The 144179-nt window shown below is 43.7% G+C and overlaps 3 protein-coding genes and 1 long non-coding RNA gene across 11 annotated transcripts; 1 reads left to right on the forward strand and 3 right to left on the reverse strand.

Moving 5' to 3' along the window:
• Positions 1 to 8339: 8339 nt before the first annotated feature.
• Positions 8340 to 9555, reverse strand: NHP2 (NHP2 ribonucleoprotein). The gene has a single exon (XM_037427582.2). It carries the CDS (start codon positions 9371 to 9373, stop codon positions 8801 to 8803), a length of 573 nt encoding a protein of 190 aa, XP_037283479.1. The 5' UTR covers positions 9374 to 9555; the 3' UTR covers positions 8340 to 8800.
• Positions 9556 to 9997: 442 nt separating this feature from the next.
• On the forward strand, positions 9998 to 101452 carry LOC119176348 (terminal nucleotidyltransferase 4B). Of its 3 annotated transcripts, XM_075877468.1 has the most exons (10): positions 9998 to 10496; positions 55728 to 55851; positions 62080 to 62126; positions 65263 to 65383; positions 74316 to 74411; positions 76065 to 76416; positions 79032 to 79155; positions 97095 to 97256; positions 97727 to 97790; positions 99319 to 101452. In XM_075877468.1, exons 1-10 carry the CDS (start codon positions 10138 to 10140, stop codon positions 99337 to 99339), a joined length of 1470 nt encoding a protein of 489 aa, XP_075733583.1. In that variant the 5' UTR covers positions 9998 to 10137; the 3' UTR covers positions 99340 to 101452. The 3 variants fall into 3 exon arrangements, with proteins under 3 accessions (XP_075733583.1, XP_037283477.1, XP_037283478.1); XM_037427580.2 differs by lacking the exon at positions 97727 to 97790; XM_037427581.2 differs by lacking the exons at positions 9998 to 10496; positions 97727 to 97790 and adding an exon at positions 34487 to 34919.
• On the reverse strand, positions 25847 to 28460 carry LOC142775711 (uncharacterized). The gene is made up of 2 exons (XR_012886941.1): positions 28305 to 28460; positions 25847 to 27231 (listed from the first exon to the last, which is right to left on the reverse strand). It is a non-coding gene; the product is annotated as an uncharacterized LOC142775711 (long non-coding RNA).
• A 24128-nt stretch (positions 101453 to 125580) lies between the features above and the next one.
• On the reverse strand, positions 125581 to 144140 carry LOC119176350 (malonate--CoA ligase ACSF3, mitochondrial). 6 transcript variants are annotated; one of them, XM_037427587.2, is made up of 8 exons: positions 141297 to 141417; positions 140951 to 140983; positions 140037 to 140595; positions 136815 to 137069; positions 134680 to 134846; positions 134462 to 134607; positions 131984 to 132217; positions 125581 to 126016 (listed from the first exon to the last, which is right to left on the reverse strand). In XM_037427587.2, the coding sequence occupies exons 3-8, from the start codon at positions 140577 to 140579 to the stop codon at positions 125640 to 125642; spliced, it is 1722 nt and encodes a 573-aa protein (XP_037283484.1). In that variant the 5' UTR covers positions 140580 to 140595; positions 140951 to 140983; positions 141297 to 141417; the 3' UTR covers positions 125581 to 125639. The 6 variants fall into 6 exon arrangements, 5 of the variants coding, with proteins under 5 accessions (XP_037283484.1, XP_075733582.1, XP_037283483.1 ...); XM_075877467.1 differs by lacking the exon at positions 141297 to 141417 and adding an exon at positions 141111 to 141174; XM_037427586.2 differs by lacking the exon at positions 140951 to 140983 and having other exon boundaries at positions 141391 to 141475.
• Positions 144141 to 144179: the final 39 nt, after the last annotated feature.

Below are 144179 nucleotides of genomic sequence, written 5' to 3' on the forward strand. Positions count from 1 at the left end.
CAGCAATCTTCGAAAAGTTTTTGACAAAGCGCCTGTAATACGCACAGAGCCCCAGAAATCGGCATAGGTCGCGCTTATTTGTGGGCACGGGAAAGGCGGCAACAGCACGGGTTTTCTCCGGATCTGGGCGGTTGCCGGCATGGCTCACAACGTGACCAAGGAACTTCAGTTCTTCATATCCAAAATGGCATTTCTCGGGTTTGAGAGAAAGCCCCGCTGTTCTGATTGCCTGAAGTACTGCATGAAGGTGTTGGACGTGTTGTTCAAACGTGTCTGCAAAGACCACGATGTCATCAAGGTAAACAAGACATGATTGCCATTTGAGCCCTATGAGAACCGTATCCATCATTCTTTGGAAAGTAGCTGGCGCTGAGCATAGACCGAAAGGCAACACTTTAAACTCATACAGGCCGTCGGGAGTAATAAACGCCGTCTTTTCGCGGTCGCGCTCATCCACTGCGATTTGCCAGTAGCCGCTACGTAAATCCATGGAAGAAAAATATTTAGCGTTGCGTATACGGTCCAACGAGTCATCTATCCGGGGTAGAGGATAAACGTTCTTTTTGGTGACCTTGTTCAGTTTACGGTAATCAACGCAAAAACGCAACGTACCGTCCTTCTTCTTTACTAGCACAACTGGCGAAGCCCAGGGACTGGTTGATGGCTGGATGACGTCGTCCTGAAGCATCTGCTGGACTTGGTCACGTATAGCGTCTTGCTCTTTTTGCGACAACCTATAGGCGTGTTGTCGGATGGGTCTCTCGGTGGGTTCCGTGACGATACGGTGCTCAGCAAGTGGTGTCTGTTTAACCTTTGACGTAGTGGCAAAGCAGTCTTGAAATGAGCCGAGTAAACGCAAAAGGCTTTCTCGTTGAGACGAAGGTAGTCTCTCGTTTACGTCGAGAGTGCTCGCGAACGCCTCGTCAGAGTGGTCATTCGATGAAAATAAAGCTAACGTTGGCGAACCATCGGCATCGGCAAGTTCTTCACAATATGCAATGGCAGTGTGCCTCGTTAGGTGGCGATATTCGTCGCTGAAGTTCGTGACCAGAAGGTGAACATGCCTATTGCTAGGCTGAATGATTCCTCGGGCAACACAAATTTGTCGTGAAATAAGGAGAGACAAATTGGCCTCTGCAATTACCGCGTCAGACATGTCCTGTCCCGATTCTACTTCGACAAAGAGGCTGCTTCGAGGTGGGAGAGTCAGAGAATCGTCGGTAACACGAAGTGCTCTTTTTCGAAATTGTGTACTGTCAGTTGCAGCGCAAAAAAGATCCTCAAACGACACAAGTAATTCACGGAGGTCGATGACGGCGCCGTATTCACGAAGAAAGTCCATTCCTAGAATGACTGGCCGAGAGCACACGCGCAATACGAGGAAAGATCCTGCAAATGTCGATGTACGTATACGAATGCGTGCCGTGTACATACCGGTAGGTATCACCAGATGTCCCCCTGCCGTGCGCAACTGGGGTCCTTGCCATGGTGTGGTAACCTTCCTCAGTTCAGATGCCAGTGCGGCGCTCATTACAGAATAGTCGGCGCCGGTGTCGACGAGGGCGTTGACAGCATGATTGTCGACGAAGACGGCGATTTCGGCAGAAACGATTTTTCTGCTGTCAGAGAACACTGCAAAACCGGAATGGTCCTCGTCTGGTCGTTGCGTCGAATGAGGGTCTTTTACATTTCGCCGGGCCGCGACTTCACCCCCAGAAGTCGCCGTTCCTAGTTTCCCCTGCGGGGACTTGGTGACCGGCTCCTGAAAGGAGCGGAAGACGATGAGGGCAAACTGGGTGACGTAGACCGGCGAGGCGACGGTGATCTCGACTGGTGGTGCTGAACAGTCGAAGGTGTTCGCTGGCCCGTGAGATAGGCTTTGATTTCGCGGGGGCGCTCACCGTAGCGCGGGCATCGAGCATCAGGATGGAAGCCGCGGAGACCTAGTTGCCGGTATTGACAGTTCCTGTATACGTGACCCGCTTCGCCGCAGTGATAGCAGAGCGGACGGTTATCCGAGGTGCGCCACGTGCTTGCCTTGATACCACTTTGTCTTGAGGTAGACTGCAGATAGGTGAGTGTGCTCGGGAACCTTGAGCCGTGAGGCGGGCTCGAAGTAGTGGCGTGGAATGACTGCATAGCCTGGTACCTGGGCCGCACAGCAGGATCTGTAGCCGGTGGCGCAGGGGATCGCAATGGCGCTGCGTATGTCAGGACTGGCGCCTCGGGAATCGGTGGTGTGATTGGGGTCAGGGGTGTGACGGCCTGCCGGACTTCTTGTCTGATTACATCCGCGAGGGCAGACACAGGTTGATGGGATCCCACCGCCTGAAGCTGTCGCAGTTCGTCCCGAACAATACTTCGAATGAAGTCTGCGAGGGCCTGTTTCTCGCTGTCAGAGCCGAAGCACGTCCTCGACAAACATGGATACACGTTCGTTCGGCCGTTAGTTTCTGCTGGATATGGCTTGTTCGGCCCTCTCCTTCCTCTCGGTGTTCCGAAAAGCGTCACGGAGCTGACGGCTAAACTCTTGCCAGGTCGCAAAGGAGGCCTCGTGGTTCTCGTACCACGTCTTCGCAGAATCCTCCAAGTAAAAGTAAACTCGGCGCAGCTTGCGAACATCGTCCCATTCGTTGATACAGGCAACCCGATCAAAGTGGTCGAGCCAGTCATCAACATCCTCGAAGATATCTCCATGGAACGGCTTTGGTGTCTGTGGCGCATGAAAAACATGGGCGAGAAGAGAACCATGGGCATCGCTGGTTTGGACTGCCTGGCTTGTCATCGGAGTTGCCATCTTTCTGAGTGTCGATGTCAAGGGACCGAATTGAGGAGGTAACCCACGCAGGCGGCGGCTGCTTCTTGCTCTGGGAGATGTAGCTGTCTCCACGATGGCCGACACAGCCGAAATACACGTACCCAGCACCTCCACCAGTAATGTCGCGGGCAAAAACAAGATCTGCAGCCAGGAGCTCACCCAAACCGGAGCAACCAAAACGTTCTCTTCTTCTTCGTAGCCCAAAACGGGTATGAGCCACAGCGGCTCCTTCATCAATGGTGGCAATAGGATTCCCATGACTTGTATTCTTCTATCTTGGTTTCTATGTACATTTGCTTTGATGGCAAGCGCTATTTGCAGAAAGCAGAAATGTAACCACATTCTGTGTGCTATTTACCTTTACAACAACTGTGCACTGGAAGACTGCATGCACAGGCTAACAATAAATGTTTCACTACATGAATGATTACCTAGTTTTTATAATGGACTTCCAGTTTAAAGATTTAGTCTTGCTTGTGATGCCTATTTTTAAAAAGCAAGGCCTTGGCTTAATGTTAACATCTGCATACACAAGCAAGCGCTAGATTCAGTTCGTCAGCTTTTTAATGATGTTGTCCCCTCTTAACATGCTTTTAAGTATGCCCAGAGCTTGGAAAAGCCACTGCTGAATTTTAGAGTGGGTCTCACAGAGCTAGTAAAAAATGCAATAGTGTTGTTTGTTTATGACTCTGAAACTAACTCTGTTTATGTTGTCTGGCAATTTCCATGCAAAGGAAAAGAAATTGAGGGAGCTGAGCTGGCTTTTGAGAAGAGCTTGTATAGGATATCAAGGGTGTCAGGAGGGCAGAGCAGAGTTTTAGGTAGAAAAGTAGCTTTACTGTTCCAGCAACAAGCTCTGATCAAGTGCTTTAAGAAGATAGCCTCATTATAATGTTCAGGTTTCTGTCGGGTATGCCTTGCACTAAGGCTTACCAACAAATCATGAATTTAAATGCTCAGAAAGGCAGCTGTCAAGATGGGAACATGAAAATGTGTGTCCCAAGTGACATTTTGGTAGCATGTTCAGTCCTACATTCCTGTGATCGGGGTTTTGTTGAGCAGACTGGGCAGTAAGTTAACGTGTGCCTGCAAGGGCACTACAATTCTCTGAAAGGATAGGCTAGTTTGTTGTTTAATTATAGATGTGCTTTTTATTCTTATTGGTTCCTCTTGTACATGTTGTGTCATAGACATTGGTGCGTGAGTGTCTTGGCAATGCTCTCTTCAGTTGATAGTTGGCACCTATTGTGTGGTTTTGATGGGAGTCTGATGGGAGACTTTAATGCAAAAGTAGGGAAGAAGCAGGCTGGAGACCAGGCAGCGGGAGATAATGGCATCGGTACTAGAAATGCCAGAGGAGAGCTACTAGTAGAATTTGCAGAACGCAATAATTTACAGATTTTGAATACCTTCTACCGAAAATGAGGAAACCGTAAGTGGACATGGAGGAGCCCTAATGGCGAAAATAAGAACGAAATAGACTTTATAATGAGTGCACACCCAGGCATCGTGCAGGATGTGGAAGTGGTTGGCAAAGTACGATACAGTGACCATAGAATAGTACGGTCTCGTATTCGCCTTGGCTTGAAGAGGGAACGACAGAAACTGATATGCAATCAATGAGCTAGCACTGAGAGGAAAGTACAGGTACTCGGCTCTTATTGAGAAAACCAACCTGAGCGTAGATATAATGAATGATAATATGACGAGTATCATTACAGAGTGTGCAGGGGAAGTTGGAGGCACGGTAGTTAGACAGGACACTGGCAAGCTTTCCCAGGAAGCGAAAAATCTCATCAAGAAACATCAAAGCATGAAAGTCTCAAGTACAGCAGACAAAATAGAACTGGTAGAGCTTTCGAAGTTGATTAATAAGCATAAGGTATCCGATGTAAGAAAGTATAACATGGAGAGAATTGAACACGCTCTGAAAAATGGAGGAAGCGTCATAGCAGTGACGAGGAAACATGGGATAGGCGAAAATCGGATGTATGCACTAAGGGACAAAGAAGGCAAAATAACTACCAATGTGAATAAGATAGGTAAAATAGCGGAGGAGGTTTACAGAAATCTGTACAGTAGCCGGGACAACCACGACCTTAATACTATAAGAACTAGCAGTAACCCTGATGACATCCCACCAGTAATGATAGAAGAAGTCAGAAAAGCCTTGGAGAGCATGCAAAGAGGCAAAGCTGCTGGTGAGGATCAGGTAACATCAGATCTGCTGAAAAATGGAGGACAGATTGTGTTAGAAAAACTAGCCACCCTGTTTATGAGGTGTCTCTTTATGGGAAGAGTACCAGAGTCTTGGAAGAATGCTAACATCATCCTAACACATAAGAAAAGAGATGACAAGGACTTGAAAAATTACAGGCCGATCAGCTTGCTCTCCATAGTATACAAGCTATTTACAAAGGTAATTGGTAACAGAGTTAAGAAAACATTAGAATTCAATCAACCAAAGGAACAAGCAGGATTTCGAACAGGCTATTCAACAATCGACCACATTCATACTATCAATCAGGTAATAGAGAAATGCTCAGAATATAACCAACCACTATACATAGCCTTCATAGATTACGACAAGGCGTTTGATTCAGTAGAAATATCAGCAGTGATGCAGACACTGCGGAAACAGGGCATTGATGAAGCATATATAAACATCCTGGAAGAAATATGCAGGGGATCAACTGCTGCTATAGTACTCCATAATGAAAGCAACCGAATACTAATCAAGAAGGATGCCAGGCACTGAGATACAATCTCCCCAATGCTGTTTACCGCGTGTTTACAGGAGGTTTTCAGAGGCCTAAAATGGGAACAGTTAGGCATAAGAGTTAATGGAGAGTACCTTAGTAACCTACGCTTCGCCGATGACATTGCACTGTTGAGTAACTCGGGGGCCGAATTGCAACTCATGATTACGGTGTTAGACTAGGAGAGCAGAAAGGTGGGTCTTAAAATTAATCTGCAGAAAACGAAAGTAATGTACAACAACCTCGGAAGAGAGCAGCGCTTCGAGATAGGCAATAGTCCACTTCAAGTTTTAAAAGACTATGTCTACTTAGGATAGGTAATACCCGCAGAGCCGAACCATGAGATTGAAGTAACTAGGAGAATAAGAATCGGGAGGAGCACATTTGGCAAGCACTTTCAAATTATGACAGGTAGATTGCCACTATCCCTCAAGAGGAAGGTATATAACAGCTCTATCTTGTGGATACTTAGCCATGGAGCAGAAACCGGGAGACTTACAAAGAGGGTTCAGCTTAAATTGAGGACAACGCAGCGAGCGATGGAAAAAAAATTGGTAGGTGTAACCTAAAGAGACAAGAAGCGAGCAGAGTGGATTAGGGAACAAACAGGGGTTAAGGATATCATAGTTGAAATCAGGAAGAGGAAATGGACATGGGCCGGGCATGTAGCGCGTAGACAGGATAACCGCTGGTCATTAAGGGTAACTAACTGGATTCTCAGAGAAGGCAAGCGGGTTAGGGGGAGACAGGTTAGGTGGGCAGATGAGATTAAGAAGTTTACGGGTATAAATTGGCAGCAGCAAGCACAGGACCGAGTTAACCGACGGAACATGGGAGAGGCCTTTGTCCTGCAGTGGACGTGGTCAGGCTGATGATGATGATGTGTGGTTTTGCCATCTCTGTTCTATTTTCTGCAATGTCCTCTACTTGAGGAATGACATAAAATTGCCAAGCTTTCGAGGCAATTTGAAACAAAAAGAAGTGTGTTCACTAGAAGTGTATATTTTATTGTCAGCTTGAGTGAGGATGTGACCGAGAGGCTAATGTCCTTTGAATTAAAGTTAGAAGGCATAAGCTGTCATATGGTCCCTTTTGTAACCAAGTCCTAAGAAGTGTACTTAAAGTGATACTGAACAAAAGTTGCACTAACTGACAAAAACGTCAAAGTTCTGCTTGGAAGACACCACTGTTCCGATAAACAGTGTTCAGTTCACATATTTTTGAACAGTTGGCTGTATTTTTGGAGGACTGTCAGCGCATGGCGGCTGCACACGAGTGCGAGCGGGGATATCACATTCTCCACGTCTTTCTGTCCCCCTTTTCCTTCTCTTTACCTCCCCTTTCATTCCACTTTCCCCGTTACACACCGTGTTGACGCTTTACCCCAGTTGGCAGTATTATTCGCTGCCATAGTTGGAATGACTGTTACAGGCGAGTGTAATGCCACCAAATCTCCAGGGTTACCAGATTGGGCTATTAATAGCCCAATTTGGCTATTTTATTTTCGAGTTGGCGTCATATTTTTCTCTTTGGCTATATGGATATTTTTGGGCTACATTTCTGTCGACTCAGCAATAAATTTCGAGTGTTTACACGAAGGCAACGGCGAGCCTAAAACCGCTGCATTTGGGCGTGGTACTTCACAAATTTTTAGGGACATCGAAACTAGAATGGCGAGAAGGGGGGCTATTCGAGCCACCCTATCGGCACCTCGCCAGGTTGATTTTTGAAACAGCAGTAGGGCGAAAAACTGCACAAGTGCGGGGAAAATTCATGTTCACTTTGCGTAGAGGGTGGGGGGGGGCTCTGTTTTGCTTCACGTGCTTTACTCTCCTTTGAAGACGCTGTGTCACTGTTAAATTTTGGTGCATTTATTCGTGCTTCTCATGTGGTGATGGTGAGTTTTAAGTCTCAGCTTGAGGACATTACTTTGCACGCCTCAATTGTCATGTCGCAGCTAAGTGCTCTATTGCAGTCTCTCTCCTTGCTATGGAATAAATTGTGCAAGCTCGGCATCTGGCTTTTCATCGTCGCAGTGGTGCAAGACACTTACCAGACAGGCCATATTCATGGGGAAAGGTCCACAAGAGCTCATTAATCATGGAGCTTCACCTTTCGCTACTAAGTTACATGTGATCAGTCTTCATTAACATTAACTCTTGCATATGATGTACACACTAAAGGTCTTCTGTACTGAATTTTTTGCAATATCTGCATGTAAATAAACTTTCAGTGTACATTGTTTTCCGGGGAAAGTTTTGTTTTTAGGCAATAAACTTTTTTGATATTCCACATAAGCAAACCCCCCTATTGTGGATAACAAAAACAAAAATACATTACATGATACTATTTTACTCATAGGGCAGCAAAAAAAAAAAGCAAAAGCACTATTTAGGCTGCCAGTTACTAAGCGCCCTACTTTGCTTATTTACAAACTAATAGGCGGAAAGTTTTATGCAAAAGTAATCCTATAAGTACACAGAATTCCCACAAGAACGACTGATTTGGGCTATTTTAGAGTTACTTCAAGTTTGTTCATTCCGCTACGTTAGGGTTATGGCGACGTCGAATTTGGCTGTTTGAGGTTTTCACCATCTAGTAACCCTGCAAACGTGACCTCGTTTAGTTCTTGGCACGGCTGTTATATGTAGCGGTTTGTGCAAAACTCATTAAATTCATCATTCAATTACAGAAATGACTACATATATTAGAAACATTAATTAGGCCTGAAAATATGCATACACACATGAGCTGTCAGCGTATCAAACGTTCCAAAGATTTGTTTATTATTAGTGCTTTATACACAGGCAACACACAACAGCAAGTACAATGCATACTGCTAACCAATAGATCAAGTATCACGTCACTAAATTACAAATTTCTCAAAAAGCACGCCAAACACTGGTTCCAGTGTTAGAAATGTTAAGCATCAGTGGCGTATGACGGTCGACACCAATGTCCGACTGGAAGCGAGCACATGCTACACGCACACTGAATGTCGACTACACCGCAACGTAACCACAATATGATATTTCACGCACGATAACAAAGTGAACACATCACAATTTACCATGGGAACGCATCAATGCATTACATGAGCGAACAAGGATGAGGCCAGTAGCGGCAGCCAGCACAATCAATTTCTGCGAGAAGCGAACGAATTATAAGAATTCATTGAATGGAAAGTTCATGTGTGTGTCCCAAAGCTCTCGTAATGCCAGTTTTAAACCCGAGCGTACTCCTCTTGAATCACTTGAGCACATTCCTCCATCAACTCTTTGTAGTCGTCGTGCTCTTTCACCATGCACGCAATCACCATTCTTTTCTTTCCAAGCGCTGTACCCAGATCTTGCCGTGACGGCATCCAGATGTAAGGCAGGCCTTTCTCTTCACAAACGGCAGGGATGTGACAGCTTATGTCGATCGGGAACACATCTCCCGCCAACAGCACCACGCCGGTTTGGCCCTTGCGGATCATGGTTTGCACTACTTTTAATCCACAATAAACATGACCTTTGTGCTTCGAAGCCTTCTTAGCCAGCTTGAACAACTTTTTTGTGAACTTCTTCGAGGCCATTGGCTTTGAGATGGGATTGACAAAGGCCAACTTTTCTTCGTAAGTCAGGGAATCCACATCACCATTTTCGTGGGCACGTGCGGAGCCATCCATGCTGTCTCGCGCAGCGTGCGCAGCGTCATCATCTACTTTCGCCTTCTTCGCTTTCTTCGTGCCACGACCACTGAAGCTGTCCTCATCGTAAGTATCGTTCGTTTCCGACCTCTTGGTTTTCGGCATGTTCACGAACTACGCAGATCGACTTCACACACGTGTAGTACAGTACGCGAAGCCTGGCCCACCAGCTACTCGACCACGTTGGCCGGAGGAAACAAACAGCGCTTCTGCCGCTGGCGCGACACATGGACGCACACTAGTCAATCGAATAATCTAAGATGCGTAACATATTGCTAGCCCATTTGCGCCACTACCAGTTCGTAAAAATACGCGTGAATTTTTACTTTTGACTTCACCTTCTGATTTGTACGAACGCGTAAAATTTGTCGAAGAACTACATTTTAACGCGGAGGTGCAAGAGATCGAATAGAGGTAGGACATAGGTAGAATTTATTTGTAAAGATCCATTGTTGACATCGCTCGAGTAAAAAAAAAATGACCGGCTGAAACCGTTGAGAAGTGCGTAACAAATTGTGACAACTGAATCGCTTTACTAATGAAGTAGATATTTAACGTTATTTTTGTTTTCGAAACACTTCTTTTTCTACTACGCGTAAACGTGCGGTCGTGAATAACTGGCGCATGCACCTTGCATGCGCGTCCGCACGCATGCGCCGTTGTAGGGGGCTTGCCTTTCTTGCCTTTCTGAACGGCGTGTGTATTGGTCGTGTCGGCGATCTAGTGCAATTCAGTGCCCCCCACCCCCCCGCTGCAGAGTTCCCCCCCTTTTTTTTTAAACGCTCCCTCCCTCGTTCTTCTCGTAGCAATAAGTGTTCGAGAAGCACGGGGTGGGCATCTCTGTAAGCACTGTGTGTTTGGTGCAGTGGATGGATCCTAGTATTGGCTGGTATCAGCCTGAACATTACGGGCCGGCTCTACAACTGTGGAACTCCATCTGGGAAACGCAGCAAGGCTTAGAAACCATGGATCTCAACAACTCGAATCTCCGTGCTCCCGACTATATTCCCCTTAACAGTGCCACAGGAAGCGTTACAGAGGTGAAGAAGAACGTCAACGGACAGAACGAACTGACAGGTGGTGCAGACAAGTTCTACAATCCCACGAAGCGGAAAAGGGAGAATCGTGCAAGCACTTACGCTCTCTATAAGAACCAACACTTGATCAGTCAATATGGCGGCACGCCGTGGAGAAGTGAGCTGAGACACGTTCGTCCAGGAATCCTTGGGTGAGTGGAGGCTTTTGAAGCTAAATTAGAATGTTGACCCATCAGGCGTGCGCTTGTTACGCGTGATAATTGGGCTGTCCGTAATTGCTCTCAATGCTAGTTCGCGTTGTGAATCACGTGATAATTATGATGCGGCTTGTCGAAGAGTGGCTGTACGCACAGTTTAGGATAGCTGAGCGAGCGATTTTGCCGTCACTAGATTTTTACTGCCGTCTGTTACACAGGCCTAAAAATACAACGAAAAGAGCTCACGTTCCACGTCCTTGTTGGCGCATGTTGCGTATCTGTACTTGGCGGTCCTCGGCTGGGAAAAACACGTGCGATTCGACGACCGTTCTCAAGTACAGCCACCAGTGTTAGCCTGGTCATCGCCCAGGCTCACATGTCCGAAAACAAGCATCCCTGTTTGTTTTTTAGCTGCTGTGTGTTGTGTGGAGGTGAGGGGCGTTAGCAACTCGCAGAGCCCGGGCCCTAATTTTTTCGAGCCGCACCTTGGGTGACCCCAGGCACTCGCTTCGACCAGTCGTCGCTTACCTGCTGGCCACGCGGCTATGTTTCAACGTGTTCATTAAGGCCTAATTGTAAGAGCGCCAGTATTTCTGAAAAAAAAAAAAAAAACTGCTCGCCAAGAGTGTCCGACCGATGTTCACTTGGTACACGGGGTACTCGATAATCCAGTAATGTATATAATTTTTCTCTTGCTGTGATGTTCCAATGTGAACGATTCACTTGCGCTTCAGTGTGAACATTAACGTTGCTGTTAGCCTATTAGCTTCAGGTCTGATTAGTGCGCTTCAGGTCTGATTAGTGCTCATCGGTTTGCGTGCACTTATTTTATTGCTCGACTTAAGGGATTTTAGATACTGAATACCGGGTAGTGGTGGTGTCAAGGCGTGAATGCCTATCGAAAGCGAAACTTCGCAGATATTGAACACACTCAAGCTTGTGTTCAATGTCTGTAACAATTTATTAGGCACTTTAAGAATAGGGTACCCAAAGTTTTGCGTTAGCCTTTGCTGCCACTGCGCGTGCGTCATACGCTCGCCTCTTGGGTACGCACGTTATATTTAGAAAGTAGCGTACGTGCCCAAGCAATGAAAACTTAATGAACCCAGCTATGAAACTGATTGATAGCCGCCAAGGTAGTATAGACTTGCCCGAAAATGTGCTTCGTAATTAGATGTTAAGTGGCGCTTCTGATGACTCTTGAAACTTGCATACTTGGTCTCGTTTATTGAAAATCCTCTCGTACATTACTGTGTCACGGTGGTTAGTACGCCGTCTGATGCTCACTAGAACTTCCTAGATACTCAACACGTTTGATAGTTTTGTTGAGATTCTGATCAGTTTTTATGGGCAATTGTATAAGCTTGTTGTTTGTTGTCAACTTCATAGCTATTTTAAAGCTTTGTTTGCGTATTTGCACATCTTGTGAAGGTTGGCATTCTGTACCTCGTCTTATTGAAAGGCAGTTTTCGTTTTGCTCCTTCCCGACTATGCTTGAAAATTTTGTTTGCTACTGATTTGCAATGGCACACATCATCTTAGGTAAAGTGTGTTAAAAGAGAAAGCTTCTAATACCTGGGTAAGATTTCCTGTAAAAATCTTGTGTTCACTGGTGCTGAAGGGCATGTCCATATAAAAAGTAAGAAAGACAAAAAAGCATGCCTGTATTCACTTGTCAATTTGTGATAGATTAAGGTCCTTACTGAATATGTCGTGCACTAGGCAAAAAGTTCTCAATGCTCTCTTGCAAAGTAACGAAACCTCATATGAGGTGTATCATAAGCATATCCTCTTTATTATCAGTCTCCAATATTTGTCATACTTGAACTGTTGGCCTGCTCACATACACACATCATGTCTGTATACTTATTTTATTACTAAAAACTGCATAATTTCAAAAAAATTTTTATTGGTTATCCTATAGTGCATATTGCAATCAATTGTAGCTGGTGGGTGTTTGAGGCATATACACTTGGAATGAAGTCTACTAATGTGGATTTGAATGTGTAAACTATCAAGCTTTTAGTAAAAACTCACTGTTCTACTTATTTTGTCACAACATGTCGCTTTGTGCATTTAAGCAGACAGGTAACTACACCTACAGTGATGGAAGTGCTGCTCCAATTGCTCCAAAAGAGGCTGCTCCAAAGTAATTTTTACCTGCTCTGAAGTGACACTAAGAGAACTTTTACCGCTTGATTGACTCATAACGTCCTAAAGAAACTGAAAAGAATCTGTGTGCTATTGTCCCAGAGCGCTGTTACTGGGCAGCATTATCGGGTTTGATCTCATTTGTCCTACAAGAACTGGCATATTAAGCATATAGCTCATTTGACTTTTTTTTCCCCCTCAGCTAGACATGTAGGCTACCTTGGTGGAATGGGAAAATGGGCAGTATTGATTTCATCTCATACCGATTGTCTACTGCTTATTTGGCCACAGTTATACGGGACTGTGGTTACTTTTAAAATCACCTTGGCTTTTCCGATTGGATTTCTGCCACAAATAGTAGTATTTGAAATCTTGGCTCATTTCACAGCACATTTTTGATTACCTACCTTTGTTTGCTTCATGATATTTACATTGATTATTGCTTGAAAAATATATTTCATAAGAAATATAATGTTTATGAGATGCTTCAACAGTGCTCTGAACTCGCAACTAATGTGTGGCAAATTTAATGTCTACTCCTAAAAACACCAATAGCTGCTTTCAACTAGCATGTTTTTCCTGCTCCAAAGTATGCATCAAAAAGTAAAGAGACACTTTCGTCACTGCACCCATGTAATTTGCCATTCACATTGGGAATTAATATCTTGAAACTGATGTCGCCCTGGTACTTAGTTCATTATGAATAAGTTAAGTGAATTCACAGGTAACGATTTTCATATTGCATGCAATGTGCTGCAAAGTAATCTAATAAACTATAATTAGCAAATTTTAGCTATATTTAAGTTTCTTTTGCTGGTAATGTTAGTCACCTCGAGAACTTGAGAAATTGCAACCATATTTTTTGTCACTCACAGTTCTTAATAAAATTTGTCTTATATGTACTTCTAGGTGTGTTTATACATATAAAAAAATGTGGTATATAGCAAGAGGTGATATGTTCTAAAGTTTGAAGATTATGGGGTAATTGATCACTGATTCTGTTGCCATGACTGTGAGTTTATGTTAGTGTATACCTTGCAGTACAGGAGGCACACAGCTTTGTAAGGTCAGTAATGGTAGCAGCATCCCAACTGATGGTGCCAACTCCTGTGAGAATGCATTATGTATGCCTTTATTTATGTAGTATTTTTTTATTATACAAGTTTGGATGTAGTTCTATTTTCTGTGAGTGGCAGAATGAAGAGCCTAATACTACACATTTGTTCTCTTTTTTTTTGCATTCAGAAGATGCTTTAGGCTAGGGTATAAAAGAGGTAGTGTAGCTGGGTCAATATATATATATATATATATATATTAAGTGAAGGGACAGATAACCTATGGTTAGTTGATGGTGGTATAGATTCAGAGGGATGAAAAACAACTAAGGCTGGCAGGGAAGGAGGTGGGGTGATGAAAATAACTATGTGCAGTCATATAATGTAGTAAGCTTACGCAAGAGAAGTGAAATAAAAAATTTGGGAAGCCCTTAATCCTGAACTGGACACAGAATATCCTCATGATATTTTAAATACAGGGAATTATTTTTTTCCCTCCTAGCAATAGCTACAATAACAACTTTACAAAAGTTTGTTGCAATAAGATAAGACAATGTAATGTAGTGACTGTAGGAAGCATATCTGGCAGCCTGAACAGAAGCTGTCAGTAAAAAAAGAAAACATACATGTCAAGATGACTGTGTAGCTTAGTAATGAATGAAAATTGTTATCATGATCCCATAAACTACAATTAGTATGTCAACATGGCTTCTTCTATAAAAAAAACCTAGCACTTATCATTTTCTTGTCCATCTATGGTAACGCTATGCTACATTTTGATGCTACTAGTGGTACATCTGATTGGTACGGTAAACCCCGCATATTAATCAATTAGTTGTACATCTGAAAAGGACAAAGTTAATGCACCATAGTTCACCATAGTTTTTTTTTTTACTGCAAAAATTACCAGTTTTTAAAAAAAAATCAATTATACACACACACACAGTGTTAGCTATGCGCATATGTACAGGGTGTTCCAAATACCACGCAGCACAATTTAAAAATGAGCATCATCATATGAAGCTCTCTTATTGCATATTGTTTCAAGTATACTGTAGAAGCCACTAGTAACTTTTTGTTAGTGAAGTTAATTAGTCCTGATTAGATTTCTAACTCTACATACAAGTACTCACATAATCATTAAAATGTCAATGGGTCGTGTAGCCGTGTTTTAATAACATCTAACTACGCTATTTTCAACAACATTCTCGCTTTTTTTTTTTCCACTAATAAGGAAAGCCCACAAACTTTGAAAATGACTTGGGACTAGACTGCGGTGTGCATAAAGCCCCTGAATAAAATAAAAGTAATGACAACTATTTCTCCTTTGTCGACGTTCACTCTCTCTTATTTCGACCATGACTCCACCTACGCTGCGCATAGCTAGCAGATGTTCTCCGCGTTCAACAATGTTGTCGCGAAGCACTCGCGCTCGTCAGCTGGTATTTCTATGAGAATTTTTTTCTGTGAAATTATTACTGACTGCCGAAACACGAGAGGACATTGGACAGACTGAAAAACTTCATTGAGAACTGTGTTTGAGCCCCCTCAATCTTTGGGCCACTGAACAGTCCCACACCACATCTACGCAGCCATGCATGCCTTTCGCGCTTTGACATCAGCAGCCCGAATCACTGCAGCGAGCTGCAATGCTGGGTGAGAGGACATTGAAATGTTGCGCTTGAGTGGTGGCTAGAAACAATCGCGCATCACGGCAGCCTTTATCGGACTGCTGGCAGCTCTGGACATCTATCGGTAGGATGACGTGCAGACAAAAAGCGCTTTCCCGAAGCAACTGACACTGCAAAGAAAATCTGAATTAGACAAAGAACGCGGCAATTGCACACAAGCACTTAAAGCTGAAAACGTGCGCCGTGTTTTCCGTACAAAAAAAAAAAGCGACGTGTGGTGGATGTTGGCGTTGCCATGGAAGGCTCCTTGCGCACAAGCCGAAAAGTTTTGTAGAGCTAAAAAGTGTGGATCATACACTGTGGTTAACAGAAACACATTTGAAAACTACTTCAAGGGAGCTGTGGACAATGATTACAAATAAACGCAAAAATGAATATGCGGCCCTTAGAACGAATAAAACCTAACGATGTAAGCGAAATGCGAAGAGATGCTTGCATACCTTACAGAATCGATGTGGTTTGATGTCATCCCAGCAGGTCCTACGCAGACAGATCTTCCACCGTGGCGGGTCTCTCTTCTCAAACGGGATTCAAAATGTAGCTTGCTGTCAGTTTAACATACGCTGTAACCCCAAGTGCACCAAAAGGGAATGGCAAACACATCCTACTGAAAACACGCAGCATAAGTCCAAAAAAGAGGTGCGAAACACGCTGCACACATGCAAAGCTCATCGTGTTAGGCACCGCTGTGGAGCTCGAACCCAAGAAAAAAAAAAAAGGCAAGCAAGAGAGAACACGCGCGAGGGGCACATGATGGCGTTCGGCCAATGGGGGCACCGAGGGGAAGCACCGAGGAGAGAAGAGGAGAGAAGCACAGGAGAGAAGAGGAAAAAAAAAAAACAATAGATGCCATTATTTTTATTTTATTCTGGGGCTTTAGTGTATGTCAGAATGTAGTGCCCTCAAACAGAGGGTCACTGTGAGGCAGCTAGTAAAGACTACACTCCCACGTTTTACAGGCGGAAGCCTAGTCACATGTAATTCATATTTTGTGTGCTTTCTTTATCAGCAAAAATGAGCATATAATGTGTTGCTGGAAACAGCACAGTTGGATGTTATTTGAGCATGTGTAAATATGTCTCATGAACATTTAATTGATTAGGTGAGTACTTTTCAACTGAGAAACATAACTATCACTAATTAACCTAATCTCATTAACAAAAATTTGTAGTGGCTAATACAGTATACTGAGAACAATATGCACTAGGTATGCTTCACGTAACGACATTCACACGTAATCACATTCCTTTCTTTTTTTTTTTCTATCATGCTGCATGATATTTAGAAGAGTGTGTGTGTGTATGTGGGTCATTTCGTATGAAGTCATTTCGAGGCAGATTTTTGACCACCTCTGATAACCTTGGGGTGTTAGTATCTGTGCATGTGAGTAGTATTTATTGAGGCGTTATATTTTGAAAAAATATTGTTGCCAGAGGGGACAACGAACCTTGGACATAAAAGAAAACTGCTGCACAAAACAATTTATATGAAATCGCCAGTTAAAGTCATTACTATGAAACCATTTCTTTTTAGACATCGATCTTGTATCACTATGATTGTTTATTCACTTTTCCTGAAATAAGGTACCATTTCTCACAGCCACTGAATGGTCACTTAATAATAAAAGTTTTTCTCTTCAATTTTAATTTTTCTTTCTGATGAAAAATCCCACAGTGACGCATATTTACTTCTTGAGAAAAAGCACAGATTTTTTATGATATATTCTCATAGTGGGCTTCATAAGTTCATACATGATATATCAATAAATACTGTGGGAGCGAGAGCCAATTAGTCATATTGTCACTATATTGTTATAAAATAGCACAAAGTAGCATTTTGACCAGTATTACAAATTTATATCTACAATGTTACAGAGTTAAAATATGGCTTATATGTTGTATTACATCCTCTTTTTGGCATAATATGCACAAAGGTCTAAAAGAATAATTTTTAAGTGAAGAACAAATAATTTCTGAGCAATCACAAAATTGTGTAAAGTTTTTCTCTGCCTCACCTTCACTGCATAGCACATCAACACGGGATATCAGCAGGTGCCATTTGAATTGACTAATGCAATTCATACTACTGCTTGTCACGTTTGAAATAATACTGCATATATGGGAAACGTGCAACACCTACAGGTGGTGCAGCAGTCCACTGGACCAAACTTGTTGACCAGCAGTCCACTGGACCAAACAATCATTGAAAGCAATCTGTCGAACCGGACATTCCGTGTTTGGGTGGGCACGATCGTATCCCGAATACTTGTCCAAGAAACAGTAGTGCCACAAGGAGATGTATTGAGTAGTACGCTTTTCATAGTCAAAATGAATGCTCTGCGCTTGTCTCACGCAGTATTTTTTACTGCACATATGTCGATGATGTACAGGTTGGTTTTAAATGGTGCAGCCTTTAAATATACGAACGTCAGGTTCAACTAGGTTTCTAAAAGATTTTTTAATTGGCATATGAGAATTGTTTTTAAACTTAACGTGCAAAAGAGCACTTGGATCTTGTTCTGCCGAAAGAGGGGCCTCTATCCCTACCCCGACATTGACTTGCATGGTCAACATCTGTCTCTGAAGACTTAGCGTGTGTTTCTTGGACTCATATTAGACACTAAACTAACCTTCATCCCACACATCAAGTATTTAAAAGACAAGTGCATAAAAACTTTGAATATTTTGAAAGAGTTGTCGCGCACTACGTGGCGTAGTGACAGCAAATGTCTGATGAAGTGATATAAAAGCCTCGTACACACGTGCTTAGATTACGGTGCTATAACCTATCAGTCTGCGACACCATCAGCCTTGAAGATGCTCGATCCTATCCATCATCTAGGCGTTCGCCTTTCTACGGGTGCTTTTCGAAGTAGCCCCGTAGAGAGCCTGTACGTAGAATCAAATGAATGGTCGCTGTTACATGTCTTTTACATACTATTCCAGGGTTAACGCAGATGAGAAACATTCCACTCACTCCAGAATTTGAGTTGTCCAATTTTGTCTTCAACAACCGTCTTTCGCTGAGACAGCCCTACTCACTTCGTGTCAAAAGGCTCGCCGAGGAAACAGCCGTGCCACTTGTAGAACACTGATTGATGGCGCCAGCAGTACAGTATATCCACCAATGTGGCAGTGGCAGGTTATAGACTGAGATCTATTTTTCGTGGATGTCACTAAACATGCACCTACTGCATATATCTGTATGCACTTCTTTAAACTCCAACACAAGTACACTTGCCAAGAATTTTTGACATGCTTCAAAGCCTCGCACTGACGTGTCCTATGCAGCTGTTTAGATGCTCTCAGAAAAAAAAGCACTTTTTATTGCCCTACCGACAACAGATACCCTTGCACTCATCAATGTTTATCGGTAGAGAACCCCCTTTTCACACATAAATAATTGCTGGCATTTTCAACAGATGTGGATACTCTTAAAAAGCACACTAAAGGCAACTATGAAGTCATCGTTGATTGTTAAAATAGTGGTCCAGAAACCTCGTAGTGTTACTTTTGCTTTTATGCCAAGAAGGGCTTATTTAAAAAAAAATCATGTTTTAGTTGTCTGCATCGGATTAGCGCACTTCAAACTACCTGCCTCAAAAAGCGGTCCGACTCATGTCACTTTGCCGTGCCCAACGCTGTCCGGCTTCACTGTGCGGTCGCTGACACTAGTAGCCAGAACGAAAGCAGCGGTAGCCACAGCAGCAACAATGGCCACTGATCAATTTCCTGCTATTAGCTCCGAGATTGCAGACGTATTTTTGGTTCAACTGCGCCCCGCTAGATGGCACAACCTGTCCAGTGTAACCATGCAAAAATTGAATTTTTGAACCACTTGCGCCATTTTCCATAGTAATGCCCGGTGGTTCTTTTTTCTATGAACCAAACAAAAACGAACAAGTAGCATTTTATATCGTCTTTTGATGCACGGGAGGTTCTTCATTTAGTGCTGCTAGATCGATTACTAGTGATTAATTGAGGTGGTTTATCTGACGTGAGCAGTATCATTTTGAGAATGTCCTAGTGCGGCGCATGTATTTTTGTGCATTTATATTAATTTCTTGGTAAGTAGGGCTCTGTTGTTGATAATATTGTCGTTTAAGATGTTGTCATGAATTGAGCTTTCACGGTGACGTAAATTGTTTTTTTAGTTTAATGTCCTTTTAATGGCATATACCCAGGCGCTCCGTAGCACGACCTCTGAAGAGAGGTCGCTGCTGCGGTGGCTACATTTCCATCATATTTTGACTATCACGACGTTTTGCCATTCACTCTCACTGCACGTTTCACGTCAATGTCATGATTTCAATGCTTCTATGTTTTTACCAGTGTCAGCGCGAGGATTTCTAAGGGCCTTTTACAGCCACCTATCATAATCATTGTTCGCATCACTTGTCTCATGACCTAGCGCTCTTAGGCCATCAAATGGCCCTTTCGCCATAGACACCACACATCATCATCATCCTACACCAATAGCTGCTCCAAACTAGCATATTTTCCGCTACGAAAACACTTATGACTACTCCAAAGCAGTACTTTTCTTGCTCCAAAGTATACTCCAAATGGTGAAAAGTTACTTCCATTGCTGAAACTGTTCAAAAATATGTGAAAATAACTCTGTTTGTTTAAACATTTGCATCTTCCCAATAGAATTTTGGTGTTTCTGTTTTTTTTTTTAGTTTTTGTTAAGCCCAAGTGCCTTAAGAAACATGTTGTTAAGAGTTTGACGAAAGTTCATCTGGTCAGGCATTGAATGAGATGAAACACGGTCTCCGACCAAGTCTGATGATGATCTGACGTTTTGGAGCTGGATATGGGTTTCTTGTTCACTGAGCTGGACTGGTAGTCGTCAATTATAAAGCCAGTAGGTGAGGTAACGAGAGTGCGTAGATAGCAGGCGTAGTCCCTGCTGTCACGCTCATTATGGCTGGTGTTGACTGGATGATGAGAGATTCTAGGAGCTGGTGAGATGACATGTTCTTTTACTTGGTGATGACAGCGGCGTTGTCCCAGTCAGTGACGTGATTATGTTCATGCACATCGTCGGCAATGCCACTTGTCGTGTGGCTGTTATTGGTGACGTCATGCTTGTGCTTCCTGGGGTTTCGGGAGAACTTCCCTGTTTCTCCATTGTACACTTGACCGTAATCAGCAAACGGCATCTTATTTGCGACTCTTGAGAATGAGACACGTGGCAGCCTATTTTTTACATTAACAAGGTGGTTTTCGAGCTTGTTGATTGGGACATGCACAATGTGCAAATTATATTTTGAAAATACGCTTGAAAGAGCCTCCCTGATACATAAGGTATGGCTGCACATGTGCAGGTTGTTATGTTGCTCTGTGAGCTTGGCTCAGAGAGCAACGCTTCTCAGTTTAGAGTTTTAGTGATGAACTGATCAGGATAGCCGTGGCAGCTTAGCTCCCGATGGATCGTCCAAATTCTTTTTTCAATGGTCATTATCCGAGTAGACCCATCTGACGGGCGTTACCAAGGATGACTTGACGGACATGTTGTGGCCGATAGGATGATGTGAATATACAGAGAAGGCGAGGGTGCTGCTGTCCGACAAACCTCAACGTCTGAAAAAGGCTGTGCGTTTTCTTTCTCATATTCAGCAGCAAGCGGTAACTTCGCATTCTGGGCGTTCAGGTAGTCCAAGAGGCGTTGGATGTTTTGCTTCTTCAAAATGCAGAAGCAGTCATCGACGTGCCTGCAGAACACTGTGGGTGCCGGAGCGAACGTTGCCATGGCCTTTCCTTCCAAGACTTCCATTATCCGATTAGCCCAGGTGACTGATATCGGTGCTGCCATCGCCGTACCATGCGTTTGCTGATAAATGGTGCACCACATGAAAAATATGTTGCTGAGGCAAGACCGCAGCAGCTCGTTAAGTTTGCGAACGACAAAGGGATGCGATCAGCTAGACCACTATCTGCTGTTAGAGCTCGCACGTAGTTACTGCCAGTCCACTGGAACACTTGTAAAAAGTGACGTGACGTCGATTGAGACCATAGCGTCGTCCTCACTCAGTGTGACATGTTTTTACCTTTGAAATGAATGCAGATGAATTTTCGAGGTTTTGCCAGCTAGAGAACTCAACACTTGGTGAAGGTAGCCTGATGGTTAGTAGAGTTGTGATCTGTCTAATATAAGCTGAAGAGGAACGCCAGGCTTGTGGATTTTAGGCAGGCCATATGTTGCAGGGGCTGAACCGTTCACGCAAAGCCGACGGTAATAAAGACTGGCGGTGGTGCGGAGGAACCAATTCAAACAACTTGAAGTGTAAATTTTGCAGCTTAGTCTGTAGGCTGCTATGGCAGCGCACGTATGGCGGTCTCTGAGAAGGGCCAGCATTTTCTCGTGGTAGTCCAACAGGATCGTAGCATTTTCTTTGTCCGAGGGTATAATGTCGATGCTTCTGTTGCTTAACAGGCTTCGAATCACTTCCTTCTCTGCTACCAACGAGCATGTCTTCGTGCCATTTTTCCGTAAATCCGAAGGCACACCAATAGCGTGGGTGCGAGCTTCTTGTATTTGTGAGGGAAGTTGGCTGACTGCACTTTCTACTGCACAGACCACATCTCTTGGCTTTGGTTGCGTTTCTGTGATCAATTCACGGGATAATACCTCAGCCTCCTTTTCGGTCTGTGAGAGGATAAGTTGATGACGTCTTGTGCGTCCTGTGACACTTGTGGTTGGAGTTCTTGCAGTTTCTTGTCTTGTGAAAGGCGTCGCTGTGGTTGCAGTGAAGTTCGCGCGCAGCTGCACTTCCTGAAAGATATCTGGCATCAGATGCTCAGCTGACGGCGCGCAAAATATGTTTGCGTTTTCAGCTTACGTGATTTTACATGGTACTCAAAAACGCATGCTTGCAGCAGCTTTCGCTTATCTTGACGGACAATCTGGCGGCCCCACGATGTGGCGACTAGTCTTCTCACTCGCAGACTCCTTAGCTTCAAGTCTTCCCATTTACATGTGAGGTTGAAATCCAGCTGCGTCTTGGACGCTGCTATTTTCGAAGTGAGTGAAACAAATAAACGTATCTTCGTAACTATGTCTTGTCCATAACTGCTACGGTAATTAATACAGTGATGACAATTCATCTGGTCAGGCATTGAATGAGATGAGATGAGACACGATCACTGATTCAAGGTCATGGCTTCAAGAAACAGTACTGTGCCATGCCCAGGAGCTTAGTTGAACAGTGCCGTGGCCTGGTGTCTCAATGAAATGCATGCAGCAATATGATACCTGTTTTCCTGTTCTGGTCGTGCCACATCAATCATTATTTATAAAATTAAAGAATTACAATTTTCCCGCACAAGGCACTACTGCCACGCACGTACACATATCGAGGGAGAAAGAGAAAAAAAATGTACTGCAGTTAACAATCTGAGGGGCTGAGCCCCGCCTCAAAAAATGGAGAAAGGTTAGGCCCTATAGCTTCCGATAAAATGGCTCACTCTGGCACGAACTGGTAGAACTGCGGGCAGCTTGCTCGTAGTTTGCTTTTTAGCAATATAGAGCACCTGCGATGAGCAAAAAAAGTCGTTACGTGATGGACGAAACGAGAACTGGCGCGTTCAGCATGGTATGGTCGATGGCTGTGAAAGCATCAAGCCCTCTCTGCGTACGTCTTAAAACGCGTCAGCGCGTGGCATTTAGACTCGGCGTTGGGTCTCATTCTTCAAGGCACTGCGCCATTTCGCCTAATTGGGTGTCTGCAAATGAGCGCCTGCAACGGGTACATGTGGTCAGGCTTTTAGTCGGTATATTCCGCCGACTGAAAGCCTAACTGTATCACTGCAGTCAGAACCATTTGTCGTCGTCGTTAATCGCGCGCAGCAGCCAGCTTGCTGCAACTGATCAGCACTTTCCTTTGAAGCGGGAGGTCGACGTTCCCTGCCAACATCACCTTTGTGCTGTATTGGGCCTAAGAGAGAGAAAAAATTAAAGGGGGGGGGGGGGGGGGGGTAGCGAGAGCGGCCAGATGTAACCGAACTACAGTTGCAGTACACTCTAACTGAACTCAATGCGCTGCCGAACGATAAAAGTGCGGGCATTTTTTTTTAAAGAATTTTGTATTTTTTGCGGGACCACGATTTCTTTTCTCCATGTGTGGGACAGCTCTGCGAGTCACGGCATGGGCGGCAGCCATTTTTTACAATACTTTATGGCAGAATTCACTGTCTACAAAGGCAGCGATAAAAAGTAACTTTTTAGTCCATCATCGCCCCTTTGCTCGCAGTTTGCGTAGATTTCCCGCATTTTGTGGGTAGTGTATGTACAGATTCAAGCACAACTGCACATACGGGATTGAAAACTGTATCCACCGCTCGCCATGCTGTGTTTGCGGCACTGTTTGTACACACTAGTCCCATATGGCATTGTAAACTTGACGCTCTTGTATTCTGAGAGTGGAATGGCTACCAAAGGGAATAGCTGTACCAAGTTACCCTGATGAAGTATTCTTTCAAAACGTTTCAATTTAGAGAGAGAGAAAGAGAAAAAAAAGGACAGTTCGTAACGTTAACTAGAGATGGGCACGGGCCGCGATTTCGCTGCCTGGCCCGGCCTGGGCCCGATGCTTGCCGGAGGCAGGCCAGCCCGGCCTGGGGTCTTATGCCCAAGGCCCGCCCAGCCAGATTCGATGAATGACGCAATAAAGCACATGGCATCAGAAAAATGAAAATGCATTTATTAAGAAAAAAGTGTGCCGTTCATCCCTGTAGCTTTTTTTTTTTTCATATGTTGATAAAAGTTGAGACTGAGCACAAAACCATTCACAAATTAAACAAAAGGTTGTCCATCAATTCGGGCTTCAATCTGGTGCGTCGTTCCTGCATTATGCATCTTGCAGCACTGAATTGCTCTCGCTGCTGGTGCCTGTAGCTGGGATTGCAAAGATCTTTCTTGCAAGTTTGGCAAGTTTCGAATAGTTTTCTTTCTCTTTCCAAATCTCAAGAAGTTCTGATTCGGAGCACGTGCTTAGTGATTGACTACGCATGTACTCACTAACTTCATCCAGGTTTTTCTCAAAGAAAAGCACACATATGAACAACGAGAATTTCAGCACATTATCTTTTTTTGGGGGCTTTATTCGAGCTTTTCATCAGGCCCGAGCCCGGCTTGATAATTCAATAAAGAAGCCCAGCCCGGGCCCGAAGAGAAAAGACGTCGGGCTTTCGGGCTACCCAGGAGCTCGTGCACCTAACGTTAACCTCCTTAACGTCGGTATGCTCGCGTAATGTGGCATATTTCAAAGCACCTTCGCTTACTCAGATCGTTCTGCTTCAATAAACAGGTGCACCGATTCTATTTCAAGGTAATATTTTATAACAGTTCACACAAGGTTTGTATCACGCGCATATTCGTCAACATGCCTAACAAGGATAATTAAGAATAAACCGGCCTAAAATAGACCTTTGCAGAACACCTGACATTGGTTCACCAGCGACAGTGTGTTTTACACCAGGAGGCGTCGGCAGTATTTTGTGTTAGATGGTGCAAACCCGCTGCGGCTGTGGAAGGGTTGCGCTGGTTTAGATGTAGTAGTGCTGGTGTGGGGGTTTAGGAGGGACAAGCGCCGCTTTTACACCCCCTGCCGACGACCATGTTACATTAATGTGGACAAAGTCTATCCGCGTCGAGTAGTAGTCTTTCAGGCCACGGGGTGCATAGCCCCGAATGAACACCATAAGCACAAAGTTCATGGATAAGCGGACGACGTATTAGAATGTCAGTAAGGCAGAAGAAAGGCGGACTAGCACAAAGCAATTTACACTTAGAAAATCCGCACGAACAAGACTGTTCATATCAGGGGCCGTTGAGAAAAGAATCACACACGCGCGCGCACACACACACACACACACACACACACACACACACACACACACACACACACACACACACACAAACTGAATATTTTCTGGTACACTGCAGAAAAATAAAAAATACTCGGAGGTCGCAATAAAAGCTTGTCCTCTAGTATCCCCCTATTCGCAGCAATTTTTTCTTCGGACATTCGAAGCAAAACTTTTGCTCTGTCTTGCCAGAGGAATCGCGTGGCGCACCCGGAGTACTTTGAACAGATATTTCATTCCGGCCGACAGGAGCAATTGCGTGGCGCCGCCAGAGTACTTTTTACTGGCATATTCCTCCGGCCGGCTGAAGTGATTACGTGGCACCTCCGGTGCATTTTTCGCAGGTTTTTCACTCCGGCTGTCCAGAGATTTTACGAATGTACTTGCTTTGTTCGGACAGAAATTCAGTGAAGTGAATCGGTACTTTTTAATGTGCTTGCTCTGCTGTTTATTTATTGTATGCTAATCGTTTCACACATTCGTTAAATGAAAAAAAGTCTCAATTCTCATGCAAGCACCTTAAAGTTACTGTGTATTTCTTTCCACGGAGCTCTATCAGATGAAATCCAAGGAAACACTTGAGTTCTCATATTATTTATTCAAAATAAGCTGCCATTTTTGGATGATTACCCAACATTTGGGAAAAGGAGACAAGAATAAACAAACATGGGAAAAACCACCAAAAGCAAAACACAATAAGACAGATCACATGAAATCAACAGCACTCAAGTTCGAAACACAGCACTTCAAAATTAAGCCCATGATGCTGCAAAACAATGCACGACAATCGAAGATTGCGTGGTCGCCGGGAACAAATCTTCACCATCCCCAAAGGACCATTCATCAGATTCTTTGACGAAGCAAGGGTTGAGCTGATTGCTTTCTTGTTAATTTAGCAAAAAAATTATTGTACATGAGAACTGCAAATCATGCAAGAGGCACGGAAACTGAGAACACTGAAGTCATGGACACTCAATAAATCTTATACGGTCTGTGCGTCTATCAGAAGAACCAACTTTTAAAACTGACCACACACACACACACACACTAAGACAGGATGAGCGTTCAATATCAAGAAGCACATGCGATGTAATCCGGTGTGAGACAGCCGCAACATGATAAAAACACTCCTCCCTGACGCGAACAAAGTTCAAAACTGGCTAAAGTTTTCTATATATATTTGAATTGACAGCTCTACCTTTGCTGAAACATTCAAAGGGAATTTGTGGCTAAAATAATCTTTCAGTACTCTCTTAGACGCCATCAGGAATGCCCCTCCCGATCATTTCATAATGTTATCAAATAATATAGCTGATTATTACAGTCGCATTTTAGTGCATGCTCATCATCGTACTTACAGTTTGCATAGTTGCGGCCTTTCTTTAAAGAAAACGTAGCTTCATCTCTTTTGGAAAATATTTTTTGGGATAAGTTGGCATTGTTTTGTTTTAATTTGCACTGCCCGCTCTGTTTTGATACTTGTGAACATTTTTCAAAGTAGTTGAGCAGGTATTTCTTCAAGGCGAATAGCCTCAAGCATAAAAAGAGGAAAAGTTCACTACAATGTAACAAAACAAAAGGCACACACATTACGCCACCTTAGTGAACTGCATTTTCACATAAATAAGGGAAGGCTGACCAGTTTACTCAACCTAAGGTCCGTGCAAACGTTCGGATGCCATTGAAGGCGATGGTGGGTGGTGGTGGTTATTAGAGGAGAGGAAAGACGCCTAATTTCTGCAGCCCGTTAGGGAGCATGGCGCAGCGTCTTGTGGCGGGGGAGTGGGAAGAGGGGTGGAAAAAGAGGGAATATAGAAGCTAGGAGCTCTCATTCAGAGGAAGCGATGCAGGTGCAAGCGTCATGACGAGCGTCCCAGGCTTGAAGAAAATTTCTTTTCCCCTCTCCTGTTCACAGGCCAGCGTTGTATTGCCCAGGTCTCAGCACTGTTCGCACTCCCGTCTTCTGCAAAAAAAAAAAAAAAAAAACTGCAGTCACAGCCACGACAGCAGGACTGAAAAGAGAAAAAAAAAATGCAGCAGCAGCGTAGCAGTCTTTCCCATCATCAACACAGAAAATACGGCTAGTTTTTCGAAAGGGTGCCTCCTCCTTTCTCTTTTTTTTCCCACTACAATGAGTCCTCCGTCTTGGAATGTTGAGCCGGGCTGTCATATGGGTTAACTTCACTGCCCCCACCCCCGTTCCACGGAAACGTCGAGCGCCACACGGCTCGTCCTGCCAAACAACTTTTTTTTTTTTTTGCATTCCTCGTTCCCAGTATTCGCCAGTTGCTTTCGTCGCCCCTCTTTCTTTTCCTGAAAGCACCACGTCGCCCGAGTATCTCAGATACCACTATCCAACCAAAATAACTTTTTCACCAATGGTGGTAGTGGTTAGAAGAGGAGAAAGGCACCTAATTTCTGCAGCCCGGTCTAGAGCACGGCGCAGTGCCTGTTATTTATTTTTTTTTCACCAGCATGAGTGCGTGTATGCGTTCTACACTCTTATGAAGTGACGTTCTCTCCATTTAGCGAGAAACGACGATGTCCCCAATGTTCGTCTTTAAATAGAGAAAGGCTGCTCCTTTTGCCACGGAGAAACATGTTTCTCCCTATGAGAATCTAGATGGCTGACCCCAGGTTAGTCTATAGCGCGAGAACAGAACGACGACACATAGGTTCTCGCGCTATAACCATCGTCATGCCAAACCAACTAGCCCAAGCTGCCACACTTCCCAGGTTAGTGAAGCGAGCAGGCTTAGCAAATGCATCGATTCTCGACCGATAAGGAGTACACGGTACTGACAGTTACAAAAAAAAAAAAAAAAAAAGAACGGTCCCACTGTGCTTGATATCGAGCAAAATGATTTTAAAAACAAGCAGACGAACGAACCTGTGGTGATGAAAACATCGCGAAAGAGAACGATGGAGCTAGTCATACCAACTAGCCCAAGCTGGAACACTTCGGAGCGAGTAGGTTTCGTTCGGCCAGCAAGATGAAGTTCACATTGAAAGACGCGGATACTGTGGAGTACTCACCCGAGGAGTGCATGCTGCTAGGCTTGCTGTATTTATTCCTCGCAGATTCACATAGTTTAGCGACGTTATTCACGCGTTTACGGGGTTGCAGGTCACAAGATGCGTCTCCAAACCGTAGACTTGATCGCAGCGAAATCATCCCGACTCAGTCGTGTAGTTTCGATAGATAGATGTTCAACGTTATATAAGTAGCTGGAGGTGTGAAAGAGTCACAGCCGTGAAGTAGGAGGTAGCTGGCGCCATCTGGAGGGACTGAACGATACTATACCCACCAGCACGGCTCCCTAGCGGATAGTTGGCGAGTCAGCCCATCCATGGATTACTCACTGACACCAGACGCCCAATATATGCTGGTGCAATGCATATAGCTACACATGCACACAAGGACACGTAGTACACATATAGAGTCAACCCAATGAACAAAAGTACAATCAACAATTCTCCACAGTGGCACACACTTAGATGGGTTTACTCACACGCCGCTCCGAAAGCGCGCAAGCTTATATAGCAATGAATTTCGACTGACCATAGTGGCACAAGTGACAAGTAAGAAGTGTGGCAGCTTAGGCTAGTTGGTATGGCATGGCGATAGTTATAGCGCGAGAACAAAACGATGACACAGGGACAAACGCTCGTGTCCTTCTTGTTTCTGTGTCGTCGTTTTGTTTCTGTGTCGTCGTTTTGCGCTATAACTATCGTCATGACTAGTAAGCTTTGGTCAACTTTTTTTACGTTTTGTGGCCATACCACAGCATGCGCACACATAAATATGTTGTACCTGATTCTTAGACAATCGGAAGTTTATCAACGGTTGCACAATGATGAACGGAATAATTACTAGAGCTTATCAGGTTTTCGTGAAAACGATTACCCCAAGCCATCTCTCTAACACTGCCAGGGAGGAGGGGGAGGAGGAATAAACTTTATTATACGAAACCAGCAGGTTTAGGTGGCCAGGCCTAGGCCTCCCATAATGGGACGTCAAGGGCTTGCCTCGGCGCCACCTCACGGGCGTGCTGGGTTGGCCAGGTTTGATCGTCAAGAGCGGGGCTCCGCAGAGCTTCATGGACGATAGTTGTAGCACGAGAACAGAACGACGACACAGAGACAAGTAGGACACGTCTTTGTGTCGTCGTTCTGTGCTCGCGCTATAACTATCGTCATGCCATACCAACCACACTTCTAAGCCTCTTCGACGAAAGGGTCGTGGCGTTAGTGTGTCTGTACTGTGCCGGGCACTCCCACAGCATATGCGGAAGCGTAGAGCCGGGTGAGTGCCGCAGCACCGGCAGTGGGAGGTTGTGTACACGTCCGGGAATATGAGGTGAAGGCGGGAAGGTGAGGGATACGTGTTTGTAGTAGATGCAAAGTGGTGGCCTGTGCCCGGTCGAGCTTGGGTTGAGGGCAGTGAATTTTTTTTTTTATTCTTGAAGCCTCCGAGAACGCAAACGCTTGCCATTTCGGAGGTCACGTCTTTTTTTTTTTTATTCTTCCACTTGTTACTCGGAGAGGGCGCAGCATGCAGGCCAGACTTGGCCTCCGTCGTGGTAGGTGTTCTGTGGTCGCGTCGACCTCGTTTACTTGTTTCGTTTAACGTTTGCTTATATTCTTTTTACGTGCTTACCACAAGCGTGACCGTCAGCCATGGATACAGTACACCGCTAGCCCTTCAATGGCAATGTTTTTGATGCGGTAACGACCGTCTTAGCAGTGTATACGTACGTTTTAACGCGGGTTGTGCGAGAGAAATAAGAGATGACCTCGCACCCGACGGCGTTCTTTCGTTAGCGATGGCAGTGGTTGTAGGCGTTGCGGCAGCTGGATTCGCGCACTGCAGCGCTCTAGCTCTGCAGTGCGCTAATTTACTATAACGTTATAGCATGCTGTGCCTACATACTTCTCTGCTTCAGATGCGTTTCGCGATTCACCTCGCGTGTCAACTTGCAGTCGTACGCGTCACAATTGTGTTGTTAGCGCTGTGGTGGTTGCTATTACTCTGGATTTGGAATACTCTTTTCACAAAGGTGAGCGAGTGTCAGTACTTACCTTCTGTGCACAGCTGTTACTAGAAGTGCACTTTGTGTTGAGTTTCGCACGACAAAGGAGAATCATGGACGGGAAAAAGGCATACTGCACGCGTGCATAATTCCGTCTTACCTCTCAGTGCTGGCATGGGCAATTCAAAATGCATGCGATTGAAAACTTGGTTCAACTGACAGAAGTCATTGGTTTACCTTTCACAAAAGTGTAGTTACGATGATGTTTAAAACGTTTCTGATGGTTGTAACCCAGTCTGGCAAATAAACGCTCGGTGAAACTTCGCAGCCTGTTTTCATTTGTGCTTTCACCTGCCGTGGTAGCATAGCTCCATTGGGTGTCGCGTGACTTTGCTGGAGGACGCAGGTTTGACTTGCGCCCCGCCGCGGTGGTCTAGTGGGTGGCTAAGGTACTCGGCTGCTGACCCGCAGGTTGCGGGTTCGAATCCCGGCTATGGCGGCTGCATTTCCGATGGAGGCGGAAATGTTGTAAGCCCGTGCGCTCAGATTTGGGTGCACGTCAAAGAACCCCCGGTGGTCGAAATTTCCGGAGCCCTCGACTACGGCGTCTCTTATAATCATATGGTAGTTTTGGGACGCTAAACCCCACATATCAATGAAGTTTGACTTGCGCCCATGGCGGCCATATTCGAATGGGGGGGGGGGGGGGGGACTGCAAAGAACACCCATATGGCGGTAGCGGCACGTATAACTCCATCAATTGTATATGATCGTGCTTTCACGCATGGACTGTACAGTGGTATCAGGTTTCCTAGAATGTTAAAAAATTAATTGTGATGCTTTTTTTATGCGCCTCGTTGAATTCATGAGTGCTATTGGTGCCCTGCGAAGCTAAAAATGCGTATGCTTACCAAGTATGTCGACACCGAAAAATCCGTTATTTGTGTACAGTCTAAGGTGGTCGATAAAGCAAGACTGTTCAGGGAAGCAGAGCTCCTTGTATTCGTGACAAATTGGTAGTATGAAAGAACACGAGACACACATGGAAGTGTGCGGAGCATCGTTCGAGTACCTGGCGATAAAAAAAAAAGAGAGGCTTTTACTCTACACCACTAAAACAAAACAAACAACGTCACTCCTGCATTGCTTGCGTCAATCTTAGGTAGAAGTAATCGCTCGCGAGCCGGCTAGGCTCGGCATGGACAAGATCCCCGTGATTGAGGAGAAACTTGAACACTGAAGGAGAAACGTTGCTCCTTCTTGCCGCGAGAGGGCGCGACGGGTAACAAGAATGACACAGGTAATTATTCAAGGAGAGGAGAGCTCACTCACCATTTTTTCGCCGCACCAGCTACCGCCGGGTCCCTCTACACTCGCGAGATCACAATGTGTCGTTCGCTTTCAGGAACCATCACACGATTACCGTTCGCTCAACTCGCTTCAGTCGATGATAACCTTCGTTGCTGCTTGTGATGTCCAGGAAGTGTTCAGAACGATTTCCTTTTCTCCAACGCGGTCGAACGCACAATCCTCACTGCACCGGCTTTGCCTGTGCCATGTTGGTTTGGGGGGACGGCCTCCCGGTGGCGAGGCTGCCTGCGTCACTCCTCGAACAGCCAATGAATGCCGCTGAGTGATCCACCGATGTGCCGGAGCAACCATCAGGGGATTGGCCCCGTTTTCCTTCGTCCGGCTCCCATCGGAGGAAAACAGTGGAAAATGAATGTATATGCTCCGGTACATTCCGGTTTGAGCGACGTCACCAGAGCAGGGCGGGAGCATCATCCCCCAATTCCTGTCGCGGGATCAAATCCCGGCTGCATTTCCGATGGAGGCGGAAATGCTGTAGGCCCGTGTGCTCGGATTTGGGTGCACGTTGAAGAACCCCAGGTAGTCGAAATTTCCGGAGCCCCCCCCCCCCCCCCCCCACTACGACGTCTCTCATAATCATATGCTGGGTTTGGGACGTTAAACCCCGCATATCGAATTTCCCAATCCTCCCAGCTGGGTATATTTTTGTTTACAGGGTAGTTGCCGAAGTTTGCGTAAGCGTTGAGATTTGCTGATAGGTATAGCGGCCGTCCCTGGAACGCCGTTTTCGAGCGGCATCACTGTGGTATATTTATCACCGCTGTCTAGCACTCGATATAGCGTCTCAAACGCTGTTGGCGCGCGCATCCCGCGGCCACTGACACACGTATCTTGACTCAATACGTCGCGAAAATTGAATTTTACTAATGTGTCCTTGGCGGCTTTGCACCGTGTCTTGTTGATACTTTTTATTCCACTAAATTCAATGAAGACTTCATGGAAAGTGTTATCTTGCTACGATTGTTTTGCACCGCCGGTTTAACCCATTTGTGTCGGTCACAAATGTTCAGATTTTGCAATCACGGGTGCGCAGCGCAGTGTCTTACACTTTAGCGTGTTGATCCCGAGCACCGGTGTAGAACTTTCCTTTAATTCATTTGTTTCTTTGTAGTGGCGATCGAGCAGTGCTCTGTCGATATAGAAATACGCATTAAAAGCGTCGAACAGGTAGTGTTGTGTGAGTGGCTGAAATTCCCCTTCGCGCTTAAAAAAAAAAAAAGGTTGTAGTAACTAAGTTCGGTTTACTGAGTGCTTGTTACATATGTTACTAACCGGTTAGTAACGGGGAGGTTAGTAACCGTTACTAGCGCCGTTAATAATGGTTACTAACGTAGGTAGTAACGGTTGCTAACAAAAAAAAAAAATCTGCTAGGCGCGATCTTTTGCCTTACGAATCACCCGTTATATAACAGTCCTATTCGCGAGTATCAACATTCCGATATATCACTGAGCAAATGCGCACATTATGTCATAAAGGAGAACAGCACACATACAAAAGTCCACGCGAGAAGTACAGTTCCTCAGCGGTTCCAAGAGTATTTATAGCTCTAACTTTGAAGTGTGGCAGCTTGGGCTAGTTGGTATGACATGATGATAGTTATAGCGCGAGAACAAAACGACGACACTTTGTTCTCGCGCCATAACTATCGTCTAACTTTAAGGAACGCAGCTGGTGCTGGTGGGCGGCTATGCTGTAGGATGTATAATTCAAGTAAGGCGCCTTTATTTGTACAGCGTACCGTTTTTCTTAGGTGAGCGAGGTAACGCAGTATAGGACTTTTAATCAAGCGTATTAACAAAAACAAAGTAGCTATGCCTATTTTGCATAATATCGCCTCAACATGGCCTAATATTCCACGCATAGGACTAGGTAGTATGCTTGCATATATTGCCTCAATGAACTTGAATACATCCCCGTGCTACTAAACAGGTTGTTAGAGGCTCGTAGTAATAACCTTTAAAGTTTGCTTAACAAGTTCATTAAATACCTGCATGACGAAAAGTTACTAACCGTGCGCAAAACGTAGTAACCGTCGCAACCTTCAAGCGTTAAATTTGCTAACGTGGGTAGTAAAAGGTTAGTACTGACCCAAGAAGGTTAGTAACAGCTGCTGTCACTAACATTTTGCTCATGGTTACTAACTTTTTACTAACTTATTTTTAATAGCGTTGTCCTTCTCTCCTTCAACTATTTTTGATGATTTTGTTGGAATGGTGCTTTTTCTCCTGTTTCTTTGCGATGCGAGAAGTTAATTTGACCCAAAAGAATGCATTAAAAACCTTGCTTCGCAGCCTTCGGGTCCTATCCTGTTATCCTCAATCAATAATCGACGCTTATGCGCGCGTGCTCGGTTTTTCTTGTAAAACCGGAACTCCCGATAAGCGAAAATATTGTTTTTAAAAGGCTGCTCATGTTTTCCGAGTTCACAGCCTGGGCCATGTGGTGCCGACTAAATATTCGCATGTTGCGAAATAAAAAAAGATTTTTGACGTGTGCTTGCCACGACGGCTATGGTGATATTAGACGCTTGTTTGAACAAATCGTGCAGTTATAAATATCTGTATGTGTGGGGTATATGCGCGGGGTGTAGGTGCATGCATGCCATTTGTTGCTGTCCTGAAGGCGCTCGCTTGAGACTTGACCATGCTGCGCACAAACCAATGGGCCGAGAACAGGGCACCTCTGTATTTTCTTGGTGCTTGTGGGCTGGTTTTTATAGTCCTAACTACCAACTTGCAAGTCACGTGCTGCCGCCCCTCTTTTTTTTTTTTTCGAACGTCATTGGGGCGAACAGATAGAAGTGCCGTTTCGATGTGTTCGGTGTCTCCTCCTTGGAGCATCGCCCGTTGGCGTATGAGCTTTGCTCCGTGTGCGTCGATGAACATTGAGCGTTTGTGTAGACGTGGTGTCGAGCGTTTAGGTAGAGCTTGCTGTCAAGCGAACTGGCGCCAGTTTCGAATGGTTCCTTATCGTCAGGTTGGCGTCGCTGCGCACACTGCCTATCCGCGGTCAGCGGGAAAAAGATGCGCAGGGCCATGATGTTGCAATCTGGTCCGTGCGCGACAGTGTGCCACCGACCGCCGCCCCGATAGCGCGCTGGTCGAAAGTTGCTTACAGTGCCGCCAGCGGTGCGGAAAGTGTGATGAGCCTGCTGCAGCTGCCGCCGTGTCGACAGCCGTGGAGCGGCATCTACACGCCACCAGGCTTCCTTCTCTGGTGCAGGGACCCACGTCAGGGTCTACAGCGGTAAGCGCGCCGCTCGACTCCGAGCCGGCCTTCAGGGGGCACCTTTCACGCGACTAACCCGTGATGCCCTGCTTTCGCCTCGTTCAGTGGGACGCTGATAATTCCGCGTAATTCGCCAGCGCTTAGCACCCTCCCCCTTCGGCGAGCATTACAAACACGGCGATTCGCGCGGCCAACGTCTGTGGTGATCTTCCCGTTTGCCGATCACGCCAGCGTCCGCGTTTTCCACCTTCTCAACCGGTCTTCGTCGGCTTGTTGCAGCCACTTTACGTGCGTTACGTCCTGGAACTTTCGCCCAAATGAGTCTGGTCTTTGCGGTGCTCGTCCAATATCGTGATTTCCGCGTTTTATTTGCTCCTTTGATGAAGCGCTTAAAGACTCCAAAAGCCGGTGTGCTTTAAGCGGCTGCTTGTTAATTCATGGCACACGCGCAAGAATTTAATGCGCGAAACTTCCGAGCTCAGGGTTAGTGTCCTTTCTAATTTCTGAGGCTTTAGGTCACCAAACCACCGATTGAAAAACTCCGTAGTGGATGGCCGCTAATTTTCACCACATGGGGCTATTTGATGTGCACTTGAGTACACGATTGTTTTGCATTTCGCCCCAATCTAAATGCGGCTGGGATCGAACTGACGACCTCGAGCTCGGCAGGCTCAATATACCGTCGTCTTGCAAAGGCTATCTTCTTTTCAAGTTATCGAGACCAATGAAATCGCGAGTGACGGCACACGTTCTGCTGCTCTGTAATCTATAGTTACGGCGGCAAACTAAGATGGAGTTCACGCGGGAACCTACCGCATTTTCATTAGCGACTAAATCGCTCTGTTTTGGGGCGTGCGTTTTCACCAGGTGGCACAAGCGTGCTGTGGTCTTTCAGTGAATAGCTTTTAGCGATCGCTACTCAACGTCAATGTAAAACGTCAGTATGGCGCGTTACGTAATCATTGTGCGTCAGGCTTTCCAATTTTAAATCGGATCTTTTAATCCAGGCTTTTCGCTCGCCAGTACAATGCTCGGGAAACGTTTGCTGTCAGAGCACACGTGTGGGAACTCGCGTTTGGAAGCCATATTGGTGGGCGTTTCCAGTTTTTGCGTGCCCACTTTGTGTCCCTCTGTTGACAGGCGCGATCACTTCGTTGCAGGGGCGTAGCCAGAAATAGCTTTTGCGGGGTGGTTCCGGCCTGTTTGTATGTGCTCGTGTGTACACTAATGCAGACATCCAGGAGGCACAACCTCCTCCGGTTACGTGTGTCGTTGGTTGGCGCTGTAGTGTTTCTTCGCCCCTGGTCATTCATATACGGGATAGTATAGCATTTGGCAACGTGTTTTCAAGTCATTTTGCTGCGGCGAGGCACCGGCCATTTCTGCCTGCGTCTGGTGCGCTTTGCTGTAAAATGTTAGACTAGACTTCGCAAGGCTAGATCCGCAGGAAATCAAAATGAGGCGCTGGGCCGTGATCTTTACTAGGCTGCAGAAATTGGGCGCCTTCTAACCGCTACCACCAATCAAGATGCACCTTCTGTATAGAGTGACTAGTTTTAGCCGCTTTATCAACCACCGGAAGACCGCATCTGCAACGCATGGGACCGTGAAGCGCCGTAAAAGCGATAAACGACGTTGTCTCGTTCATGAAATAAGGCCCAAGTATGAAGGCATAGCATTAGCCGTGGCGTTGGTTTCCTATATGCTCAAAAAAAGGGAGGGTAGAGTAAGCCGGACCAATGCGAAAGTGCGGTACACAAAATAAATCCGACGTTGTTGTTGTAAACGAAATGTACAGTGGTGGTCAAAATATTGCGAACCGCGGGAACGCGTGTCGAACTTAAGTTTTTTTTTTTTTTTCAAGGGACTCTATATGGATGGATGGAATTTCTACATGGAAAAAAATTGACAGCCGGAGTGACACCTTGCGTTTCTTCTAGCGCTCCGGTGTGCACTCTGTTAAAAGGAGTCAAACGAGCAGAGGTGAAAAAGGGCGCGCAGCGGGGCTCTTTGAAACGCGCTCCCGTGGTCCGCAAAACTTTGACCGCCGCTGTACAAGTTTTTGTCCGAGGTTCATCCAACATTATTCTACATGTCTAGAACAGAATGTGGCCGCTAGTTATGGCTGCCAAGGGCCAGGGCATCAGTATTCGCCTGTACTACACGCGCTAGTCGCACCGCACATGGCGGGACACCTGCCGCCCGCAAGTCTGAATTAGCAAAGGATTTTAATCTGTCCGGAGCACCGCTATACGTAAAAAAGTTTGCGGATACCGGTTTACCGGGTGCGAACTGCGCGTGCCTTACGGGCGTTTACCGGACACGCTCAAACACCCGACATGCAAACCCGTTTTACTCCCTAGGGTGCCGTTACCGGCTACCCCCTGAGCCGAAAGGCGAGCCAATCAAAAACGTAAGAAACAAAATGGTTACTTTGAGGCTGGCACTGTCTACTAGCGTTATCTGCATTTTATTTCTGTTTTGGGCAGTAAACGCTATGACTAACTTTGCGCATACGCAGATGAGGTGGCCACTGCCGTGCGGGCGTATTTTGGCGGTAAGTGCTAAAAGCTCGTTACAACGGCATCTGGCGTGACGCTATCCGGTATCCCTGTATACGCAAATCTGACCTGAGTGCTGGACAGCCTGAAATCCTCTAGCAACGCTCTTTCGCCTCCGCTTGCGTGTGGCAGGTATCCCGCCACGTGTGGTGCGGCTGTGAGGGATAGCGCGTGGACAGGCGGGCCGGTAGACAAGTGGCCGGTAGCAGAGTTGCGCATACGTTTTCCTTCTGCCGCTCTCGCCACTATTCGGCGAGCGCTGTCACATGGTGCAAAGTGACGTCAAATGTTCAAAATTCACGCGGCGAAGCCAACTTTACGTGCACGATGGCGCGGCGGCCGCCCGTTCTCTGCCCGCTCAGACTTCAGCCTCACCGTGACTGCGATAAGGGGTTTTATCTTTTACGTGTACGATTTGCGTTACCATGTTACCGGATAGAATCTGCGCATGCGCGGGTCTTTACAGAACGAAAACCTTTACGTAACCGAAATTACCCGCCGGGTAGGCTTTACGTTTACGGGGCTGTTTCCGCAAATCCACCTTCGTTCGTAGAAACTGGCGATGGATTCCGGGCCGACCGGTTGTGCCCTCGCGAGCTCCGACGTCAGCGTAGCTCTGGTCGGCTGGGCTAGCCCTACGTCATCTCTTGACGCCGACAAGAGCTCTCACAAGTGGTGCCCCGTCCTCGGACTCCTGTGACCGTGTTTCCATCTTTCCCATCTCTCCTATACCCTCGATATGTCCTCGCTCGCTGGCTCAGCGCATCTCTTTCTCTCTATACCTTTAATTCTATCCTTTTAAACCCTCCTCACCCCCATCACCTGTTAGCTACTGTTAAGGTGTCGCACCCTGATGCAGACACTTAGGGGCTCACTTTTCTCTTCTTTTCCATCTTATAATCACTTCATCATTGCAGAGACTGCAGGTGTCGTTTCAAAATAAGCCGATGTGCGAGCGCCAATAGCGTTACATTGTTTCAGTCGGATTACCAAAGCTAAAAAGGCTAGAACATGAAAGCCGCCAATGTGTGAACCCTCGAGACTGGATAGGTGGCGCCATCTAGCGGTTTCAAAAAGAACCAGGCGATCTCAAACACGGCTGGGCGAGACTGCACCTGCGCGCTCCCTTCTTAAGTGCCAACCACTGGCACGCGCCTACGCGTCAAAAGCGTCTAGTCGCGCCTGTGGAGGAAAAGGGCGTGCAACCACTGGCACGCTTCAACCGCGTTAACGCCCGCGCGTCCAAGGCCGATGCACAATGTTGCTTGACCTTTTGGCTTAGAACTGTTCAAGTTCAGCACAGAACGGCACGTTCCTAACTAGAGCGGGTTTATATGTTTTAGAGGATACGAGAGCACGTTAAAAAATTGATAGTGCTTCACCCACCACAGTTTAGACTATTTCAAAAGTAATTGACATTCCAGTGCCCAAAGTAACTACAGCGGTATGCACCAGAAATCAACATCGGTACGTGCACCGCTCCCGCGAATGAACATTCGCGTCTAGCATACTGTACGTCTATCATAGGCGTGTGCAGAGTTCTCCTTAAGGGGGGGGGGGGACAAAAGTTTGTCGCAGTGCCCCCCTCCAAGTAGGGGCTGACTTAGCGCCCCCTCCCTATTATGTTAATATATGGACTTGACATTGAGCTCCCCCCCCCCCCCCCCTCCTCTCTTCGGTGAATGAGGCGGCGGCTGCCCTCCTGATCAGGTTGACAAACCACCGGGTTTCTATACCTGCACTACCAAATTTATTAACAATATCTTGAATATGCTGGTACCTTCAGTATATTTACACATATTTTATAGCACTCAACTTAATAATCAATTAATAATCAACTCAACTACAATTGAGGCCAGAGTAGCAGGCTTTCGGTTGATGTGTGTGTTCAAAATATCCTATAATGCAACAAAGCACACCGGGTTCTTTTTGATACAACAGATATTGGTCATAAGATGGGAACCAAATACTAGGTAGAATGCCTTCGAGCATTTTCCATAGTCGAAATGTGCTCTAATGCAACTAACTGTACCTGACACTTCATTATGTGACGGATATTGGTCATAATATTGCAACTGAACCTTGCATGGAAGACTTCTGGACGTTGTCTTTAGTCAAATTATTCTCTAAAATGACAAGCCGCACCCAACTGTTCATAAAGTCACCGATATCCGTCATAATATTGGAACTGAACGTTGTATAGAATGCTTTTGAACGTTGTCTGCAGCCGAAATGTTCTCCAATGCAACAACCCACACCCTACTCTTCATGATGTGACGGATTTAGGTCATGGGGCTATAATTGTGCCCTGTGCGGAGGGCTTTTGAATGATAAGCATATTGGAAATATCCTCTAATGCAAGAAACTGCATCTGGCTCTTAATGATACAACAGATACTGGTCATAAGAATGGAACCAAGCACTATGTAGAATGCCTCTGGGCATTTTTTGTAGTCAAAATATGCTCTAATGCAACTAACTGTACTTTAAACATTCATGATAAGACAGATATTGGCCATAGGACTGCAACTGAACCCTGTATGGAAGACTTCTGGACGTTGTCTGTAGTTAAAGTATTCTCTAAAACGACAAACCGCACCTAGCTCTTCATGAAGGCACAGATATCGGTCATAATACTGGAACTGAACCCTTCATGGAAGGCAGCCAAAATGTTCTCCAATGCAATGAAACACACCCGCAACATCATGATGCAATAGATATTAGTGATCAGATTGGAACCGAGCTCAGCGTGGAACACTTCCAGATGGTATATTTATTTTCAAATAAGGCAGCCCATTGTGAGGCTACTGCAAAAGTTGTGTACATATATACAAAATGAAAGGATTTAAACAGTAATATCACAATAAGTGTGCCAAGGTAAACAAATATCACTACCCTTGAGTGCACCCCGGTAAGAAATCGGAGAAATAGAACATTATATTATAATACAAGTGCCTCCAAAAAGTCAGACACACTGGTATTAGGAATCAAAGCAAGTAGATCAATGCAGTGTTTGATAACTTGATTTTAGAGAGCACTACAAATGACTTCTAAGCTGGATGGTGATTGCGGATCAGTGCTGTGTTGAAGGCTTCAGCACTTTGCTGGTAGTTCAAATATCCTTTAACATCTACAAAATGCATCTGACACTTCTTGATGAGACAGACATTGGTTTTGAGATTACAGCCAAGCACTGTGGCTTTCACATGTCATCAATTGTCAAAATACTCGATAATGTAATAAAGCATGCCCAAAATTTTTGATGGGAAAGATACCGATCATAGGATTGCACCAGAGCGCCGTAGAGAAGTTTTGGCAAGTTTTTTAACAGAGCTAAACTGGATATGCTTAAGTGCATGCATATATATAATCCAAGTTAATGCATATATTAAAAAACTGAAAACAAATGAAGCACTCCTTGGAAACGCATAAAAATATTCAATGTTAGAAACCATCGAATAATATCTTCAGCTCATCACAGTTTGGAGCAACAGATAAATACATGCACAGTTCTGAAAGGTCTCATAAGTCACATGAGGTACTTTTTGCATTTCTTCTATATAAAGTGCAGTACCATACTAGTGCACATTCATTCATTCTGTGCATATATGTGGTGATCTTCTCTTCCAACTATCGTGTCTTTGTGCAGCTGATTTCAAATCAGGTGCTTCTCACAAAATTTCAGTTATCTGTCCAGCTGTAAACAAAATGCGCATTATATTATAGTAAACTGTAAAACGACGGAGAAGCGCCATTGTATGTCTATAGCTACGAGTATCAGAGTGAACTATAAATTAAGAATGGGTGTGTTAGAATGCCTCCAAACAACGTATGTGCTACTGAGCGTGGCAGAGAAGCAGAAGAAGCGAGAAGTGAAATAGCAGGCAATACCAGGAACACTTAATTATGCAACTTTCTTTTTGATCACCACAGCAACGCACGCTCGAGTTTCTGTCTTGTACGTGAATGGAAATGAGACCGCTGACAGCTCAATGTTTCAGCGTTGGTGGTACACGACACGAAGTCACTTCACACTTCTACCAACCAGCGCACGCTTGTTATTAGCTTGGCAACACACGAAAACGATTTGCACCGAAGTCAACGAATGTTTCAGCGTCGCACAATCCGCGAATACACATCTATAAGTACGTACGTTTTCACATCACCGAAATGTGTTGGCTAGTGCGAGGTTCGCTTTCAGCGATGATGAATACCGATGTTGAAAACAAACACAGTGCAGATAAAAACTCCTCCGTATGAACTACGTGATGTTTCGGGTGTCGTGTATGGTATCTATGTTGCAACGGAAACTACCGTAGTTTTTTAAGCCGAGCTTCCTCGCATGTGCTGGTTTATACGAACTAGACGGTAGAGGCCTGCGCTGGATGCAGATGACACCGCTCTGAATTGCTTCCACGGTAGGCGAGGGCTCACGCTCAAACCTTTGAACCTCCGAAGTCTGTTTACAGTCGTTTTTAGCACAGAAAGTCACAGATCAAAACACAAGAACACCGACATGCTCCTTTCACTCGGCCGACGATCGCACTTAGGACCGGCGCTAGCATAGCCGGCCGGCATTCACTGGATTTGTCGGCGTCGCTCGAACTCGGCACGAAACCACGTCACGCTGGTAGCACTCGCAGTTGTTCGTCGTGTCGTTGTCATTCTAGATTACGAAGCGGTCATTCAGGAACATTTGTAGTAGTTTCTGTGCTTGCATCTAGCACTCGGCTGTGCCTTCTAAGCGGCAGCCATTAGGCATAACGTTTCGAGGCATCGCGGCCTCTTGTTGGTTGGCGCGCGGCCTCTGGTTGGTTGGCGCGCGGCCTCTGGTTGGTTGGCGCGCGGCCCCTGGTTGGTTGGCGCCGCTGTGCGCGTGGTGACGTAGCGTACGCGTGACAAAATATCAAGCCCGGCTTGATCCCTCTCGCCTTCTTGCGCATGCCCCTCCGACGCCGACGCCGAGAGGCGCATTTGACGCTTTTAAAGCGTAGACGCGAGCATACGCGTGCTAGTGGTTGGCACTTTACTGCCTTCGTAAGAGGTGTAGTACATGCCTCTCGCCACTCCTTCGTGGGGAGCGCTGCGACCCTACCATCTTCCGCTGCTCTGTACAGCGCGCGAACACATGAATTCGGGCGCATTTCTCCACTCGCCACACGTTGAAAAGCAAGTTGCTTAATCATTGAAGACTCACAAATGGTTTATGGCATTGCTCATACCTGATAATGCTGGGCTTGAACGTATGCACGTCTAAAGGGTGCAGATTGCTGGCAGTGTCACAAGCCCCGAATTGCGCCCATGATTGTAGCCTCCCCGTGACAGAAAGCGGCATCCCACACGCCTTACAAAATCATCTGGGTTCGCTGAATGCTTTCATTTGTCACATTCTATTTTATTCAAAAGAAACACAATCTTTTTCTCTCTTTTCTGTGCATCTGCAGCAATTTTATTAACGCATGTGTCGTGCTACTGGGACGCGTTTTTTTTTCTTTCAGCAATCGCTGCACTTTCTCACATTTTGAAAGATGGTGTGACACTTGGGAACGCAATTGTCCTATCATAGTCTGGTATCGACCCACCTGATGAGTGTCGCTGTTTATTGTTTGCGCGCAAACACTTCCTGCTTCTTGTTCAGTGAAAGCGTCTTGTGAAGTTGCAACATCCGGATCTGTTTCGTTGGTCTCCGCTGTTCGCTTGATATTTGACGTAGGGGCCAAACTCGTGAACAGGATCTTTGTGAGGCTTCTATGCACTTGAAATCATGTAGGAAAGATAGTTCTCGAAAAGAGTGGGCGCACGTGCAGTCAAGAATAAATTTTCCGATGTGGAACGCAGGCACAGTCTTCATCGCGCAAGTGTCTGCTGCATACGACCGTCGATGCAGACTTGTCGTTGATGATGAGGTTGTCTCTCGCAATATTATTTTGTCACTTGGTGCACAGCTCCTAATTTTGAGAATTGGTGAGAAGGAACACCGGGTGTTTCTCCCGAAAGGGACTTGCAATACGGAACCACGGCGATCTAGCGGCCATGAGGGAACACAGCAATACACCTTCACGCTGCTAATATATATCCATGTGCGTAATGCACGAACTGAAGGTTGTGCGACTGCCTTCTCGACTAAAAAAATGTGCGTGATGCACGAACTGAAGGTTGTGCGACTGCCTTCTCGACTCAAAAAATTACTGCAGACTGAACACTGACAAAGCACCGAATGAAATGCAGCCGTGGTGAGTAAGTACCAGAATAAAGCAAGCCACACTCAGTAGAGATAAAAGGCAATTCACAACAATCTGCTTGTAGCAATAAGCCACAAGAGAATTTATACAGATTTTTCAGAAGAACAGCTGCTTACTTGCCAAAAAGTTGTAATGATGTCACTTGCTATTTCTGAATATGTTGTTCTACAAACTAGAAAGATAGTGCAGAACTCATTTGCGCTACAGTTTTAGTTCTGGGACAAGCGGCTTGGGGGCGTAAGCAGCTGCGTACTTCGTTCACATTCTTCATGGGCGTGGCTTGCAATACAAAGGATTGCAAAAGGGCCTGGGGTCTCCGGAATCAATGTTTCCAAGTGGTGTTAATACTTTGACAATGCACACCACCACTCTCTGTGCATGCCGGCTGAAGACGTTATTCAGCAGCAAGGGCCCTCTCTTTTTTTTCACTTTTTCTCATTTTACTCACTTTTTTATCCATTAGATATGCAACACATGTACGTGTTTAAAAGAGTTGTCAGGCTGCAGATAGCAGCTATTAGCCCTGAAAACACTCTAAATGTATTTGGAAAAATAGAGAAAAATAGAAAATAGCTAGAAAAGGTAACACGCTCGTCATTTCGTAAGCTACCTCTCTTAATTGCGATGTCGTCGTATGAAGAGACAAAGAGCCAAAGATGTTTAGTGCTCCCATTGCAGAACACGTGCAGAATTGTTCTTCTATCTCTCTGATGGTTGCCAGTGCTTTATGCCTTCTGAATTATACCTCTGATTAGCCGAATATTCCACATTTTCACCGAGTTTTAGCTTGTATTATCTACGAGCACATACATACCTACAATAAGCGGCAAGCCATCTGGTAAATTAGTTTTCATTTAGTAGACGATCCTTTCTTTATCTTTGATTTCTTGAATAATTCCCCTCCCCCTCTTCGTCGAGAACCCTTATTCGACAGTTTCACGTCGACACTCTCTTGTGCTGTGTGCGTGGCTCAGAAGATGCAATGTCAGGGTCGCTGCGCCCCTACTGCCGACGCATGGCGAAACATACTCAAACTCTCTCATTGTATTTGCGACGCGTGAGAAAGCCATTACAACCGTGAGAAAGGTACTTAGCTACGGAGCAGAAACCTGGAGACTTACAAAGAGGGTTCAGCTTAAATTGAGGACGACGCAGCGAGCAATGGAAAGAAAAATGGTAAGCGTAACCCTAAGAGACAAGAAGAGAGCAGAGTGGATTAGGGAACAAACGGGGGTTAAGGATATCATAGTTGAAATAAAGAAGAGGAAATGGGCATGGGCCGGGCATGTAGCGCGTAGACAGGATAATCACTGGTCATTAAGGGCAACTAACTGGATTCCCAGAGAAGGGAAGCGGGTTAGGGGAGACAGAAGGTTAGGTGGGCAGATGAGATTGAGAAGTTTGCGGGTATAAATTGGCAGCACCAAGCACAGGACCGGGTTAACTGGCGGAACATGGGAGAGGCCTTTGTCCTGCAGTGGACGTAGTCAGGCTGATATTGATGAGAAAGCCATAAGGAAAGAAGTGCGTGCAATTGCAGTCTAACCCTGTCGTGTCACAAAATTGTTTTTGCAGAAACATTGTGCATTGTACGTCTGGTGTAAAAACCGTGCTGCGGCGTTGTCACGAATGAGTTACGTGTTTTAATCAGTTTCACCTCCCTCAATTAATTGTTGAGCTTAACTTCCCTAAACCACCATATTTTAATGAGACGCCATAGTGGAGGGCTCCGGAAATTTCGACCATCTGAGGGTTCATTAACATGCACCTCAATCTAAGCTCATGGTCCTCGAGCATTTTTGCGACCTATAGCAATCTACTGCCTCACTGCAACCGTGCAATCTTGTTCAGAGCGCGCGAACAAGTCTGCGGTACGCAGTCCGCCCCAGACCATCTTGCCGAATTTGTCTCTTGCTTGCGCGACGAGTGGCTTCACTGCACAGCTGTTGAGCATAATGGCGGACCTATGCGCAACTCCGCTCTCGAAGGGCCTGTTCACGCGCTACTCGCACAGCCACAGCACACCTGCCGAGACGTGGATAGGCGCATCCACGTGTTACCTGCCGGGACACTTTCTGCACCCAAGTGGTGGGTGAAAGAGCGTCGCCGATTAGCTTATTAGATGTGAAGCATCTCATGAGCGAGCTTGATCCGGTGGCGTCCCCGCTCCACTGTGCATACTCTCTCCCTCACTCTCCTCTCCGACGCTCCCCCTCTCTAACCTCCTAACTCCAAAGCAGGTAGTGTCAGCTAGTCTACGCTCACTCCCTCCTCTTTGTCTGCCTTAGGCATACCTGCCAAGTCTGCCGAATTGTCCGGGAGACCACCAAATTTCGACCGTTTCTTTAGTTTGTACGGTTGTCATGAAAATCTCCCGGAAATCGAAATTTGTGTGATCTGGCCGCATTGACAAAAATGCAGGTCAATCCGCTTCAGGTTTTTGCGAACCACGGCAAATACGAATTCGTGAAATTCCCCAGTCAATTTCCACTGTGTCCATTGGGCCAAAATTCGAATGTTCCGAACACTTTTCCTAATAGCGTAGGTGATATGAACTTTAGTTAGTAACGAAACCGTCGAACGAAGGCTGAGAGCAGCATGCTCGAAGCTTCATATGTACGCGTACGACCAGCGCACGCACCGTCTTCTACAGTGCATGTGGTTGTCTTTTTATAGTGCGTGTGGTTGTCATTGCCATAACCGTGGTCGTTCTTGACAGATCATGTAATGCGACGACGGAACACAGTAACTGACAGAACTCCGAAAGTGTGCGCGCGTCTAACGCTCGACCAGTCAAAGCAACGCTACTTTCCGCAAACTCCCGAACGAAACCGTGGCTGATGCGATCATAGATGGCATAAAACGATTTATTTTTGAAGGCACATGCGCAGCCAGCACACGCAGGTTGAAAACGGAACCATTTTTTGCCGCAACCGCTGTGCACAAAACCGCTGTCATGGTAACCTGATAGCGATCTACGAGCTCCGAGGGCACGCGGCTAACACAGAGGTAGATTGAAGACAGTAAAGACGTAAAAAAGGCTAGAAGCGTTTTGGTGTTCCTGTCAAGAGTCTAGTAGCTAGCAAAGCTTTCACTTGTGCTTTTATGGCAGCTAGCTGCGCCATCCCGTCTGTTCACTAGATTTACTAGTTGGTTTTTATGACATGAAATTTCGAGAGCACCTTCGTGGAAAACCCTACCCTCATGTGTTCGGCCACTCTACCACTTTCGACGCGGCCACCCGCCCACGCCAATGTTTTTGAACGGGGGGCGGAGTCGCCACACTTCCACCACGGGGTCCCTTTGCGCGTACACGGCCGCATTTGCACAAGCTATAAAACAGCAACAGGGATGCTTGCGATTAGGACCCCCTTTTCTTTTCGCGCTTGGGATTGGAACCCTTCTCCCACTCGTTTTTCTCTATGTATTTTTTTCTCTTGGTGCTAATAAAAAGGGCGAGGGGAATATAATTTCAGCGGAACAGCCCCCCCCTTTACGAAAATCTCCTGTATTAGGAATCCTTGATCTTTAGGCATCCCTCCCCGTGGCGTTTAAACCCCCGTTGTGCAACGCCGACTCGGGCAGCGTCTACTAGCGAGTTCCTTGATTGAAAAGACCGACTGCTCGCGCTGCACTGCCGTTCACTGGCCACCATGTGTACAGAGTGCCCCAGCTATATTTAGTCAGTTCAAAAATATGCTGACACACGCAATAACGACACGACCAAATGCATGTTGCTGACCGTTGTCTGGAGTGAATCGGACTATTTTTTTGTGTTGTGATGAATTGTTTAATTAGACCCTTTTTACTAACTTCTGAAGGAAGGAAGATGGGTAAAAAAATTAAATGAGGGAGTTGTAGATTGGTTTGCAAAACAACCAATTAGACAGTAGACATAGGCTCAGCTGAGCCTATGCTGCCAGGAGTACTCTCCCCTTTACGCGCTCCGAAGAGTGGTGCAGCACGACCGGACGACATTGTCGGAAACCGTCCAGCGTCGCCACTCGCAGAAACATGGCAGAAAGCCAACGCATCACTTAGCGAACTCGTGCCATTGGGCCTATGGGGCACATCCCCGTACAGCAGCAGGAGGTGGTTGGCAGCCCGCGTTTATTTTGCAAGGTGCCAGAGGGTACTGGTCCACTTTGTTGCCCTCTCACTGTAGCCACTGACCCTCCGATTCCTGGTCAGCAGCGTGATCCCCCCCCTCTTAGCCGCACAGGTATCGCAAGACACCCTCACGTTGCCCATGATGCACCACGTGGAGGTGGAGGGGGCTCTGAGGCTCGAAGTGTTGCGGCTCCTACTGGGCTGGATTACATGGGCACGCAACAACCCATATCGTCTCGGCATCTCTGAGCCATGAATGAATTTGAATCATCATCGAACCAGCAGCGAGGTTCCAAAACCTGTTCCACGGCCTCCTAATTGGCTGGATTACAGGGGCTTGCATGTTCCCCCGTCCACAGCGGTACGTCTTTGAAACCTCTCGAAAGAAAAGCAATCCCATGCTGAGGCCTCCTAGAAATTGGATTGCATGTGCTTACCAAATCACCCAGCCTACCCAACTGGCCAACCATAAAACCAGCAGGTAATGATGGAACTCTTCCTTGGACGCACGCCAATTATAATCGGTTCATGACCGCATCCACTCAGCAGCCGCAGCGGTTATAACCATAGTTGCAGCCCAGTCGAGACAGCAAAATCGGGCAAATGCTGCTATGATCGTTCATACGCGGAACGTTAAGGAGCACTACAATCATCGTGCGCACTGGCGCGCGAGTGGGCTTGTCATGTGTTTTTTTGCATTTAGCAGGCATTCGCAGTTGGTCGGGAAACACTAAAAATTAAGATATAAAGCTCAAAACTGTCGAATCGAACGCTTTGCAAACCGATGAACAACTTTCTCATTGGAATGTCCGGCTCATTTACATTGCTTAAAAAGATAAGTAATAAAAGTGACCCAATTAGGCAAATAATGGGAACACAAAGAATAGGCTGACTCACTCCAGGCAATAGTCGGCAACATACATTTGATCACATCCTCATTGCGTGTGTCGGCATAGTTTTAAACTCTGGCTAGATAGCTGGGGCACCATGTATATAGGCACTGGATCTTGATATACCTCTAAGGTAGTGTTGGTGGGAGATTTCACCTGTGCGTTGTTGAACAATACAAATTTGCAGCATGCGTGTTAACTTAAAAGGGACTGCAAGTCTCTGTGTCCATTTGGGATCTTCTCTCTCTCGTTGCCCATTAGCAGAGATCGGAATGCTCCAGTAGAAAACACCGGTCCATCACAGCGTGCATTGCACCTCCCCAGGTTTTTCCCCTATGCAACGCTGCGATGAGCGCCAGCGTCAACGCCGCCACCAGTGTAGGTGTTAGCGCTGGCTGCTTCGCATCTGCACATGGATCTCTTAGCGGGAATATGGTGCAATTTTTGCCCCCCGTTTGGTTGGGACAGGTGTCTTGGCACGTGTGTTGCGGCTGTGCGGGTAGCGAGTGGACAGGGGGCGAGCCTCCACCTGCTTTGCCCCCACAACTGACGCTTCCGTAAACTCTGCATTGTCTTTCAAGGAAAGTGAGTGGCTGGTGCACGATGAATTCGCGCATCTGGCGTTGGGCTCATCTTGCGCTATCACAGGGTACCACAGCTGATGTGCTGTTGTTTGACGGCAAAAAAACAGTCGCACATATTTTGACAAATCTGCTTATTGGGCTGTAATTCAGTAAGAAATGAACAAAAAAGAAAGACTCCACCCTATTTGGCTAGGTTTGCATGAGAAGGGGAAAAGAGCTGGACAAATGACACAAAGACCGCATGTTCTTTTGTCTAGTTTTTGCTGCAACAAAGCGTATACTTCGTCGCAGCTTTATCGTGAACATATCGTCAAATCATTTTTTTGCATCAACAGTAGTCGTCGATTATAGGAAAATGTTTTCGTGCTTGGTGAAGTGTCTCAAGATGTCAACACCTTTAGATCGTGGCCGCGAGCGATAATTGGTGGTTCGAAAAAAAGATATAGGCGGGAGCGCGCTGTACAGCACGCTCCTGTAAAAGGAACGAAACGAAAGGTCACCTTTTCGAAAAACGATACCTCTCGCCCCATTAAAAAAAAAGGTGGGTGTCCTGCTGCACTGGGAATCGCACTCAGTACCTCCTGCATTGAGGCAGACCACACGAACACTGGTGCGGTCCCTTTGCTCATAGTGACATGGTCATCTTGTCCTTACCCGTGTCGCCGACATCCTTGCCGCACTCTTGATCGGCTGCAGTGCGTGAAAGCCCAGTCATGGGGTGCCTCGATGGGCACGCTCGACGCATGCAGCTTGTCGCCAAAGTTGGCCCTATCATCTGATCCCGTGTCATTAAAACGTCATGGAACTTTTTTTGGCTGTTTTGAAGTTTCTTTTTGGCCAATTTTGGCCTGCCAAGTGTTGGTTGTCAAGTGTGGGACCATTACCTTACTGCTGCACATTTTTTGGCATTTTCATTGTTTCGTAAGGCTGGCTGGTGTGTGTGCTTTTTTTTTTTTTTTTAAGGAAATGTAGTATAGGGTACCTCATGCACTACCCCTCTTCGAGAATCTTGCACGCCCCAATGGTGGAATTATCGGGAAGAAATGAGGGGAGTACTTTTGGTCTTCTGTAATCCAACTGTTACCTTGCTTCTGTTACCTTGCTTCGAGGGGAATGTCTCGGCAGAGTGGAACCAGTCGACGACGCACAAGTCCTGGACGTACCCGATGACACGCGCGGTCCCAGGTCGTGTACCATCAATGCTGTTTCCACTTCTGATTCGTCATCTGCTGATGTATTCGGCCCCTCCATCGCTGACAACCTTACGGCCGTACAGCGTTCCCAACTTCTGGACCTGTTGCAAGAATATCGTTCTTCTTTCGATGTCGGGCGAAGTTCTCTCGGTCGCACGTCCGTTGTTACGCATCGCATCGACACTAGTGCCCATCCACCTTTACGGCAACGTCCATATCGCGTGTCGCCTGCTGAACGTCGAGTAATTAATGATCAGGTTGACGATATGCTCCGACGCGATGTTATTCGGCCCTCGGACAGTCCATGGGCGTCTCCTGTTGTTCTTGTTGCGAAGAAAGACGGTTCTGTGCGGTTCTGTGTGGACTACAGACGGCTCAATAAGATCACTCGCAAGGATGTTTATCCACTGCCACGCATCGATGACGCGATTGACAGCCTTCATGGAGCCGATTTTTTTTCTTCTCTCGATCTGCGCTCGGGGTACTGGCAAGTACCCTTGGCTGACGACGCTCGACCAAAGACCGCCTTCATCACGCCAGACGGCTTGTACGAGTTCAACGTCATGCCGTTTGGTCTATGTAATGCACCTGCGACCTTTGAGCGCATGATGGACACCGTTCTGCGCAACTTGAAATGGTACACATGCTTGTGTTACCTCGACGATGTCATTGTCTTTGCTCCGGATTTCTCCACGCATCTCCAACGTCTGAAAGAAGTTTTCGCACGTGTGAGCAATGCCGGCTTGCAACTAAATCTGAAAAAGTGCCGCTTTGCAGCACGGCAACTCATCATACTGGGGTACGTCGTGTCCAAAGACGGCATTCTTCCTGATCCTGCCAAGCTTCAGGCCGTGGCCGAATTCCCCAAACCTGCATCTGTCAAAGAACTGCGTAGTTTCGTGGGCCTGTGCTCCTACTTCCGACGCTTCATACGGAATTTTGCCACGATCATATCACCGCTGACGAAGCTCCTTGGAAGTAACGGGCCCTTCAATTCATGGTCATCCGAGTGCGACGACGCGTTCGCGAAGCTCCGCCATTTGTTGACGTCGCCTCCCATTCTACGCCACTACGACCCTACAGCCCCAACGGAGGTGCACACAGACGCCAGCGGCGTAGGCCTCGGCGCTGTCCTGGCGCAGCGAAAACCCGGATTCCCTGAATATGTCGTAGCATATGCAAGCCGTACGCTCACGAGAGCCGAGAAAAACTACACCGTCACGGAGAAAGAGTGCCTGGCGATCGTCTGGGCTCTTACAAAGTTTCGACCTTATTTGTATGGTCGCCCATTCGATGTCGTCACCGACCATCATGCACTATGCTGGCTTTCTTCATTGAAGGATCCCTCAGGCCGTCTCGCCCGTTGGGCTCTTCGCTTACAAGACTACGACATCCGCGTGCTGTACCGCAACGGACGCCAGCATGCTGACGCCGACGCCCTCTCGCGCTCCCCTCTGCCTGAAGGTGATGTGCTCTGCTCAGTATCCACGGCTGCTGTTTCTGCCATTGATGTTGACATCATCGCTACTGAACAGCGAAAGGATAATTGGATCGGCACGCTCATCGACATGCTCTCTGATCCATCCGCAACGCCATCCACGCGTGCCTTGCGTCGTCAAGCTCGCCATTTCACCATCCGTGACGGCCTTCTACACCGACGCAATTACGACGCCGACGGCCGGCAGTGGTTACTCGTGATACCCCGCAGTCTGCGGTCAGAAATATGTGAATCCTTCCATTCAGATCCGCAATGCGCGCACTCTGGGGTATTCAAGACCTACCATCGCATTCGACAACGCTACTTTTGGCGCGGCATGTACCGCTATGTGCAGCAGTTCGTTCGCTCTTGCCTCACTTGCCAACGCCGTAAACCGTCAGTCCTCATGTCGCACGCCGGTCTGCAACCGTTACCTTGCCCTGACCGTCCCTTTGGGCGCGTAGGTATCGATTTGTACGGACCACTTCCTCTGACGTCGGCTGGTAACCGCTGGGCCATCGTTGCCGTTGATCATTTAACGCGATACGCCGAAACCGCCGCTCTCCCTGCGGCTACTGCGCGCGATGTTGCGTCCTTCCTGCTGCATCGATTTATACTGCGCCACGGACCACCCCAAGAGCTTCTCAGCGATCGAGGCCGTGTCTTCTTGTCGGAAGTCGTCGAAGCCATTCTGACGGAGTGCCATTCTGTCCACCGCAAAACTACTGCTTACCACCCACGGACGAATGGCCTGCTTACCACCCACCTACTGCTTACCACCCACAGAGACGAATGGCCTGCTTACCACCTACTGCTTACCACCCACAGAGAATGAGTGCATGACGTAGGCGTAGGAATGGCCCTACGTACCCGGCAATGCAATGACGTTGGTCCTCTGCGTAGACGAGTCTGCTCTGACGTTGTCAACAGTATATCACGTGACATGGCAAAAAATATTTAACACAACATGCGTAGTTTATGTATTTGTTGCTTTAAGAGAATAATAAAACATGAAATAAATAATGAGACGCAATAAAAATTATGCGCACTTTTCTTTTATTTTTTCCCGCAAAATGCTACGAGCTGCGAGGCTAATGTGCCACCGTTTCGCATGCGTTCGTATCTCCGCGGTCAGTGCATTGAGCAGACTGCTGTGGAACGCTCCTACGCGTTGGTGCACTCATTGTGCTCATCTACTCTACCGCATCTAAGCTAGCGTTTCCAAACCATCCCGAAGAAACAGGCAGAAGACCACAAAATAACGCTGGTCAACAAAGCAATGCTGCTCGCGTTCTCGGGGGTTGGACTTCTTTGGGGACGTCATGCGCACGTCGCCTCATGGTCGGGAGTTCGAGAGGGTCGGGAAGAGATTTGGCTTGCGAAGGCTACACGGAGGAGCGGCAAGGGTTTCGAGTTCGCCTCCTGTCATCCTCGTATTGCGCCGCATCAAAAAACCTGTTTTCTCTGCTCGTGATGAACAGATTCGAAAAATTTTTGTGGCAAAATGTCCCTCATAGGACACCCAATTACTTCCACTATCTAACTAAAATTCGGTATGGGGCCTGGTGAGTGGCCCTTTAAGAAATACAGTCGTTTATAGCTTGTAACACAAATCTGCGAACTCTAGGAAATCTTGTCCTCACGTTTGGATTCTTTTTGTTGTCGGTGATTTTTTTTATTTTCTGAAGGTATATACAGCTCCTACAGCTGTCTCCTTTTAAAGGAGTACTGACATGATTTTGAAGCTTCCCAAGAGACATGATTTTCATTTTTGTGATATGCACTATCCGTGCTCTCCACACACAGGAGTCCGACAACATGAATGGAATGGAATGAAAAAACATGAACAAAAAAGAATTTACTTGATTTTAAACTTTCCATAACCCAGCATCTGCAGGGTTGGATGCCAGCCACAACAGTCAAATTTCGCCGGAGGTGAAATGGTAAAGGCCCATGCACTGTGCGATGTCAGTGCATGTTAAAAGAACACCAGTTACTAGAAATTTCCGTAGTCTCTACCTGGGTGTCTCTCATAATCATGTCATGGTTTTGGGAAGTAAAACCCCAGATATTATGTTATTACCCAACATGTGCTAGCCATGCCTACCGCTATGGACGTTATGACGAGAGCAGTCAGTTCACTGTGTTTGTAATGTCTGCATCCTGCATGAGTTGGCAGTAATCACTGTCGGGATCACTTGACGGCAATTCACCCATTGTTGTTTGGGTACCACATGTGACTGACGCCAAATCGCAGACCTGGTGCTAGTGTTTTGCAAATTGGTCTTCCTGTGATGTTAGTCTTTTGCTGCCACGTCACTATGAAGCCACTCCTTTGATAGCGGAGCTGTAATTGCTTAAGGTAGCGGTGTTAAATATACATTCAAGCCATCCCTGTGCGAATATTGAAATTCAGGTCGGTACGCCTTCCGCTATTCATTCGAATGCAAAGCTTTGTATGCTTATACAAGAATTGAGCTTAGTTGTTCAAAATCTTACATGCAAGCTTTCTGTTTATAATAATTCACCTGATGACAAAAACTTCTTGGCAAAGCGAATAATATGAAGTTAACATGTGAAATAATAGTGAAAAAAGCTGTTGTGTTAAGAAAACATGTTTTGCATCCTCTTTAGTTCATTTTTGATGCTATTCAATTCGTATTTCGTTAAACTTAAACAATTGTCATTTTCGCATTGATATGTATAAGCTCTGAATGCCCCTCTCCTTCCTATCAATTTGAGAATAAATTGAAGAAGCTATTTGTATGCATGGATTGCATTCTTTAGCAAAATTGGTGTTTTAACTACAATTTCTTGTTTATGGCACAGCGCAACATTGATTTTCGGTAGGAAGGTGAAATGTTAACATTGGTTGCCCTAACGAGATATTGGCTTGTTATGGTGATCAAGTGCTCACTTTGGGTGACCGTATTGTGATGTGAGCAGTGGTTGTATCTGCGGTGATTGAAGTCAGATTGATTCCAGATCGGCCTTCGCTCCATGATTATATCGATAGCAGTTATATGAATAATTTTTTTTTGCTGATAGCAGTTATATAAATAATTTTTTTTGCTGTCACCGTGAAGTTCCGGATATGTGTATTTATATATGTAAAAAAAGGCATTAAAAATTGATAGACAATTATCCCAAAGCAATATACCAGGGATTTGAACTAGTAACCCCCTCATTCCGCAGGCTCCTGCACTAGCCAACACAGCCACTCTCCATGCTTGTGCTGGTGATATAAAGGCGGACTATTCATATGTACCAATTACCACTCACAGTACGCAGATCTTGGAACAGTGTATTTTCAACCACCAGCGCTTTTACATCTTTCAAATTAAAAACTGCCCTTGAGATGTGCAAGAAAAAGTGGTCGGTCTCCTTCTATAACACTCATCATATAAAAAAAAGGAAAAAAAAAGTACAAGGGGCACACAAGGCATCAGACGCCACCACATGGCAGCAAAGGAGTCATTCCACGTGCCGCAGTTTTAAGGAATAAAAAAGGAAAGTCAGACAGCGTAGGGTTCTGCATTGTGGAGATTTCCAGCGTGTTCGTCAAATACGAATGCGTAACAGCTGACAGTTGTTAGTTCACACTTGTCCTGTGTGTACTTCTGCATTTTTTTCGAGCGTTCATGTGATATTGTAATTTCTTGCTATTGCAGTCATTGCTTCGCCTTAGTGGCGAAACTGAGTTTTTTATCATGGAACCGATTTTTTTAGTGTTGCTTTAGAAGTCTTAATGCAACTTTTTTCTTTTCCAGGCTTCATGATGAAATTGAAGAATTCTACAGGTACATGCAGCCGACTCCAGCTGAGCATCAGATGCGGTTGGGGGTAATCCAACGGATAAAAGATGTTATCCTTGGTCTGTGGCCACAAGCAGAGGTGCCTTTTCAGCTTTATCTTTCTACATTTCTTTTTCCATGAGTTCTTGAATAGCAAGGTACAGTGTTTTATTGATTACCTGAAGTATACCTACACATCCAGTGTCAGTATTAATTACATTTACTTGATGTTTAATGCTAGTGCTGATAGTAAATACCCTGGCAATATGCTGCCTTAGAGTGATGAAAAATCATCTGAAATGTGCAAATAGACTATCAATTTTTTTGACAGGTTGGTTAGTTTAGTTGGCATGGATTTTAAAAGTGTATGGATTCGAAGTTGTTGGTTCAGCTTCATCTGTACTAAATAGTGCGAAAAGCGAGAAAACGAAAATAACCATATTTAGCACTCTTTCCTGTGTGTTTCTTTGTCTCCTGGTTTCTCGCGCTGTTTAGCATAGCTGGTATGAATGCATTAGTGGAAACTGCATGACATGATGGTACCATAGTGGAAGGGGGTACTGATGAGTGCAGGGAGAAGCATTAATCTGAGGGAGAGGGAGCACAAGCAATTTTACCAAATCCTCTAGATTGCATTTTCCAGTGCAATATTGAGGCAGGAAGCAAGAATGTTTATAAGGGCTTTGAGTGAAGCAGACAAGGGTGCATTAGCTTTTTTTTTTTTCATTGGGCTGTGTGAAAAGGAGCATGCTCATTGATACTGTGTGTAGCCAGAATACTTGAAACAACCCCGTTGATTGCATGTGTCCACGCCAGCACAGAACACGAGATTTATCACCATTGCAGTCTTAAATAAGTGAACGCCATGTGTGTGGTCGATTTTCTCAAAGTACTATTAAGGGCACTGCGATTCAACAGTGCATAATAAGTCATGGTTTTGTGATATTTTGTAGGCCTTATTTTAACAAAATAATTTCTATGCTGCGTGTACGCTGTCGCGAACAGAAAATTGTTTGTTGTATCAGAATTCCCTCTGCAACATAACCAAACACATTCGGCATTAAAGTGAACATGAACTTCTCGAGCAGATAATTAAAAAAATGCTTAAAGAAAAAGAAGCACCACATCACGAAAATCGCATGTTGCAGGTTTCATTCAGCTTTGGTTAACATTTTTAGATTCTTCGTTCAAGTTACTAGAAACATCATGCATATGTGCCAAAATAATTACTAGTAGCTGTTATCAAACTTCATAAATACAAACACAAAAGTTTTGGCATTACTTATTGAAGCCATATGGTTGAATCAATAAAATAAAAGTAGTAGGCTTAGTCATCGAAGACATGCGCATTGTGACTAATGCATTTAACATCTATTTCCAATCCGTCTTAACGCGCTCGGTTATTGCATTGGTGCACATGCCAGTAACTGACAATCGGAAGGGTGACTTCGAGATAACAGAACCAGGTATTCTAAACTTGCTTTTCTATATAGACACCAAGAAATCGCCAGGGCCAGATATACTGAATGTTTTTGAAATGATACGCACAGCAACTTTCTCCTTCTTTTTGCCGATATTTTTGAAATCGAAGCGTACAGCTTCTGTACTCTTCGATTCGAAAGAGTTAAGAGCCACTAGGCAATGCCACAGTGTCTACCTACCTGAAAACCTGGAAAAGTCAGGGAATTCATACCCTTTTGGAAAAGTCGGGGAAAATTCTGGGAATGTCGGAAAAAATCTGGCCTGGTCATAGAAACTGATGCCTGTCTGTGTGTCGGTCACAAAAATAAACATTATTATTGATCAAAGCTTAAAAAGCCACTCCTTTGGCTACAACTACAGTGTACATCAAGAAGATGCATGAAAAAGTAGAAAGCAGTGCGTAACTGTTGCTTTTTAGAGTAGACGCAAAAGGATACACATACCAAAGGAATGCCAAGTTAACTGATGTTTTGGCACCCGCTACGAGAGCCTTGTTCACTATAATAGCCATAAGAAAGGCACAGGGTGTTTAAGTACGCCTAAGTACGGGACGTAAGCACCAGGACTACATCGTCGAAAGCGTCCCATTACTCCTGTTCAGAGCTGCAGTTGTCTGCTGGTATTCCAGGTGCAGGCAGATTCAAGCTTTCCTTTAGCAGAACACGCTCACTTGACCAGTCAGTTTAGTGACCTTTAGATTCCATGTGTTTAGCGAAGGCATACGAGGTCACACATTGTTTCCTGGCGTCATTATATGTTTAACTCTTTTCTTGAGATCGGTGGTTTCACCGATGTACTGGTTGTCACAATTGTGGCAGCCTAAAGCATAAGAATTTGGAAATTTTCGCTTGGCAACTTGTTCTTCACATTGTCTAAAACATCCCTTAGCTCCCATGTTGGTGCATTCACTATTTTGATGTCTCTTGCTTCTACATATCGCATAGCATATGACTTTCCAACCACAACAGTACACTTGTCGTTAATTTGTGCATGTTTGTCTTGACCGTGATTTCGGCTCTGCTTGAAGGCCTTCTGGCTCAGATAGATTTGCCATTAGCGAAGGCTTGCCTAGCTATGTGATGCATTTTATTATTATTACTATCATTATTACTATTGGCGATACAATTGCAAACATCCTCAGCTACGCAGTTATTGCTAGTAGCTTGCATAGGGTAGAGTTGAGTAACTTGATCTAAATTTCTCGTTTCAGTTTCTTGAGCTGGTATTATTAAATCTGTGATTAGTTTCTGGCATTATGTTCATAAAAGAGTACACAAACGAAGGTAACCCGCCCGCATCTGTGATAAATCTGTGGAATCAAGGGAGCTGTTGCGACCAGACAGATTCCTTCTTGCCAGCACATATTTGAACGCTATCGCTTTAAACGCTACTCGTAGCTTTCAGTGCAGGCATCTGAGGACTTTGTCGAACTCTTAAGCGTCAGAGCCCAGAGAAATAAAGCATCAACATGCGTGTGCTCGTCATAGAAAAAAAAAAAGGAAAGGTATGTGGTGTGGCTCCGTTCTTTCAACGTTGTTAAGGTAACCCGCCCGCATCTGTGATAAATCTGTGGAATCAAGGGAGCTGTTGCGACCAGACAGATTCCTTCTTGCCAGCACATATTTGAACGCTATCGCTTTAAACGCTACTCGTAGCTTTCAGTGCAGGCATCTGAGGACTTTGTCGAACTCTTAAGTGTCAGAGCCCAGAGAAATAAAGCATCAACATGCGTGTGCTCGTCATAGAAAGAAAAAAAAAAAAGAAAGGTATGTGGTGTGGCTCCGTTCTTTCAACGTTGTTAGTATTGTCAACGTGTGGTGCACAAATCACACGAGTAGTATATAGCTTTTTTTTGCTGAAAAGTATATATTAGAAGTGTACAACTTAAGTGGGGATGCAAATCAATACTAAATACAGCAATTTACGTCGCATCAGATCCAATCCAATCCACATGCCATGTGGCCTGGGCTGTAACCATTATAGTGAACTAGAATATGCTTCAGTGGGGGAACCAGCCGGGCTCGGGCGTCCTCCTTTTACTCCGATGTCACGAGATGGTGCCACTTCCTAGCAGTTTTGGCTGCGTTGTAGGACTATCATGGACTCCTTCAAACTTACTGCTGCAGTTAATTTTAACTCTTGTGTTTGCATTCTGCCAAACAGCCAACTTGCCAACTCTCTGGCCTGGAGGTATCATTTTGGCCAAATATACGTATATTTTCATATTTAACACATGCGCTCGGAACACTCGGAGCACGTGCGGTATTTACTTATTCTATAGGATTGCCTGAGAAACGATCTCAAGTGTGCCTGCAGAAAATAAGACATGCTTTACTACCACACAGTGTTGATGCATGGGCAGCATATTGCATGCTCTTCGTGACGCTAGCGCGTCATGGTTTACCCATTCTTTCTGGGAATGTAAAGAAGCGAGTGAAGGGCAGTCTGGCAGAATTCGCAATGTAGGGGAACCTCCGAATGCCGGTTGCTACAGCGATTTGCGTACTGGCACTGCTGGCGAAGTTCTTGCCTGCTACGCCTTACTTTGAAAACACTGTTTGAAAGCTTTAATGATCACCCTTTTCAGCCAGAACATCACTGCTTTATCTCATTGTTCATTAATAAATTCTTTATTTTACTAGAAAAAATGAGTGAATGGTCGCATCATGACGTGCTGATGCAGCGAGGAGCAGGCGACATGCTGCCCGCGTATCATCACTGTATTGCAGTGAAGATGTCTTATTTTTCGCAGGCATGGATTTCAGTTCATCACAATAACATTTTTGCAATTGCGGCTGCGAGGCTCGACGTTCCCCCCCTCACCTTTTTATTTTGTGACAAAACTGTGACTGTATTGCTGGAAAACACAACCCTTAGAGCCACAAACTAGCCAGTACAGCAAACGAGCCCTGATTATACTTCGAAAAATTTCAAGTTCTTTGCATCCCACTTTTTGTTTATTCTGTTAATTCGAAAACCCACTTAATTTGAAGATACACCACAATCCCTGTGACTTCGAATTGATGGGGTTTTACTGTATATTGGGGAGTCGCCACAATAAGAAAATTCGGATTGTAGACATCATCGTTACTAGTGCATTGTCGCTCAGGATGGTATGTGTGAATGTATCGCGCCGAACACTAGTGTTGATGTTGCAGGACACTAAATTATTCAATGAGTTTTCATACGCTGTTTGCCGTCGGAATTAAATAACTTCCACGCTACGAATGCTTAAATTTGGCCAAGACTTATGTATACCGAGCAATTGAATCAAGGACACTTCTTTATTTTGAAATTTAATGTCAGTGCCCCTTCAGTTTAAAAAGGGGCATTGTATTGGTATCCTGCTTAGCTGAATAATTTGTGGCATAATGGGCTAGGCTCACTAGCTTACTAAAGGCAACTTGTTTGACTTGTTTGGTCCAACCATCTAGTATTTAACCATCTCATGCACTGTCTATGCTGTTTTGTTTTTTTTTACCTTCTCCTTTGACTAGCCCTTCCGCCACGGTGGTATAGTGGCTTAGGTGCTCGGCTGCTGACCCGCAGGTCGTGAGATCAAATCCCTCTGGCGGTGGCTGTATTTTCGATGGAGTCGAAAATGCTGTAGGCTTGTGTGCTCAGATTTCGGTGCACGTTAAAAAACCCCAGATGATGGAAATTTTCGGAGCCCTCCACTATAGTGTCTCTCATAATCATATGGCGGTTTTGGGACATTAAACCACATGTCAATCAATCCTTTGACTAGCCAAAATTTGATTCATTGGACCAGAAGCCTGCATATGATCAAAATGAGTAAGAACCTTGCTTCGAAAAAACTGAGTGAGATTGGTCCAATGATTAGATTATGAAATTATGAAGTTTACACCAGCATCAAAGCCTAGAATTGACACATCATTTATATTTTTTTTTCTTAAGGCTGACAATTTGCACCCATTGTTACCCCAGAGAGACATTAGAGCCTTAACTGTAATTTAATTTCTTAGTCTTTCGTATCTGTTGAAAGTCCTCCCATTCATCCTTGCTAGTATACTATTCCTTGGTGAATTTTTTTGGTAGAGCTTTCATGATTCTCAAATCTGGATCCTAGAAAAACTTTTCATTTTGTTTTAGTATGAAACATTTTCTTGATCTGTTGTCACAGTTTCTCTTATTTGTTTGGAAGCCCAATCTTCTTTTTATTACCTTCAGCATGAGGGTTCTCAAATCATTTATATATTCTGTTGTTAATGCCTCAATACCATGAGCCAATCATCTTAGTTGCTCCCAATTTTGCTCTCACATCACTGTCTCCTAAATTAGTTTCTGAGTGCAAATTTTGTGTACAAATTAAATATTCAGGGAGCAAAAAGCTTTGTCTGGAAACTTGACACATCTTCAAACATACCCATGGTTTTTGGCCATGCAAGCCAGTCTTGCTGTAAAGCCTTGCATGTTTTATACGGGTCGAAATGTAGTGTAGTTAGTTACATCAAGATGCAGTCTACGTTATTCTGTATACGCACTCTTGCAAGCAAGCACACCACTCTTTAGCTTGCTTGTGCAATTGGCTAGATTGTGTCCAAGCTTGGGTGCCTGGAGAGTGCTCATCTGGAAACTATTCCCTAATAATTGCCTCTAAGTTTGTAAAGTTAAATTGGGCTACTAAATAACTATGTTTATACAAGTCAGTGTGCATTTAATTTTGAATTACTTAGTCATTTTTACATGGTAAATTTAAAGTTGAACGTAAAGTATTTGGAATTCACACTGTAGGAAAAGCTGACCTGTGCTGAACAGTTTGCATATTGAATAATGGTGCTTATTGATGATCCAAGATTAGGTTAACATGTGGTGCTTTTTTCAGGTGGAGGTTTTTGGGAGCTTTCGGACAGGCCTGTACCTTCCAACCAGGTAATCAAAGCATTTTTAGTGTGAGGAACCTGGCTTGTTTTTTTTTTTTTTAATATGCATAAGTAAATTTGTGCTAAGAGAATGTAGACATGTGCTCTGAATATTTTGTTGAAGGGTCCCCAGAACACACTTCACAAGCCATCATTTTTAATAATGCTAGTGTAGATTGTTGCAGGGATAAATGCAATAATGGTGACAATTTGGGCACAAAAAATAGTTATCCAGCCTGGAAGATTGGAAAAATGAAAGAAAAAGTATGTGCCTGCACACTTAACATGAATTTTAGATGGCCACCTGTCTCCACTTATCACTAATGTAGTCCCTCAGTACCAACGGTAAGAGTTTGAGTACCTTCATAACAAGAAATTGTGCAGTGGCACCCCAACAGAAAAAATGCAGCAACTACCGTATTATCTCGCATAATCCTCGCACTTTTTTTGACGCAAAACCGATGCAAAGTTGGGGGGTGCGAGAATGCGGAGAAAACTTTCCACGAAAACGTACAGAACGAAAAAGAAAACAATGTGGCCGCAAATCTGGATTCTCGCACCAGAAACTAACAGCAAGCTTTGAGAAGTACTATTTAAGGCTTAACTCAACAGTAAAAGCACAGGTTCAACACAAGGCAAGATTTATTTGAGACACAAAGTGCAAGCAAATAGTCGAGAATTGGAATACCATACACAAAGCTTGTGGGCGTAGCGGCAGCATATGTCGCTCAACAGGAGCCCTCAAAGAGCCCTCAGGAGCCCTCAAAGGACATCAGTATTGGGCTGATGGCTATTTAACAGAATCATCCGCAGTTTCCTTCTGAAGAAATAAAGTTTATCATCAATCTCAGTTTTAGGCACACGGCAGGCCCAACGCGTCTTGGTGGCTTTCAGCTGCCGTCACCAGTAGCGAACACAAAACTCGTAGACTCCGAAGGGCCTACCGGCGGTCCTGTTGCCGTTGCTTAGTGCATGATCTATCACTTTCAACTTGAAAGCAGCCGTGTAGCTTCATTATCATCCCATAACGTGACAAGATTACCGACACAACATACAAAACATGCTGCAACGCGCATTTGCCACTTTGGCTTTGCTTGGATTGGATTGAATCTCCGGGCAATAATAGTACGCTTAATGCTGAAGAGATCGGGCCAGATGGCGCGCGCTATAGTCATCAGTGCCTGGAACGAGCAGACATTATTGAGGCAGTTTTCGGGGTTGCGATAATTACTTGAGAAAAAAATGCATCTTATTTTTGTTGGGCGATGGGGGGGGGGGGGGGAAGGGGAGGTGAGAATTGTGGGAGGATTACGCGAGTAAATACGGTACAGTCTACTCACAGGCATGCTTGTGAGAATTGAAGCTTTAGCATTGATATACTAGCTTGTGCATTTAGAGCAATGCTCAAAGGCTGAGGTGAAAAAAGTGGCACTGTTGGCAGTGGTGTGGTGGTTCTCTCGCATTTTTAAGGTATTTTCATCTTTATGTTTAAATCTGATTTAAAGGGCCACTCACTAGACCCCATACCAAATTTTAGTTAGACCTTGAAACCTTGGAAGTCGTTGGGTGTCTGATGAGGAATATTCTGCCACAAAAATTTTTTGAATGTGTTCATTATGAGCTGAGAAAACTGTTTTATTGAAGCGGCGCAAAACGAGAATGAGAGGCGACCTCGACACCCTTTCCACTCCTCTGCATAGCCTTCGCAAGCCAAACCTCTTCCCTACCCTCTCCGGCATCCGACCGAGAGGTCACGTGCTCGTGACGTGATCGAACAAGCCCAACCCTCGTGCACTCAAGCGGCATTTTTTTTTTCTTTTTTGGAACAGCATTGTTTTGAGGTCTACTGCATGTTTCTGCGGGACGGTTTGGAAACGCTGGCTTAGACGCAGTAGAATAGGTGAGCACAATGAGTGCGCGAACGCGCAGGAGTGTTCGACGGCTGTCGTCTGCTCAATGCACTAACCGCTGGACACGAATGCATGCGAAACGCCGGCACATGAGCCCCGCAGCGTGTTGCAATTCACAGGGAAAAAAGGAAAAAAAAAAAAGATAGCTCACATTCTCTTATTTCGTCTCATTATTTATCTAAAGATTTATTAATCTCTTCAAGCAACAAATACATAATCGTGCATTGCGTGTTAAATAACTTTCGTCATGTCACATGCCACTGTTGGCAACGCCAGATCATAATCCTCTACGTAGAAGACCGTCATTGCTTTGCCGTGTACAAAGGGCCATTCATACGTGCACGTCATGCCCTCATTCTCTAGGCGCGCGCCCGCAAAAGGAAGGGGGAGCAGCGTTCATCTTGAAATCTGACCAATTTCTGCAGCACGTAGCGTTGCAAATTTTGGCAAACGTGATCGTGAACTCCTAACTTCGCATTGCGCTTGTGAGCTCAAAATTGTCAAACCTGGTGAGTGGCCCTTTAAACAATCTTATATGCAACTTGTACTGGAAAGTTGATAGCTTGAAAAGTGTTTGACTGCCCCTGTTTGGCTGCATTAATCAAGGATGTCATTTTCAGTGCTGTTTTTTGTGCTCTGAAATGCGGTGATATTTCCAAAACCATTGCAACCCGGTATACCTGCACTGTGCAATGGTCTGTAAATGCCACCATGAGTCGAGACTTTCAGTACATCTTGCAGATGTATGCAATGATTGGAAGCAACCATTGATGTCATTGAGGGTGTGAAAAGGAACTTTTTCTGTTACTATGCTTGAGTTTTTAAGAAAGGCTAGTGTAGTTACAGTGCACAAATTTATATAACATTCCTTCTGCATTAATCTGTGTTCAATATTACGCATGCTCCTGTACCGATAGAGGCTGTAAAAAATGTTGCGAGGGCTCTTTAGTAATACACAACTCATATCCAACAGTTGCTTTGTTGATGTGATGAAAATATGCATTGAAACTCAATTGAGCACTGTTTCTTACTGCTGGCCTGAACTTATGCTAGCTAAATATGCTAAAACACCCAGTAACAGAATTGCTGGCTGAGCTAATCTTTCTGTGAACTTCATGTCTATCAGTACGTTTGAGGGCTTCATCAGGGGAGTTTGTACATCTAGGTACATGTGCCTGTATAGAGCAGCTCTTTAGTGCTTCAGAATATTCTGACATTTAATTTTTTTTCTTTTAGTGACATCGATGTGGTGGTTCTTGGCAAGTGGGAAACATTGCCTATGTGGACACTAGAGAAGGCTTTGCTAAGTCATGGAATAGCTGAACCGCAGTCTATTAAGGTCCTGGACAAGGCCTCTGTAAGTTTTTTTTGTCTTAATCTCAAAAATGTGTTAGTTGTGTTTTGGGAGTGCTGTGTGGATAGTTGCTTTTCACGCTTGCTGCTAATTTTTTAACACTGTCAATATAATGTAGAATATTTCAACAAATGCAAGATATATTAGTGCACTAAGTGGCAATGGTAGTAGTCCTTGCCACTGCAGATGTATATAAGAGGAATGACACTAAGGTACCTAGTCTTATCCCAAGGAAACATGAGAGGAGTTTGTTTGTCTTTTGTGAAGTGGGCTCTGTGCATCAATAGTCGAAACAAGATTGATCTTAATTTTAAGCGTATATTGTAGAGTGTGTTGGTATTACCACAGGGTTCTTTAATACTTTTCTTTTGATCACTAACGTTTTGCCGAAGTTTCATATAGACATTAGACTACATCTGTAAAGTTTCGCAGGCATGTAGCTACACCTCTTGTAGCAGTGTTGTGTAGTACAAAGTTACTCCCTTGAGAATTAGCTATGCAACCAGGTGTAAGTAGCAAATTCCAAACAACTAAGCTAAATATTGCATGCATTTGTGCACTAACACTTCGAAAAAGAGCTGCAAATTTCTTACCGCTAGTCGGACACACCACCAAACCGCCATGAAGTGCTTTCTGAATGACTCGCGAAAACAAGGAGACTCACCAGCACTGTGTGCTACGGAGAAGCGCCTCAGTCAACTCTGCTGTTGCATCGAGAATTGCCATGAACATGAAGGACTGAACAATAATGCCATGACCATGAAGGACTGAACAATAATGTTCAGTTTTATAGATTTCTGTAGCTGTCACACGAAGGAGAACGATTACAGCGCTGAATACAAGCTGGTTGAGAATGTTTTCAGTAAGCGAATTACTTGTGTTATTTACAGCATGAGAAAGTGTGGTAATGTGGGCCTCCTGTTAATGTTTTGAGTAGCCTTGACAGAGAATCATGGTAACTGTGTGCTGCAGTGTGCTGCATGTAACAGTAAATGCTGACTTAGGGACACGCACGATAAACACCACGCACACAGTGCCTTCACTGAATTTGTGCATGTACTTTCTTTCTTGTCTCCTTGGAATGGCAAGCAGTTCGGCATGCAACGTTTGTGCCTCCGAGGAGACATTTGAGCACATTCTATACCACTGCCCAGCATACCAATCTGAACGATGTATTATGGAAGTCAAGTTCAGTCAGCTGGAGTAACGACCACTTACAGAAAAGAAGATCCTGGAACCTTGACTGTTTCATTTACGCGCACAGCCACGAAATCTCTCTTGTGCTTTTTAAGGACCACCAGACTTCACGAGCTCTTGTGAAAGAACTGCGTGAGACCGTACCATGTAGTCTTGAGCAGACTATTTATCCATCTCTTTCCTACTCTTCTTTCCTCTCCATTTCTTTCGTTTCTATTATTCCCTCTTTCTCCCACTCCAAGTGTAGGGTAGCCAACCGAGCGAAGCTTGGTTAACCTCCCTGCCTTTCCTCTCTCTCATCGCTTTGGCAGTATGTGCATACCCAGATTTAAGGCATTAACTCGCTATTGAACAAGTGTCGGAAATGCTTGCCTTGAACTCGTTGTCAGCGATGCTCGCTTGTACTTGTGAGTTGCAGCACACCGAAGTAACTAAACATCTTTGGCATCGTAGCTGCAGTTCACTTTGATAAGCTTCCTACTTGCTTGGATAGATGAAAAAAGCTTTTTAGGTTGTTAATTTTCAGGAAAACTCCCCTCGCCACCGACGAAAGAGGATTCTATTGTGGCTTATGCACACTCGCCTGCGGACAGTGATCTTTGCACTATCCAGTTATAGACAGGGTGGTGATGAGACAGCTGGTAGTGGTATTTTTCGCAGCACTGCCTGAGCAGAGTCCGATGCCTATAACATACGGGGACAAAAGCATTCATGAGAGATACTGTTGCAAGTAGGTGACCAATATGCTGTGTTTGGAAGAGCAGTCGTGCATAAGCTAGACCTAAAGTGCAAACCACTGGCACGCGTATGTACGCGCCTATGCGTCAAAAGCGTCTAGTCGCGCCTGTGGAGGAAAAGGGCGTGCAACCACTGGCACGCGTCAACCGCGTTGACGCCTACGCGTCAAAGTCTGATGCACGATGTTGCTTGATCTCTTGGCTTAGAACTGTCTAAGTTCAGCACAAAATCGCACATTCTTCACTGGAGCGGGTTTGTATGTTTTAGAGGATATGAGAACACGTTGAAAAATTGATAGTGCTTCACTCACCACAGTTTAGACTATTTTAGAGGTAATTGACATTCCAGTGCCCAAAGTAACTACAGCGGTGTGCACCAGAAATCAACATCGGTGCGTGCGCTGCTCCCGCGAATGAACATTCGCGCCTAGCATACTGTATGTCTATCATTGACGTGTGCAGGGTTCTCCTTAAAGATGGGGGGGAGGGGAGGGGGCAAAAGTTTGTCGCAGTGCCCCCTCCCCCTTCCTAATATGTCCATGCAGGGGCTGACTTAGCACCCCGTTCCTATTATGGTAATACATGGAGTTGACATTGAGCTCCCCCCCCCCCCCTCCTCTCTTCGGTGAATGAGGCGGCGGCTGCCCTCCTAATCAGGTTGACAAACCACTGGGTTTCTATACCTTCTCTACCAAATATATTAACAATATCGTAAATATGCTGGTACCTTCAGTATATTTACACTTCATATTTTATAACACTCAACTTAATAATCACGCCTGAAACTTCATGATCTGACAGATTTAAGTCGGTCATAAGACTACAATTGAGGCCAGAGTAGCAGGCTTTCGGCTGATGTGTGTGTTCAAAATATCCTCTAATGCAAGAAAGCACACCTAGTTCTTATTGATACAACAGATATTGGTCATAAGATAAGAACCAAATAGTGAGTAGAATGCCTTCGGGAATTTACATAGTCGAAATGTGCTCTAATGCAACTGTGCCTGACACTTCATAATGTGACAGATATTGGTCATAATATTGCAACTGAACCCTGTATGGAAGACTTCTGGACATTGTCTTTCGTCAAAGTATTCTATAAAACGACAAACGACACCCAACTGTTTATAAAGTCACAGATATCTGTCATAATATTGGAACTGAACCCTGTATGGAATACTTCTGGACGTTGTTTTTACTCAATGTATTCTCTAAAGCAACGAACCACACCCAACTGTTCATGAGGTCACAGATTTGGTCATAATATTGGAACTGAACCCTATATTGAATACTTCTGGACATTGTCTTTAGTCAAAGTATTCTCTAAAGTGACAAACCGCACCCAACTGCTCATGAAGTCACAGATATCGGTCGTAATATTGGAACTGAACCCTGTATAGCAGGCTTTTGAACGTTGCCTGCAGCCGAAATGTTCTCAAATGCAACAACCCACACCCTACTCTTTATGATGTGACGGATTTAGGTCATGAGGCTGTAATTGTGCCCTGTGCGGAGGGCTTTTGAATGATAAGCGTATTGGAAATATCCTCTATTGCAAGGAACCGCACCTGCTCCTAATGATACAAGAGATACTGGTCATAAGAATAGAACCAAGCACTACGTAGAATGCCTCTGGGCATTTTTGTAGTCAAAATATGCTCTAACGCAACTAACTGTACCTGAAACTTTCATGATAAGACAGATCTTGGTCATAGGTCTACAACTGAACCCTGTATTCACACCGGGTTCTTTTTGATACAACAGATATTGGTCATAAGATGGGAACCAAATACTAGGTAGAATGCCTTCGAGCATTTTCCATAGTCGAAATGTGCTCTAATGCAACTAACTGTACCTGACACTTCATTATGTGACGGATATTGGTCATAATATTGCAACTGAACCTTGCATGGAAGACTTCTGGACGTTGTCTTTAGTCAAATTATTCTCTAAAATGACAAGCCGCACCCAACTGTTCATAAAGTCACCGATATCCGTCATAATATTGGAACTGAACGTTGTATAGAATGCTTTTGAACGTTGTCTGCAGCCGAAATGTTCTCCAATGCAACAACCCACACCCTACTCTTCATGATGTGACGGATTTAGGTCATGGGGCTATAATTGTGCCCTGTGCGGAGGGCTTTTGAATGATAAGCATATTGGAAATATCCTCTAATGCAAGAAACTGCATCTGGCTCTTAATGATACAACAGATACTGGTCATAAGAATGGAACCAAGCACTATGTAGAATGCCTCTGGGCATTTTTTGTAGTCAAAATATGCTCTAATGCAACTAACTGTACTTTAAACATTCATGATAAGACAGATATTGGCCATAGGACTGCAACTGAACCCTGTATGGAAGACTTCTGGACGTTGTCTGTAGTTAAAGTATTCTCTAAAACGACAAACCGCACCTAGCTCTTCATGAAGGCACAGATATCGGTCATAATACTGGAACTGAACCCTTCATGGAAGGCAGCCAAAATGTTCTCCAATGCAATGAAACACACCCGCAACATCATGATGCAATAGATATTAGTGATCAGATTGGAACCGAGCTCAGCGTGGAACACTTCCAGATGGTATATTTATTTTCAAATATGGCAGCCCAATGTGAGGCTACTGCAGAAGTGGCGTACATATATACAAAATGAAATGATTTAAACAGTAATATCACAATAAGTGTGCCAACGTGAACAAATATTACCACCCTTCAGTGCACCCCAGTAAGAAATGAGAGAAATAGAACATTATTATAATACAAGTGCCTCCAAAAAGTCGGACACTCTGGTATGACGAACCAAAGCAAGTAGATCAATCAAGTGTTTGATAACTTTATTTTAACATGTTAGAGAGCACTACAAATGACTTCTAAGCTGGATGGTGACTGCAGATCAGTGCTGTGTTGAAGGCTTCAGCACTTAGCTAGTAGTTTAAATATCCTTTAACATCTACAAAATGCATCTGACACTTATTGATGAGACAGACATTGGTTTTGAGATTACAGCCAAGCACTGTGGCTTTCACATGTCATCAATTGTCAAAATACCCTATAATGCAATAAAGCATGCCCAAAATTTTTGATGGGAAAGATACCGATCATAGGATTGCACCAGAGCACCGTACAGAAGTTTTGGCAAGTTTTTTAACAGAGCTAAACTGGATATGCTTAAGTGCATGCATATATATAATCCAAGTTAATGCATATATTAAAAAAAAACTGAACATAAATGAAGCACTCTTTGGAAACACATACAAATATTCAATGTTCGAAACCATCGAATAATATCTTCAGCTCATTACAGTTTGGAGGAACCGATGAATACATGCACAGTTCTGAAAGGTCTCATAAGTCACATGAGGTACTTGTTGCATTTCTTCTATACAAAGTGCAGTACCATAATAGTGCATCTTCATTCATTCTGTGCATACATGTGGTAATCTTCTCTTCCTACTATCGTGTCATCGTGCAGCTCATTTCAAATCTAGTACTTCTTGCAAGGTTTTCAGTTACCGTATTTACTACCGCGCCCTCGATTGTAACGCGCACCCGATTTCCACGACCCATTTTTCTCGCTGGCCCGCTTGATCAGACCCCTTGAAAAAACGACTCCTTTCGGGAGCGTCTTCCATTTAAATATGAGGTACGGGGGAAGCTTGTGCCCATCTGACGTGTAACAGAGCATTGCCGTCACTGTAGTTTTACCGTGGACCGATGTCAGCACGCGAACTTGCTTCGTCCCCTTATTCTCGACGGTTGTGGTGCCAGGCATGTCTAAGTAAAGAGGCGTCTGATCGGCATTCCCGATTTGCCTAAGCAGGTAGCCGTTGTTGTGCCGCAAGTTTAGGACGAACCTCTGAAAACTGTGAAGCTTTTCATCGTACTCCTCCGCAAAACTTTTCGCATATGCCCGTTCCTCTTTCAAAAGCCTTTCCTCTTCATAAAGTTAGTTAGCCAGCACCTGCTCGCTTTAAACTGGCTCCGCATTAGACCTTTTTCTAAGACTAATTGCACAGCCCGCACTTAAAGCAGTTCTGTCGTCACGGGCCGCTGTGCCGCTCGCTGCTCAAGCACATACTCGCCGAGCAGCTCTTTAATTTGCGGAAACCGACCCTGCTGTGGTCCACTGAAGCCTTTGCGTGAAGCTTTGCTGTCGACAATCTTCTGCTTTTGTTTCGGCCAGTCCCGCGCGCACGTTTCGGGAACTCCGAACGACCGCGATGCGGCCCAATTTTCGTCTGTTTCTGCACACGCGATGACTTTCTTTTTAAAAGCAGCATCGTGGTGCACTCGAGTTTTTGGAGTCAACCCTTCCATGCCGTCGATGCTAATGCACTACAAGATGACAAACTCCTCAGCACACGTACGAAGCGCCACACATGGGAAACACATAGGCAGAAATGGCCGACACGCCATGCCGACACACATACGGGGCGGCCATTTTGGAAATGCCGATGGCAATAGAATGACCGTATTCATTTTTTTTTTTTCCGTACTCGATTCTAACATGCATGCGATATATGAACTCGCTTAACCGGAAAAAAAGGCGCACGTTAGATTCGAGTAATTACGGTATCTGTCCAGCTTTAAACAAAACGCGCGTTATATTATAGTAAACTGTAAAACGACGGAGAAGCGCCATTGTATGCCTATAGCTATGAGTATCGGAATGAACTAGAAATTAAGAATGCGTGTGTTAGAATGCCTCCAAACATGTGCTACTGAGCGTTGCGGAGAAGCAGAAGTGAAAAGTGAAATAGCAGGCAATACCAGCAGCGCTTGATCATGCAACTTTCTTTTTCGATCACCACAGCAACGCACGCTCGTGTTGCTGTCTTGTACATGAATGGAAATGAGACCGCTGACAGCTGAATGTGTCGGCCTTGGTGGTACCAGACACGAAGTCGCCTCACACTGCTATCAACCAGCGCACGCTTGTTATTAGCTTGGCAACGCACGAAAACAATTTGCACCGAAACCAACGTATGTTCCAGTGTCGTACAATCCGCGAATACACTTCTATAAGTACATACGTTTTCACATCAACGAAATGTGTTGGCTAGTGCGAGGTTCACTTTCTGCGATGATGAATACCGATGTTGAAAACAAACACAGTGCAGATAAAAAGTCCTCCGTATGAACTACGCGATGTTTCGGGTGTCGTATATGGTATCTATGTTGCGACGGAAACTACCGTGGAGTTTTTTCAGCCGATGTTCCTCGCATGTGCTGGTTCATACGAACTTGACGGTAGAGGCCTGCGCTGGATGCAGATGACACCGCTCTGAATTGCCTCCGCTGTAGGCGAGGGCTCATGCTCAAACCTTCGAACCTCAGAAGTCTGTTTACACTCGTTTTTAGCACAGAAAATCACAGATCAAAGCACAAGAGCATTGACATGCTCCCTTCGCTCGGCCGACGATCGCACTCGGGACCGGCGTAAGCATAGCCGGCCAGCATTCGCTGGATTTGTCGGCGTTACTCGAACTCTGCACGAAACCGCGCCACGCTGGTAGCACTCGCAGTCATTCGTCGTGTCGTTGCCGTTCTAGATTACGAAGCGGTCATTCAGGAACGTTTGGAGTAGTTTCCGTGCTTGCTTCCAGCACACGGCCGTGTCTTTGAAGCGGCGGCCATTAGGCGTAACGTTCCGGGGCATCGCGGCCCCTGGTTGGTTGGCGCCGCTGTACGCGTGGCAAAAATATCAAGCCCGGCTTGATCTCTCTCGCGCCTCCTCGCGTATGCCCCGCCGACGCCGAGAGGCGCATTTGACGCTTTTGACGTGTAGACGCGAGCATACGCGTGCCATTAGTTAGCACTTTAGATTCTCATCAGATGCTGGCAACAACGTGAGGTACAAAAAACAGAAAAACCTGCGGGACATCAGTTAAAATTATATTGATCATAAGTGGGGTTTCAGCCAGCCTGTAAGCCAGATATTCTACTACAATGCCATGCCTGTGTTTGAAACAGTTTTAGGAGAATGCCCTATGTAGTCATATTGTGCTAGGAGCACAACTGCCGTAATTTGGCGGGGCTGGAGCATAAGATTGCGCCAGGGTTCTCAGGATATTGTCACGATTGAGGAGTGGAAAGCTGCCAATATTACAAACAGCTGAACCATAACTCGTGCCACATGGCCTAATGCCACATGGCCACATGTAATGCCACATGGCCTAATGTCACATGACCACTGATGCACCTCATAAAAATAGAGGAAAAAAGTATAAGGAAAAAAATGGAGCAAATTCAAGGAAGGGTTCAAAGAAGGGGAAAGTAAAAAGGCTTCCGGCCTGATGTCTATTAAGAAGCATATAATGTTTAGGGGAATTTTTATTCACTGTGTTTAACCAACCGTAGCCGTGATGAGTGTTGACAATGTAATATACGCTGCAAGTCGCTTGCTAGCTCAAGTCATTAATCATTAGAAATGGTTCATCTATGACTGTCAAGTAATGCAATTTCTCTTGTACGATTAAACCTGCTTATAACGAACCTCCACATAAGGAAATCCTCGATATAATAGTTTTCAAATTTCCCGCTGTTACCCCAGAGAAGCACATGTATTTGCGACCTCTATGTAACAAAGTAACAGTTGGGGACATCCTTTATGTAACGAATTTTCGCCATGGACAATCTTGGAATTTTTTCTCGGATTTTGTCATTTTTGCACGTGCATGCATCTTTCGCGGTTGCCCATGTACTTAGATTTAGGTGCACGTTGAAGAATCCCAGGTTGTCGAAATTTTCGAAGCCCTCCACTACAGCGTCTTATTCATATTGTGGTTTTGTAACGTGAATCCCAGATATATTAATTCCCAGAAGTAAAGTATTGAGCACCCTGTTATTGCAAAGCACTAGTTAATCTCTGTTTGTTATGTGTAAATATAAATCCCCTAAAATCTGTTTATGTGTAAATATAGAAGCTGCTAGTTATGCTGGAGGTTCTTGTATTTTTGGTTGGAATACACATTCGTACTTCAAATGTTCTAGGTTCCTATAGTGAAGCTGACTGATGCGAAAACGACTGTCAAGGTTGACATCAGCTTCAACATGAACAATGGAGTCAAAAGTGCCCGCCTCATTCAGGTAATTCTTGGTAACTTTTAAAGCATGTATAACATCTTATGTGGCACGTCTTCCGATATGCAGGCATTGTTCAAGGGCAGATTATTAACAGTATGTTACGGGGAAGATGTTGAAGCCAGGTGTGAAATATTTGTTTCTAGAGCTTGTAATTTGCTAAAATTTCTTTTGTGAAACTACTGTCTGTCATCTGAATCATTTTGAAAATGTCTTACTGCAGTGCCTGTGTTCTTGTGCATTTACCTTAATTTAATGGTAAGTAGGGCACTGTTGTTCATAATATTGTCGTATTAGATGTCATGCATTGAGCTTCCACTCTGACGGAAATTGTTATTTCACTTTAGTGTCCCTTTAAGCCAGGATTGCTTTTCCTTTTTCTGAGAGGAAAACGCTCAAAGCATCCACATCGTTTCAGGGTGCTGAAGCTTGAGGCCATGTAATCTCTGGCACTGTCCCGTTGTGGGGCATTAGTTTCTTATGGTATGTAGGCAGGCATTTCATACTGATGCAAAATCATTCTGAATGCCGCTAGCATAAATTTTACAATGCGTTAGAGTATTTGCGATTTAATTTCAGCATTACCATACGCGAAAAAAAGAACAAATCACTGTAAAAAGTAGCAAACAAACCTTCTGCTGTCAGGGGTCCTTTAAGTGACTAGTAAATAAGACGCGACTCTATTCAACGCCGTCGCCCATCATCCTCTCCCTTTGTGTATGTCTTGGTAGTTTACAGTGCGACACATTGCCGAGGCAGTGGCAGGCTCCTATCACCACAGGTATATTCATTGTGTGGCCTGTCACCATTTCATGTAAGATTGCTGACTAAACGTAGGTGTTGTATTACAGTATGAGAAGTCTGCCTATAAATATTTACTTAATTTTTGTACTAAAATTCCGTAAAAATGGCAAAATAAGAAACCTTAAAGATCTGATGTTGCACATTATGTATTTGGAACTGATCACGAGTTCAGAAAGGGTCTTTCTTTTATAAAGTCGTACACCTGCTAAACAAGTGTAGGTACAAAATAAATTTAATTTGCACATAGTTTTTTTGGCATCTTCAAAGCATTTGTGCTATCTTTTCTTGTGGTAGCATGGGGATGCTATTCAGGACTGCTATTGCTGTGCTGAGGAAGATGCTAGTGCATTTTGTTTGCTGGCTGGTTGTCTCTTGATATATTTTTAATTCATTGCAGCTACATTGAATGCATAGTTGCTGGCAGAACCTGATATAGGGGTTCTTGTGGCCATTAGTATATTGATCTGCCTTCAACTTGTGACTGTGTGTGAATTTAAAGTGCTTGCAAAATTTTCAGCTGCACTTGCAGTTGTATAACATTTCTCTGTGTCATAATTTGTTTTAGTAGAAAATGTGGAAAGAAAGCTTGATAAAAACATCCCCCATTCCCTTCTTCCTTAGCTTCAACACGTCTCAGTCGTGGCCGCTGGATGAAAAAGCGCTCCAGCGGCAGTGTCTTAGTGAATGATCTTAATACGTCTAAGTTTAGTGAATTTCGACGGATGTCATGCTTTCAACACATACAAAGTTGTAGAGTTTCAAGTATTTGGTGTTTCTCCTTGAATGATATTAAAAACATTACTCTTTTTTTCTGCTATATTTGGTGTTAAGATAGGGATTTTCTTACCAATGCAGTCATTCAAGGAGCAGTTCCCTGCACTTCCCAAGCTGGTGCTGGTGCTGAAGCAGTTTCTGCTACAACGAGACTTGAATGAAGTGTTCACTGGTGGTATCAGCTCCTACTCTCTGATCCTTATGACTGTGAGCTTTCTACAATTGCACCCTCGAGGTGGGGATGCCCCATCTCCAAATCTTGGTACATTGTTGCTGGAGTTTTTTGACTTGTATGGAAAACACTTCAACTATTTTGTGACTGGAATTCGCATCAAGGATGGTGGTGCATATATACGGAAAGAAGAGATGCTGCGCGATGCAGCGGACTCGTACCGCCCATCGATTCTCTGCATAGAGGACCCTCTCACCCCAGGTGACATCACTTTTCTTTTTTTCATAACTGTGCTAATAGCGCTCACATATGTGAACCAGCCACTTCAATCCGTTCCTAAAGCCTGCATAAATTAAACAGAATATTGTGTGCTCACATATAAGGATTCAGTGTTCTGTATTCAGGCTTGTTTTTAAAGTTATTTGTTTTATTTCTTATATTTGTGTTCAAGTATTATTCTTCTCTGTAGTGACAGAGGTGATCATGTTTTATTGGAAGTGTCAATGGGGATGCTATATGAGGGAGAAAATACTGTTTTTCAGCAACAAATGCTTGCGATCATTGCATTCGAACTTGTTGGATTAACATTTACTTGCGAATTGTGGCAGCCTTATGAAGGCGATTCTCCTAGTGATAACATCAACCGTTTTTCATCGTGAAAAATTCACAAGCATTTTACAAGATTTTTTTCAGATTCCGTTGATTGGGATTAAATCTGCTACATTTTGTGCATTTTGGTGTTCATATTCTTCACATTTTATGCAGCTTTTCATTTTTATTAGCGAATAGAGAATTGTTAAACACTCAAGCTTTGGTAAAAATTTTTTGCTTGAGCTTCCGTGAGCAGTTTTTGTGTGGGCCTTTAACTTAACAAGCTGCTTGTAATTGGAGACAAAAATAGGCATTTTTAGACCCTTAAAATTGCTCTTTGGGGAGCACTTTGGTGTAGGTCGCATAAATTTGTACAATTTTAAGTATAGAAACACAAATAAAAAACATATAAGCAGGATGCAGTCATTGTTTTGTATGAAGCAAAGTTTATTCATTTCAGCCATTCTGTTTCTGTGACAGTGTCTCATCAGGCCCTTTTGTGCAGGAACTGTAACGATATCGGAAATTGTATCTGCTCTGCATATCCAATTTCTAAGATTGTTTATTAGTGATAAGCAATGGTGAGATTGCAACCATCAGAATAATTATTGAAAGTGGAAACCTGTGTCCTACTTTGCAGAGCTATTTTGTCATGCGAAAATTGGGCTCGTTAATACTTAGTAATCATAGCCACAAGTGTGACAATTTGACCCACATTAGTCAAATTGTGGAACAACTAATGTTAGAACAATGTTAATGAGAACTAATAGACAATAATAATTGTCTGTTTTTATTAATATTGTGTCTAATAGAGAAAATTGAGCCCTTAATTTACTTCTTTCCATCAGTGTTAGAATTTGGTTCCAGCCTAAATATTTTAATTCAAAGACCTGCTCTTTAGAAACTCAGTGGCATTGCAGCCTGTCTGAAGTGCATGAAAGAAAGCTTGTAATGCAACGATTGACCTCATCCTTAAAGGAGTTGATCTAGCTTCAAAAAGTCCGGTCTCTAAAATCTTTCATACGATTCTAATCATGCTTATATCATTCAATTTAACATAGATCGCTTTATATTCAGGATTTACATGTCTATGCTATCTGGCATGAGCAGTAGACAGAATGCTATTGTTTGTTGTGCGTAATGCATTTTTATTCATAAATTCTAAAACTGTCTGGTGCTTCATGCTATATCAGCAATACGATACAATACCACAATGCATTTCTGTCAACCGTTTCTATTAATTAAAATGGGAAGTAGGCAAAATTGACGCATTTTACACTGCTCTAAAATATTCTTATTAATGAGGGCTGTTTCAAAACTTTGAAACACTGAAGTTGGCTTTAGCTAATCCATAGGCAGTTTTGAGTATCAACATGTCTATTCTATTCAGGGGTGGAACAGCTGCATTATTTGCACCATTGTGTGCTGCCATTTGGGGGCCGCCATTTTCATGCAACACGAAACCAACTTTCGTTTAAAAGTTTGCGCGTGGCAGCCCCTCGGCAGGCGATTGTTCTTTAAACAAAGAAAAGCAAGAGTGGAAAGCTACTCGTCCCAGCTTGCGCTATATGGCACTACATGTCCATAGAACGTGTATTTTATTTCTTGCAGGAGATTTAAAACTATAGGACTTCCATGTCTGTCCTATGGCCTATGGGTCTGTAGCAAAAAAGTTACAGTAGATTTTCTCAAACATGCTTGAGAATTCTAAGTCTGTAAATCTGAGTTGGCTGTTGACTAAATTTTCCTTTTAATTTCAGATTTGTTTCTAATTATAGCTACCAATTTTGTAGTTCCCATCTACAGTTGTCAACCTAGATATAAAATGCAGCCTAGCTTCATTTTATTGTCCACTGTGGCAGCTGAAATGCAAAAATGTTGTTAAATTAGACTTGGGTGATGGCAAAGAACCTGGGTGGTCAAAATCAGTCTGGAGTACCCCACTACAATTCATGTCATAATCTTTTTGTTGTGTGAAGTCCCAGTATTGTTCTTTCATTGCACATACAAGTCCAATGTTTTCTCGAGGCATTTCATTTTGCTTAAAAATACTACTTCCACTTTATTTGCATGTTTTAAAGCAAGAAATAGAAGCAAAATATATGTAGGAATCCTAATATCATGCTTTGTCACAATGCACTAAGTGAATGTGCAACGAATGTACATTCACTTACTACCATCATTGTCCGACATGCACACTATTAAAGTCTAAACAAGTTTCCACATTCCACATAAATGAAGACAGTAAGTTCTAAACTGTTTGTTTTGATTTTTTTTTCTTTTAGGTAATGACATCGGTCGTAGCTCATATGGTGCATTGACAGTAAAGAAGGCATTCGAGTATGCTTATATGGTCCTCAATCAGGCAGTGCACTCATTTCAGCCAGCTACAAACGACCTGAAACAAAGGTAGGTGTATAAATTGCAATTTGGATCCTAGGAGTGATATAGATTTACTTGAAAGGCAATAAGGAGAAGATAGGAGCTTGTCATGAGAAATTTGAAAATAGGGTAGGTGCTGGAGCTCATGTTTCGACAAGTGGACTTGCCTTTTTATTTTTTATAGATGATCGTAAAGTAATGCTAAAATTTCTTATATATAGTTTGTCCCCTTCAGTTTTTTGTCTAGTACATTTGCTCTTGATGCTTGGTCATATTTAGCTTTTGTATCGTCGATGCTGTAACAGTGCACAACTTATTCCGGGGATAATTCACATCTGTTGTCTTCACCATGCATGCAAAGTAATCTAGTAGTTCTCTGGCAAATATATTGACAGCTTAGTTTATGGTTTCCTGACATCACGGGAGCGGTGGTGGTTCATCTGTGCAATTTATGCAATTTTGCTGCAATTCTACCTCTGTGTGCCTCACTGTGCCCATTAACGCCTGAACTGCTTTGGATGAGCAGAGCACGTCCTGCCCTAACTGTCGCCAAACTACTTTGGACGTGTAGAACTCATTCCGACGGAACAGGTACTCCCCTCTAACGTTCAAGCAGAGAAGCGCACATTTATGGGTTAAATTGCGTGTCATTATAACATTTGCTCGAGGATTTAGTTTTGTTTTGCGGCAGGAACGCGGTTTTTGTATGGAAAGACTGCATGCAGTGGTAACGACCCATGCATAGCTGGCCCATGAACACAAAAAAGAAGCTATTCGTTTTCATTGCAATAGGATGGGAAGGTGGGCTAGTTGGTAATTTATGATCGTTCAGCGAACTGGGAGCGCGGTGGTAAACACAGACGGAAAGCAAAGAAGAGGCACGCAGCACGAGCGCTTATGCTCATCGTTTTCTTCTAGTGGTGATCATTGTGGTACAGATATTTATCTTGTGTGCGGAAGTGAAGACAATGATTACTGTGAATGAGTAACTCCTCCGTTGATGATGAAGATGGCTTGGACGCGAACACTGTGACTGCCCATCAGTAAAGCCGCTTTGCGTTAATCCGCAGTGTGTTTTCCACACAGCTCCTGAGCTCCCCAAGTGAAATTTCTCAAGGCTGCTCAGCCTACTCAAGTGAAAGGTCTGGCATCTGTAACCGTTTTGTTTATAAGGTTTTTAGTTTTGTTAGCAGCAGGTAGCTGGTTTCCTATGTATTGTTCAGAGATAAACATTATACTGGGTATTTGACTAAGTATGTGCTGAAAATATTTCTTTCAACATCGACTAGCTACTTTTTAGAACAATCAGAATCGAAATGAGCAATAAAAAAAAGCACTTTTTGACTGGAAATTCTAAAAAAAAAAAAAAGAGCACTTCAGGGGTTAAGTGCATCTTGCACAAAAGATATTTATCCTATTTAATGCAGTGCAACCCTTATGACCCAAAATATTTTGTTTGGCACCAAATACACACAGCTTCTGCATGCTGCTGCGAAACCAGCGTTCCCTCTTTTCACTGATGTCAGTTTTTTTTAACACATCACAACCACGATGCAGACCGAGAAAAAGACAGACCAACCACAGTTCTCGCTTGCTACTGAATGTTTAATCAAATTACGTAATCGAAAAGATTACTGCTACCCTCACAGCCATGTGACCACTTTAAAGCAAATGACAATTGGCTTAGATCGTGAATATGAAAATGAAATAGGAAAAAGATCATTGTGATTAGATAGTTGCTGTGATCTGAGGCGCACTAGCTTTTATGAACAGGTGATGAGGCTAAAAGACTCGTCTGCAGATATTATCCGATAAACGTTCACAAGTTGATACAGCAATTCGAGATAAACAGACTATATCTGTTCATCCTTTACTAGAGCAGAAGACTTTCAGTGATACTTCCCTATATACATAGCGCTATCACTGTGCCAAACTGCACCAAAGTGTCCTGGCTACAGCATCCCCTGGTATTTTCTCAAAATTTGTCTAGTTTGATTTATGCCTGTGCCAAACGGTGTTTTCTGACTTGCAGAAACAAAACTAACTACTCCAACCTCGTTGTAACTTCATGGGATATAACAAAATAAGGGATATAACGAAGTAAATGAAATTTCCTTGAAAGCTCCATTGAGAATCATGCATTTTAAGCTTCGTTGTAACGAAGTAAAATTGACTGGTAAATGAATATAACAAACTAAATTAGTCTATCAAATAGTCAATAAAAAAAACCGACCCTAGTGTGTTAAGTATATCGTTTTCTGCGGAGTTTGACGCTTGTTCGGCGCGGCTCTTTTAAAACTCCCGCGCCAACCTTACAGCCACGCCGCGCGTGGCCGAGAGAGCCGTCCTCCTCGCACAGCTAGCAGAGAGGATTGAGGAAGTGCTCAGCGGGTCACGTGACCGAGAAGCAGAGCTGCGGTGCAAAGCGATTTCCCTTTCATGACGGCAACAACTGCGTCTCCACTGCTACCATAGGTGCTACCCTCTGCACCGAGAAAGGAGGACTCTCCGCGCGACAGCTTTTTTTTTTCCTCTCTCTCTGCGCGCGGCCTTAAAAGAAGGGTCTCTACATGCAGAGATGGAAAAGGGAGAAGTGTGGCATAGGCGTGTCGCAGACCAGCATTTGAGAGAGTCTTCTCTTTTCTTCTTTTCCTTCACGCGCAGCGTTGAGAGGTGCCATCGCGGGATTAGGCATGGTGCTGAGAGCATTTTTGGAGCGCGGTATGCTCAAATTAACCGTCGCAAGTGCTTGCGCGTTCGAATTGCTGGGCGTTTTCGCTCATTGGAATACACATGGCTTTGACAGAAGCTCAGCGTTAGTCCGAATTACCTGAAAGTCCGAATTAATGAGATTTGACTGAGTTTATTTTGCGTGGCACGCGTGGTCGCGTAGCGGTACATAGGGCCACGAGGCGGTTTCCTTCTTTGCATGCCTTTGTGAGCCCATCTGAGCATACATTAGCACAAACTGTTATAAACGATATAACGTAATAACGGATATAACGAAATAATTGTGGCTCCCCTTCAACTTCGTTATAACAAAGTTTGAGTGTACCTACGATTCCTTTATTAAAAGTAACATCGTGGTTGACCCTGCGTACAATGCAATACAAGCCAAGTTAAAATAAGCAACAGGTCATTGTTGCAATACGTTTAATGTCCGATTTCACGGACTACCTAGAGACCATGAAGTAACTTGAAAAGATGAATTCATGTTGTTTTTATCTCGCTCAACTGTTCACATCAGTACAGCCATGGCCAAAAGTTTCAGTGCAACGCATTTTGGTGCACAGCCAGTCTCTTGTAAATGCATTCGGGACTCGCCGTTGTCTAACCACCAGTTGCATATTTGCATATCTTGATAAGTGCTGCCGAAGCCAGTAAAGCGCATATTGAATTATAACTGTTACGCATGGAGTGTTGAGAGTATGTGTTCCAGACCACACATTCTCTCTCAGCCATCACGGTACAGCACATGCAAGGTACCCACTAGTGTACGCCATGACGATGATGCTCATGACAATGTAGAACAAATGTGTTCCATACCACACACTCTCCCTCGACCATCACAGCACAGTACATGCAAGGTATCTACTAGTATGCATTGTCACCACGCTCGTGACAATGAAGAACAGGTGTGTTCCATACCACACATTCTCTCGCAGCCATCACGGCAAAGCACATGCAAGACACCCACTATAGTAGGTGACAAGCTAAAAATAAAAAGTAAAGTGTACCGCTGTCCATTTCGTGTCCAACTGCGGCCGCTCGTTACTGTGACGTAACAGTCACGATAAACCAATGACAAATTCAGCATGGCGCTGTTCGTGACGAGAGGCGATGTGCTGCTGTACCAAGAGCGGCAGGCATCCATTCGTTTTTTTTTTTTTTGTGGTATTTTCATCGTCAAGAAGAAACTATTTCATTCGCTCCCCTCAGCATCATCCTCGTCAGCCGTCGTTCGATGCTGGCGTTTGATTTCGCAGCATTTCAAGTGCACCGAAGCAGCAGAGCTTCATCGCGTTCCCTTGGGTCGGCAGCGTGAAGCAGCAATACGGCATCTATTCTCTGCCCACTCTCGACAGTTGTTGTCGTGGTCATTCGTGTGCAATAAGGTGAAGCTGAAGTCTGAATGTGCGCGCCTGTATTTTGTGGAATGTGTGCGTCTGTGATTTACTGCCTGTAACGTATGCAATGATCCCCAGTGTTAAGCACAATGCGCAATACGCGCTTTTATTTCGATTAAACAAGACGTCGAATGAAACATTGGCGTTTACCTGAAACACGATGACAAGCATAGCGACGCGAGACATACGTTCAGTATTTACGGCAGCACAAGAATAAAAATTCACGGAGTCAATCTCGGGTCACTTCTCCATTTTTCACTTTAAGTCATAGTTGTCATAGTTTCAGAAGATTGCGAAGAAACTTGGCAAAGAATGTTTCATAAAATGAAATCGCAAACAACGAAATGTGATTAATGCCCCTGTTTCGTTTTGGGAAACCACGAAAAAACACTTTTTTAACTTTAAATATTGTATTTAATGTGGCATTGTTTAGTACAATCATATAGGTACCACGCCGAAATATCGCCTTCGAGAGGTGTACATTGCTTCTTGGTGGACTCCGAGCGCGGGGGGGGGGGGGATGCAATTCAAATAAAGTAGATTGTCAAGCTGAAGCGAAAGTCTGTGCCTTCTCAAGTTTATCGAGCTTCGGTTTCTTTATTTCAATACCAATCAAGCATTGTGAGGTAATGGTGTATGCGTGAAAATTATAGTCGTCGGAGAACTACTCACTTTCTTTGTAGCGTGGAGGCATGGAAAATAAGGGCAATGAGGTCTCGTGAGTGGAACTAATATTTATTCTTAGATTGTCACCAACTATAGTAAACGTCATGACGATGACGCTCATGACAATCAAGAACAAGTGTGTTCCAGACCACAGATTCTCTCTCAGCCATCACGGTACAGCACATGCAAGGTACCCACTAGTATACGTCATGACAATGACGCTCATGACAATGAAGAACAAGTGTGTTCCATACCACACATTCTCTTTCAGCCGTCACGGCACAGCACATGCAAAGTACCCACTAGTATATATCGACGATGACTCTCATGACAATGAAGAATAAGTGTGTTCCATACCACACATTCTCTCTCGGCCATCATGGCACAGCACATGCAAGGTACCCACTAGTATACGTTATTATGATGACGCTCATGACAATGAAGAATAAGTGTGTTCCAGACCACACATTCTCTCTCAGCAATCGCAGCACAGCACATGAAAGGTACCAACTACAGTCAAACTCACTTTTAACAGTCCCAGATATAATGATCTATTGGTTATGTAGACCATATTTCGGTGCATTTACGATTTTCCTATGCTACCCTTTGACTGAGTTGATATACAGCAAACATTTTTCAAGGCCTCCTAATTATACAACGAACACTTCCAATACAGCCGCAGTAAAATATGGCGCATACGAAGCAAAACAAAACAAAGTTAGAATAGACACTCTAAAGCGTGTGATAGGTGCGAGCTTGCGTGTGCCCGCTGCAGTTTACTTGTGACGAAGATATCTTAGACCACGTTGAGCACCGCATGCAGGTTTCGGACGCTGCGAACAAAGTTGCTCGCTTTCCAGGTGTTTATTCACCGGCAGAAGTTAGGTTTCTCACGGGGAACTTTTCTTACGCCGTCCTCAACATTGACGAGCGCTGACAATTAACAAACTCTTTAGAACGCTAGAAGCCAGAAATTCGAGAGGCAATAACATTGTGTTATCGCCTCTCTGCTATGGCCACTGTGGCGTTCTCTGTAACATTCAAGTTGTGTGTTCTCGAAGTAGAAAAGCCACGCTCTTGGAGTGAACGGACACAGTAGACACGATCGGGACAAACCAAACAACTAACATTTATTTAACTGGTTTTAGAATGAGAATATCATCATCCAAATTATTACACATCATCATTTGTGATCAACACGCCTTGCACAAAATTACACAACACTCAACACAGCCTTGCACAAAATTACACAACACTCAACATGACAAACCCTAGGCGGCGTTGCCAACGCTTGACTCGCCACGACAGTCCACAGCAGACAACCTGTGGGGCTGTCTACTACGGACTGCCGCAAGAGCCAACCACTTGCTCCACTTCCACACGCCAAAAAGTACCGCTCATATCTCGCGCGCCACCACCTAGGCCTGCCTCCAGGCGTCATTGCCGGCGCTATGCACTAATCATGATGATGATGATAGCAAATGCGGCTTATGTGCGAGACACGTACGTCATGCAGTGCAAAGAACTTTGCAGAGGGTGTGAGCACCCCCACGAAGATCACTGCAACGCTCAGCCCGTCGACACCACAATGTGCTGCGAAAGGTTTTCCGCCTTTTGGTAACTGCACACCGCGGAAATCGCCCCACCAAGGTGGTCTAGCGGCTAAGGTACTTGGCTGCTGACCTGCTGGTCGCGGGATCGAATCCTGACTGCAGCGTCTGCATTTACGATGGGGGCGGAAATGTTGTAGGCCCATGTGCTTGCGGGCGCCGTGGCCGGATCTCACCTGGAGGACCACTGGTGTCGCCTTGACCGCTGTCTTTGCTCCTGCTGCTCGGCTCGTGCACAGCAGCCTCAGTGCGAGGCCATGCTGCTGCAAAGCGTGGCCAGCGTGTGCACGTTAAAGAACCCCAGGTGGTCTAAATTTCCGGAGCCCACCACTACGGCGTTTTTCATAATCATGTGGTTTTGGGACGTTAATCCCTACATATCATCAATCAACACTGCAGAAATCTGGCGATTAGTGATAACAACTTCCGTGCGATTGCGGCGGTGTCTTAACAAATAAACATCAGAAATTAGCGATGGGGAGGTGGCGATATTTACACATCGCCATCAATCTGATCAGTCATCTGCATATATCAGCCCGGCGAAGTGATGGCAGTACAAATGTGTCATGCCGTCTTTCGCAAGTTCGCCGCCACCATGTCTGCGAGAACGCTTGTGTGCATTGCTTATCAAATTCATCTTGGTTGTGTTTGTCAAAAAGGCTACCCATTGCGTCCGAGCACAATCCTAAGTGAAGCATGCACGAAGAACGCCAAACGCATGCATGAATTGGACTGCAAACAAGCCAGCATGCGACGGTGAGATCCGGGTAAGCGACTCACTGCACGCAACTAGCCAGGGATGATTGATTCGACGTAGCGGTACCATGCTTCAGTGAAACGGTGCGAGTTCATTGCGAACGTGGTTTAATTCACTTGTGAGCAAACGGGCATCACTTAATTCGCGATATGGCCTAGCTAATCAATGAAGTGGAGGGGTTGTTAGCACTCTTCAATAAAAATGTGAAAAAAAAAAACCTGGTTTGGTTGCTAATGCATGTTTTTATGGGCAAGTCTATATACAACGAACTACTGATATAATGACCACTTATCGCGGCACTTTCGAGTTTATGAGTTCGACTGTATATTCCATGACGATGACGACAATCACGGTGGTGATCATGGACGACTGGCTTGTACAGTATATGAAGTCTTGAGATTTTCTATGATTCATTTCGTATGACTGGAAACGACCAAGAACCACCAGGAAAATGTGTCCAGACCTCGACTTTAGGCTTGATCCAATACCAGAAGCAGTAATAATGAAGGTAAAACGAAATTCGCAACCCAACACAACATACCAGTTATCACCAATAAACATTGTGTATAACTGTTCGCCATTTACATGCTTGAGTGGTCGACGTGGCAAGTGATTTAAGGTAACCCTAGCTAAAAATTCTGATAGAAAAACTGATAGGCTATCAGGTTATAGACAGTTGTGTCAGTCTATAGGTGTATCAGTCTATAGGTGTATCAGTCTGAGTGTATCAGTGATAAGCCCACAAGCTTAGCCAACTGGCAGGTGCACCACTATATCAGAGCAAACAGGACACAAATATGAACGCAGAAATCAAACAAAATATTTTGATATGCCATTCCTTTGTTAATCTTTTGATTTCATCAGGTCATTTTGTTTGCCAATGCATTATTGAGGAGCTTCTTCTTTTGCTCAACCTCTCTAATCGGGATGGCGTGCTTAAAAAAAATGGCTCAAAAAAAAAATCTGCATGATCAAAAACAAAGCAAGTTATGGGCACTTATTAAGCAACAATTATGCTCACTATAAATAGAGGAGTTAATATGACAAAGAAATAAGTAGGAGTGCTACCAGCCTCTCTCTTTTATTGTTTAAAATTAGTTTGTGGATTCTTGCATAAAAGTACCCAGCTCTAGTAGGTGAAAACTTGACTTGAAGCTTTACTGAGTAATTATAATACAAGTTGGCAGTGAAATCTCGGCTGATTATGTGCAAAGATGGAGCCACCAACTTCCATGAATTTTGGTCTGGTTGGAAAATTTTGCCTACCTGAAAGCACAGCATATTTTTTCTTTGTTCATGGGAGATTTCGCCTCCTCTTTAAGCCGATTGGAGGCTGCGCCAGTAACACTCACCGGACTAGGCCTGCTGTAGAGAAAATGGCAACGGCCGCCTCACAAACAAAACGGGTCTCGCTTTTCAAGCCCACAAGGCGATTGTACAACCCCTTGGGAACGGTAATTCCTTCGCCCCGATGCACCTATAAAGCAAGTCAAAGATGATCTGCACACATGTTTGTCAATGCACATTTTCTTATTAAAGCAAAGCAATATACCTTTAAGACAAAGCATACTAGAGTTCAATACCCCTCTGTCAATGTGCACATAATTGATAAGCGGTGCATCCTCACTCACACTTGAGTGAGGGAGGCTGCACCATGGCTGTCTATGGTCGCTGTAATGGCTCCGCCATGGCAGCACATAGTGGTGGCAAAGGTGAAGTAAATGAAAGTGTAACGACACATTGGGTGTCACATTTCAAAACCATGGTGTGATTATAGGGGAAGCCGCCGTAGTGAAGGGCTCAAGAAATTTTGACCAAGTGGTGTTCTCTTTAATATCCACCATGCTGTGAAAATTGGAAAAGCACACTCACAAGCGATTAGAAAAAACATACGTGCATCACTGCCACATATGAACTTGCATTGCATTCTGCTTTTCAGCAAAATTGCACACTATAAGAATAGGGCAACTTGCTGATGTATACAACCCTAGCAGCAGTGCATTACAACAGCTTCTAAAAAAATGATAATCAAACCTGTTTGGAAATTTTTGCTGTGTAGGGCATTTTCTAGTGGGCCTATTCTTTCCAATAGCTTTGTATTTTGATCCCTCAGCATATACCGTATTTGCATGAGTAATTATCGTACCCCCGAAAATGCCGCAATGATGTCGTCTGCTCGTTCCAGCCACTGATGATAGCGCGGACCATCAGACGCCATCTCATAAGCATCGAGCGTACTATTATTGCATGGAGAGTCAATCCAAGCCAAGCCAAAGTGGCAACCGCACGTTGCTGCATGTTTTGTATGTTGTGTCAGTAATCTTGTCACGTTATGGGGTGATACTGAAGCTACACAGCTGCTTCAAGTTGAAAGTGATTGATCATGCATTAAACAACAGCAACAGGGCCGCCGGTAGGCCCTTTGGAGTCTAGTTTTGTGTTCACTACTGGTGACGGCAGCTGAAAGCCACCAAGACGCGCAAGGCCTGCCGTGTGCCTAAAACTGGGATTAATGGTAAACTTTATTTCTTCAAAAGGAAACTGCAGACGATTCTCTTAAATAGCCATCAGCCCAATACTGACATTCTATGCTTGGCCTTTTGAGGGCTCCTGTTGAGCGATGAACCATACTGCTACGCCCGCAACACCCACAAGCTTTGTGTATGGTATTCTGATTCTAGACTATTTGCTTGCACTTTTTGTGTCTTAAATAAATCTTGCCTTGTGTTGAACCTGTGCTTTTATTGTTGAGGTAAGTTTTAATTGGTACTTTTCAAAGCTTGCTGTTGTCGGTGGGAGAATCCCAATTCGCGGCCACTTAATTTTCTTTCTCACTCTGTACGTTTTCGTGGAAAGTTTTCCCCGCGTAATTCTCGCACCCCCCAACTTTGCATGGGTTTTCCGCCATAAAAAGTGCGATGATTATGTGAGTAATTACGATATATTCACTTCTTTCAGAAGCTCTTTTTCCGTTTTTTTTTTATTCCAGAATCGGCAAACAGCAGGTCTCGCTGCTGCTTCTTAAAATTGTTGCCGACTTCCTTTGTCTTCTGCTTAACAGCAGCTTGACGTCGTGTTTCTTACAAGTGCAGACAACCCAACACAGAAATTTCACTGCTACTTCGCAAGCACAAACAGGGCGTATATCTGCACAATCAAAAATAATTTTAAACCAGTCAATTGTACAAAAAAAAAGTGACTAAACTGCGTTCATATCACGATAGAATAAAATAAAAGTAGCTCTTCAACATACTGCAACTTTACTACCACCTTCATTTCCCAATTCCGTTTCGGTGCACTGCTGCTTGGTCGCCGGAACGTGCTCCACTGCTGCACGTTCCGGCGCCCGTGCAGCAGTGGAGCAGCGATGCTCTGATATATTCGCTTGAGGGGCGGGGAGTATATCGGAGCATTGGTGCTTCATATGTGACACGGCACCACGTGCAGAGCAAAATTGGCTGTCAATTCTAATTACGCTGCAGTAGCACATCAGCCGCAGTGTCAACGATAGCCAAACTTAGCTAAGTGTCAATGATAGCCAAACTTGGCTGTCTGTAATCATTACATTGCAAAGTAGCATATCAGCTGCAGTGTGAGCAATTGAAACTTACTTTTTAAATGACTCATTGTCCACTTCATTTGAGCTGCAGCTATCGCAGAAGTCTCTATCGGGTGTGCAGAATGGATGTTCGTTTTTCTGTTGCATTCCTTGCATCGTCCTCGGTACCTAAGAAAATATGACCAGTGGATAACTTCAGTATGACTGCTTCCTCCTCTTTGTTTTTGTATTGGGAAAACAAGCGGTGTGGTTTTATAATAAAGCTTAATCACTTGAGCGTGGTAGTGGCCGCAGTGTGTGTTATCCTTCCAGAACACCCGGTACCATTTGTGAGGATTAAAATTGCCCGTATCCTTCATATTGAGGTACCTACATGCACTTTCCCGGACTATTTATTTTTAATTATCATCGTGGAATCAAACATCTTAAAGAAATGAGTGTACAGTTGCGATACTGAGCAATTAAGAGACGCAACAAAAGTTGACATGCACCATACACACACCAACTCCGCCACGAACTTGCCATTGATTACTATGGCAGTGCCATTTGTGGATCTTCAGAGTAGTTTATGAAACCATGACCTCTTTCTTAACATAATTTAATTTAGTTTTTGAAAATGAAAATATTTAATTTGCAAAACATTTACTTCATGTTTTTCAAGTCTATAGGGTAGTTTTTCAGAACTCTCAGCAAATAATATATAAACAATGAACGCAGTTACTGTAACGTTCTGTCACTGTGCATAGCCTCAGAGATGGCGGGCGCGCAGTGGCCATCTCGGTGGTCATGCTCTGTGTCGCCATACTCGCGTTGGTTAGGCTAGGTGGTGTTGGCCACCGCCCAATCTAAAGGGTACAGCTATATCAATCCATCCAGCCATCACATCATCATGGCCACAACCATCTTGCCACAATGGCAGTCAGTGACCACCATGGCGACCACAATACAGTACACCATAAGCACGCGGGTAGGTGTTCTGTGGGGTCACTACCTCGCGCCGCGATATCGTGGCATGTGTTATAGTTTTCAGCAAATTCCGTGCCGCGTGCTTAATCTTCAAGGCACAGCAAGCAGGTTGTGAATGTGAAGCCTTGGTTGATGTAATCGATCTTCACCCAGTCACTTATGATCAGTCCCGCAGCCTCATTTTGCGTGGACACCATGAAGCGCACTATTTGAAGTTTGTGTCAAGTTCGACGAGAGATGGATTCAACTCAACCCCAGCCTTGATCAAAAAGAAGGAAGTGCTATTTGGAGCCTGGATCGCAATATATAGTACCTCGGACAATGAATTTATACCATAAAGCGGTGGAGGCACAGTCGGTCAACCAACTACACTCGGCAAGAGCACTCCTTAGTCATTGGCTGGTAATGAATGTTCTGCAGTAGCGGCGTTAGACATGCAAAGTCTGAGTGACGCGCATGGTGACAGTAATGAAAATCCTGATCCCGACGACACTTGTCAGCTGTCGCAATATTTCCGCGCGCACCACACTGGCACCGAACTGCAGATGCGGCTCGCGACAATGCTGGCATGAGCAACAATGGCATGTATTTTACACTGGTGCATGTCAATAAACTGCCAGGCTCTGTGTGTGTGCTCATGTGTGCGAGGCTTGCATCTCAACTATTCAAGAACGCATCTTACATTAGTTTCTGCTCAGAAACAGGAAAATGTTGTGCTTCTGCCCAAGGATGTGGACAGTGTGTGTGCACGTGAAAGTTAGACGTGTTTGCTATGTTGCCGATGTACCAAACTTGTTTGAAACTTGTGACACATATAGTCAGTCTAATGAGTTTAGCAAGGTAGGACAACTAAAAGTTGGCTTGATCTTTTCTATTGTTCTCTTCACAACTGAACTTTTCCTTTGGTAGGCAGTTTCTTGTGTGTGTTTTTTTTTTATAATCAAATGCTTTAGCCTTGATTAGTACATGCTTTTTGATTTATTAATCTTGTGAGGATTACAGGCAAGTGTTAAACAGGTCTGTGTCACCACTTCGGCTTTGTGAAAAGACACACCAGTGAATAACAGATGCTACTATCAACATATCAGCCAAATTTTGCAGCTGCAAGTGACTTCTTTCATATAGATGACTGTACCCACTTCGAATTTTCGGATGCCTGTATGTGGTCTAAAACAACGTAGAGCATGCTATTGGCCTATAGCCAAAATAAATCAAGAGCAGCGTTTCAATCGAATGTGCTTCTTGCTACAGGGTGCTGCCACATGCTGGCACTGCTGTCCGAAATCATGTAACATTGCACAGTCACACTCGCACATGGGAACGGCAACACGAAAAAGCTACCGCGTTTCTTTAAGCACGGTCTAGCTCATAATGTGTGCTGACATAACACATTTTCTTTCTGCCATTCCTCCCTGTAGTTTTCAGCGGGGCTTGTTGGGACCGACGAGAAAAAAAAGAAAATGGTTGAAGTGCGTAATAAACCCCTCAACTTTGAAATATTTGTGGCAGTGGATTTACAAGGCATTAAATTTTGACAATGAGGTCAATTAATGATCACTCAAAGAAGCATTTCATTGTTTCTTTAAAAGATCTCATTCAGTATGGATTATAGCACTAATGTAGCGGCTCGTCATTAAAGGCAAAACACTATATGGGAGAGACAGCTGGGGGTGGCTAGTGTTGTGAAAGGGGGAAACTGCAGCACCACCCAAGGCTTCCATCTATACGCCGTTTCAGAAAATTATTGTATTGGCATGCTCATCTCACAGTACACTGATTATGAAGTTCTATGTCTTGGGATGTTTATTGGCCCTATAGCTAAAATTTATAAATTCTGTTAGTATTGCTCTGTGATGAGAAGTTTTCTTTGTATTGTTTCAAGTTATGTTTATACTGCTATCTCATAAGTTTTGGATACTAGTATCTTGAAATTTCTGGATGTCTTCTATGATTGTCAGCATAAACTGTGTTGCTATCTGGCATCTACAACCCCATTTGTACCTAGAATAAGGTGTCCATCTAGGCTGAAACCTGCTTTGCATACTTAAAGCTCAGTTTGTCAATTATGCATTGTATATTTTATTCTACGCAAAAGCTGCCAGTCGCACTCTTTGAGTGATCGTAAGATTTCACGCAATGTTCGCCAAGTGTTCAGTACAAACGCTGATACACTAATATACATGCAGAAATGACCGATCGCCCCGCCACGGTGGTCTAGTGGCTAAGGTACTCGGCTGCTGACCCGCAGGTCGCGGGATCAAATCGCGGCTGTGGTGGCTGCATTTCCGATGGAGGCGGAAATGTTGTAGGCCCGTGTACTCAGATTTGGGTGCATGTTAAAGAACCCCAGGTGGTCAAAATTTCCGGAGTCCTCCACTACGGCGTCTCTCACAATCAAATGGTGGTTTTGGGACGTTAAACCCCACAAATCAATCGAAGAAATGACCAATCATATATATATGTGGGCAGTGTTAAAAAAATAACTACTGTTAAAATGACAGTTATGCATTTTATGAAGATCAGATAAATGAACAAAAGACTAATGCATTTTATTAAGATCAGATAAATGAACAAAAGACTAAAAACCTATAGACTAATATATGGGATATAAATGACCAATCAAACTTAGTCAAAAACTGGTAGCACTAGTTAGTCTGTGTATCAGTCTGATGGGAGACTGGTAGCACTGGTAAGAAACTGTATCACTGATATGGATGTCTATAAGATTGCTAAGACTTTGTATCAATCTAATACAAGACTGGTACAACTTACAGGAAACTGTATCAGACTGATTCAGACCTCTATCAGAATTTTTGCTAGGGAACACAGAACGAGCTTACTGCTTCGCCCACTCATCGACGTTCACGTCATGTATGTGCCGCGATTTTTTTTTTACCTTGACACCTGTCATTTGCTAATGATCACCACAATGTACATCTTGTGCGTTGCGATGAGGCTTGCATGTGCCATTGTGTAAACAGCCTAATCAATGGCAGGTCTCTGGTTGTTGGTCTCGTATTCTTGTTTACGTTATAGCCACAATTTCTAGATGCTCATAACTAAGAATGTGCACTGAATAGTTGCAGGCTTAATGGTGTACTCCAAAACGGCATTCTTTTACTGCTCTGAACCTGCTCTGAACCGCAATTTTTTCACCAAAGCTGCTCCTAAACGCCGTTACTTCCGCTACGTATCTGCTCTAAATAAGCTTTTTTTCTGCTCCAAAAATGGTACAAATCGGAAACTGACTGATCCACCCAGGGGTGCAACAGCTGTGCCAATTGCGCCAAATTGATGCGATTACCCATTTTGCACCTAGCTGCGCCAAAATCGTGAGTTTTGCCGATATTGCGCCACTGCGCCAGAATGCCCTACCAGCTTCAAAAGTCTCAGTTGCGTTAATTTCAGTGAAAAATGGAGGCAGTGTTGGCCACCTGTAGTTTGCATCATCAATCAATCCAGGGGTGCAGGTGTGCAGACCCTAACCTTAAACCACTGCTAAGCCAGGACTTCACGAAATGCGATCGCTCAAATAAAGTAACGACCTCGCGCGCTCATGGGTCTGCTGACCGCTAGGGATATCTATCGGCGGGACGGCACAACTTGACAAAAATGCATTACCGTAGCCAGCAACACTTCGCAGGTCAGAAAATGCAGTTACGGTGTGTTAGGAACTAAAGCTGGAAGCCTATGCCGCTGTTACTGCGTGCGAACTAACTTGATGTGCTGCGAACGCCGGCTTTGCTGGTGATCATGTTGGTTGCCATAGCAACGGCACATATGATAAATATGCGGTGCCGTTGCTGGGCTAATGGGCGAGTTCTGGTGTTACCTTATCCTCAAAATAGGAAAGGAGAGGGGGGAGTGTAGCGGTTTAAAAATTTCTTGGTCTTGTTCAAACCCGTGCAGAACGCCACTTAAGCCACCATGGCCGCAGTACAGTTTTGGCCTACGGAAAAGCATTTTAATATTTGGAAGGGGCTGTTATCACTTCACGGGACATAACACAGTTTGTTGAATTAGTCATGCATGTATATGCCACTTAATTGTGAGTACTGATATGATCGCTGACGTCTAAGAGTTACTGGCAATTATTGCGACACTGTACGATACTGCTTCATCAGCCCTACAAAATAAACTGTGCGGCACATTTTTTTCCCCCTACCTTTACTCCTCAGCTAAATAAATCTCAAGGTCGCCAACTTGGCAAATTCACATTTCAATTTTCAGTCTGCCAAAAGATTTGACAGGCGTGGCAAATGCCAGTGTCCACTTCATGATTGTTCGCTGAGTGGGCTGGTTCGAACTATTATTTCTATTAAAATAGCAGTGTTCATATTCACTCTGCGGGATTTAAAGGGTGTGAAATGGTTTGTGCATATTTTTAGACACTTGCGTTTTTTCATACTGCTGCAAATGTGGTCTTTCATGATAAAAGTTTTTTTCCATGTCCTACTCCGAATTTGGATTTTTCTATTCTTCTGCTCAGAAAGTAAGTTTGCTGCTCCAAAAATTGCTCCAAATTCTATTTGGGCTGTTGCTCCCCTGTCCACCACTGCAGGTACCATTAAATGCCATTGATAGTGCTACGTATTCCACGAGTGTCGCCAGACAACTTGCATGTGCCAAGCTTTTCATTCTGCCCATTCCTGTGTGGTGTCGTGCCAACATGGTGCATTTGCATAGAACATTGCCTTGATAAGTCCAAGTGCACTGCACAATTACTCTACCACTGTTAATGCATCGCTTTGGGTCAAACTGCCATATTTTTGTAGTACCGTAAATGGGAGTATAAAAGTAATAATAAAGCAGCTGATAGAATGGTTCATTTTTATTAAGACCTGTACTAGATAGTGCTGTGCGATAACTTGAGTGAGTCTCTTTATGTACATTTGCCATGGCATACCATGCTTCCTTCTGGCAAGAACAGGCACCGGCCTTTTTTGGAACGTCGTTATGTGGCAGTTAGAGCTTTGGTTACTTAAATTGAGTTTATTACTGCAATAGCCACTTGGATCGTGATGACCCAGTCTGAGGGCGTCACAAAATTGGTAGTTGGAGCAGGAAAAGCTGCAATGTTTAAAGTATATTGAGAGCCACAATATAAAGGTGTGATGCAAAGGTATATGCAATTTTTTGCAAATCATGGAAATATTTATGGCATTGTATTTTGAAGCAAGGGCATGTAATTTGTAAGTGCAGTAGTACTTGTGTTGCATTGCATTTGTCACAGATAAGTTGTTGTTCCTTTGTCAGTAAGGCTGTGTGTGCGTGTGCGTGCATGCGTGCTATTTGAAGTCTGGCTGTTTGTTGTTGCTCTAAAGTGCCCTTGGTGATGGTGATAGCAGGTGTTCTGTACTCAAAATGGAGGTTTGAAGAGGTGCAGCTTATTATGAGTGTCCCTTTCATGCTGCCATTTGTGATTCGGTAGCTTGAAAGCTCATTTCCTAAGTGCGCCTTTATTTTTTAGTTTTTCTATTAGCTGCATGCACTTTTTTTTTCTCCATCTACTGGGATACAGTGTGATTTGAAACCCAGAAAAAATGAACAGAGTGGCAGTGACTAGCTCAACAGCTAATGCATATTATTGTCTATATGGGTTCATCAAAACTTTCAAATGAGTTAGACCCCCCCCCCCTCCCCATCCGCCCCAGCCCTTGGTTGTGCTATAGTTTCCTCAGTTCAGAACTTGACTTCAGACTTACAGCCATCACCTCCAGGGTCAATATTCTGTGCTCTGCCTGAGAATGCCTTTCATTAGGTTTTTTTGCATTGTCTTTCATGTAGCCATTCCGTGCATACTTCAGTTTCACTTGTCTTTACACTCCGAACTTCACTATATACTGCATTGTATAGTGTGAGTGGGGGGGGGGGGGGGGCATAATTTAAACACTACTAAAAAAAGTAATAACATTCTAAGCATTATCTGCTCCCCTCAACCTCCTGCCCCCCAGTAAAAGGTAATGATGGAGGTAAACTTGCTGCTAATGTTAAGCCTACTCATTACTTTGTTGAACATGTTAGCATATTAAAAAAAAAGCCAAATTCAAATATTATTTACTACACATGAAACCTGGTACCTTCAGTACATTTTAAGCTCTGCATTTGGCTAAAAAGGTGCATGAATTTCATTATTACTAGATGCTGATCTCTCGTGATTTGCACATCTAATTGTGTAATAAATTTTTTTTAGATACTTGGCATCATCTTTAGGCATACATAGCCTTTATATATAATGGTATGCATGTTACTACTGCTAATAAATGGTTATGTTATTGCAGCATACTTGGCAGGGTCATTCGGGTGACTGATGAGGTAATCCAGTACCGTCAGTGGATTCAAGAGAAGTTCCCCATGGACAACAATGAAGAGCTTTCTGCACATCTACCTCCCGATTTTGAGTGCACAAGGCAGGAAGCCAGCATCAGGTCCCATGGAAAAAGGTGAGTTGGTAAGAGTTAATGCTAATTTAAAAGCTTTCACATATTTGTCTTGGAGAACGTGAGGCTGTGTACTTCAAGAACGCTGCTGTGGACATGGATATCCTTATCTTAGTCACGCCACAAGTTGAGGCATGAAGTGCCATTTTTTGTTCGGAACTACAGTCAAATCTCATTATAATGAAGTTGAAGGGGGAGTTGTAATTACTTTATAGCCATTAGTTCGTTATGCCAACATCCATTTCTACCGACAATTAGCCAGCAAGAGAGAATGTACTCGCGAACGAATATCACAGCTGCCCTCCGCACAGATTAAAACGGCCGGCAGAAGGCAAAAAACTAGCAAAATAATAAAGAACAATGCACTTTATTTACGCCAAATTCAGCACACCAGCTGACAGATCACTTAGGAAAAAATAGTCCTCAATAGACTTTTGCCGCCTCTTCCTCACGCGGATGATTGCTTTTTTCAGCTGCAGCAGCTATTACGAGTCCGTCTTCGCTGTCATCGTAGGCACCAATGAAGCGGCACAGCAGGTCTGTCGCATCCAGCACTTGCGCGGGCTCAGGGGTGTCAACCCATTCGCCACTGTCATCATGCACGCCCACCACCGCGGGCACAATTTCCGCATCTGACAACTCTTTGGTTGTCACCGCGTCACCATCGACACCGACGTATATGCAGAAAGTGTTGCAGCCAGGCACAATGCCGGTGTCAAAGAGCGCCCCACAACGTCTGGGCCTGGTTGCCCACGGCAGCCACACATCGCCGAAATCTTCGGCCACTTTTTTTTTTTCTTGATGCCAGAGTGAAGGGCTTTCAACATTGTCGACTTCTGCTCGATTGTTATATTTTTGCGCTAACATTTGCCACTGCCATTGTCCATCTCGTGTCTAGCGGCAAAAACTGATTGAGGTGGTGTTGCTCTTCCACAGCAAATGACAAAGATAAACAAAAGCCACAATCTCCGCTGCCCCGGTGGCGCGCAAGACCCCAGTGCAGAGCTGAAGATTCTAGCCACTGTAGCTGAAGGGGAGAAGGAGTTCAGATGCACGGGAAGGTCAAAGAGTTCGACAGGAGAGGAGGAAGCCGGCTGTTGCGCACGCTCACCCGAGTTGCTGTGCGGGCGAGTCCATTAGTTCCAGACGAGAAGGGAAGCGCGGAGACTCGCTCCCACACGCGTGTTGGCAAGTGGCTCCTGGGGAGCGCAATGCGCAAGTTTTGAATTACCGCGGCAGTGATGAGACGTAAACTGTCGTGCGCTATAACATATTGAGAATTGACATACTAAAATAATCAGTAAATGCTCATTGTAGAAGAGAAATGATTTGTTATATCCATTGTGGGGAAATTTTGGCTTCATTAAAAATAGGTTTTAATTACATTTTGCTTCATTAAAACGAGGTTTTAATTGCATGGGTGTCTATGGAAATTTCAAGGGGAATTATAACTGCTTCGTTATATCCATTAGTTCATTATATCCTGCTCATTATAACGAGGTTTTACAGTAGCTGAATGCCTTCGTCATTGAGCTCTAGTTGTTGAAATATAATTCTTTCAGTAAAGGGCAATAGTCATTGGATAGTTACCCATCTATAAAATGTGCACTATTGTAAGACCATATTGTCATGTGTGGACATTCATTTTTGCCTCGAATCGGGTTGCACCTATGGGTGCCGATAACTGTGTTGGTTTGTTGTAGTTTGTTGTACTCGCAAGAATTTTGGGGGATAGATTCCGCTAGAATAAATAAGCATGACTGTTTCATATTTTGAATGTTTTATGTAGGTATATTCAGATTGCATAAAACCGAAAATTCAGGTCCGCTGAAGCATTCCCGGCACAAGGAAAATCACTAGATGTGGCACTTAGGGCATCCAGCTACTGCATAAATACTGTTACGATGCATGTAGTGCAAAGGGCTGTGCTCATAAGGGGGCATTGCACATTATTTCAATTTAATTCAAACATGGTTGAGATTGGTAAAATAATAAATGTGCTTGTATGAATTGAGATTGCAAATTCGTTTGCAGTAAACATTGGTGGTCTCTTATTTTCACGTAGGACTGGTGGTGGTACCAATGAGGCCGACAGCTGCTCACCTTCCAGCGGACCATTTGGGGATAGTCCTCAGCATAGCTCAGGGTCAAGCATTAACAGTAACAGCGTGAGTGGTGGGGGGGCACTTGCAAGGAGTCAAGGAACGTGCACCAATGGTGTGGCTGCTGTGTGGTCACAGCAGGACTCGGAGGCACTCTGTGAAGCTGGCGAGCCACTGGTTGATAGTTCCCATCTGGCCACCAACCGTACCTTCTTCCCCAAGCAGCGAAAGTTCTCCACTGGCACTTCCGAGGCAGCCGAGCAGCACAGCAGCTGTAGAGGCTTCTCAAACAGCAGTGCCCGGCGGCGGCAGCGCAACTTGAGTCGGCCTGCCCGTGAGACGGTGCTGGTGGCACAGGGTCTTGTGCACCGGGACATGTACACAGTTGCTTCCTTCAGGTAGTGCCAAGTCTTGCCTAGACTACTGTGGCTGGCAGGATGCAGCCACTGACTCTGGGACCTTGCTCGGTTGTGCCATCTGTGCACCTTTGGTTTCACTTACTTGTCTGTGGGCTTCTTTTTTTTTGCTACAGACTTGTTTTTATGTTCAGCAAAGTTATTTATTAACTTTTTTTTTCTTGAGGAATGAATGATTTGTCTTGCATGTATGCTAAAAGAAAAAAAAAAAATAAAAAAAGTAAAAATTCGATAAAGTTGAAAAGTAAAATTGCACAAAAAAAGTTGCATTTATGCAAGTGTAGCCTAATACCAGGCTGCTACTCTTAGTTTGGCTAAGTAAGCATCTGTGCTGGATTAGTTCCACCGTTTTTTTTTTTTTCCACATTTGTGTGTGTGATTGAGTGAGTGATGAAATTATACAGATTTTTCAGTGAACTGTATTTATTCCTACTTGTGAATGTAATTATTGTGATTTTGTCTGTATATAGTGATGACAGTATATACATCTACAAATATATTGCATGCGTATTTTTTAGTTTCATGAAAACAGTGCTCGTGATTTTGTACATAATCATGTTAATGTTCTGCCTGGTGTAGATGGTGTACATGTTTTTAACCAATCCTGTGCTCTTTCTTTACTAATAATGTACAATGTTCAAAATGAAAGCAGGTCACTCAATGGTGGTTTGAGAGATTGTTGGATTTCTTTCAGTTTACTTTTAATTTCATGCACTAGAACTGCAGCTTTTTGTTTTAAGTGCTGTAGCACGTGCCTGCAGTTAGTATGTTTGGTGCTGATAGGAACTTTTTGTTCCTGATCTAGTGCTACATATTATTGAGGATTTTTTTTTATTCAATCCACAAAGTGCTGTGACATAGAGGAGTATTGTGTCCTTGAAAGCTCCCCCCCTTTCCCATGGTTCGTTGTGCTTACTGGCTGTGTATACAATTGTTGTGAAGTGCTCAAAACATGGTGCTTCATGAAGGCCTTGCACAATGTTTCTCAAGAAATTGACACTGTCCTGCTTGTTCCTTTTAAGTCGCCATGTTTCATCTAAGGTTCTTGAGCGGACTCCCATTGTATGTCATAAGTTTTGTGAGAAGTGTGCCATCTTTTGGCAGTGTCATGTTGCACTCTCTCAGCTGTGCAGATGGCTATCCAATGCAAGTGGATGGTGGCAGTTGTTAAAAGGAGCTAGTCCATGTTTTGTGGTGTGCCAATAGGATACTGCCCACCAAGCTGCTCACATGCAGTGTGTTGTTTGCCTCACAGTTATTTGTGGTGGCACATTTCCTTTTACCAGGCGATTCACTTTGCGACGGCGGCTATGGTGTCCAGAGGGGCATTTACTGCTCATGGTCATGACGTAAAAGTAGTGATGCTTGTTTATGGGCACCTACCTGGATATATTGAATACAAGGTGAATGTGGAATGGCATAGTAGCTACAGTTAGGCTACTATGCAGAAACTTCTGATGTGTATATTAAATGCATCTTGTGGTTTCCATTTATGTCAAGTCATCCTAGTCACACGAATGTGAGTTTACAGTACATGTTGCCACTGTGTGTAAAAATCAGTTGTGTTACTTAAAACTCCCAGCAAAGGCATTCATAACTATGCACTGTAACTACATTTTGCTGGGAGCTCTCATAAAAATGTTTCAAAAGAATAAACAAGACACATCATCATGACTTAAAATGTCTCTAGTGCATTCCCTCACAAAAATGTTTAGCATTTAAATATTGAGCTGTGTCTGTGTGCTATGCTACTGCTTCAGCCAACATTTTGCCTAGGTGTTGAGCTGGCATTAGCAAATTTATTTGAAAATGTTGGACCTGAGGCTCTTATTATAGCCACAATAATTGTGGAATAATGTTGCTTACTAGGTATGGGGAACATTGAAACTAGTAAAAAGTTTACTTGCATCTGTTCAGAGTGCAGTATGGTATAGTAAGCTAACATGTAATACCTCAAGAGTAGCCTCACTTATTTGGAAGCTTGCTAATTGCCTCTGATTACATCCATACACTTATTGGAATGGTGAGAGCAGATTGGCCACCAATTATACAAAACATTGGGTAGTGTCTATCTTGTAGGGCATTTATTCTATTTATTATACATACTGGTCAATCCCAGAGGGATTATATCAGGTGAGCCATCTAAGACAGTGATTTAGTACAGTCAAAAGGGGGGAAATGCAAATGTAATAACAAAAAATAACGTACCATAATTTCTAAAGTACAAATATATTGCATGAATAGGAACGAAAGAAGTGCAACTTCGCATAAATATAAACAATAATGTTGCTATAATAAATAGCTGTAAACTCTAATTGGTCATCAAGCTTCACTGTCTCAGTGATAGAATTATCACATTACATTTGACTTTTTAAGTTCAAAAATGTACAAATGAAAAAAACATTTGCGAAACTATTTTACTTGGCTTAAATGTTGCTTAAATGACATCTACGGTAAAACCTCGTTAATTTTGTCACTAGGAATGTGCAAAATTATTGAATTAAGCGGGTTTTGAAATTTATGAAACATACAAAACATGGGATGCAAGGAACTTTGAATTATTGAAAGTAATCGGAGGTGGTCATTTGTATTGCTGGCTAGTTCGCAGTACTGTGGGTTATGTTTTCCTGCAATTCCAGGGTTTTTTCGCCCAAACATGGGTGAACGGCTGGAAACGCTGCTTCAAGCGAAACGAGAAAAAGTGTATTGTGGTCAGCTAAAATGTGCACCTGTGAAAAAGACCTGCTTCACTGCAACGCGGTGATGACACGTGGGCAGCATGTCGCCTGCTTCTCGCAGCGTGACATTCCCGATACGATTTGCCGATTTGTGGCGAATTAGGTATTGGAAATTGGGAGCACATGGCACCCAAAGTTTCCTGATTAACTGGACTGGCGTTGACTGCCACTTCAAATTATCCACTCTAACTTATATTCCAAAATACGGCAGTGCAGAAATTCTTTGAATCAAGCGAGATTTTGAAATAAGAGTTCAAATTGATGAGGTTTTACGGTGTTTCAATCATGTGCGACACCCGAGGTAGTTTTACAACTGCAAATATAGTATGTATATGCAAGATGGCACTTTTTTTCTCTACCATTTTCAGAGAGTGAGCAGGCTTTTCTCGTACAAAGTACACGTTTAATTGAAATGTGCATTCTATCCCAACTTCTCCATAGTCCTTGGAAAAGTACTGGCATGGAGTTTTTTGTTTGTCAACAACTGTAGTCGGCTGCTCATTATCGTTTTCAAATCTCACAAATCTACCCTCGCAAAAAAGGGGAAAAAAAGTACTTTGATGTAGCATGTTTACAATTTATATTCTTTGCACCGATCACTACCAAAAAAAGTAACTGCAAAAAAGGACTTTCGTTTTAGTCTTCTTAAGTACCTTGCCTTGGCGAGGGGGCTCCTCATCAGCGGTAGTGTCATCACTTTTCATGGCCTGCTGCCAGTATTTTCAGCTCGTTTACATCTCCACTAATAAACTAGCTAACAATTCCGCATCATTTTGTTCTAAAATAGCTTTTAATTTGACGTCTGTGAGGTACCTAGCTAAAAAGTGCTATAAACACAATTGAGATCCACAGTGCCCAAATGGGCATTCTGTATTTTTAAGTTGTCATGTTTAAGTATGTGTGTATACATGCTTTATGTCTGTTTTGTGCTTTGTAAATCGATACCTGCCGACTGTCCCAAATTGTCCGGGAGACTATTGAGTTTTGACCTAATCTCCAGATTGTGCAAATGCTATATTGAATCTCCCAAAAAGCTGCTGCCACAGCTTAGGTGTTTATGATCACGTGCGCACGTTGGCCTTTCCTGCTGCAACAGTTACAGCGCTTCAGAAGAGCACTTGCCACTACACTTCTGTAGTTCATTGCAATCATACTACACTGTACCATTTAGTATATTCGAGGCACTATAGCGCCGCGCACGTGGGCGAAAGCCGGTGGCTGCGAGAACGCTCACCACATTATCAGAAGGAGAGTAAAAAGGTACCACAACTTTTGCGTCTGTCTTGGCTCGTGCGTTTGGTACGCTAGGCTTTCGCTGCCTGCCCAGGCGTAAGTTGTGTTTATTTGGTGGAAGGGGGGTATCATAGTTTCTCACAATCATACTTAGAGGGAAATCTGGCGCTAGTGAGCTACTGGATGCAAGGGAATGACTGTATATGTGAGCTTCGAACTTCTCTGTTTTTGTATACCTCAAAGACGTGTCTGGCTTCAAGTTAAAGCGATTGATTTCTTACTAAAAGAGCACGTGATAAGCTATTTATATTTGTCATTGCACAGAAACGTGTTTTATTTAACACTAGAACCTTTTACGTTGATGTACAATTTTACAAAGCGTAAGAAGTAACCAACGGCTGCTAAACTTCGCAGGCAGACAACAAAGAGAGCGTTTCCTCCCCCACTTTTATGTCTAGTTTCTTGCCTTCGCCGTTCTGTTGTGCCGTCAAGGTGAGTGTACTTTTATTTTAGAATATAATACGTTTGAATGAGATAGACTTATTAACGTTTTCTTTTAGAGAAGCTTTACTTATGCAGTCATATTTGCTTTTGAGCCGAAGCCTCGCTCAACACCAGCACCTTAACTGGGCCCCTTGAGAAATTCGTGTAGACGGTGGTGCCACACTTCCCTTTAGTATGATTGTGATAAACTCTATGGGGGATATTTTCCGCATTCAACTGGAAAGTTGATGGCGGCGCCAAAGCAAAAATTGTTCTTGCAAATGTTTGTAGACTGGCACACAGCAGAGTTTCCGTGATTTGTGACTTTGCGGAAAGGTGGCAAGTACGGATTCTGTACCATGTGTCCCCTGTGATGTAATCGTTTCCCACGGTGGCAAGGTCGTCGTAAAAGTGCGCATCGCTTCACAGAAACATCACAACTACTTTAGTGCTGCGGAAGAGCAGGGCAAGCAACATCAGAAGTTTCTTTTAAAATAAGTGTAAAGAAACTAATGCGTGCAAAATGCCTATTCATAAGATTTCTTGTGGAGCACAACTTGCTGCTAAGCGTGAGGGATCATGCAGGACTGTTGCTTCTGAAAATGTTCCCACATGGTGAGGGTGCGAAGTGGATGAGGGCGTAGGAAAACAAAATGCCGTCATCGAGGGAATGCCTGCAGATGCCGAAACGATATTATGTAGGCTGTGAAATGCTGTGATATCCCAATGACAGTGTGTAGAAGCAACGACAGCAAGTCTCAAATGTCTATCTAGGTGATTTGTAATATGAAAAAAAAAAAAAAATACTCTTATGTCCCCCACCTGCTACGGTCTCCCAAATTTTTATGGTGCTAGGTTGACATGTACGTAACTTTTTCAATTTCAGATTTAGTTCAAAAGCTTTTAGGGACGAAGCACCTTGGGGGCTTGTCTGTTGTCTCCATATATCTGTCACGGCACAGCACATTCAAAATACCCACTATACGCTCACCGTATCCTTCATGAAGTAGGGTACCACCCATAATGTCACTATGCCATTCCTCATTCTGCTGATAAGCGGGGTACCTGCTGCACATCTGTAAGGCATCATGGGCACTTGGTGCGGTGGATGATGGCGATGAATGAGTGCATTCCAGACCACGCATTCTCTTTCTACCTTGAATGAAGACGAACATGAATTCAACATGCTCTTGCCCACGGAAAACAATGCAAACACAGATAAGCTAGCTAGCTCAGAGGCGAGAGTTTGGGAAGCAGCGGCAAGCGGCCAATTTCACAACGGCGAACAAGCTGCAATAAAGGTATCTGATGGAACAATCGTCATGACAGTGTACTTGGCCCCAAATCTCTCCCAAAGCAACGTAAAAAATTACATCGAACTAGCCATGTGCTATTACAAAACAAGGTACTAGAACAACCCTCCACACTTGTCTGAGGCTTCGGCGTTGACATCACGGACAATTAACTGGCTTGGGCAGTACATGACGTCTCGATACACTCTATGATGCATTTCTTATGACAAACAACCAACAGGAAAACATGCACAGAGCTCGTCTTTGCCAACTTCAGGTTACATTCCATCAAAGTACCATTGTGGCTCTACATTCCACGGATGATATGTGGTGTTTAACATCCCAAAACCACCATGTAATTATGAGAGATGCCGTAGTGGAAGGCTCTGGAAATTTCGACCACCTGGGGTTTTTTAACGTGCACTGAAGTCTGAGCACACGGGCTTACAGCATTTTTGCCTCCACCAAAAATGCAGCCGCCGCAGCCTGGATTCAATACCGTGACCTGCGGGTCAACAGCGGAGTAACTTAGCCACTAGACCACAGTGGTGGGGCTACATTTCACGGTCCACAAAGTAGTAACAAGGAGAACTAAACAGATTAGAGAAACTGATGCAACATGTGGGTTATGACTAATAAAACATTTTATATATTGTACACACGCAAGTGGGCGGGTGATTCAACTTTCCAGTTCTTCGCCGACTCGTCATGATTCACTTCGTGGAGGTTCGCGGATTTTGTATTTATGTCCTTTGGTTATGCCAGCAGCACAGGTTTGACCCCCCCCCCCCCCCCTTTTTTTTGTTTCACCATTGAGCTTTAATTGAACTTTCAACTGCACTTAAATTAAAAGGTTTTGGTTGTACACTGTTGCTTATCACTCTGGTGTAAATGTTGGAGACAGTGCATGCTAACATGGACACAAGAAATAAGGCAAGATGCCACAAACGCTGTACCATACCAAATCGTAACACTTTTGCTGCAGTTGGTCTCTACATTGAGAGTTGGCTGTGTGCCATAACACTGGCCTTCCAATTTTCAAGCAACACTTCACATTTCATACTGCTTAAGCTTGGTCCTTTGCTGTCATTTCTCTGGGGCACAGGCACCGTTCAGTCGAGTTTTACAGTCTGACTGCAGCGCCAGAATAGATAGCCTAGCGTATAAAAAAGCAAGCTTGAGATGGCGTCTGTGAAAATGGAACGCGACCCGCATGTCTCGCGCCCTGCATCTGTCGGCGGATTGTGGCCAGGATACATGGGGGCGCGTGCACGCGTCTATTTTCTGCGTGCCCCTAGTGGTGAATGTCAGACTTTGAGACGAGGCAGTGTAAGGAACGCAGTTCCTTCTGGCCAGTGTGCGGTGCCTATAGGGAGGCAATCTGCATTAGCTCTTCCCTCTTATGCCATTGTACATTCAGTTGACTGATTTAAGAGGCACTGACCGTAGTCTAGCTACAGAGATTAGTGGTGCCTACACCACACGACTTGGTCTCAAATGGAGGTGTGTGGTGAAATTAAGTGCTACTGCTTGCATGTGCTGGAACCAGCACTGGAGTTTCCACGGCCACCCTGGCGGTGAGAGCGCGCACTTCTCAGCTGCTCCCATAGACGGAAGTGGAGGCTGGCAGAGGCGGTGCATGCGCGCATCGTTGTAAGAAAACCAAAGGGCCCTGGCAGTACTGCTGCGTATTCTAGTGCAACAATATATAAAAAGAGGAAGTACGTATAGCGGAAACGGGGGGGGACATAAAAAGAGGAGGCGGCGTTTCATCCAAGTGGTCAGGCGAGCAAAATTCTGCTCTCCTGTCTAGTGCTGTCGGGCTCGTTTCTAAACCGAATTAAAGGCGCCTGTCTGCTATATTTATTCGATAGTGAAGACAGCCACCAGTGAAAACCAGGGCCAAAGAGTTGAGTTTAAACGGTGTTTTGCCGGAAATAAAACGAGCGTATTATGCATCATACAGCCTATGTAAACTTTTTTTTCCCTTCATCTGGCCCGCGAGTGTTCAGTTGTGCACTTCGAGACTAACAAAGTTTTTATGCGTCCATCCATCTGACCACCACCACCAAACTCCGATGCCTCCATGTGAAGTGAATGATACGACAGGCAGGTGCTCTTCTTTTTCTTTTTTGTAAACAGTTCCGTGCAGAGAAAAGCTGCCTTGTCCACAAGACTTGTGCAGGGCCACGTTCACCTATGCCTCTGAGCTGTTATAAAATATACTTTCACGGTGAACACTCGATGCAGAGATGCCCTGTTCAACTTAATTTGTACAAGGTTCTTGTTACTTACGAACAAAGCAGTGGACAACTCCTAGCTTAGCTTTCTGGAGTCGGCTGATGCGGTAAGTGTTTTCTTACTGGCTGCCGTGGTTGAGTAACATCGGAATTTATGCCTTACTAGAAAGGTATCAAATGTCTTAGATTTTCACTCGTTGAGTTCGCCTAACTACACAGTTTCAGTTTTGCCGCTTGCCTGATGTGTCAGTTTAAAATGAAAGTGTCTGTTAAACATAGATAATTGCTAGGCTTTCATGTGCCAAACAAGATATCATTTTGAGGTATGCTGTGGTGTGCGTATCAAGATTGTGACCGCTTGGGGTTCTCAAACACGCAAAAATATCTTGGTTCACGGGTGTTCTTTTTATATTTCACCCCTATCAAAGTGCAGCCGCCGTGGTCGCTAATATATTCCGTGCCCTCAAGAAAAGTAGCGCGATACCACACGTGCTATGCTGCCACGGTGGTTTGCTTGATCAATGCCCCCATGCATACATACCACGAACAGAGCGTACAAATGATGCCAGAAAAAAAAAAATGACGCAGCTACCACTTAATCTGCTTTTGTTTTTGTTTTGTTTTACTACAGATGTTAGCAGCGTGGTATCGTCGCAGCACGGACTTTTGAATGGGGGCATGTCAGCAAAAAACCCAGATCGCAACCAGAAAATGAGGACGAGGGAGCTGCCATCACGGCACTACAGTGTCCCTTCAATACTATATGCATAGGCGCAGTCCGCTTTGCAGGGCTTTTCTCAATTTTTTAGTGCTTTTTATGTGAGAGCAGCCTTCGAACAAAGTTGTTTTTCTAAACCACAGTGCAGTATTACTGGCGTAATGGCTTTTCAAGCTGTTTGTTCCAAAATGAAGCGCGGCAGCGGCGCATGCGCGTGGTCTCAGAGTGGTACACTGCGGCGCGACCGGTCGTCTGTGCGCGAGCAGCTAAGTTGTGTCGCGACTCTCCGCCAGGTGCTCTTTTTCAGCGTGCCACCTATCTAGCGCTGGTCCCCTATTCAGCCAGCAACAGAGGGTGGTAAGTATATGGTTTCTTGAAGCTTTTTCTGGTTTTAAACTACTGTTAAGGTCCTTACATTGCCCATTTACATTTTTATTGTTAAACTAGATAAATATGCAGACAGTCGCTTCCTAACACTAAAAGGTTTTTGGAACTCTCCAAACCATACAGTTCAGAATAAGAGAAATAATTATGCATGGTTATTCAAAATTAGTACCAGATATTACTTAGATGTATGGGCTTCAGGTTGCAATTTTTGTACTGCACATTGAGCTATTAAATATATTAGGACCATTATATTGTTTTCTAGCCAGACTGCAAGAAAACTGAATTGCGTAAAATTTTGTCACAGTGCCTTGCATAATAACACTTACTAGGAAAATTGCTACCTTGCCCTATATTTGATATGAACAAACACTGGCTTCAGCAGCATTCCAACGTATCTGCACTTCAAGCCTCATCTTTCCCAGAACTTCTGTCTTGATTGCTTGCCCCTAGTGAAGCTAATCTTCGTTCTGGTAAACTACCCGAGCTACACTTCACATCTAAAGGTAATGTAATTTGTTGCATTCTTGAGGATAAATGTTTGGCTTATGTGTCCCGAAACCGCTGTCTGACTAAGGCGCGTTTACACTAGAGCGACACAGCACTGACATGAGCCCGACGAAAACACGAGGCAGATGCAAACCATCGACCCACAAGTTGCCCGCTGACAAGGTCGCCAGACCCCATGGTCACACTAGGCTGACGACGCCTCAAAATACAGCATTTTATCATAGTATAACATGTTGAGAGACCGAAAACCCCAGCAAAACACATCCCCAGACCTGTCATCAGTGTGTCGTCGGGAGATAGGCGGCTGAGCGATAATTCTCCCCATGTCTATGCTTCAAACGACCATGAAGCGGGTGATCTTGGGGGAGTTAACAATGTCCTCTCCCAGGCTTTGCAGCGTCTGAATAGACAGCTTGAGCACCCAACAGAAGTCTTTTCTTCGCTTCCCTATTGTGTGCACCACCCCCGTCCCTCGTTACCATGGATTATAGCGCCGCATAGCCAGAGAGGGACAATGGCAGAGCAGGGAGCATGACTGAACATGAAGTGCAGGTGTACAAGTTTAGTCGGTGTCGCTGCGTGTGCCCCCAATGTGACCACATAATTGGCCAACGAAATACTGTGAGCACAACAAGGCGCGAGCGGGGTTTTCGAGAGACCGCCCGGGGACTGTTTGGGTTTTTGCAGTGTGCATAGGCGGACGACAAAAGAAAAGACACTCCTAAAGACTGCCCGCAGACCAAAATCGGTGTTCTTGTCTCTCTAGTGTAAGCGCGCCTTTACGAGAGACGTAGTGGAGGTCACAAAAAATTTCTACTACCTCGAGTTCTCCAACATGTACTTTAGAAATGCTCTGGCCAACTACCATTTTTGCCTCCGTCGAAATGATGCCGCTATGGCCAGCATCAATTCTTGAAAGGTGGCAAAAAGCACCTAGGTTAAGCCAGCTCATCAGTGGCAGTGCAAACAAACACCTAAAGTGATCATTCCTTGGCTGTTATTACTAAAAATGCGTGGACAAGCTCAGCTCGGCCATTGCTTGAAATAGGTGCAGCAGGTATTGCACATAGATTTCAGACACATTTAGTGTTTGTAATAAAGTTAGTATGCAGTTAAGAATTTGTGGCAAGTTTCCAAAATACTGGGTGGGTGCTTGCTTGCGATCACCTCTTCTCTGGCAGGTCCCCACTCCCTCCTTGAACTTGCATCGCCACTTCATAGAAAGAATACTGTACAAGATTAAAGACTAAGTTTTCTTTTGCACATCTGGCTATTCCTTTAATGGTTAGCAGCAGCACAGTGCAAGCGCATAATTTGCCATCTACTATCCACTCCATTTAATATAACCGAGAAAGCTTCATGGGAGCAGGGTTTCTCTGGAGACCACTTGTTTTAAATATTTTCATCTTTAAATTTTCCAGGAAAAATGCATTAGTGTTATGCTTTTTTTGCTATTGTTGTTTAGAGGCAAGGCTCTGTTTATTGGATTGTGTGGTATTTTTTTAATCAGTTTATTCTTTCACCCTAAACAGCTAAAGTGGCATATTGGACATAATATATCTAGCCTAAGCTCATCACACATCAGCTTGCATTAATGAATTTCCCAAAGCAAAATGAAAATAGATTCTGGAAAAGTTTGAAAATATTTTTAAGGTGGTATAAAAATCTAGACATACCGACTAATGGGCATGCCTTGAGCATTGTCTGTTTTCAATTATAAAATTGTAAAATACCAGCTGCAAATTGTGTGCTCTCAGAGTTTGAGCACAACTGATGGTGCCAGTAATGTAGTGCCATTCCTACTGTAGGCATTGGGAGTCTGAGCTGGAATGCCTTGTGTACCTCAATGCCTTGCAGCACAAGTCGTCGTGAGAAGTGCATAGGCATGCTGTAGAGTCACCCAAATCCTATATCTTGTGCAAGCAGCAGTCTTTTCTACATACCTTTGCCATATGACTGAATTAATTTCCAAAAAGGCAAGGGAAAGTGTATGCTCACACACCACGTGCCCACAAAACAAATTTTTGGAACTTTGTTTCATCATGTGGCTCAGGCACACAGTAATGTCGCCACTATGCATGATATGTACATCACTGCAAAGCGCACAACTGCCCCACATGCAGCGTTGATTGCAGTACTGCATGTTTATCTTATGATAGGCCTTGCAATAGTAGAAAGCAGCAGAAAAGGAAAAACATTATTGCAAATGCATTATCTTCGCTGGCACGTGTGTGGCTTCTGACATGCTACTCTGCATAAGGAAGGTTCTTGGTGATGTGTGGTGTTTTATAGCGCAAGGGCCATTTGATGGCCAAAGAGTGCCAGTTCATAAGACGAGATGTGAACTATGAATATGTTGGCTGGCTGTATAAGGACCTTAAAATCCCTCGTGCTAAAGTGGGTAAAATATTGAAGTAATAAAATAATGACAGTGACCTGAAATGTATAGTAAAAATGGGTGGCAAAAGGTTCTGATAATAAAAGCATGTGTGGAGATATTTGGCACTAGCACAAGTGCCTCATCAGCGCCCTCGTGTCCAAGGGCCGCGAGGCAAGTGCTTTTCAATGTAGCCACCGCAGCAGCAACCTCTTGAGAGGTAGCGCTACGTAATGCCTGGGTATATTACATGATAGAAGCGGACATCTCTTAAAAAAGTTAGCAACGATTTACGAGTGAAAAGTGGTTCCCTACCAACGTACATTGCAGGGTGTAATGGTATATGTTGTCGGTAGGGTAATGGAAAGTGTCTTCTTAGAGTGTCTAATTGTTCACAATGGATTAAAATGTGAAGAACTGTTAGTGCTTCACCACATCTGTCACACAATGGTGGATCGCCAACAGACAAAAGATATGAGTGTGTCGTGTATGTGTGTCCTATCCTGAGCTTCGTTAGTGTTACCCCTGTACGACATGATTACGATACTGGTGACCAATGACCAAGGTGTGGCTTAATAAGGTGTAGTTTGTTTTGTGTGTGTGTCTATCCCACTCGCTCTGCCAGTAGTCCCTGAGCTTTCGTTTGAGAGACAGTTTAAGACAGATATGGGTGTAGTGGCAGTGCTTTCGCGGACGGATGCAGAAAGCTGATCCACTATCACATTGCCTGGGATCTCACGGTGTCCTGGCACGAAGCACACTACGACATGTTGTTTGAGTGTGTAGAGTGTGCATAAAATAGAGTAAAGGGAGACGAGGACGGGTTTTTTTGTTGTTATTTAAGAGTTTGCAGAGCTGTTACCACACTGAGGGAGTCCGTATAAATTACTGCTTTTTGTAGTTGTAATTGTTTGATGTGTTTAACGGCCAAGTATCGCGTAAGCTTCCGTTGTGAAGATACTTGTGTCTGGATTTAGAGGGCCAGCATACGAAAAGGATAGGCCGACAGCACCATAGGACACAGAGGAGTTAGAGGCATCTGTAAAGAACTCAGGACGTGTGTATTTGTGTTGAAGTTCCAGGAAGTATGTTCGGATATGGGCAATGGGCGCGTGTTTTTCAACTTCTGGGAAAGACACATCGCAGTCTATAGTCTGCCACTGCCACGGTGGCGGGTATGCTGCAGGAGCCATTAAACTCTGTTCAAGTGACACACCAGTTTCCTCAGCTAGACCCTTCAGGCGAACTGAGTAGGGCTGCCTTATCGAAGGCCTGTTTTGAAATAGAATGGAGCTTGTCAAATCAATAATAGTGTAGTATGAGGGGTGCTTCTTGTCTGCTTTCACCTTAAGGAAGTATACAAAGGACATGTAAGTTCTCTGCAGATGAAGCGACCACTCATTTGACTCAATATAGAGGCTTTCTACGGGGCTGGTGGGGAAGGACCCGTAGAAAGGCAGATGCCCAAAAGGAGCACGGGGTCCAGCATCTTCAAAGCACTTTAAGTTGCAGACTGATAAACAACGACCCCATAGTCTAAGCGGGTGTGAATGAGGCTTCTATACAAATTCATGAGACATTGCCTGTCACTACCCCACATAGTACGTGACAACACTTTTAGAACATTCATGGCTTTTGCACATTTTGTTTTTAAATAATTTATGTGCGGTATGAAGGTTAGCTTGTTGTCCAAGATTAGGCCTAAGAATTTATGCTCGGCATTAAAAGACAGACATTGACCATTCTATTGAATGTTAGGTTCTGAGTGCATGCCTCTCTTTCGGGGGAACAAGACACATGTGCTTTTTTGTGGATTCAGTCGGAATCCATTTTCTTCTGCCCATTTGGAGACCTTGTTCAAACCTAGCTGAACCTGCCGTTCACACATTGCCAGGTTGCATGACTTAAAGCCAAGCTGGACGTCATCGACATATGTACAATAGAACATATTGCGGGTCCAAGGACACGGAATGGACAGGTGCAAGGAATTCATTTTGATAATAAAAAGTGTACAACTAAGTACACCGCCTTGCGGTAGTCCCGTTTCTTGAACAAATGTTTGGGAGAGAACACTTCCCACGCGCACACGAAATGTCCGATTGGACAAGTAACTCTCGATTATGGAAAGCATTCTACCGCGCAAACCCAGGCGAGAAAAGTCTCTTAATATGCCAAAACGCCATGTTGTGTCATAAGCCTTCTCGATATCGAGAAACACCGAGAGGAAGTATTGTTTGTGGACGAAAGCGTCTCGGATCTGTGCCTCGATACGCACCAGATGGTCGGTGGTGGATCTACCCTCTCGAAACCCGCACTGGAATCGGTCGAGCAGATTGTGTGTTTCGAGGAATATAAAAGTCGGCGGTTTATCATCTTTTCAAAAGGTTTACAAAGGCAGCTTGTAAGCGCAATGGGCCTATAACTCGAAACTGAGGAAGGGTCCGTGCCCTCTTTTAATATGGGAAATATAGCCTCTTTCCAGGAAATAGGGATAGTACCAGAAAACCAGATAGCATTGTACAAGCAAAGTAGGGTTTTTTTGCATTTCGATTGATAAGTTTTTCAACATTTTATACACCACACAATGATAACCTGGGGCCGAATGACTGCAGGAGTTTAGTGATGTTTGGAGCTCAACTAAGCCGAAAGCTTGGTTGTATATATATGCTTCGTGTTTTGTACATTAGTGTTCTAGTTTCTGCTTTTCAATTTTTGTTTTGTATCTTTAGAAGGCTTCGCTATAGTGTGACAAGCTGGACACTTGTTCGAAGTGCTCGCCGAGAAAGTTTGCTTGATCTTCCAAGCTGTTACCTTGCGTGTTTACAAGAGGGAGTGAATGTACTTGTCTTCCTGCTATTCTCCTAACAATGTTCCAGACTTTAGCCTCCTGTGTATATGAATTCATGCCTGATATAAAGTTGTGCCAACTTTCCCTTCTGGCCTGTGGGTGCATCCTCCTGCCTTGAGACTTTATGTTTTTAAAATTTGTAAGATTCTCTGCTGTCGGAGAGTATCGAAGCAGCTTCCATGCTTTATATTACTTTTTATGTGCATTCCGACACTCACTGTTCCACCAAGGGACGTGTTGCCTGGAGGACCGTCCAGTTTGTAGGATACACTTTGTTGCAGCATCAATAAGAAGTGCTGTGAAAAGGTCTACAGCTGCATCTATACTCAATTGACATATGTCCGACCAACTTAAGCGAGTAGTTTCTCTGAACTTTTCCCAGTCCGCTTTGTCTGTCTGCTATCTGGGAACACCTGAAGGACCTTTGTCTATTGGTGTACTTAAAATGATTGGAAAGTGGTCACTTCCGAAAGGATTGTTGAGCATTTTCCATTGAAGCAGGGGTACAAGCGATGGGGACACAATGCTGAGATCTATGCATGAGTATGTTTTGTTAGCAAGGCTAAAGTATGTTGGCTTTTTCCTATTCAACAGACACGCACCCGAAAAAAAGAGGAACTGTTCGATTAGGCGACCTCGTGCATTGCAGCGAGAGTCGCCCCATAGACCATTATGTGCATTCATGTACCCAGGAACCACATATGGTTCTAGTAGTTCATGTATCAGTGACTGGAATTCGTGTTTTTCGAGACGGTACTATGGAGGTATGTAAAGAGAACAGATGGTGACATGTTTGTTCAAAACAACTGCTCAAAAACAGCCACTGCCTCAAGGGATATTTGTAGTGCTAGATGTGTACATGCCACGCCTTGATCAACTATAATGGCCACATCACCAGATGACTCTACAGCGTCATTGCGGTCCTTTCTGAATATTACATATTGACGTAGAAAGTTGGTTTTCCTGGAATTTAAGTGTGTTTCTTGTACACACAACACTTTTGGGGAATGTTTGTGTAAGAGTTCTTGGCTATCGTCATGGTTTCTAAGCATTTCTATGACGTTCCATTGTATTATTTTTGTATCCATTATGAATGTAAATGAGTGCTGTGTGTACTAAAGAAGTATTGCGTTAAGTCAGGAGCCCTCGTCAGGCCCCGTGATGATGGTTTTTTACTTTCTGGCGCGCTCCAAAGAGCCGTGTCTGTCCTTCGCCGCCGAAGACACCGTTGGACTTGCTTTTGTGTCCATCACCTCAGACGAGATGCTGGATGCCCGCTCGCGGCTCACGCGTGTGGGCATGGAAGTCTTAGGGTTATCTATCGAGACAGAAGGCCCTGGGCCTTCAGGTCCGGAAGCCTGCAAGCCTTTTGGCGCTGGAAGAGCCTGTGCTACTTCCGCTGAGGGGGTGAATGGCGTTGCCGCTTGTCCACTTTGTGTGGTACGTGCGGGCACCGCAAAATTTGGTGGCACTCCCCCTTTCGTGCCACCTCCGCGAACGAAAGACCCTGCATCAGTAGACGCTTGCGTGCCTCCCTAAACGAGATGTTTTCATTTACTTTCAGTCTAAGTACTTCTTTTTCATGGTTCCATGTAGGGCATGTGCGAGAGTAAGTGGGGTGTCCACCATCGCAGTTCGGGCAGTGGGTAGTGGCTTTTTCACATTTATCGGTAGCGTGTTCGCGCGAACTACACTTTGCACAGGTTTGACGGCTGTGGCAGCTCTAAGAACCGTGGCTGAATCGCTGGCACTTAAAACAACGTCAGGGGTTGGGGATGTAGTGTCGTACCTTTAACCTTAATGGCCTGTTTCGATATATTCTGGAAGTGTGCTTGTGCAAAATGTAAGAATTAGGTGCTTTGTCGGGGTTTCTTTGTTGTCATGCCTAATTTGAATTCTCTGTACATGCATTACATGCTGTTCGTTCCAGCCCTTAAGGAGCTCACTCTCTGTCAGGTTAATTAGGTCTTGATCAGACACTACGCCTGGGGAACTGTTCAGGGAACGGTGTGGTGTGATAAATACAGGTGTGGTTCTAAAAGAGGCGAGTTTTGTCAGGTTTTCATACTGGGCCTTGCTATGGACTTCGAGAAGAAGGTCCCCACTAGCCATATGTGTAGCCTGATACCCTGGACCAAGGGTACTGGTGAGGCATTTGGAAAAAACAAACGGAGAGATGGTTCTTGCATTCTTTTCTTGTGTCTCACATTGGATCACATGGAAGCGCGGAAAATTTTTTTTGGCTTTATGAATACATTCATTGTTGCTTCGGTGTGCCCCCTTTTAGGAGGAGGGCAATCAGACAGTTTAGGAAATGAAAAAGAGGCCATAAAGTATATATAAATTCGACAGCCATGCCAGCCACCCACCATCGAGCCCAACATGGGGACGCGGCAGCACAATTATAAAGGCATGCAAGCGTCCGCTGTATAAAGCCACTATAACCCAATAATATGTGACCAAGAGAGGGCACATTCACAAGGTTAACCCTTGTCGCCTGGAAGATGGAAGTAAACAGAAGTGAGAAGATGACAGGCAAGATTGAAAGAGCGAAAAGAAGATCAGGAGGGAGAGAAAGACAGGAAAAGGCGACTGCCAATTTCCCCTGGGTGGGTCAGCCCGGGGGTGCCGTCTACGTGAAGCCGGGGCCAAAGGGGTGTTGCCTCTACCGGGGGGCCTTAAAGGTCCGATCACCTGGCGTCGGCTCAACCCCCAGGATCCCCTTTTCCCCAGAGGCACGGCAAAGCCACGCACAGCTAGGCGTGGGAGGGACTCGAAATCCCCCCCTCGTTAGCTCAAGTCTGTGGTGTCGCTATGCACCAAACACCTACTTATGCAGACGCCCTTGCGTGGAAGGAAGGTTCTTAGAATCGTGATTTTAGAAGATGTAGAAAAAAAGTAACAAATAGTGAAGAAGCTGCCCTCACTTCCCTGGGATGTTGCTGAGGAGGTGATTCTGACGAATTGCATAGGTGTGAAAACAAAAATATTCAAGCCTCTTGTATAAATGGGAGAAAGAAGGCTAATTTCATAGTGATAAGAGAAATGAAATGCCTGTGCTGATTATGGCTGCCACATAACATCAGTGGAATGGAGTAGATAGTGCCAATTCGGCATTGAAAACTATCTTTTTGTAACATGCACGGCACACTAATACAGGAAACTGCAATAGTGTCTGTCATGATGTTTAGATAAATCCCAGTATGAACTAGTGGTTTTCCCTCTGTGGTTGCATTTGAGAATATGGTGTTCAGACGAAACTGATGCGTATTGTTAATTATTGATGAGGACATAGAAGGGTTGATTATGTCCACAGGCCAATTATTCCTTCAAGAATAAAACTTCTTACATTAAACTCCAGAGTCATCTCTTAGTCAAAATATTTTGTTGAATAGATGAATATGCCAAAAGGTGCAAGTTCGACACATGCAGATAACACTGCTTTACCTTATCAGGGTGTTGCAGTGAATTAGAGGAAAATTGTGCATTTAACACTGCTCATAAGCGAGCATTAAAAAAGTTGTTGGATTTGGTCTTAACGTCCGTCCGTCCATCCATCCATTCATTCATCCATCCATCCATGGATGGATGGATGGAAAAAAAGATAAACCTTTCCATAGGTTTCTAACTTCATGCAGCTCTGATGATTGGACTACATTTAAACATAGAAACAAAACTGATACCTACCTATGGGAAACGAAACGTTCATATTTTTGTAATGCTTTTCTGCAGTATGAGAAGACCAAGCCTGACGTAATGTGGAAAAAGGTAAATGAATTGCTGGGGCGCTCACATTCCGCAGAAAAACTTGAAGAACTAATAATAAATGATATGGTCGTCAAGGGCACTGAACTCAGTAAGGCATTTAATGAGTTTTTACCAGCCTAGTAGTACACACAATCCAGAAGCAGCAAATGCAATAAATAAGGACGACAGAACTATATATTTTATTCCTACAGGTGATAATGAAATCGTCAGCATATTTAATTCATTTAAAAACAGTACATCATGTGACACAGATGGAATTCAGATAAGACCAGTAAAATATGTGATTGACATCATTTTACCGCATCTCTGCCACATCTATAGTTGTTGCGATATTTAAAGGCGATAATAACAACTTTTCCAATTACTGGCCAATTTCTATATTACTTATCTTCTCTAAAGGCCTAGAAAAAATTATACTGACAAGGTTAACAAAGTTCATTGACAAATTTTACATACTCAACGATGCTCAGTTTGGTTTTCGAAGTGGCCATTCCGCGGAGCTTGCACTCCTAACTCAGAAAGATTTCATCCTCGGAGCATTCAAAGAAAAGCAATCAGTTATAGGCATCTATATAAACTTCTCCAAGGCGTTTGATAGACTGAATCATCAAACATTATTAAACAAATTATAGTTGTATGGTGTTCGCAGTTAACCCTTTGATCTCGTAGCATCATATCTCCGAGGTCGGATGCAACGGGTGGAAATAAATGGCTGCCTATCCTGATGTAAGCCCATAATTACAGGGGTTCCACAAGGGAGCATTTCAGGTCCCCTACTGTTTAATCTTTACATAAATGACATAACAAGTATTAATACCAAACCTAAATATAGATGATACGACACTATTATTTCATTTTCAAGATTTCCAAAATGTAACGAGTGAGATAAAGTTCTGAATGGTCTCAGCACGTGGTATAACTTAAATTCATTACAAATAAATGTGACCAAAACCAAAGCAATCATATTTTAACCCCCACAAATGAATGTTTCTCTAACAGGTAATTTACTTTTAGAGAATTCTGCCATAGATATTGTTGACAGTGTCAAAAATCTTGGAGTGTATTTTCATAAAAATTTCTCGTGGGATACACATGTCAACGATCTCGACCGCAGGTCAAAAACCATAGGTCTACTAGCAAAATCACAATTTCAGCTTCCAAGTAGTGTTAAACTACAGCTCTATCATGCATTGTTTTCCTCTCAAATGAGCTACTCTTTTCTTGTTTGGGGCACCACGACACAGAAAAACATAAACAGACATATACTACAAAACAGACGTACATATACTACAAAAAAAAGCTATCCGTCACGTAGCTAGAGTACACCACAAAGCACACACCGAACCACTATTTACACATTTTTCTACAATTCCTGCTTAGAATCTTTACGTATACAGCTTAGCTCTTAGATAAAAACAACATCTTAAACTTTCTTATGAAACAATCCGTACATTAGCTCAGCTTAAGAAGAAAACTCACCCATACCCTATCCGAAATACAGTAAACTAGATCATTCCATATACACGTTTAGTTATGAGTGAGCAGATGCTCTGTTACAGACTCCCAAAACTGCTGAACTACTTGACAGAACATGAAGTAGTGGTTGAGTCAACTAGTAAGAAAACATTAAGATATTTTTTTGTGTCTCTTCAATAGTTCACGCCTATACAAATTGTACATTTTTTGTTTTTTTGTGAGTTTACACGTGTTTATATAATGTTCTGATTTCTCTTTCCTTCATTCACAAAATATAATTAAGATATTTACTGTGCCTCTCTTACTTCAGCATGTGGTTTCTCGCATTTACCAAGAATGTCTATTTAAAAAAAACACACACAAAATGTACAACCAAGCGGTATCTGTTAGAACAAATGCGTGCATCATACTTTTTCATTTTTTCGTACCACATCAACTGTCCTGCTGTATGCCTTGTGAGGGGGCCAAAATCCCCGTCAAGTGAAAAGCGTTGCACTTTTTGTTCGGGCCTCCTCCACTTTTTTTGTGTCTATGGCAAGAAAAACAGAATAAAAGATGTGAATTGAATCTATCATCTATCTAACCTTTAGCTCTCCAGACAGTTTCGATGATGGGATCAATACCAAAATTTTTATGGCATAACATTCCTGACAGTTTCGATGATGGGATCAATACCAAAATTTTTAAGGCATAACATGACTGTATGAAGAGCATAAGTGAATAGTCATAACAAAAATCATGACATATATGTTAGATTTACATGTCATGGTCTTGCTGCTCTTGCGGTGGTTTCATTGACATGACATATTGCAAAACTGGTACGGTATGTAATGACTGCATGGCGAACATAAGTGGCAGACCCTAACATGGAAATCATGACATGCATGTCATGTAAGTCATGACTACATGCCATACATATACCAAATTTGGTATTACGTGACGTGAATGGATGACGAAGGTATACGACTACTGCAAACATGATAATCATTACATATGCGTGTCATGTAAGAACATGACAACATGCCATACTCATGATACACTCGCAACCGTTCCGCTAGCTACACATATACCAAATTTGGTATGGTGTGACGTGAATCGACGATGAAGGTAAATGGCATGTCCAAACTTGAATCATGACATACACGCCATGTAGAACATAACATGCTATGCTCATGGTGAGCTCGCGGCCATTTCGCTAGCTTATCATATACCAAATTTGGTATTACGTGATTTGAATGGACGACAAAGGTTAGCGACACATTCAAACATGATAATGATGATATTCGCGTCATGTAAAACATGACCACATGCTATGCTCATAGCGCACTCGCGGCCATTTCACTAGCTTCACATATACGAAATTTGGTATTACGTGACCTGAATAGATGACGAGCACAAATGCTAGGCGCAAACATGATAATCATGATATGGAAGTCATGTACGGCATAATTTACATGCCTACCACTACTGGGGCGGGTATTGCAAACGTTAGTGATGCCGTCGTTACACGACCATAAACAACATCCTTGTATCTTACCCAAATACCTGAGGGCGCATAATATTTCTATCATAAACAACATCGTTGTATCTTACCCAAATACCTGAGGGCGCATAATATTTCCACTTATGTTTATGATGTACTACATCCATGCGCCTCGTAACCTTGTGGTGATTTGAAGTGACATATCAACCTTTCTCATTTGTGCTTCGCATATCATCGATTCCCACTGTACATGGGATCTGCCAATTTTTGTTTTTCATTGAGAAAAATTACACAGGCAGGTGTGTGAAATGCAGGTATCTGAGATGATTCGGTATTAGCATAGTTAGATGAGCAAGCTTTCAAGAAAACTAGTATTTCGTCATGATTGGTAGAATGCACACCTCAGTTGGAAAGCTTGTGCATATTTAGACAATTTAGATTAGGCATGATATAGATTAAATGTTTGCATTTTCAATTATCTATATCATTTGGCAGTTTGATGTGCAAAGAATGAGAGCGGAATGTTATATTGAATATCCCATTTGTACCTATAGTTAAGATGCATAACCTGATGGAAAATGTCAGCCGCCACACGCTAAATTGGCCATGACTTTTCACTAACACAATGTAAGAACATAATTTCTTCTGCAACATATCTTCAAATGTCTTTAGATGTTTCATGAGACATAAAACAAATTCTAATTGTGTTGGTGAAGAGGTAGGGTTCGGAGATTTCAGAAGGTTTGGACATATACTTTAATATACCTGAAGTCTAGTTGTTAGTTTTCTGTGTCATAATTATTCACACAGACCTTTTATAGAGACGTGCATAAAAAATTTTATCAAAAACAAAAAAGTTCCATGTTTTTGCGGCTAAAACTGATCGTGTGCGATATTGGTGCACGATATCAGTGGAGGTTAAATAACCACAGATGGTCTAAATTATCTGAAGTAGTCCACTATGGCATTTCTTGTAGCCTGAGTCACTTTGGGGTGTTAACACCACAGACCAACCAACCAACCAACCAACCAACCTATACTTACCTGCTCATTTTACAATATCTCAAAAGCTCCAGTGAAGGGGTTTTACATGAAGGGTGGACCCTAAGAGTTACATGTATAGATGCTTGACTGGTGCTTTGATGGAAGGTGATTCTACTCATTCTACTCTTGTGCTATCATGACTAATAGATAAAAGGCACAGTGCTGTGAGCAGTTGGTAGATATCCAGTGAGCAGTACGCAGGTATCGCAATTTTCGATCGGTTCACACAGTGGACTACCCACTTCAGAGTAGCACGTTGAATTAATAAAAAAAATGGCGAATTGTGACATTCTGGCATGCTTGACCACATCGACGCAATGAATGTGCCGGAACATTCCCAGTGTAAAAAGAAAGAAAGTGAAGAAAATTTACAGTACACTTGAATGAAGACGAGCATAAACTTGCATATGAACACATTCAGATCTTTTTAGAACGATGCAGGGACTGCACATTGACTTTCCAGGTGCATCAGGTGGGTGGCCATGCTAAGCCTAATTCACGGGCCAATGTTAGTTCATGTACGGCCTTTGAGATATGCATTTCAAAGCGGATTTCTGGAGGCAGCATTCATTGCAGTGAAACGCATTCTTTCTTTCTCAATTGTGTCGAGGGTTGTGAAATTGTGACGTTAAAATGAAGTTGCGGAAGAAAGACCACAAAAATAGGTGCGCTGCTCATCGAGCTCCAGCTAATCAGTGAAGGCTGAAGTGGATAGTCCGCTAAATGGATCCATCGACAATTGGACGCCAGTAGTTGGCAGGTATGCATCAGGTGGAATGACAAGTTGCCTTGATTGTGGGAGTACGAGGCGATGTGCGATAGACTTTGAAGAGACAAGCTCTACTGCAGCAAGATTTTAGCAGAAGACTTTAGTTCAGTTCCACTTGACTGATGCTTTAAATATGAAAGGATGAACATTACTACACTATTTTGCACAGTGTCTGGAGTTTTAATGGCATTTCATTGGTGACGGTCCCAAACAATGCATACATATCCAAGCTTAGGTCCAATTAGTGTCAGATAGGTGAAGAGTTTGACGGAAGTAGGGGCAAGCTGAAAGTTTCAAAGTAGACAACCAAGAGCATGATTAGCGTTGTTAGTAACATGCATTGTGCGAAAAGACCATGTAACATCAAGAGACAAATGGGCACCTAGATATTTACATGCACTTACAGATGTTCCCAGTTGTAAATTAGGCATCTTGGTGCTGAATAGTACGAACAGTGATAAAAGGAGACTAGCAATGCTTTGTTAGTATTTAAGGATACTATAACTAATTTGTTACTCTACATTTCGAAATGATTAAGGGGAGAATAAAGTGGATAAATGTCTGATATGATACCTTTTGGATAATAAATGATGTAATCTGCAAAAAATCTGAAGTTAGAGGAAAGGTTATTTGGCAAGTCATTCATATAACATGCTGAACATGACCATGCTTTGAGGCACACCTGAAATAGCAAGGTGTAAGGAAGAACGTCAGCGTGAACAAACTACTGGAATTTAAAAAGTAGCAAATCAAGTCAAAACAAAAGTTAAGAGAGCGAGATTTCAATCAAAATAAATGTTTCAATCAATCAATCAATCAATGTTTCTTTATTAGCATCAGAAGTGTACACTGTGAGTAAGTATGCAGGAGGAGGTCCCAAGGTAGTAAACCGCAGGCGGAACCTCCTATGTTAATACAATGAAAAAGCTAAAATATGAATAACGAAAGAGCAAGTCACGGAACATTTCGAACTTTTTTTTTTATAAACAAAGCAAGATATCAAAAATTAACAAAATCTAGCAGTTATACGTTTAATAGAGACTTTTTCAATTTTCTCTTAAAAACATGAATGTGCATTAAGTCTTTCACATCATGTGATAAAGAATTCCATAATGTAATTGATGAAAAAACAATGCTCATTTTTCCATAATTAGTGTAAACTTTAGGTAATAACAGGTTATGGGCGACCACGAATCTAGTATTATTGGAATTATCCAACAAGGTAATAGGAAATATGTCGATAGTGAGGGTACGGTGGAAAATTTTGAAAAACAAAACACACACATTATAAACGTACATTTGGGAGATGGGTAATACGTCAAGCTGGCGAAAAATCTCATGTGATGGCACTTGACGTGAAGCGAAAGTTATGAGTCGAATTGCTTGTTTTTGCAATGCCTTTAACGGCCAAATGTGCACCGAATATGAATTACCCCATGATGTAATGCAATAACTGAGATGACTGTGTATGAATGCATAATACAATGCCTTCAGAGTTTTGATGTTTAAACACATTCGTGACTTGACCAATGCCCCGATACCGTACGAAATCTTTTTACAAACAGAATTGATATGTTGCTGAAATTTCAGATGTGTGTCCATTATAACTCCTAAAAATGACGTATGATCACTTAAAGGAATCACTTAAAGGAATCACTTAAAGGAATCACTTAAAGGAATAACTACTGAGTTCACATAAAGGTAAGGAATGAATGCTAGTTTTTTGTTTGGTGAATAAAAAAGCATAAAACAGGTTTTGGAAGGATTAATCAACAATCTATTAGTGTTGCACCAGTCAACAAGACAATTAAGGTCAGCTTGAAGTCTTGACACGAGAGTCGCTAAATCCAAGTGATGAGTGTTTATGAAAAACTCGGTCAAAGGCTCTCTCAAAGTCTAGAAAAAGTGCATCTAACAGTATATATTCGCATCAATGTTAGCAGAGTGAATATCGTTAATAAACAGAGCTGGCTCAGCATTGCAAGAAACACTTCGTGGGTAACCACGTTGGTTTTGATTAAAGAAGAGGAGACAGGAACTGAATGACTTGGAAATAGATTATGTGTTCCATTATTTTCGCTCAATTATTTAAAGCATCATTTACAATATTTTCTGTAAAATGCACAGGTCCCCAAATTAAAATAGTCTCTAACTGCAAGAGCTTTTGGAGAACAACTGGGATGCTGGAGTTGTTCGTAAAATCTCAAATCAACCACATGTGAAGGTATTGGTGAAATATTGGCAGTTTTCGGCAATGCTAAAAACTAGTGCCAAGTGTAAGCATGCCTTTTATCCACTTATAAACAAGCCGTCGGAGCGTTATTTTGCTGGGCCTTCGACATTACCGATGTAGCTGTTCGGTGGAAACAAAGGTGTCTGTTTTGTTTATTGGTCAAGACTGGCACCCCCGATTCAAGCTTCCAGCTAAATTCAAAACAGTACACAATTTCAGATATTCCAATTCTTTATTTTTCAATTTCTAAAACAATTTAATGAGCGTGCACGCTATTGCTGTGGAGCAGGCCACAACTTTTTTACCAGTTCCTTCTTATTGACTTTGCCTAGAAAATTACGTTCTAGAGCAGGCAGACACAGCAGAATACTGGGTACGTTGTATGTGGGCATGCGCTCTTTACACCAGTTTCGGAGGTCTTCAAGCTCTAGTGCAGCTGACGGCTCATGCAAGACAACTATTGCAGCAACACGCTCACCCCACGTGGCATCAGGGGCTCCCACTACTGTGCATTCTTTAATAGATGGATGCGCCAGCAAATGGCGCTCTACGTCTAGTGCGCTGACCTTGTAACCACCAGACTTGATGATATCAGCTGATGTTCGTCCCAGGATTTTGTAGACACCATCAATGCATGCAGCACTGTCACCTGTAAATGTTCATTAAAGGGTAACTTTCATTAAAAATTCTATGACAATTGGGCTCCTGTCGTTTTTGCATATCAACTCTAGGTCAAGGCCGGCTTACTTTCCCGCAGTTGAAACGATGTTGAAGCTACTAACAAAAATAATTAATTATAACTGAATGGTTAATTAACCTTTTAATTGCTGACTTGAGTGCAGTTGTTATTATAGGAAAGTTGTAGTGCATGATAATAAATGGCATACCTATTTTTCAGAAATCACAAAAGTTGTGCGTAATTTAAAATATTCATCAAATTTCAAGGGTGAAATTGAAACTTGTGACACTCGATGTGCACAAAGCACGGCGGAACACCAGAACAACACATGACAGAAAAATGAATAAATTCAAATGAAAGCAGAATCTGGTCACAAACATCTGCAAGCATTCTGAAATACCCAAGTAGTCAGCTTAATGTTTGCATGTGATGGGTGGTACTCATCTGTTTATCTTTTCTTGAACTATTTTGAACTGTCTCTAAGAAGTGCCGCAGTAACTGTGCCTGAGTTTCATGCTTCCCGCACAAAAAAAAAAACATACTGTGGTTTTCTTGTGCACAGTTTGAAATAAGTGGAAAAGCACCAAACAGTACACACAAAATTGTGATGTACAGGCACAAGTAAGAACACTTGCAGCCTTTTATGAAAAGATACCGCCGTGGGATGCCTTCATTCAAATTTCGCCACTCCCTTGTGATGGGTAGTTCCAGTCTGATGCAGCAGAAGTCGTGCTTCATGCTCACCTGGCGCAATCAGTTTCGATTTTGTCTGTGAAATTTGATTATGAATATGTAGAATTGTTTGCAACTTTTGTAATTCCTGAACAAAATTGGTATGACATAAATTAGCATGTTTTCAGCTTTGTAATATAAACATCGGTCCTAAGACTAATAATGATGATAATGATGGTGATAAACAAACTATATTTCCGTATACGGCATGTTTGTGGTCCGGGCTAGACCGCACAAGGAGGTACCGGGAGACCTTGTCTCCGTACAGCCTTCCTGGCCTGCTGGATAGCCCATTTTTGGTCTTGAACCTCCGAGCTGAGCAGCACAAGTTGCCACTGCACCTGGAGGACCTGAGGAGAACTTGTTGATAAGTTGGGGCATTCCCATAATATATGTTTATAAAATGCCTTTTCTGTTACACATAGCTTACATTTATTGTCCGCGTACAAGTGTGGGTAGCTCCTGTAGAGGTGCACAGAGTTCGGGTAGCAGTTCGTCAGTAGCCGTCGGTATTCCGATGCTTCTTGCCTGTTTAGACTTGAGTGAGGTGCGGGAAAGACGCGCCTTGCTTCTCTGTAGTGTTGCATGTATTCTGTGTAGCTTGTAAATCGGTCTGTGTGTGGTACGTCAGCGGCGCCAGGGATGATCACCGAGCGATGTGGTGGGGTTGCGCTGCGGGTTGATTCTCGCAACAATTCAAGAGCCAGCTCGTTCAGATTGGATGTATCAGTCTCTGTGTGCGCCAGGAACCATACGAGGTATTTGGGTTCATCTACTCTGTGTAGTTCTTGGTTATCAACGAGGATTTTGAGGGCTTGCTGTGAAATTCGTCCTTGCGCAAAATTTCTGATGGCTACTTGCGAATCGCTCAGTATGAATGAGTGTTTGTTGGAGGTGATAGCCATGGCTATGGCTACCTCCTCAGCCTCCTCTATATTGTTTATGACAGAGCACGCATAAATACAAATCCTGGACGTGTCGATCATGATAGCTGTGTGAGCCTTCGTTCAGGGTATGGGCTAACATCTACAAAAAGAGACTTACTGTTCATGCCGTGTGCTTTGAGCAGTGCTTTTGCTCAGTGTTTTCTGCGGTCCGTGTTGATAATGGGATTCATGTTTTTCGGTATTGGGTTAGAGACGATCTTAGCTCTGATTGTATTGGGGATGTCATGTTTGACACCATGTTGTGCATGGTACACAATTCCAAATCTACTCATTATATTTCTTCCAGTTTTAGTTTTAGGGAGCATTTGAAGCTAGGATATGCAATGAGCTTCTATACTCTTTTCAAGCGTGTATTGTGTAGTCCTAGCTGAAGAAGTAGGTCTGTGCTAGCATACTCAGATATTCCTATCGCTTGTTTGTAGACCTTCCGGATGAGTGTACTTATTTTGTTAGTTTCAGCTTTTTGCTAGTTGTGGTATACTGCTACATACGTTACGTGACTTATGACGAAGGCCTGGATTAGACGAATTACGTGGGCTTCTTCCATACCTCGGTGTTTATTCGTGACCCTGCGAATCAGTCTCATCGCATTTGTGACTTTGGCATGCAGTCTGCGTATAGTCTCAACGTTGGCGCCGTTAGCCGCGATGACTAATCCCAGTACCCGTACTTTTGGAACTGTCGGTATAATTGTGCCCTCCTGTGTATGAATCCTTATTTCCTCATATTGCCACTTGTTTTCCTCTGACTTAGGTGTTCTGCCTCTGATTGCTGGCCTGTGGAGAAGAAGTTCTCGTTTCTTCGGGGAGCATGCGAGTCCTGTGCCTTCCAGGTATTGCTCAACTGTTCCTATTGCTTCTTGGAGTCTCTGTTCTATGTAGCCGTCCCTGCGGTCACTGACCCATATTGCGATGTCATCCGCGTATATAGAGTGCTATATTCCCGGGATTTTACTTAACTGTTTCGGTAGTTCAGTCGTTAGATTAAAGAGCATAGGCGATATTACAGAGCCCTGTGGAGTGCCTCTGCAGCCCCATTCTTGGAGATCAGATGTAAGGCCTCCTAAGCCGAGCTTAGTTTTCCTGTTGCTTAAAAAGTTTCTGACTTAATTATAGGCTCGCTCAGCCATGTTTAAGCTCAATATACGGCTGAGAATTGTTTCATGAGCTGCTTTGTCAAATTATTTCTTGGGATCCAGAACGAGTATGGCTCATGTGGGTCTTGTGGGGTAGCCTATGATATGGTGTTTAATCTGTAGCATGGCATCTTGAGTGGCTAGGTGACGATGGAAGCCTATCATCGTGTGTGGGTAGTATTCACCATCCTCAATATAGTTGTTGGCTCTATTTAGAAATGCGTGTTCCATTACTTTTGCTATGCATGACGTTAATAACATGGGTCAGAGATTTAGTTTGTTGATAGGCTTTCCAGGTTTTGGTATAAGGATTTATAAGGATTGTTCTAGTCTCTTTACACGAGACGCATATTGTCCCTTCTGTCCAACATTTGTTTATATATCCAGTTAAAAATTCTATGGATTCATTGTTCAGGTTACGTAACGCTCGGTTCATGACACCATCGGGTCCCGGAGCTGATTTTACATTTAATTTGTGGACTCCGCTGCCTTAAAGTTTTTGCCCATGTTGGGGTTTTCTTCGCCTGTACAGGTTTTATGTTGTAGTGGCGGCGATTTGGGTATGCGGATGTTTTATAGATCTGTCATTAGCTAGCTAAGTTCCTCGTTTCCTTCGTATTCGCGTGTGAGACGATGGATAGTGTGTCTATGTTCTGTTTTGGTATTAGTGGGATCTATAAGAAACCTAAGCAACTTCCACATTTGTGATGTTCCAATATGGGTGCCCATGTCCTTACTAACCTTCGGTCATTGTTGCTCATACAGCTGCTTGCAGTGACTTTCAATGTCTTTGTTGAGCTGTGCTATCTTTTTCCAGATTGTTCTGTTGTGTCTTTGCCTCCGCCATATGTTTTGTAACGCTTCTTTAGTTCGCCACAGGTGGATTAATCTGTTATCAATGCGCTTCACCGGGATATCTGTTTTTACTTCCTGTGTGGCTTTCCTGATGGTGTCTATTATGCTCTCGCACAATTGCTGGATATCGTCAGGGTGTTTGGTAATCGTTTTTCTGATCTCCCGAAATTTATCCCAGTCAACTAGACGTCTCACTTTACGCGTGGTCCGTCAAATCACAGACAGCAATTTCACTCTCTATTTAGGCAGGTCGTGATATTAGCTGGCAGTGCCCCGCTCATCATAGCAGGGGACTTCGACGCCCCACACGAGGCATGGGGATATGGTTTCACCACCCCCAAATGGAAACAGTTATGGCAGAGCATACAAGACGAACAGCTTACTCTGATAACAGACTTGCATGCACACACATGCATAGGTACAAGCACCCAGCGAGACACAACACCGGATCTTACAATAACCAAGAATGCCCCGGGGGCTACATGGCACAACACATTCGATGATTTAGGCAGTGACCATCACAGACCAATAATTAAAAATATAATTTAATATGTCTTGTTGATTAGATGCAACGATGTCATTTTACCTGTAGCAAAATATTTTCGCCTTGATATCGAGTTATTGTGCAAAAACGACAGGTGCCTTACTGTCATTTAATTTTTTTTATAATCTGTATCATCCAAAAACACCCTGCATATTTTCTTACCGTGATACCCTCAATAAATTATAATTTTCACATCGTACTACAAAAAGAACACACCAGAGACATTACGACTCAGGCAACCATGATAACCAAATTTCATAATGTATGCCAAAGGTATGCACAGTAAATGACCACACATTATTTGAACACCACAAAAGCCACTGTTTGAACAAAGAAGCCAGCTTGTGTATTATTGTTGAAAGTGCAGTGCACACAAATGATGCAAGTCCAACATGAATAGTCACCAACTCTCATCTTTCCTCATATTGACTTCAACAACCTACACAGCATGTTTACCCGTTTCAGATGCCACCTATGCATCTGTAAATGCATAAAATTGGCACAGCTTGACCTCAAGGCACTCAATATTCCATTGCAGCAACAATAATTTTATAATATATTGATTTATGCATTTTATAGCAGCTACTCCAAATTAAGCTTTTATTAAATATCTACTTATCCTGGAGACATTCATTTTGTGTTGTTGCATATATAGAATCAAATCTCAGGCTATAAATATAGCGCCAATCGGTTTCTGGTTTTGTTGATTACGAGAAAAAAATTTAAAAATTTGACGTGCTTCCACAAAAGTGCCATTTCGAAAAACTCGCCGACCATGGTAGTGCCTTCAGCAAAGTGATGTTATGCAACAGTAAGATAAAAACTAGAAGTTAATTGAAGACAAGTTTATTAGGTAGGAAGTTAATTTCATCTAAACCTCATTGTGTCTTGTATTTTTCTAGCCCCTTGTCGACACAACAAGCAATGATTTGATATTGATTGATATGTGGGGTTTAACGTCCCAAAACCACCATATTATGACACAACAAGCAAACACAAGTGATGTACACAATTATGTACAAAGCGGCTGAAAGGGTTAAAAAAAAAGGTCTCATACCACCCTGGTGAAAAGTCAACCAAATTTAGTGGTTTGTGGATAAGAGACATTTATTTTTGCAACACACAAGGCAGCACAGGGGAGTGGAAATGTTGGTGAAAGAAAAAAAATAATTTACAGGAGAGCCTGCCTTCTCGAGTAACAGTACCCACAACACCAAATGTCAGATTGGGGTACCTCTCTCACCCTTGAAAAACTGGAGCATGCCTGAGAGCACTGAGAATCGAACTCAGTGCCTTCTTTCACTAGGAACACGGCTACAGTAGAAAGAGGGCATATCCTTCTTAGTAATGATGTTAGCCTCATGAAAACAGCTGCTTTTTCATTTTCATTGTTCACCGAATCAATATTTTTTTTATTCCTCAAGAACTTCTCTGGATATCGCACAGTGAAGTAAATGTGCTGGTAATAAGAAGTGGGATGTATTTATTTAAGACATTGGCAAATATTATATGCAACAGAAATAATCAAAAGTGACCAAACAAGAAAAGCCTGACGTACTGCTTTTTTTATTTCTTTCTATAGCATTGTGCAATGCTCCCTGATGATGTGTGATGATGATGTGATGCAATGTTTTACAATGAGAATTCTTAATAAGGGTTTATCAGCAGCATAGATAAATGGAGAGAGATGTAAAGCAGTGCTGTGGGAACCACCATCCACCTACCTGTTTTAAACCAGCCATCCTGGGTAAATGAGTCTTTGGTTACTTCTGGCCTGTTCCAGTAGTATTTGAACACATTAGGGCCCCTAATAAGCAGTTCGCCGCTGTTGTTTTCCGACCCTTCGAGGTACTTTGTCTCTGCATTTGCACTCAAGACCACAGGCTTGTATCCCATCTTAGAGTCATCCGCTTCAGCAATGCACACTTCAACACCTGCTGTAGGGTATCCCACACATCCTATAAAGACAGTTCAGAACGCAACTATGTTAATATACATTATGTTTTCAAATTTCAGCAAGGTTGAAGTAGTCAAGAAACATAGAAACTGACACTCTTCCTTCATGACATGTGCATAAAAATACAGTGCACTCTTAGCATATGAAAATATTTTATTAAATAGAATTGGAACACCTAATATGATTAATTTTATGCTTGAATTCTACACCTCTGTTCATCTCTCAGTAAATGGAACTCCAGTTAAGTTGAAAATATCTGTCTGGTCCCTTTAGGTTCCATTTACCAAGAGTCTACTATGATTATTTAAGACACAATTAGGCTTGTGATGCCGTTATTATCGCTGGGTACTTGCAGATGGCCACTTCCGCTATAGCAGAAATGGGACAATGACACTTGCACAAACATGCCGTACTGATTATGTGGATATTATGGCATGAAAGAGTCAATTGTGGTCTTCTAAAGAGTACAATGTCAGTGTCAGCAAAAGTAGACATGCAAATAAACTTGTGCTTGTAGTTTTTCACATTTAGCAAGGATCCTGGTTGCTAGGATCAATAAGAATTTCGACACACACACTGTAAGAAGAAAGGGGCATATTTGGGCATCTTCATGTCACACAACATAACCGTTATCTGGCTTACTTGAATTTCCTTTATCAAGAACTCAGCACTCCCTGGTTCGCTATCAAGAGTATTATGTCACAATGATATTGCACAAGCCACTCATAACCTGAAAGTACAGTGTGTTTGTCAGTAATGCGAAGTAAAGCACCTGAAATAGATTATTATTGTTCTGTGACAAATACATGCCCCAAAAAATGCCTTTTCAGAATATAGCATTAAAGAGCTTGTTTCGCAGATATTCTGGCGTCGGTGTTGTGAGCGAAAATTCGAGGTACTAGATGAAAATAAAGAAAGGTGATGGAGGACATTTGCACTTTGGCTTTTCTTGCAGCACAGTTTAGGGCTCGGAGAAGTGAAGGCAGGCTAGCAATGTGGAAGGCGATAGTGTTCGTGCGAGAAAGAGTATGTATGCACATGAATATAGTTATTGCATTCAACCCTTACAGGTGAGGGTTAAGGGTCTCTTAATTTTTTAAATGCGAATGCATTTCTTAGTCAGGCTATGTCAGGCATCCGGCGTTTTCCACACACCGGCAGGTGTTATGTCTCCGCTCTCACTCCTTCTCACAAACAACAGCTGTTGGCACACTTAGCAACAGGAGCATGTGGTGCGAGAGAGTGTAGGTGCAATGCTTCGCCGTTCCTTCTCTCGCCATTTGCTTTCTACTTCCCCTCTCCTGTACGCTTGCGCCTCACTCTTGATCATTTGCTGGCTGCCCAGCCTCTCAAGAACATCTGGAAATTTGTGGTCGAGGCACCGCTGTGAAACGCCAACGCTAAGCTGAGAACGCTGGCGCCCCACTCTCCCGTCCACTCGCTGCTCACTCTAGATCGTTCGCTGGCTGGGCGCCTCTCGAGGCGATGGCAGAAGTCGGTGAAGGCGAATGTCCGACGGCAACGGTACCCTCTGTCAGAGCAAGAAATGGATTCACGTTTCGTCACGATTCTCTTCGGGGAGGTGGGGGCATTTTTTTTTTAATAGTGCAGCAATAGCACTTTGTCAGCATATATTTAAGTGCTGTGACCATGGCTGACATAATTTTTTCATCATCTAATGGCATATTCAAGTGGTTTACTATCCTGGCAGTGCAATAAACTCTATGTAAGGAAGCAATTTTAGACCAAAGCATGTAGCAGTAGAAAAAACAGCCGAAATTCTCAGCTTGCATTAAGTTCTTCCACTGCGTTCACATTCAAGGTGTATCATGAGAAGCGAACAAGGGAGGAGCATTGCATACGGACTTTCACAATATAAAATAATGTATATCTTAACTGCAATGTGCGTATATGACAAAAAAAGGTGCAATGTGCGTATATGACAAAAAAAAAGGGGGGGGGGGGTTGCTGTAGACAACAAATCTTTAGTTGCAGCTGAGTATAGGTATGTTTACACATTTGGCTCGTTTTTTTTTATTTGGCCAAGACCTGCTAAATAAGAGTGTGATGTCAAACTTAAATGCAGTATTTAAAATCCATGGAATTCTAGGCATTTTTAATGCTAGTGAATTAGAAGACAGTGTTAATTAGGTCATGTTGGACTAACGGACATTAACCGTGTAAAGATATATAGCAGAGTCCTCCAATGCTCTGTTCATAGCTATGAAGAAAAATATCACACTACCGGGATGTCTTTTGCCATGCAGGAGATTGGATAATGGTACACCAACTTCAGTCATTCCATATCTTTCCAATATAGTCATGCCGGTAATGTCATGAAATTTTTCAAATATGGGCTGTGGGAGAGAAGCTGAACCGCTAATGACGAACCTGAAATAAATTAAACAGCAAAAGTTGATCTGGTATCGCCACTAGTGAATGTTGATTATTTCTTGTGCATACCTAATATTTTTTGCGAATGTGTCCCGGACCACATTTGGCGCTGTCTCTTTGTGGTGTCTCAAGTGCTGCTCGTAATGCTCAATCAGCTTGACGTACATAGTGGGTACAGCCATGAAGACCGTAACTGCCGGCTTGCTCTTATCCAGATGAAGAAGATGTTTCCACACCTTTTGCATGCAAGGTAAATGTGAATAAAGAAGAAGCTTTTCAGCAGCTCATCACCAAGTGCCAATTCCAGCTGCTGCAACTAATGGCTGAGCAATACGCAATTCTTCCGTTTATGCACTTGTGCCTGGTCTCTCAGTGCCGACGATTGGATATAACACTGAACATGACACCAAAAAGACGTCACACCATAGAAATATGGCCACCCTTTAATCAATGAGGGTGTTGAGGCTAATCTCCTAAATCATCAGCACAGTTAAGACCAGGCGTCAGAGTGTTAACTGAAGAGTCTTCTTTAAGTAGAATTTTTCGTTGGGCTAGTTGGTGCATGTTTAATGAAAAGAATATTGGGCGAACAAGACAAACATTCCACTGTAAAGCCCTTGGCAATCCATAACAAAGCCTGTAGATGCGTTCCTCAGTCAAGAAATCTTGGTTCTAGATAGGAGTAGAGACGTCGCATAAAATAGGGGGGGGGGGGGGGGGCATAGACTGCATCAGCGAACTATATAAAATGTTGTACAGAAGAGAAAAGCGTCCTTTTTAGAAGCACTTAATTGACAAAAAATCACTCTTCTCATCAGGTGGAATAGTAACTGTGCATGACCAAGAAATGCAAAAACAGGTTCTTTTTAATGGTGCTACTGTGTTATCAGTTTGCAGATTTGTTACTTTAGTGTTTAGGATACTTCTGTTCCATGTTCATTTTATTTTGGCCTTATACATCATGTCATTGACCACATTCCTATTTTTGTTTAAGATGTGTCATCACTTACAACTTTTATCACTTTTAAGAACACGGTGTGATTAGTGCTGTCGAAATGTGACCCTATATATATTCCTATTTCCTTCAAACAAAAATCAGTATTTATTGGTGTTCGTCAATGTCACTTCTTGAGTTCGTTTCGTTTTCGCTGTATTCCTCCGGCTAGATTAGGCATTTTCTTTCTTGGCCATAGAGGCTTGGTGGAATTAGCATGTTTGTTTATAAACATGCTAATTGTTTACAACATAAATAACAAGTATCAAAACTGCACGGTTGTTTACAACATAAATTGTTTACAACATACGATTGTTGTAAACACGATTGTTTACAACATAAATAACAAGTATCAAAACTGCACGGTGCAAACATTGGGAGAGTCAAAATTTCTGTTAAATATATTGTAATGCCACAAGCAAAACAATAAAAAATAAATATATCTATCTGAGCTGGTGCCACAAAACCAAAATTACAAGTTTACTAGAGATCCCACACAGCAAAGGCCAAAAGCAAATTAACAGCATGAAAAGCTAAATAAGGCATTACTTAGCACAAAATCTTTGAGATTTTACGACTGTGGCTTGCCTGAAGGGGGTATGTGCCACAGTTAATAGGTGACCGAAAACAATCTTTTTTAGTGGGTTGGAGCATTGGACAACCCACTCATTACGCTATTTTCATTGTGTGACGCCTCATTGTTCTAATGCTGTTTTAAAATGCTTTATTACACATATTAACGCGATTTCTTTTCCAACATCGGAACTGTCTAAAGCGAATTTGTGAACAAGCTCCAAGCACCGGCGTGGCTCAGTGGTGGAATACTGGGCTCGGGCCAGGGTTCGAGCCCCAGTGTGTCCTTGGTACTAGGTGTTTTTTCTTATTTCGCAATAGTTATGGACACTGGCAGCGGACAACTACGGCGCCATGTGTGACCCGAGTTTTGATCTCATAACAGCTTACGCTGTGAAAAGTTTATTGAAGCTACACTATACATGGTCGATTCACAGTCAACAGTGGAAATGTAGTATTTAGCTTTAGGTCTTGTAAGTGCACCTGCACTTTCTACTGCTGACAAATCACCATATCTAAGGAAGGCTTATTTATCCAATCTTATGGCTGCTCTTTACATGCTCTGAAGGCCAAACATCAAAGAAAAATTGGGAGTACCACTGAGGGATTTAATTAAGCCAAAGACCACACCACACACCTCTGCAGGGTTAAACTTGGGCAGCATCATACAAGCAGCACGAGAGTACAATGGGGTGAGCAATCCACTTATAATTCCATGCGTATGATGAAGTGGCAGGGCATGTAGCATCACATCTTCAGGGGTCCATTCCCAGGCCTTCCTGATCTGTGCCACTTGAAAGTGTACATTTCTAAATGAAAGAACAACTCCTTTTGGAGGCCCTGTTGTCCCACTGGTATACATCATCAGAGCATCTTGTTCTTTCAAATTTTCCTGAAATAAAAGACTCGTACGTTTAAAACATGCAGTACATAAGTTATTGAATGGACAACATAACTTCCAAACAGATTCACAGCACCCCAGTAATGCAAATGACCCCTCACTCATTAGTCTGCCTCGGTGGGAAAGTGACAAAGGTGCTTGGCTGCTAACCCAAAGGTCGTGGGTTCAATCCCAGCCATGGCAGTCTCACTTCGATAGAGGCAAAATGGTAGAGGCTCTCCATGTACTGTGGGATAACGGTGCAAATCAAAGACCACCAGAGATAACTTAAATTTTCGGAGCACTCCACTACGGTGTCTCTCACGATATTACAGTTTAGAAATGTTAAACATCACATATTACCATAATTATTATATTACCCCTCACTCATTATCTCCTATAGCATATCTCCTTGTTTTCATATTTACTTTACAACACCTAACAGACTTGGACGAGCGGCAGTGACATTGACGTCACGTACCACGCCAGAGTGATAAACTGTGACTGACTGCATGTTGGTGCATGTGCTGTGTTATGTGCTTTATTTCTCTTTTCTCTCCCTTTTTTTTTTTTTCAAACGCCCCTATCCTGTTCCCACATGTAGGGTAGCATTTCGGTTATTCTGAACTGGTTAACCTCCTTGCATTTCCTTCTCTACCATTTCTTATCTCTTACAACACATGCATAGTAAAAAATCGCATTTCTCACACTAATTAAATTGCATTTCTCACACTTCACACTAGTTACATTTTACTACTAGAAATTATTGATCTTCTCTGTGCTCTAGTGCCAGACTTACAAGGACATATTCTTTTCATGCACGCACCATCGTGAAAGCACAAGCCACTTCAGAAATTGGGTACATACTGAAGGTTTTTTGAGTGAAAACAGAAGTATGATCATTCTTTATTCATGAAAGTTGTTGAGCTGTATTTTTACTCTCTCACTGTAACTTGCGATTTTAGATAAAACGGCTGGATCTTATTTAATGCTCAGTAGGGCAAGCAGAAAAAAAGAAGGAATCAATGACAATAAAGCTAGCTCAAGTGATTACTCATTTTGTGTTTTCTCCATAACACCTGCTAATAAGTTCTCCATGACAAAACCTAATCCCAGATAAGTACAGATGTTGCAACAAAATAAATGTTGCTTCAGCGACTTGCCAACTTTAAAGCCATGTAGGAAGTACACAAGTGTACACTGCAGCTCTACGACTTAGCTCAACCACTAAAGCTTTTTCTCAAATGCATGTTCCTCCCTTATACAACATATATACGCATACATATTTATACTCTGCACAAGTTACAACACTAGCCTGCAAAATGATGACAATGCCATTAGGGCAGGCCTGTAATAAGGAGACCACCACTATAGAATCCATTAACCTGTCAGTAATCTTTTATATGCACATTAGAATATAGATATGTCACAAGCTGAACAAGGGGGTGTTAAAATGCCTTGCACAGAAAAAAATTGAGCTAGGAAGCTGAAACATGCATGCTATCCTATATACTCCCTCAGAAAGTCGACGTGCTTGCAACACCTAGCCTTCAGCTTCTCAAGCTCCTGCAACCCTAAGAAAGCTGAAGTGCTTGCAACACCTAGCCTTCAGCTTCTCAAGCTCCTGCAAAGGCTGTTTGCTGGTGTAAGCACTCAATTACAGTATTGTCTGTCTTGCACTCTCCCAAATCACCGTTTTTTAGCATTTGAGGTTAGAAAAGGTCCATTAAAAGAGGCCCTATCAGTATAAGAATGGATGGGCCATCACTTGTAAGCCAGAGGTCGGTTTTCTCATTGTTTCACTGGCAGAAACTTTCCGCACTTGTTATTTATGTTTTACCTGCTTTGAATAAAGCAAAGTAATACTGTATTACTAGTTGAACCTTTATAAAGGTATTCCACGAGTATAACCAAGATTCACAAAAGAACTGTGCTGCCGTTAGTTTTTTACAGACCGTTGTGCGTGGAACCTCTTTAAACACTAAAAACTATTGTACTGTTTTTTTAGTCCCTGAACCATAGCTTACTTGACTTGTTTCCAGCTGCACAAGAAATATGTGAGAAATCTGGCCCATTTTCTGTGAAACGTATAAAGGCATGAACCTCGGTCTTCACATTTATTTTATTTTCAAAAGTTGCGAGAAGGCATCTGCTGCAACTGTTCGCGTTTGCAAGCTCCCATAAGTAATGGCATCAACACTCTCGTATAATATTCCGATTAGTTTAACGGTATTTTTAGTTGGCATCTGGCAGTCCTTTATGACCTTGTCAAGGATATTTTTCGTATATGCAGGCACAGAGACAAAACCAAGCATTTCACTGGCTTCAATTTCAGTGGTAGGAGATAGAAGGGCCACCGTTGCTCTTAGTTTAAAACTTTTTATTATGAATCTTTTTCCCAATATTTGTCTTGGCTAAATAGAACCTTGACCCAAGCACCATTTTATCCCCCAGTCAACTTTTCTTGAAGCCCTGCCAAGTGAACTATGCAATGCAGTAGCATTGTTAACTTTACGATAATACAGGTGACGCCTAGCATTGTTGTACATAGCTGCATTAGTTAACTCTTCCACTTTTTAACTGCCTATATAAATTTTTCTGGGTAGGGCTGAATACTCATCAGAACTTTAGTATTTTTTTTGCTCAGTTCTTGTCAATTTCATGGTAAATGCCTAGATTTCTATGCAAGGCTGAAATTAGGATACAAGTTTGAAATATTTCTACTTAGCAGCACGTGATTTTTCTTAAATGGCAGTTTTACTCATAGTAACTATACATTACTAGCAAACCCCGGCACCAACTTGATATGCACCAACAATTTCTTAAAATGCACTAGCAGCATTTTTGGCATCATTTTAAAATGATACTTCAAAGCATCAAGATTCAGGCTCAATGCAATACTGCAGAAGCTTGGCAGGAGTGCAGGCTCTGAAACTGGCAATACCCTATCGACTTACACATTTGAGTTATGAAACTTACCCAATCTTTGCTTTCAATACCTTCAGCCTTTTCTTTGCTTGGTCCATCAATTACAACATAAGGGAGAGAAAGTTTGTCAGAAAGCTTCACGATGCGTTCCTTATATTCTTTGGTTGTGAGCAAAATTGATGTCTGTGAATCTTTAATGTAGTATTCCAGCATGGCATCTGGATGTTGATGGTATAGAGGCACAGCTACATTACCACCAAGCCAGCAAGCCCACTGTGTGGCAACATATCGAACATCACTAGGGCACAAATATGAAATTCGCATTTGATCGCATGAGCTTGCAAGTTTGGATATATCTTTTTGGATTTGCTGGCTAAAGCTAAGTAGATCACCATACGTGTGCGAACCAAGTCCATCAACCACAGCAAGCTTGTTTAAATGCTCTTCAATGCCTCCAAACACTGGGGAGAATGCATGAGGGAAAGTGGTTGATGAACATCTTATGGAGGAAAGAAGTCCAAGTTTCAATTTTCGCAGACTTCTGAAGTTATTCCCAAAGTTTCCCTGCAGCCTTGCAAAATGTAAGAGTGTCATGTTTCTTTGCAAACTTCTGTAAAGAGAGAGAGAAAAAAAGTATTATTTCAGACCTAAATTAACAAAGTATAAAGATAAGCACTTGGCCTTTATAACGTGCTAAACAAAAAGCCGAGTCAGGTGGATGTTAAGACAGAAAATGAAACATTCCGTACCCAATGTTTCGCATTCAGCTGTGTAAGCGTACGCACACCTCCGACAAGAATACTACATTGTCTAAGATTAGCATGACTCCCCTTGTGTGCATCAAGCAATCACTTCAAAGCCTAACTACGATTGGGTAGGCAAGCGCACAACTTCCTTTGTTGAGCGCCAACTCGAAAACACCTGTTGCACCGTTGCCGCATATCGTAACATGTGACCCCACCTACCAAGCTCAGTTCGAGGCAGACTCAGTAGCAGACCTGCGCAAAAACAGGAGGGGGCGGGGGTTGCAAAGAAGAAATATCCGAGTCCGCTAAGTTCAGTTCTATATTCGTTTTGTTACCGCGTCTTCGCAAGCATCTACTAGTTAAGATGCACCGAACTGACCTGTCGCATGAACATATTTGACAGCAGCATCGCGGAATAAACGCCACTAGGTGCATTCTCATAATAGCCGCTGCGACAAGGACCACAATATATTCAGTTGAGGTACTCAGTTCAGCTCCGATGCCTCCCAGGACAGACTGTGCGTGCGTTTATCATCACAAGAAAAACAAAGCAAAAACAGGTTACCTCGGCCAGAGAACACCTTCGGTATCCACTCTACCACCACTACCACAGAACTAGCATTGAAGTAGAATATAACGTGGCATCACAGAGCACCTACCAGTTTTGTGGCATTCTCTGATATAACCACCAGTGATGCCAACCTGAGGCAACGCTTTATCTCTAGAATGACCCCTCAAAAATCCCTAGATAGCAGACAAAATCCCCAGATTGCATTTTTTTTTCTTTTCGCACGTTGGTATTCACCTTTATTAGTCTAAACGCAGCTTGCTCTTCGCCTCGTTTGCTCTGAATCTCATTAGAGTTAAGATATAGCTTACTAGCAGCAACTGCAGCTCTTTTTTTTCAATATTTTCTGTGGAGCGATGTGAATTCGCTTCTTCGAGCAGACGACTCTGGTTTCACAGCAACGCCTCTTGAAATGCTCTTGCAACAGTCTCTTCTCTGTATGCGCAAATTACTGAGGCAGCCGGCCGAGGCTTGCAGGACGACGAAAATGCTGGACATCGTGACACTAACCCTTTGAAGTCTTAATCACCACACATTTCTTTCTTCATCCGCTTCAAATGCGATGGAGTGATCTGAAAGGTGTAGCAGGAGCTGTCCGTCAAGGTTCTTTTTGCGTGCAGCAAGCCGCACAACGCGTCTGTTGACAACCTGTTTCTTTGCTTTGTTTTCAGCAGATTTACTTGCGAAAACACACGTTCGACCGCAGCGCTGGAGTGTGGTAGGCACAAAATGTTTTTCATAAACGCTGACAACAGGGGAAACTCTTGTGATCCATCGCCTCTTCGCATCTGGGATACGGCGTGCCAAAACTGGCTCGCAGTCAAGCCAGCGTGCTCACTCAGGTCCATGTTGCGGAGGAGACGCCACTCCCTGTCCAGTTCATTCACTCCATTTTCCTTCACGATCAGGGGAAATGAGACCGCAAGGGGCGCGATTGATGGAATCGTCTTTCCCATGACAACTTTCGGGTCCAGGACTCGAAGGTTCTTCAACTGGTGACTTTTCAGGGGGAACCGCAAGTATATCTGACGAGCGGCTTCGATGAAAAACTCTAAGCACCGCAGCCTAAAGTTGTGAATCTGGTCATCGTTTAGGCCGTGTGTGCCACCGGATAGCGCTGCAGTTGGCTTTGCTCCGAGATATATTTCCTCTAGTGGCAGGAACTTGGCGGGGTCTTTGTACTGCACATCGGACAACGGCGTGGCCTCCAAGTAGTCCCGCTTGATGTAGCATTCGAGTATGCATTTTAGCGTGCCCGAAACCTTTTCGTGCAGCAAGTGGATTCTGGTTTCCTCGGACTGCATTTCTTTGTTTAGGTTTGTAAAAAAAGGCAGCACGTACTCAAGAAACTCGAGGTAAAGCTTAGTCGACGGGTTGCTAAGCTTCTCGAGAATGGCTTCTGCGGCAAGCACGCGGTCCTCAGTGGCTGCTTTTTTGAAAAATGAAATCAAGGCCGGCATCTGCTCAAGTAGGCGGGTAACAACAACTTGGAGGGACAGCCACCTGGTTTGGCTCGGGTGCAGTAGCTTATGTGGCTTCACCTCTGCGAGCCTTTGGACCTCCTGGTATGCAGACGTCTGCTTGGGAGACAAAAAGTAGTTGTACACATCGCGGGCCAGATCCTCCACTCCTCTCGGTAGTGTTTTGCACGCGTAGGAGGCACAGAGATGGAAGGAATGGCAAATGCATTTCAGAATGAAAATTCCTGGAATTTGTGCTTGCAGCATCGATGCGACGGAATGATGAGCACCCATCATCACGTTTGCTCCGTCCGTCGCGAAACCGATCAAGTTTCTTTCGTATGGAATTTCTGTGCCAGTAAAGACTGCCTTCATACTGCTGAAGAGAGACTGGGCGGTTCCGTCGCTGACTGGTACCAAGTCAAGAAACGCATCCACTACGTCGCCGTTGGCATTCATCACTCGGGCGACAAGGGACAGATGCTTCGCTGTTCCCTTGTCAGTAGATTCGTCGACAAGCAGAGGGAACTTCTGTCTGCGCAAGAGTTCACAGATGTCTTGGCGACTCTGCTCTCCAAGAACATTTTTTACGATGGCAGTACACTTCGTCCGGCCACAGCTCACGTTCTTTGCAATTTGAGAATCATCGCATGCTGCTTTGACAACGTCAACTAAATGCCCCATGACATTAAATGGCAGGTTATGCTCTGTGATGAACGCTGCAAGCCTTATTTCCGCCTCTTTGACAGATTTGTCTAGCTGAGTTTGCCCACTTACTGCAGGCATAGATGTCAGCGTGCGGGTCGATTGCAAGCTTGCAGCACTGTTCCTGTGCTTGGAGCTTGCGAGGTGGCGGTCGATTTCCGATTTTCCACCTTTGCAATCAGCGTTGCATGACTTGCAGTAGAAGTACAGGGGCCCTTTTTTACTCACTGCTAGCCATCCCTTGTACTTTGGTTCAGCTTCACATCTCGTCAAATATTTTTGATCGTATGCTTTCGCTTTCTTTCTACTCGGCTCACCTTGCTCAAAGTCTCTTCGTCCAGAAGTTGCCATTTCACATGGAGCGCGCCTTCACTTTGCCCAGTGAAGGTGCGCGGCGGAGGTGAATTTCGCGCGTTTTTCCGTGCACTGTAAGTCACAATTGCACTTTCACTCGCGAAGCCAAGTAGTCACTCGTGAAGACAAGTTCGGAAAAGCTCCTTCGAGTGTACAGCACACCTCAGAGCTTCCACAGTTGCACTTTACTTGCGAAGAAAAGTTGTCACTCGTGACGACAAGTTCGGACAAGTTCCTTCGACAGCACACATCAGAGGTTGTTACTGCGAGAACCTCGCGTCATAGAAAAAGAAATTACTTTCTCAATGCTCGCGTTCACGGAGGAAGGAAAAGGTTTTTCCTTCCTCCGTGCTCGCGTTAC

Source organism: Rhipicephalus microplus, chromosome X (assembly GCF_043290135.1).
Source record: "Rhipicephalus microplus isolate Deutch F79 chromosome X, USDA_Rmic, whole genome shotgun sequence".
In the NCBI taxonomy this organism is placed as follows: domain Eukaryota; kingdom Metazoa; phylum Arthropoda; class Arachnida; order Ixodida; family Ixodidae; genus Rhipicephalus; species Rhipicephalus microplus.

Bases quoted from the DNA above. Each gene is read 5' to 3' on its own strand.
- NHP2 (XM_037427582.2), bottom strand. From the start codon at position 9,373: ATGCCGAAAACCAAGAGGTCGGAAACGAACGATACTTACGATGAGGAC.
- LOC119176348 (XM_037427580.2), top strand. From the start codon at position 10,138: ATGGATCCTAGTATTGGCTGGTATCAGCCTGAACATTACGGGCCGGCT. The intron at 62,127-65,262 runs GTAATCAAAGCA...TTTTTCTTTTAG, and splicing joins GGCCTGTACCTTCCAACCAG to TGACATCGATGTGGTGGTTC. The intron at 74,412-76,064 runs GTAATTCTTGGT...TTACCAATGCAG, and splicing joins AAAGTGCCCGCCTCATTCAG to TCATTCAAGGAGCAGTTCCC.
- LOC119176350 (XM_037427583.1), bottom strand. The intron at 137,070-140,036 runs GTAAGTTTCATA...CTTTTATTTCAG, and splicing joins GTATTGAAAGCAAAGATTGG to GAAAATTTGAAAGAACAAGA. The intron at 126,017-131,983 runs GTAGGTGGATGG...GAACATTTACAG, and splicing joins GGATGGCTGGTTTAAAACAG to GTGACAGTGCTGCATGCATT.